The 144,179-nt window shown below is 43.2% G+C and overlaps 1 protein-coding gene and 1 non-coding gene across 6 annotated transcripts; both read left to right on the top strand.

Annotated features, from left to right (window-relative positions):
- Positions 1–32,139: 32,139 nt before the first annotated feature.
- On the top strand, positions 32,140–143,436 carry PROM1 (prominin 1). Of its 5 annotated transcripts, XM_061192115.1 has the most exons (26): positions 32,361–32,641; positions 33,637–33,761; positions 38,777–39,220; positions 77,903–77,958; positions 83,549–83,754; positions 100,007–100,127; positions 103,765–103,828; positions 104,721–104,810; positions 109,062–109,279; positions 111,445–111,519; positions 113,768–113,831; positions 116,689–116,848; positions 119,230–119,382; positions 125,432–125,555; positions 127,143–127,246; positions 129,516–129,600; positions 131,168–131,314; positions 132,012–132,083; positions 133,070–133,162; positions 135,066–135,119; positions 135,723–135,803; positions 135,909–135,977; positions 138,434–138,526; positions 141,688–141,806; positions 142,390–142,414; positions 142,837–143,297. In XM_061192115.1, exons 3-26 carry the CDS (start codon positions 38,998–39,000, stop codon positions 142,849–142,851), a joined length of 2,511 nt encoding a protein of 836 aa, XP_061048098.1. In that variant the 5' UTR covers positions 32,361–32,641; positions 33,637–33,761; positions 38,777–38,997; the 3' UTR covers positions 142,852–143,297. The 5 variants fall into 5 exon arrangements, with proteins under 5 accessions (XP_061048097.1, XP_061048098.1, XP_061048096.1 ...); XM_061192114.1 differs by lacking the exons at positions 32,361–32,641; positions 33,637–33,761 and adding an exon at positions 32,140–32,318; XM_061192113.1 differs by lacking the exon at positions 33,637–33,761.
- Positions 117,012–117,118, top strand: LOC133092870 (U6 spliceosomal RNA). Its single transcript, XR_009701218.1, has one exon. It is a non-coding gene; the product is annotated as a U6 spliceosomal RNA (small nuclear RNA).
- Positions 143,437–144,179: the final 743 nt, after the last annotated feature.

The following is a 144,179-nucleotide window of genomic DNA, read 5'->3' as shown; positions in this document are numbered from 1 at the left end:
CCCAAGTCTTCAAGCAGAACTTCCAAGATGGCTGCTCTGCCTGGCTGATGGGCATCATTGCATAGATGGGCATCACCATGTAGATGGGCATCACTGCAGTAATGGGCATCACCATGTAGATGGATCACTGCATGAATGGGCATGACCACATGAATGGGCATCACCATGTAGATGGATCACTGCATGAATGGGCATCACCATGTAGATGGATCACTGCATGAATGGGCATGACCACATGAATGGGCATCACCATGTAGATGGATCACTGCATGAATGGCCATGACCACATGAATGGGCATCACCATGTAGATGGATCACTGCATGAATGGGCATCACCATGTAGATGGATCACTGCATGAATGGCCATGACCACATGAATGGGCATCACCATGTGGGTGGGCATCACCGCGTGGAAGCCCAAATCTAACTAGGTCCAAATCTAGTATCAGCCCAAACCACCCCAACTGTGATTTCCTTGTCTTTCTGTGAACCAGAGATGAATGAATTTACACAGCCACCAAAAGTACTGGGGGATCTTTGCAAGGGAATTGAAGACAGAAGTGGAATTTTGGCAAAAAAAGTCAGATTCAAGACTTCAGGTCCAGAGGGTAGTACGGGGGATCTGAAGATCATCTGGAAGCTGATATTTGAGATCCATTCTGACCCAGCTAATATGCTCTTTAGGATGGAAAAGGCTGAGCATATAAACAAAAGAACTACTTGCCAACCATAGGGATTATGGTTAATGTGATCATAACTCCAGCCTGGCGAGGCTTGGAGACATTGGGATAACGAAGCGTGTGTGTGTGTGTGTGTGTGTGTGCGCGCGCGTGCGTGCGTGCACACATTCTGGGGGTCACTAAATGTGCCTTTGACCAAATTCTAAATTGGCAGATGGTAAAATCAGTCTTTATTCAAAGCCAAGACAAAGCTGAATATTACAATCATAGAATGAAATTTGAGGAGAGTGTGATGAAGTGGTTCTTTGTGCTCCAGGAGGGGCACAAAGACACACCTCCCAGATGCCTGGTCCACAGGGAGCCCGACTGCCCAGATGCCACGTCCTCACTGGGACGGACACAGCATTATCAGCGCCATTCCTCGAGCTGGGCACACAAATATTTGTTGAGGAAATGAATGAATGACATGTTTTCTGCTCTCAGGGCCCCATAACTCATGGAGGAGGTAATAATTAACATCTCCAAGCTGGAGGGTCAGATAAAAACTACAACCACAGGGAGTCACACTTTCAGGACCAAGCCCTGCAACAGGAATTCTGGTAAAGTATTTTCGTCTGATTTTTAAATATATTGAAATGAAAATCTTACAAAGGTATTTGAATTTAAACACACCGACTGCTTTTCACAACCTTCATGCCTCCCAGCCTGATATGAGCCATGTTATCTCATGCCTGGCAATTTGGGTCACTTCCTAACCATTCTCACTGTTTCCATTCTTTCCTCCTGGGGATTGGTCCAGGGGTTTCATATGTGGACACTGGGCAAGAGAAACACTCCACTCTAGAGTCTTAATCCAGTGTGATGGGATGGGAGCCTTGGGTTGCTAGTGGTCAGGTTCTCTGCTACTTGAAGAAAGGTGGTCAAAGGTCAGAAAGAATAAAACAAAATGAAGCCCTGGCAACATCATTTGAATCACTGGATCCAGTGCCTGGATTTTCCCCTATTCTTTCTGGACACCTAAGTCAACAATTTTCCCTTTGTGCTTAAACTCCTTTGGAGCCAGGTTTCTGTCCCTTGCAAACAAAAGGCTTCTGGCAAATGAAATTTTCTAAGTCTCAGTTTCCTCTTCTGCAAAGCAAGCCACCTCCTAAGCCGGTGGTGAGGATCAAATGAACTAGTGTTGCATCAGAGCTTTGTGGATATGAAGTAAACTTCGTTGTCATGTACCGGCCCAAAGCACTTATCAGCTAGGATGCTTTGGGTTGTGAGAAATGGAGCACGCAACTAAAATTGCTTTCAGCCATGGCTACTCAAAGTGCGGTCCCTGGATCAGCATCAGCATTATCTGGGAGTCTGCTGAAAATGCAAATTAGGGAGCCTCACTCCAGCCCCAATGCGCATCCCTGTTTTAACAAGCTCCCTGAGTGATCTTCATACACACACTAAAGGTTGGAAATCAACGGCTTCAGCACCTAAGGATTTATTCTCTCATCTACAAGTAGTACAAAGGCAGCTGGGAGCAGGCTGTTTAATTTTATCAAGGGCCTGGGTGCTTTCTACACTGCTTCTTGGTTTACTGGCTTTTGTCCTCAGGTTTGCCTCATGGTTGCAAGATGGCGGCCTCAGCCTCTGATCGCCTATCTTCACAGAATCATGTCCAGGAACAGGAGGGGCAATTTCTCCTCATATATCCTTTCCATCAGGGAGGAAATCCTTCCCCAAATCCCCAAAGGACCCTCTCCCTTTGTATCAGGAGCTAGGGTTACATCCCAAGCCCACACCTAAGCAAGCATGGATGTGGGGAATGAGGGACCACAAATGGCTCAAACTGAGCCACATTCATTGCCTGTGGCCACAGAGACACTAGCTCCCTTGAGCAGGTGGGAGGGGGGTGCCCAGATCTGGTCTGGGCTTTGGCAGCAGGGGAAGAGAGTCGAGCCAGCTGAGGAACACCCCCTGGAGGGTCTGCCACACGTATAAAAGGAGTGTGGTCTAGAGGTTAGAGCCACTGTGTTGCTTTGTCCTCTGATCCTTCAACTGAAGTCCAAGTGTGGGAACCTTCTCTATTTATTGGGAGCCTTCTCCATGGGTCATGGACGATAGGATTTTTCCAGGTGTATTAAGTGAGTTTTCATTAGTCCAGAAAGGCCAAGGAGAGAGGTTGGGTAGGCAGAGGCCCCCGGAGGCATCACCTGCCCCACACGTCTATTCCGTGTGGACGTTCTAAGTCTTCCCCGGTGTCAAAGCCACACCCACACACTGACAGCATCCCCATCCGTGCAGCACAGCACAATGGGGCTACACGTGCTCGGGCAACTCATCACCTAGCAGGTGCCTGACATCCTCAACGGACAGAGTCCAAGGCATTTGCAATTTCTAAATTCACAAATAAGTCTTCACCTGTGGATGCTCTGGGAACTCAGGAACAGAAGGTCTACCCGACTCCCACCAAGCCCCAAGCTGGAGGACTTTGGGGAACTTCACTGAAGGGCGGCGTGTCCAGTTTCCAGACTCAACTCCCGTTTGACAAGCCAGGCAGCCTCATCTACAGCCCAGCCAGGCAGCAGCCCAGATGGGGTTCAGTGGGGCTGCCAGGACCAAGGCAGCCGTGCGGGCCTCTAGGCCCAGTGACTAGGGAGCAGCTCCTGCGGAGAAGTACTCCCGTCTCGGGAGATGTCCAGACAGACGGAGGACGGCAGGAACAAGCATGCTCTGGAGGGATGCGGGCAGCAGCGTGAACCCTGCGTCCCTGTGGTCCTCCAAGCTGAATAATTTATGATGCTGTATTGGTCGGGTTGTGCTTCTAATTAGCATCCTGGGAAAAGGCTGCAGCCTCGGAGCCCTCCTGTGGAATCTCAGGGAAAGCTCTACGGCCCAATGAATTGATTCGGTAACAACATCCAGTGCTGACCATGGTGAGCTGGCGGAGCTATGGGCTCCAGCCTGAGACGTCTTCCTTGCTTCACCGGGCTTGAGGCGTTTCTCGGTGTTTCGCAGGGCTTACCCTGCTCCAGGGCAGAGGTGGGAGGCTTCAGGGGATGGCATCTGTGAAGGGAGGCCTGGTGCCTGGCCCTGAGCTCACGGCAGATAGTGTACCCTGGAGAGGCCTTGCTCAAAGGCCCTGGGCTGTCTCTGAACAGCACCCGAGGGGCTCCGGCAGTAGAAACCGGGGCACTGACAAGCCTGCTTCCACGGGGTGTTTGACTCCGCTCGGAGAGACGCTGGAGACACTGCAGGAGTGTCTCCAGTTACAGCCCAGAGATGACCAGAGCAAGCAGCCAGGGAGGAAGCCGACAGCAGCCCTGGGAAACCAGGAAGGCAGAACTAGATGCCTGGAACCACACGGAGGTGAGGCGCCCTGGCCACGTGATTGTAAATCCCAGATTAGGGGCCTTCGTTCCACGGAAGGAGGCAGTGGGGCAGGATAGAGGAAGACACCAGGACTGCTAATAAGCAGCTCTGCCCCTAACTTGCCGTGTGACCTTGGACACGCTAACCTCCCAGCACCTCAATTTCCTTCTTTGTAAAGTGAGGCAGTGATAATGACCTAGCACACAGAGGTACTCAAAAAAGAATATGTGCTTCCTTTTGCCTTTTGGCAAATTACTTGACCTCTCTGACCCTCGGTTTCTTCCTCTGCAGATATAATAATCCTCATGACATTGAGTTGTTGGAAAAAATATGATAATAGCTGACGTGGATGCATTGGCTGAGCATTTATTCTGTGGGTCGCCCCATTTTCAGTGCTTCACATGTTTTATTCACTTATTTATCCTCTCAATGGACCCATGAAGTAGGTACTATTATCATCTCCATTGTACAGGTGAGGAAAGGAGATACAGCGAGGTTAAGAAACCAACCCAAGGCACATAGACAGGTAGAGCAGCCTAGATGCTCACTGATATTTGCTTGGGGGGAAAAAGTGGAATATTTGTCTCTAAAATATTAGTATAGTTATTCTGAGGGATGGGACAAGGAGCAATTTTAAGTTTCTTCTTTGGGATTTTCTCAGTTTCTAGGTTTTCTACCATGAAATGTGTGACTTTCTTTATCACACACAAAATAAGTCTCAACAAAGGTTAAAATATATCAGAATGAAATCTACAGTTCAGCCCTCCTCGACCTGATGCTCTGCAGGTTGTTGATAGGAAGGGAGGGTCGTACAGTTCCATTTGTGGGAAATATCCAGAAGAGGTGACTCCATCAAGACAGATGCAGATGGGGGCTTGCCAGGGGCTGGGAGGTGAGGAAAGCGAGCACCTGCTTAATGGGATCGGGGCTTTCTTGGGGCTGATGAAGGTGTGTTGGTACTAGACAGAGACAGTAGTTGTCCAACCCTGTGAATGTACTAAACACCAATGAATTGTACACTTTAAAATGGCTAATTTTATGTTATGTGAATTTACCTCAATTTTTAGAAAAGGAGAATAGGGCTGTGCCTGTAGCTATGCCTGTCCAGTGGCTGCATCTGCTGGACTGACCCTCCCCCCTCTTCCTACTCAAGGAAGGAGCTGCAGCAGAGAAATGGTCCTCTGGAGCTTTTGCCTGAAGCTCCAGGAGAGGCCAGCACCTCTCACACAGCGCCCTGTGCCTCCCTGTGCGCCCCACCACCCTCTGAGGGCGAGGGGCCACTTAGGCCCCTTGGAGCCTGGAGGCCCTTTTCTGGATGAGGGGCCTTTCCCCCCATTTCCTGTGCAGTCTCAGGCCAGTGCAGCCCTCAGGGCCCGGCGAGCGGGTGGGGAGTGTCGTGTGGAGGGCCAGCGGATGTTGTGCCCTTTGCTGGACTTCATCGTCGTTCTTTACCTCTGATGTGCTCGCTCAAGGTGAGTCACTTCCCCCTTAAGCCCCCTTCATCCTTCGAGTCTGACCCCCTGGCTCTCCCTGAGCCCCAGACTGGAAAGACAGTGTCACAGGACGAACGGGATGGAGGTGAGGTGGCAGCTGCACCTGCTTTGTGGCCTCGGGGCCTCGGTCGCAGGACCAACCTGGTTCCCAGTTTCAACAGCACTTTTAGGAGACCGAGTGGGTGAGGCGACTCTTAGCAGGAGGGAGCTCAGAGGCCTCCAGACAGGCTAGAGAGGCAGGCCCCTGTTTTCATTCTTCCCTCCTTCCCTCCGACAAACAGCAAGTGCTCAGCAACGGTCTCCAGATGATTTCTATGGTGAGACAAGAAAAGGCTGTGTATGACTCTCAGCTCTGCCACTAACTGGCTGGGTGGATTTGGGCTCGTTTTCCTGCTTCCTTGATCTTGGGTTTCCTTCTCTGTCCAAGGGAGAAATAAGAGCAGCCCCTGCCCCTGCAAGGTGGGGAGAGGCTGGGATGGGCGAAGGGGTGAAGACCAGAAGAGCCCTGGGAGGGAGTCAGTAAACCCTGAGCTGTGATGGGATGACACCAGCATGGGAAAGGGGACTGCCACCGAGGGCCACATACTTTCACTTTCAAACATTTCCTGCAAACACCTTGTTTACTTTGCCAGGGTTCAGTTCCCCCCTCCCCTCCCCGGGGGTGTAAAGAGCTGGGACTTCCAACAAGGTTTTCATTAGCTTTACTGTATAAATAAGGAAACTTTCTTCCTCCTGGCTGCCAGGAATTGGATCCCCTCCCGCCTCCAGGAAGGAGGTGCCCTGTCCCATGTGAGTACCCGGGAGATCATTGGAACGGTTGCTACGTAACCACAGAAGGGAACAAGTGATCATAATTAGAGTCAGGGCCTCCTCTGCTGCAGCACGAGGGTGCAGCCTGGCCCGGGTGTGGGAAACCTCAGGGCTCCCCAACCCCCTGCCCCCTGCCCCCTGCCCCCCGCAGGAGCAGCTCCAGGCAGTGGGAAAAGGCTTGGCAGCCCATATCTCAGCCTCCTACTGGATGCAAGGACCCTTGAGGGGGACATGAAATCTCTCTGAGCTTCTGTTTCCTCATTTGTAAGGTAGAGACAATAACTCTTCCCACATGGGGTGTAGATTCATTCGCTAGGGCTGCTGTAACCAAGTTCCACAAACTGGTGGCCTAGACGACAGACAGGCACTGTCTCACAGCGAGTGAAGGATGTGTCCCTGGCCTCCCTCCTTGGCTTGTAGACGGCCGTCTTCTCTCTGTTTCTCTGCACAGCATCTTCCCTCTATGTCTGTCATTGTCCAAATGTCTCCTTTTTATAAGGACACCAGTCATTTTGAATTAGGGCCCACCCTAATGACCTTAGCTTAACTAATTACCTCTGTAAAGACCCTGTCTCCAAAGAAGGTAACATTGTGAGGTACTAGGGGTAAGGACTTCAACATGAATTTTGGGGGTTGCAATTCAATCCATAGCAGGGTGGCTGCCATGATGATAAGAAATCGGGGGTGAGGAAGTATTCATAAATGTATTTGATTTTCTCTCCTAGAGGCTTGGGAGCCTTTGTCTTGGGGATACTACTATGGTCCTCTTCCTGCCTTGGCAGCTGGGTGGTTCCCTACTGTATTCTAGATGATTCCACTGTACACTGTATGATGGACAAGGGCCATGAGCTCAGCACAAAATGTCATGATGGCCCAGAAACCTGCTTCAGTGAATTCTTCCCGACTTTGTTTTCTCCTCCCCAGACTTCAGGCATCTTTGCTTAAGAAGCAGTGTGGCGTGGCAGCCAAAATCCCAGGCCCGGAGTCAGGCCAATCTGCACCCAGTCCCCCACCCCCATTCCTCAGCAATGGAACGTCGCCAAGTCTCTTCACCTTGGGAATCAAGAAAATGGATCACACCTAGAGGGGTGGGATAGGGAGGGTGGGAAGGAGACGCAAGAGGGAGGAGATATGGGGATATACGTATATGTATAGCTGATTCACTTTTTTTTTGTTTTTTTAATAAATTTATTTATTTTATTTATTTATTTTTGGCTGCGTTGGGTCTTCGTTGCTGTGTGCGGGCTTTCTCTAGCTGTGGCGAACGGGGGCTCTACTCTTCGTTGCCGTGCACGGGTTTCTCGTTGCCAGTGGCTTCTCTTGTTGCAGAGCACAGGCTCTAGGTGCGCGGGCTTCAGTAGTTGTGGCACATGGGCTTCAGTAGTTGTGGCACGCAGGCTCAGTAGTTGTGGCTCGCAGGCTCTAGAGCGCAGGCTCAGCAGTTGCGGCACACGGGCTTTGTTGCTCTGAGGCATGTGGGATCTTCCCGGACCAGGGCTTGAACCCATGTTCCCTGCATTGGCAGGCGGATTCTTAACCACTGCGCCACCAGGGAAGCCCCCTCAGTTTGTTATAAAGCAGAAACTAACACACCATTGTAAAGCAATTATACTCCAATAAAGATGTTGGAAAAAAAAAAATAGAAAATGGATCCCATGCATTGTGTCTGGGATATAATACGATACTGAGTCAAATCTATCAAGTTTACATGTATTCACTATCAGTATAAACCGCTACGTTACATGGCGTGTCCCTCTTGGTCTCTGTCCTCCAAACTCATCCAGACTCTGCTCCTTTTGTGTCCCATTTGAATCTGGAGAACTACTCTGCTCCATTTGCTTCGGTGTCTAACTTGTAAACAGTGTGACAGTTCTTCAGCTCAAGGCATGATGGGTAGAAGGAGCCACGTACCGTATCCTGAGACTAGCCGGACTTCAGGACACCCCCGGTGAGCCCACCGGCCCCTTGAGCCAGAGACTCAGCAGCACGGGCAGAGTGCAGGACAGGAGGCCAGCCCCCTCCAGGCTACCCCACCCCCCGCTCCCTCCCCACCATGCTGGGGCTGCTGAGCAGAGATGAGCTTCAAGAAGCCAGGCCAGGTGAGAATTCCTGCCCCAAGCAGCTCAGGGCAGGGGCGAACGGAGTCCAGGGCCACCGGTCGAGCTGTGAGGAATCCTCCCATAGGAGAATCTGTGACCTCTGAATGACACTGAGAGCGCAATGCTCTTGTTACCGAGCAAGGGCTCGTGTGCACAAGGCACCAAGAGCCAAGCTCTGACAGCGGGTGTTTGCAGCAAAGTAAGGGTTTATTTGCAGGGCACCAAGCAAGGAGAACAGGCAACTTGTGCTCGAAAGACCCCAACTTCCTGATGGCTTCCAGGCAAGGTTTTAAAGACAGTGTTAGGGGATAGGATGTCCTAGAATGCCTGACCAGCTCGTGGACCTTCTTCTGATTGGTTGGTGGTGAGGTAACAGGGTGATGTTTCAGGAATCCCGATCATCAAGCTTCTGGTCCCCACCAGCCTGGGGTCTACGTGCTTATGGTCAGCATGTAGTCACCATCTTCCCTCTGGGTGGGGGTCTTAGTTTTTATAGAACAACTGAAAGATATGCACCAGATTGTTCTCTGTATCTTCAGGAGGAGCTAGGAGTCTGGTGACTTTGAGGCAGGAGATAGATGGGCTCCAGGTTAGGCATTTACAACTGGCCTTCTGTTCACATTTCGTAGGGCAGGAAAAAGTGGGCTTCAGGCCAGACACTTACAACTAGTCTCCTGTTTGCATTTCCTGAGACAAGAGTGAGATGGGCTCCAGGTTAGACATTTAAAATCAACCTCCTGTTTACTCTCTGAAATGGAAGCTATGACAGGGACTGGGTAATTAGCCAAGCTTTGCCTCTTGTGGAGGCCTTAAGACAACAGTCATGGCAGGAACAAAGAGGGGCAAAACCTTGTTTGAGTAAAGGATCAAGGGATCTCTGCTTCCCCCCTCCTTGGGGCAAGGGAGACACTACTCATGTGCAGAAAGGCTCTTTGGGGGTCAAAATCAGGGGACAACTCCAGGCCATAATGAGTCTTGCTTCCCCCAGAATCCTTTGCGTCGAGATCCGTCTTGGCTAAGAGATGCGTAAGCACCTAAGGGGAGGGTCCTGAGACAAATTAGCCAGGGAGCACAAAGCAAGATGTTTGGCCAGAAGGAAGACAAAGACCCGGAAAACTGCCCCCTTAGAAAGGATTTAAACTCCCCAAAGGCGAGACTCTCTCTGAGTTCGCCCGTGCATCTTTCCGCATGTACTCTGCTTTTCCAATAATTTTTTTACTTTTTTCTTTACCTTCTGCCTCCTAGCCTGAATTCTTTCCTGACAAGGCAGGCAAGAACTGGGGGTTTAGGCCCTAGCCGCTGGCTTCTGTGGTCTAGCAGTTAGGACTCCCCGTCCGGGAACTAAGATCTTTCTTCCAACTACTGCTCGCTGCTGCTTGCCGCCAGCTGCCGCTTACTGCTGCGTGCGTCTGAAATCAACTCTATTGTTCTAATCGTTAACTGCTTGAGTCTGCTCTTTGGAACTTCGGGAAGACCTAGGGGATTCAAGCCTTTTTTCTACAGACAAGAGACCAGGAGATCAGCTCGGTACTTGGTGTCCACCTAGAGGGGTGGGATAGGGAGGGTGGGAGGGAGGGAGACTCAAGAGGGAAGAGATATGGGGATATATGCATATGTATAGCTGATTCACTAACACACCATTGTAAAGCAATTATACTCCAATAAAGGAGTTTAAAAAAAAAAAAAGAGAGACGGGGGCATGGAGGGCCTTTCATATGAGAAGGGCCTCACAGGGTCCTGCTTGGTTTCAATCCCCACTTTTCTTTGACACTCCTCCATCCTGAGGGGAACTAGGGCAGGACAAGAAAGGCAATGAAATTTTGAATAGAGAGGTTAATAACAAACTCAGTAAGGGAACTTGGTTTTAGGGGGACTCGGTTTCACTCTGATATGATTAAGCCAGGGCTACAAGCCCTTGGGGTGCTGGGCAGGGTCTCCTACAGTGACCCTGGTGTCAATCACGCGGGAAGAGGAGGATGCTGGGACGGGAAGTCATGTGGAAGGCAGTCCTTAAACTGGTGAGGAGTTGGCCGCCTGCTTCTCTGTGGGCCCCCCCGTGGGGACCAGGACCCCAGGAGTAGGGAGCAGTGGCTGCTGCCTGGGAGGAGGCTGAGCCAGGCAGGGGACAGCTGTGGGTGGCCTTGACGGTTCTGAGAGCAGCCGTGGTGGTGGTAGTTGTCAGTTATTCTAGTTACATCCCTTTGGTGTTCCCTAAGCTCCCTGTAAAATCTTGCTAAACTATCCAGCCTGGTCTCAGCTGGGCTGGAACAAATCAATGGAAGGGTCTGTGTTCAGGGTTAGGTCAGAGAGAGTTCAGGGTTAGGCCAGCAGGGGTGTGATGACACCAGGGGAGTCCCAGAGTCAAGCCTGCCATGGCCCTCCCCACTGGGGAATCCCACTCCCTGCCACCAGCCTGGAGAATAAAGGTGAGAATTTGATGAGGACACTGGTGGGGGAGGCACAGCCACCCAAGTGACCAATTCCCTTTTCTACGCGTTTCCTTTCCAAAGACTAGTGTCCAGAATTATGTGCCCTGGGTGGCATGGGGGCCAGGGGTTCCTGTAAGGGCAGAGGGAGCCAATAGGGAGTCAAGAGAATCTGCCCTGGAAAAGCCAAGTTCAAAATCCGGGAGGACCAAGCTCAGAAGGTCACAGCATGATTGGGGCGGGTGTTACAGAGTTTAGGGTTTAGAAACCTTCATCTGCATCTTCAAATCTCTGACCTCATTTCCAAGCCCTGCACTGGAGCCACCTAGGCTCCTTGCTCTGCCCTGAGCACATGAAGCGACCCTATCCGTATCAGGGCCTTTGCGCCTGCCGTGCTTCTCCCTGGAACCCTCTTCCCATAGTTATTCACTTAACGTGGATCTCTGCTCAAGTATCACCTCCGAGAGACATCTCTGACGACCCTGTGGAAAATAGCTCATGTCTATCCCGTACACTTTCTTGTACTTTACAGCACTATGCCCTAAAATTTTATTCTATAGGACATTTATTTGTTTATCTGATTATCATCTGTTTGCCCTGGTAGAATAGAACCCCATGAAGGCAGGAACCGTGTTTTGCTCACTGTTGCCTCCCAAGGGTCTCGGACAGGGCCTGGCACATAGTAGATACTCGATGAGTATTTGTTGAGTAAATAATTAAAGGCGATAGATGTCTACTGACCTTCCACTAGAGTTCCAAGACTTGCCTTTCTGGAGATCAGCCTGCCTTAAAGGGGCAGGCACTGACAGAGGCAATGTGGACGAGCCACAGGTACTTCTACCTATTTGGCGACTCTGTTTCCCATCTTTCTCTCTCTGGCACTTGGTCATCTCCCCTGAGGAGACAAAGTCCTCTGCAGCGCTCCTCGACCACACCACACATATTTACTCTGTCTTGCCTTCCTTCATGCTTTTGCCTCTTACACTGTTCTTTCTCCATTCTCTGTTTTCCAAATCTTTCTTCTCTTTCAGGTCAGAACTATTCATCCTTTGAGAGCTAGGTTGAGGCTCTTAAACCTTTTCATAAAAACCTTTTTGTACCAGTCAAAACTAATATTCCTTTCCCTTGGAACCCTGAGCACGTTCTTTAGACTTCAGTTAAAGCAGTTTTCCCAATCTGGTGTAATTAGGACATAAGAGGGGGTCTGTCCTCCTTAGAAGATGATGAGCTGGGCTTCCCTGCTGGTGCAGTGGTTAAGAATCCGGCTGCCAATGCAGGGGACATGGGTTCGAGCCCTGGTCTGGGAAGATCCCACATGCCGCGGAGCAACTAAGCCCGTGCGCCACAACTCCTGAGCCTGCACTCTAGAGCCCGTGAGCCACAACTACTGAAGCCCGCACTCCTAGAGCCTGCGCTCCACAGCAAGAGAAGCCACCGTAATGAGAAGCCTGCGCACCACAACGAAGAGTAGCCCTCACTCGTCACAACTAGAGAAAGCCCGTGCACAGCAACATAGACCCAATGCAGCCAAAAATAAATAAATTAAATAAATAAATTAAAAAAAAAAAAAAGAAGATGATGAGCTTCTTAAAAATCTTGAATGGAGGTTGGTATCCCCAGGACTTTGCATATAATAAGTGCTCAATTAATGTTTGCTTAATTGAATAAAATTGACATTCTTCTTTGAGAATTACCTGGGGAAAAGGAAATGAATTTAAATGTGCTCTGTGTGTTCCACACTGTGCTAATAATGCCATATTATACTTTAGTTCCCAAAACCTTATTTCCAAAACACTGCAGTCTTAACAGCATATACATCTTATGGCATGTATATTACCATCCCTGTTTTATAAATAAGGATCAGAGAAGTTGTGTGAGCTGCCCAGGGTTACACAGCTACTAAGAAGCAGAACAAGGGTTTAAAGTCAGACTTACATATTTAAAGACAAAATGGCTTATATTTAGCTTAATGGCTTATATTCAAATTATTTTTATCCCTGTAAATTCAGAATGAAATTCTAGAAGATGACATAGCTAGATATAAACAGGGATGGATTTGTAAACCTGATTCTAACACACCAAATGGGGTTAAAAAAAAAAAAAAAGGGTCCTTTTTCCACAAGAATGAGAATAACTTTCTGCTGTCTTCTGTGTGTGTGAGGAGTTTCTCTGAACTGCATAGACATCTGCTCCAGATGAATCAAAACAACTGGCTACAATGAGGGCCCATAAACGGGTGACGCCTAACTAACATTTTTCTGGAGGCCAGAACAATTAGCATAGCTTTACCCAGGGCTTTAGAGATATTTATAGCAACAATAATGGCTGATTGCAAGTATTTGTGTGCCAATTAAATTTATTCTAGGAAATCTTATAATTATCAGGTTCAGTAACTATCACATTGGACTCATCAGCTGAAGCCACAGTTTAAAATTTTATTTTTAAAACCTCCATTGAAGCTAAGAATAGAAAAATAAGCGGGTTGCCCTGAAGTGGTATCTCAGGGCAAACTCAGCTCCCTGAATTTTGTTCAGTCCCTGAAGAAATAAAACTTTACAACAGTGTAAGTGAAATAAAAAACTATTCATAAAAAATCATCTTTCCAAATAATGCACTCTGCCGTTTATAGAACTTATCAGAACATGAAAATTGTCCTTTAAAGCATTTCTGCGAAATCCTTAAACTAAATACTTCCAGAGTGAAAACTAATGCATTCTTAAACTCTCATGCTTTTTTTCAGAGTTAAAATACTTCCAGAGCGAAAACTAATGCTTTCTTAAACTCTCATGCTTTTTTTTCTAGAAAAGTTGGTTACCAAAATGTATTCCTTACAAACTTGAACAATAGAAAAAACTTCAAACCTAAAAAAATATAAAAAGAGGGGTTGGATGGAGATACTTTTATACAATGTTAGTGATTTATTTTTTCCTTCAAAGAAAGTTTTCTTCTTTTAATGATGCTTTCAAGAAAAGGCTTTGAAAATAGAAATTCTGGAAAATACAGAAAAAAATTTAAAAGAATAGAAAAGAGAAAGACTTTTGTCCCACTGTTCCCAGAAACGATTGTGGCTAACATGTTGATCTCCTTTTGCTTTGTTTCTTCTAAGCTTGGTTTTTATTGTTTCCGTGTTTGTTGTTATTTATCTGCCCGTGGTTTTGTCCTGAGCAGTGCTGGTGACCTGGCAGATGGAGGTCTCGGGAGACCCAGGAGACTGAGCTGCCATCTATGCTGTGATCACAGGTGAGTTATTCCTCTTCCCCAGGCCGGACGTTTACACAGGTCAGTTCTGAGAATCAAAAAATCAAGCACCCTCTGTCCACAGACTGACACCATCTTGCACACAGGCTCAGAGCCCAAGTCGAAACCCCTCAGCCAATCAGAAGCCTCAGGTTCAACACCCCTGATCTAGGTGATTTTAAAGACCACCCCCCCTTTGGGGACTTCCCCGGTAGTCCAGTGGGTAAGACTCAGCACTTCCAATGCAGGGGGCCTGGGTTCGATCCCTGGTCAGAGAACTAGATCCCGCATGTGTGCCACAACTAAGTCGGTGTGCCACGATGAAGATCCAGTGTGCTGCAAGACCCCGCTTTTTGTTTAAATCCCTGTGAGTCCTGAGTAAGAGGCAGGAGGAAAGAGCCTTTCCAGAACATTGCCTGGGCCTCCCTGTTGCAGACTGCTTGCCATCTCCACGACCCTTGCAGGTAGATTGTAGGAAGGGGCAGGGGCAGTCAGCAGGCTTTCTGCACGTGATCCCAGGTCACTGCTGGAGAAAATCAGATGAAAACCATCTATTTGTGTCGGGGTCAGGAGAAAAGAAGCCATCAGTCAAAGCTTAAGGAAGGGTTTTGTTTTTTCTGTCCCTGCAAAAGGGTCCAGATTCATTACATGCCCTGGCATGCATTTGATGCCGCCCAGGGTGATGGCCACACCCAGGCCCTGACCACACAGGATCCAGGGGCAGCAGGACGATGACTAGAGTTGCCAACCTCCAAACAGCCTCGGCCACAGTGTGTGGTAACCATGACACATCCCGTCTCCTCCGGGGACACAGCCAAGCCAGCAGCGGGGCAGTACGAAACCTGCAGGTCAGTCAGGGACAGAGCCAGGGGCTGGCAGGCGGGGCAGAGGGCCCAGTGGGGCAACTGGGGGCTCAGGGGTAAATGGTGCCCTGGGAAGGACTTCTAATGGGAGTCTGGAAGCTGGGGGATTGGGGTAGAAAGAAACAGGGAAGTACTTCCTAAGTACTTACTGAACCCAATGCTACTTATACAATAATTCTATGATTTGAGCTTCTCAAACATATGAGATAGGTATTGTTCTGATATCATGGGCTGGCGCTCTGCACCAGACCCTGGGGAGACAGCAGCAAGCAGACACCAAATCCCTGCTCCCCGGGAGCTCACCTTCTACTGGGGGGAGCAGACAGGAAAGAACTAGACAAATAAATATATGAGATGACAGGTGAATGTGCTCCAAAGAAAAACTGAGCTACCTCAAGGGACAGCGACCGGTGCCGTCGGGAGGGGCTGAGTGGCGTCTGGGTCTGAGACCCCAGGCGGAGGACGCAGCCGCGGCACAACTTGCGGGGAAGTGTGCTGGGGGCCTGGGGGCCACAGGGAGGCCCGGGAAGGGCGTGGCATATTGTTACAGGCCGCGCTGGGCACTTTGGACGCTGTTCTGAGATGGGGGCCATCAGGGGCTTTTAAGCAAAGGAGGGACAGGATCTGGCTTCTGGTGTGAAAACATCGCTCCCTGGGTGGAGAATTAGACCACAGGTGGGAAAGAGGAAAGTAGAGGCGCCTCAAAACCCCTCGTTTACAGATGAAGATTCGGAGGCTCAGGAACGTGCCTTCAACATCCGATGGCACCATGACCACCCCTCATCTTTGAGGGACTTCCTTTTGCCTTTAGAATAGAGCGCATGCGCGGATGAGACCACGTGTGATCTGCCTCCCCCTCCCACCCCAGTTTCCACGGCTACCCCGTCGCCTCCTGGATTTCTTTCTGGCCTCAGGAGGCACGCATTCAGGTACTTACCTGGTCTCTGCGCATTTGTCCTGATACCTGCAGTGCTCTCGTCCAACCTGCTCACCTGGCCGAGTCCTAGTCAGCCTTTGCATCCTGAACCGCCTTTTCTCAGGGAAGCCACTCCCGTCCCCTGCAGACCGGGCCAGGTCTGCTGGGTACCTCTGTGGGGTCCCCCTCCGCTTTGGTGGCATTCTTCACCTTTAGTGGTCCCTGCTCTTTGGTAGTCTCCCCTCCAGGCTCTGCAACACCCATAGGCAGGCTGGCTTCTCACCTTCCACCATCAGCACTTCAGCCAGGCACATGATCTGGCGCGTAATACGGACCCTTGCTCATGAATACTTTGTGAGTTGAGTAGAACACTTGCCCAAGGTCACACAGGTAATAAATAGGAAGATCAGGATTCAAACTTCTGATTCCAACTTCCATGTAACCTCAGGATGTGGACTCAAGTCTTGGTTTAGCCCAGGCCCTGGGCGCTTCTTAAGAACATTTATTCCTGGCCTCATTCTGATCTGCAGAATCACAACTCCAAGACTGACTTGGGATGCTGCTTCTGTTTGTTTGTTAGTTTAATCAAGAGCCCCATGTTCTTATCACCAAATGTATTTTGGAAACACATTCCAACGGGACTCTTTCCCAGAAGAGGTTCCTAAAAGAAAAAAGTCAAGGAGGAGGTGAGAACATGATTCCAGGGACTATTTCAACCGTAACAACAGTTCCTTCTCAAATGTCTTCTCTCTTTTATAAAAGGAAACTGCAACTGAAGCCCGATGTTTGTTTATGTGAATTATTTTGGGGGCCTAATGGAAGGTTCCTGAATTTCCATTGAGAGTGTAATTTTCTGGACAACTCTAAATAGCACTGCCCGACAAGCTTTGACCAAGTCTGAATTAAGGAACACTCAAAAGAAGCACAAGCAAAGGCAGGGGAAAGTCTCAAAGGCCCTGAAGGGGAGACAGAAGACCAGAGAGGTTACCCAACCTATCTGAAGGCGCACAGTGGACAGGTGGTAGAGATGGAACCAGACCTAGGTCCCTGTACCCCTGGCTGTTATTTTTTCTTCTGAACCACGAGAGTGTACCAGGGCAATGTGGGTTCTGCACAGAAACAGTGATGCTTGCACTTCAGAGGAAAGGTGCTCTGTAAACATCACATTGGTGATGACCCACTTGAAGAATAGTGCATGGCACACAGTAGGTGCTCAATAGATAGTGGTTAACTGATTGACCAACCCCAGCCTCCTTATCACCTGAGAACTGGATGCTTCATACTATTTCATTCTCTGCCTTGTTGAAGTAAGTTTGTGGAATCAAGTTCCCACTAGCCAAATGAAAATATGTTTGATGATTTAAAAAAATAATCAATGCAGAATCAAGGGAGGCAGACTGATTCTCACTCTGCCATTTCCTTACCTCTCAGAACCTCAGTTTCCTCATCTGAAAAATGGGGATGATGCCTCCCTCATTGTGTTGTCAGTGAGGATTAGATGAGATACTGCATAGTACCTGGCACAGAGTCAGTCAGCATTGGTTAAATTAAAAAGAACAAACGAATGACAGGGAGGAAGTGGTTTGTTCTGCCTTAAATTTAGAATTTGTCCTCCCTCCTCCCAGCCTCTTGCTCTATCAAATGTGTAGCAACTATAGCCAGACCTTCCCTGAATGAAGAGTCTGTGGTTAGAGAGAGAAAGTGAGTCCAAATACACTATACTAATAAAGGCAGAAATGAATGACAAAAAAGCCCCCACAGGACCCACCATCTTTCATTGAATGTGATATATTGGCATTTTATTAGTTTTGAGGAAGTTTGGCTACAAGTAACAGAACAGAAAAAAAACAAAAAACAAAAAACTGTAGCTTAAACCTCATAGAAATTTGTTTGTCACTCATGATAACACTGGTGGAAGGAAGGCAGTGTGAGCTGGAGTGATGCTCCACTTTTCCTTTTATGTTGCTCTGCTGTGCATGGCTTCTATTCTCAAGGTCAACTCATGGCCCAAGATGGCTGCTGGAGCTCCAACCATCAATCCAAATTCTGGGCAGCAGGTAGGAGGAAGAGATGAAGAAGGAGGCACCCTCTCCCTCTGTGATGGTTCATTTTATGTGTCACCTTGACTGGCCACAGGTGCCCAGTTTAAACATTGTTTCTGGGTGTGTTTGTGAGGGGGCTTCCTGATAAAATTAGCAGTTAAATGAGTGAACTTAGTAGATTATCCTCACCAGTGTGGTTTGGGCATTGTCCAATCTGTTGAGGGTTTGAACAGAACAAAAGCTTGAATAAGAAGGGATTTCCCCCTTTTTTTCCCCCTGCTTGACCTGGGACATTTCATTTCCTCTTCTCTTGTCTGTGGACTGAGGTTTACATTATCAGCTTCCCTGGTTCTAAGGCCTTCAGACTCAGACTGAAGTATACCACCGACTTCCCTGGGGCTCCAGCTTGCTGTTGGGAGACTGAGGAACTCCTCAGCCTCCAAAATCACGTGAGCCAATTCTTAGTAATAAATCTCCATATATATCTCCTGTTCTGTTTCTCTGAAGAACCCTCATTAATACGCCCTCTAAGGACATTTCCGAGAACTGCATACACCACTCTGGCTTTATTCTGCATAACCAGAATTTAGTGATAGCTCCGAGGAAGGCTGGGAAATGTAATCTTTACTGGAGGAGGCTATGGGTACTGCTTATTCATGATCTCAATGAGTGAAAGAAGGGGAGAGTGGACATTGGTGGGCAAGGAGCGGTCCTGGCCACATCCTTATTGTTTGTGTGCTGCTTGACTACTAGTCAAGTTCAGGGCTTTTCCTAGGCCAATTTTAAGTGTTGAGTTGGGGTAGAGGATAGATGCATTTTTCTTAAATGAAGATCTTATTTAGTAACCTAACATATGTAACTGACACCTGGATGTTCGCTCCCCTTGAAATGGGGCTGGGACTTAAGACTCCTGTCCTGAGCAAACTCTAGGGCTCCCTGCCTCAGAGTTAGGAAACCACACTCAGAATGGAAGCCCTTTGAGAAAAGGTTTCCGGTAGTGGAGGAGTAAATGGGCTTTTATCAAGTATTATCTTTGTAAGATACACATCGCTGTTGTGCCCTTTGTTCGGCAAAGCTTAACGCCCACACCTTTCCATCCCCCACGGTGCCTCTCTTTCCATGATGCAGGGGCCTGGTCTGGGCTTTCTCCAGTATTCTCTTTCCCTTATCGTGCAATTGAAGGAAAGATCCCTGAGCTGAGGATCCGGAACCTTTGGTACCCATCTTCCAGTGATCCTCTAACTACAGTCTACTGAATCCTGCGGCTTCTCCTGCCAGCATCAAGGGCTACGTGAGCAGGGAGTTTCTGGAAAGAAGGGAGGGGGGAGATCTGAGTGGCAGTGTGAGAAAAGGGGGGTGGTAAGGAATCTCTGCAGGCCTCATGCTGGGTGATGTTCTCCTCAGCTTCCTCGTGCCTTGGGAGACTGGCTGCAGTCACCACGCAGGGCATTTTGGGGGCAGATATAGTGGAGGGGTGTACCTGGAAAGCCACGGCGTGTGAAGGCAGGCCTTAAGGGGCAAGAAGATCCAGGTTTATTTGGGTCTTATTGGGTTTTAGTGGGGGAATCCCTCAGACCGGCTCTCAGTGATGGGTGGCCTAGAGTTTGAGAACCATTGGGCCAGGCGCCCTCTGGGGATTCTTTTAGCCTTCCAAATTATGGCCCAGATTTGGGGATGAGGCCATACACCCCAGATCTGTGCAGCACCTGTGGAGCTCCACGTTTTAAGGGCCCTGTAGCAATTTGGAGATGGTGGTGATAAGGATGTTGGGTCCTGTGATGGGCTGTGTCTGCAGGGGCAGGAGACAGGCTTCCTCAGGTGGTTTTGTGGCCATGGGTGTCAGAGCAGCAGCTGAAGGCCATGTTGGGCTCTGAGTGGTGGATGAAGGCAGAGAACAGACACCTTTGGGGGCTCCCCAAAATACCTCATTGGTACTTTAAAAGGCATCTACTTTTCTGCTTAGGTAAGGGGGTGGGGCAGGGCATGGAGACTTCTAATTGGGACAGAAATGTAAATGAGACTTTATTTATTTATTTATTTTATTTATTTGGTTGGGCCAGGTCTTAGTTGCGGCAGGCAGGCTCCTTAGTTGTGGCTCACCGGCTCCTTAGTTGTGGCACGTGGGCTCCTTAGTTGTGGCATGTGAACTCTTAGTTGTGGCATGCATGCGAGATCTAGTTCCCTGACCAGGGATCGAACCTGGGCCCCCTGCATTGGGAGCGTGGAGTCTTATCCACTGCACCACCAGGGAAGTCCCTGAGACTTTATTTTGTTGATCTAGGGTGTTGAGGCCAGCAGACATTTGCTGCATATAATAATTAGACTTCTTGCCAGCAATTGGGTGGAGAGAGGCAACACAAAGAGAGGTTAATCTAATGGATATTCCAAAGGCCAGAGCTCTTCAACGTAGAGGAAAAAGCCAGACTCCTGAATAGGACACCAAGGCCCTTGTGAACCAGCCCCTGAGCACCCACACTGGATAGTGTCTTGTCAGGCTCCTCTCTCCCACACCACACAGCTTCCTCCTCCCCAGCCCTCCTTCTGGAATAATCTACCTAAAACTAATGTCATACCATTACTCCTCTACTTTATAACCATTGATGGTTCCTCCATTGCCTTCAGATGGTCCAAATCCCTTAGCATGGTTGGTGTATGAGCCCCTTCACAGCCTGACCCCTTCCAACCTCCTGCTCTAGATTCACTTTTCATAATTCATTTTCTCCAAATTGTGTTCCACACACTTTGCAATCCAACCCTACAATATCACTGACTGAATCTGAATGTTGTCAAACCCAAGTTCAGTCCTGGAAGCACAGTGAGGCCAAACAAACTGAAACGTCAGAGTTTGGAGCAGAAAAAAGGTTTATTGCAAGGGCCAAGTAAGAAGAATGGGTGGCTCACGCTCAAAAAGCCTGAACTCCCTGATGGGTTTTGGGGAAGAGTTTTTATAAGCAGAATTTGAAGGGAGGGTTGCAGGGTATGTGACCTTCCTCTGATTGGTTGATGTTGAGGTTACAGGGTGGTGTTCCAGGAATATCAATCATCAGCCTTCTGATTCCAACCAGAAAGGGTCCACGTGCTTGTGTTCAACCTGAAGGTACCAACCTCCACCTGTGTGAGGGCCTTAGTTCCTGTGGCAGAACTCAGAAATGTGTATTAGATTGTTCTGTATATCCCTTGAGGAGGAACCAGGACCCTGCCCCATCACTGCACCATTGTTTCTTTCTTTTTTTGTTTTTTTTTTATTATTTATTTATTTTATTTATTTTTGGCTGTGTTGGGTCTTCGTTGCTGTGCGTGGGCTTTCTCTAGTTGCGGCGAGCGGGGGCTACTCTCTGTTGCAGTGCGCAAGCTTCTCATTGCGGTGGCTTCTCTTGCGGCGGAGCACAGGCTCTAGGCACGTGGGCTTCAGTAGTTGTGGCACACGGGCTCAGTAGTTGTGGCTCATGGGCTCTAGAGCACAGGCTCAGTAGCTGTGGTGCACGGGCTTAGTTGCTCCGCGGCATGTGGGATCTTCCCGGACCAGGGCTCGAACCCATGTCCCCTGCGTTGGCAGGCGGATTCTCAACCACTGCACCACCAGGGAAGCCCTGCACCATTGTTTCTTGACTGCTCCTCCTTTGTTTCTGCTTTCCCTCACTCCAGTAATTAGTAACTGTTTGAATCTGTCCTTTGGAGTTCAGGGAAGGCCTAGGAGGCTGAAGCCTTTTTCCTACAAACAAGAAATGGGGGGACATGGAAAGGCTTTTTTCCCCAGCAGGGCCCCATAGGATCCTGCTCAGTTTCAGAAAGACACCTAGGAATGCTGACTGCTTTGCTCAGAATGTCCTCCTCCTTCTCCACCTGGTGAACTTCTCACTCCAAAGAAGTAGCTTGAGCACCAGGGCCCCTGGGAAGCCTTCCCTGATCCAGCTGGGGCTGAGCGGAGCTTTGCTTCCTCTCTTTATGCCCACACTTACCTTGTCCTCGCTCTCTGTTGGTGCACCTAGAATTCAGTGTCCTTTGTTTGTTTCTCCCACTAGATGGTGACAATCTTGAGGGCTGGGCTTGGTGTTCATCATCTCTGCAGGCTCAGAGCTTAGTATAGCCGCATGCAGAGTCACACCCCAAAGAACTTGTTTAGTGAACAAAGGGAAATGTGTGGATAAACTCTGGTCTTGGCCAGTGTTGCATGGAGTCACACAGGGCCAGCACAAAATGTAAGGGGTGCCTAAAAGCTCATTAATTAAGATACATAATTTCTTTAAATTGAAGTATAGTTGATTTACAATGATTCAGGTGTACAGCAAAGTGATTCAGTTTATATATATATATATACACACACATACATACACGCACACACACACGTACATAAAAATTCTTTTTCAAATTCTTTTCCACTGTGGTTTGTCACAAGATATTGAATACAGCTCCCTGTGCTATACAGTAGGTCCTTGTTGGTTATCTATTTTATATATAGTAGTATGTATCTGTTAATCCCAAATTTCCAATTTATCCCTCCCCCTCCCCCTTTGGTAACCATAAGTTTGTCTTCTATGTCTGTGAGTCTATTTCTGTTTTGTAAATAAGTTCATTTGTGTCATGTTTTTTTTAGATTCCACATATAAGTGATAGTATATGATATTTGTCTTTCTCTGTCTGACTTACTTCACTTAGTATGATAATCTCTAGGTTCACCCATGTTGCTGCAAATGCCATGTAAAGATACATAATATTTTAATGCAATTTTTAAAAAAATCCATATTGATGCCCCAAACTCCGTGATGAACAAATCTCAAAATGCTAAATAAAGACAGGATCCCATCCGGCCCTTGCACAACTCCTATCACTCATCTTCCTAAGTCCCGTCCCCAGGTAATTTGCTCAGGAAGGCGACGCCCAGCAGTACCTGCTGAGAGGCTGAGTTAGCCCTGCCACCGAGAGACTGGAGAGGAGACCATGGATTAGAAAGTGAAGTGAAGGTGAGGGAGGGGGGTGAAGGTGGTATATATTTTTAATTAATTAATTAATTTTTATTTTTGGCTGCGTTGGGTCTTCGTTGCTGCACGCGGGCTTTCTCTAGTTGTGGCGAGCGGGGCCACTCTTTGTTGCAGTGTGCGGGCTTCTCATTGCGGTGGCTTCTCTTGTTGTGGAGCACAGGCTCTAGGCGCGCGGGCTTCAGTAGTTGTGTGGCACATGGGCTTAGTTGCTCCGCGGCATGTGGGATCTTCCCGGACTAGGGATCAAACCCGTGTCCCCTGCATTGGCAGGCGGATTCTTAACCACTGCGCCACCAGGGAAGTCCCAAAGGTGGTGCATTGATTAATCAGGCATCAGCAGAAAGCAACTCTGGCTAATCTTAGGAAAGGAACATACTGGAAGGGTGTTGGATGGCTCCTGGCCTTGTCAGGAGGCTGGAGAACAGGATCAGATGCAAAGGCAGTGGACACAGCCTGGTTAGGACACGGTTTCTGGCACCTGGCATCACAGTCTTTGCAGCAGCACACACTCCAAAGTCACGGGCAGGAGTGGCCAACTGGTCGGGCCTGGGTAAGGCCATGCCTTGGGTGCATGACAGGTGAATGGGAAGATAACCGTCTGGCATTTGTGTGTGGAAAATTTTATTTAAGCCAAACTGAGGATTATAACCCGGGAGACAGTCAGTCTGTCAGAGAGCTCTGAGAACTACTCCAAAAAGGTGAGGGAGGAGGCCAGCCAGTATGTAAGTGATTTTGGTGAAGGGGGCACATGCAATCAAGCACACATCTCGGTAGAAGGTTGCTGCTAGCCCTGAGGGATAAACATCTTAATTAGTAGTTTTAGTGCTTTTCTAAGTATGGGAAGATGCAGAAATCCAGGCTCCTAAAAAATTTCTCCTGAAAATATCTAACTACCTGAAGGCCTGTTCTGCCAGTTTTCCCAGAGCACAGAGCATGTCATCCCGACCTTCGCCCTGAATTCCTTCCAGGGTGTAGTGTAGGTCAGCCGCTGCAGCAGCTAATGACTTGATTCTTATGGACCGGATGGTGGGCAATATTCTTTATTTTACAATCCCTTCCTTTTCGGTCTTAATTTCGACCAAGGTTTGGGAGGCATTTCGTGATCAATTTGTCCCACGGCGCTAGGAATGCTCATCCCCAGGTCTGGCAAGGATTGCGTTGATAGGCCACTCACCGTGCTATTACTGGACTAGGCCCTGTTAACTGTAAGCAAAAGCCTCTGGACCGCCTGTCTCATTGGTCTGTTATGGTCCAGGAAGTGGTTCCCTCCTGTTGCTTCTTTCCATATCTAGAGTTACACTAACTATTACAATCACTGATCTTTTTTTTTTTTTTTTTTTTTTGGCCTCCGCCACATGGCACGTGGTATCTGAGTTCCCAGACCAGGGATTGAACCTGCACCCCCTGTGTTGGAAGCACGAATCTTTTTCTTTTTCTTTTTTCTTTTTTTTTTTTTTTAGGATGAGAGAACATATTTTATTTAACAATTTGTTGGCTGGATTCTTAACTTTCAAATATTTGACATGTGGTCTATGGACCTCCATGTACTCTTGCCCTGAGCCCCATGTTAACGGGGAGCCTGGACCCTGGGAACATTGCTTAACCTTTTGGTACTAGGTTCCCCATTTGTAAAGCAGAAATAATATCAGAACCAACCTCATAGAGTTATTATAAGGGCCAATGAGTTGGCACATGGAAACTAGCATTCTGCCCAATGCATGGTGAACATTCAGTAAAATGTTAGCTGTTGTTATTTTTCTATCATCCAGGCCTGGGGTTCTACCCTCCATGCTCTGCAGATTTTCTGGTCCCCCACTGTCATGGGAAAGTGTGGAATCTTAACCACTGGACCGCCAGGAAAGTCCCACAATCACTGATCTCACAGAACTATACGTTTGGTCAATCATTTCAAGTCACCTAATCATCATTAATTTTATCTGAGGCTCAGTCACACATTTGGTAATGCAAGAAACAATAATCTTGTAAAATGAGCAGAATACAAGTAGTATAGCTGGTAATATTAGTAAGGGCATAAGTAAGTATTTAAGCTATGAACTTCCATTAGGTGCAGTCCAGTATCTCCCCAGGTCAACTGACCAGTCTGTTCAGCACCAATCTTTAAGGGAAATTCTATATTGGCATTGTACATAAAGTTCACCGAAGATCTCTGCATGTACAAGGTGAGGGTGGGTCATCATGACCTTTTACAGGATTGAGAAAGGAATGTTATCTTCTAAGGAGTTACATGGCTGGCGCCAGTAGGAGAAAAATTGATCTTTACCTCTGGGGAGGTCTGGTTAACACCCAATGCAGGTGCGCAATGCATACCAGTGGGGATGGAGGAGGCCAAAGGGCAGAGAAGAAGTTTTATGTTTAAATTTTTCTTATCTTGCCTTAAAATGTGAATTTTTATCTCATCACTGCTTTCATTTGTCTTCTTATGAGCTCATAGCTCCCCCCATTCCCCTTGTTTTCCTCTGAGATTTATTGAAGCCCTATTACATACCGGGCCCTTTCTCGTTAGCCCATGGGAAATTTCATGAATTGTCCTATTCTTTTTTCTGAATGCTTCTATGCTCACAGTTATAAGTAAGATGTCGAGTTTCTCCAAGTGGTAGGCTAATCTCAGAGCAAGCACCCAGCAGGGGAGGTTTGTGAAGGTCACAGTGGAGGAATCCAAGCAGGTAGCTGCATTCTCAAAACAACTCACTTTGCAATTCTTCCAGGGCAGGCTGTGACTGGGGCGATGGGAAGTCACTGAGGGCTGACTCCCCAGGGCTGGGTAGGTGATGTGAATGGATTAGGCGGCTTGGGTGCACAGTATGCTTCAGTTCATGACCGTCACGCTTAGCACTTGCCAAAACTGATACCAGGGACTCCCTCTTTAATATAGCTGATAAATTCTGCCCAAACTCAGTATTTCTCCTGTGACTTAAAAAAAAAAAATCAAACTCTAGATTTTGAAAATACTTGTTTGTCACAATTCGGGAGAAGGGGGCAGAGCGCTACTTCTGTCTGGTGGGTAGAAGTCAGGGATGCTTGAACATCCTACAATGCACAGGACAGACCCACAACAAAGGGTTATCCAGCCCCAAATGTCGAGAGCACTGAGGTTAAAAAACCCTGATCTAGAACAATATTCTCAATTCGTTTGTAATTTTTCTTCCCTCCATAATGAAGCATGGGCTTCCGTAGTTGAGGCACGCAGACTCAGTAGTTGTGGCACATGGGCTTAGTTGCTCTGCGGAATGTGGGATCTTCCCAGACCAGGGATTGAACCCATGTCCCTTGCATTGGCAGGTGGATTCTTAACCGCTGCGCCACCAGGGAAGTCCCGGTGTTCTACAGTTTTAACTTCTACCTTTACAGAGTTGTGATATACCCTAGTCAATATAAATACGATCAAATACACACCTCTGTAAGATCCAATAATTCCCAGAAGGTCCTTTAGATCATGCCCCTCACTCCACTGAAAAGATGCCCAGTCATCTCCTTTGCCCATTTCCAAGTTTTGGACAATTTCTTTTGCAGAGCAGAAGTCAGAATATATCCAGCTTCTTCAACCTCTCTGGCTTGGAGCCTTACAAATCCTTAGGACATATTATGTAAATATTTATGGGATAAATATTTAGCTTGTGGACCCAATAGCCCTACACCCTAATTTATGAAATTGGAAATAAATATGGGGGGTAGGGGTGAAAGGGAGTTTGACAGAGAAATAGTAAGGTCAGAAATAATAGCTGCCATTCAACATACCTACAGGTATGTTACATATATCATCTCATTTAATCTTTGCAAAACCTGTGGTTTGTAGGTGAGGAAACTGAAGATCAGAGACGTCAAGTACTTACTAAAGGGTGTACAGTGAACACGCTTATTGATTTGTTGGCTTGTGTGTCTCATGGTCTCCTTTATGAGGTGGTTGGCTCTGGGAGGCCAAGGGTGTCCTTTGTTATTCTCTGCCCTACCTCTTTGCTCAGTCTGGCCCACAGAAGGTGGTCAATCACCATTTGTCAAATGCATGTGTAAGTGAATGAATGAAGGAGAAAAATGAATGAATGAGTGAGTGAATGGAGTAACCGAGCTAGGGCTCATTCCCAGTTCAGTTCAAGCTCCACCTCCCAGGTTTTCCACACTATACCACAAAACCTAGTTCCACCTTTCACTCTCTGGCATGAGTAGGTGGTTGGGACTATAATTTAACACCTTAATTGCTCTGGCAAAAGTGAATAGTGTTTTAATTAGCAGAAATTTTAGTGGATTTAAAATAAATATTTTAAATATTGATTTAAAATAAATATCTGATGATAGCTTAGGTAGCACATCAAATATGAAGCAAAAGAGAATTTTGCAGAGAATGCTTTTTTAGAAAGTCTCACAATGAGGGTAAATAAGAGGAAAAGATAGTGTTTGATAAAAGATTTTTTTTTTCATAAGTTTCATTTGAAACAGTTACCAGAAGACAGATTCAGCACACAAAATATAAAACTTCCCCACACCTGCCCCTGTTACAGTGTGACTGACTTTTCATAAGTATGTTCTGCGTCAGGGTAACTAGAATCTCTAGCTCCTGACGAGTAGCAGTGTTACTGAACTCAGATTCAGCTGCTTGTTGCTCAAGAATCCAATACTGAGAGACAAGTGTTAGGTGAAAGGAAAGATAGCTTTATTGAGGAAGCTGGCAATCCTGGGGAGAAGGTGGACTCATGTCCCAAAGAACCAACTCCCAACTCCCCAGGTTTTGCTTGGAGATTATATAGGTTAAAGAGGAAGGGGCTACATGCTAGGGAGGGGGTAATCTTCTATTTTCAGAGATGATTGTCTTGATTACATGGTTCCAAATAGCCATCAGGTCTCTCTTGTGGTTGGAACATTATCTGAGCCATAAATCTCTGGTTAGCTGGGAGGACTCCTCAGGGTCCTGCTCGGTTTCAGGTGCTGAGTAAATGTTACTGAATGAATGAATGTATGAATGATTAACAGATGCTTAATAAGTGCTTTCAGATGATGCAGAAGATAAATGCAAATTAATAGTTCTTTAGAGGAAAGTAATAATAGTAAGTATTCCCAGAGGGGTAAAACACTGCATGCATAGATGTAAGTTTTGTGTTGTATAAATAAAAGTTCCTAGGTGAATCTCTTTTGGGATATAATAAAAACTGAAAACTATAGAATCAGAAATTGTGGAATTTTCCTGTCTACCTCCTCTGCAATTTAGCTGGAAAGAACCCTGCTTTCCTCAAGAAAATAAGAGCAAGTATCCTAACACTTTATAATTCCCTGACCTTCTGCTGCTCTCATTTTTTCCATACTGTTACTAAAGACAGATTATGAAGCCCCATCTGAGTTAGTGCATGTTAAAAATGATGTCAGGGGGAAAGCCACAGATGAAAGCCAGCCCTAGAGACGAGGCATTTATTTGAAACAGTTACCGAAAGACAGATACAGCACATAAAATATAAAACTATCCAATACCTGCCTCATTAAATTGTGACTGAGTTTTCCAAGTTCTCCCCAGGTTTGGAATCCAGGCTCTGAGGTACTGTCCTTGGCCTGGCCCCTTCTCTCTCTTTCCTCCTCTTGGTCCAAACTAGATTGAAGTTTTTTTCCTCTGAATTACTATGCAGTGGGCTTGATGGATGAGTTACAAATCTTAGCTGAATGTTCTCAAAGCACAAGAAGAATGTATTCTTGGCTTTTGGTTATTAAACACCAGCAATGCTATTTTTTGGCATCTAAGCCCAGAGGCAAGTGGAAAAAAGCAAGATTAACAGGAAATCATGAGGTAAAACATTTATAGGAGAACCTTGGCTTGCATGAAGTCATTCCCTTCAAAACTAGTGGAATTTCTATTTAGAACAATTTCTCTTTCCCTCTCACTGGCTCTCTGTCTCTCTCTCCTTTTCCCTCTCTCCCTGGCTGTCTCTTACACAAATTTCAGTCTTAAGAAGACAAGGCAGTGGATGTTGAGATTGCATAAACCCGTTTTTCTAAAGCATCATATGATGCAATGTTTGTTGGTCATACAAATACATTATTTTGGGGGAACATAGTTATTTATAGAAATTTTCAGGTTAATTAGAATAATATACTCACTAACCTATTTTGTTTTAGTCTTAGTGACTCAGAAAAAAATATTCAAAGTTCTTCATAAGGAACATCTTGGCAAAGATCAAGGATTGTTGAATGACCAAGTGTTGTGTACTCTGACAATAACTGATTTCAATCAACACTTCATTTCTAATGTTACATAACCCTGATCACTTTTCTTGAAACTTAAGTTTGTTATTGTAGTCCTGTTGTAATTTTCCCTTTATTATGGTTCACTATTTAACCCAGCACTGTCCAATAGCCCTGTCTGTGATGATGGAAATGTCCTGTCTGCACTGTCCAAGATGGTAGCCTTTAGTCTTATGTGGTCATTGAGAATGGCTATTGACTAGTGAGGAATGTGAAGCCCAGGGGGGTTACATGACTTACCAGGGAACACACTGGCTGTTCATGACTGAACCTGAATGAATCTTCTGGATCCTTCTAGGATGCCCTGCTGCCTCCTGTTTAGATTTTATTTGGGCAGGCAAAGTGAGAAGCAATTTCAGAAAGGGGGACAATTTTTGCATCTAATGACTCAGTGTGTGTATGGGAATAACATCACCCCCTCTGGCCTTGCATATAACATATGACATAGAAATTCAGTTGCACTAAATCAAAACCACAATGAGGTATCACCTCACACTGGTCAGAATGGCCATCCGCAAAAAGTCTACAAATAATAAATGCTGGAGAGGGTGTGGAGAAAAGGGAACCTTCCTACACTGTTGGTGGGAATGTAAATTGGTGCAGCCACTATGGAGAACAGTACAGAAGTTCCTTGAAAAACTAAAAATAAAGCTGCCGTATGATCCACTCCTGGGTACATATCTGGAAAAAACACGAAAACTCTAATTCGAAAAGATATATGCACCCCAATGTTCATAGCAGCACTATTTACAATAGCCAAGACATGGAAACAACCCAAGTGTCCATCAACAGATGACTGGCTTAAGAAGATGTTTTATATATATACATATACACACACACACACACACACACACAGGAATATTACTCAGCCATAAAAAAACAATGGAATATTGCCATTTGCAGCAACACGGATGGACCTAGAGAGTATTATGCTTAGAGAAATAACTCAGAGAAAGACAAATACTACATGATATCACTTACATGTGGAATCTAAAAAATAATACAAATGAATCATATACAAAACAGAAAGAGACTCACAGACATAGAAAACAAACTTATGGTTACCGAAGAGGAGAGGGTGGGGAGTGACAAATTAGGAGTATGGGATTAACAGTTACAAACTATGATACATAAAAGAGATAAGCAGCAAGGATAGCACAGGGAATTATACTGAATTTCTTGTAACAACCTATAATGGAATATAATCTGCAAAAAAAAAAAAAAATTGAATTACTGTGTTGTACACCTATAACTAACACAATATTGTAAATCAACTATACCTCAATTTAAACAAAAGAGAAAAGAAATTCAGTTGTGCTGAATAGTGGGACTGTAGGATTAGAACTCCAAGCCGAATTGAACAGAATAAATCATTAGTTCCTGTTACAGTCTGCCTAAGGCTGCTCAGAACACATCTTAACATTGTGTTCTATGTTTACTATTTATTCATTCATTTATTAAACACCTATGATGGCCCAGGTAGAGTAGGTGTTGGGGGTATGAAATGGATAAAAACAGCTGAAGCATTCAGTGCCTGCAGGAAGACTGATGGCCAACCATTTCAATCCACACTACATTATCTGTCGGGAGAGTACAGGCCCCAGAGGGTTTTATGTTATCTTTGGGGCACTGGTATGTTAGGATAATCATGGGCTCCGGAGGCCACATCTGGGTTCAGATTCAGTGCGTCACTTACTAGCTCTGTGACCTTGGGCAAATTACTGAAACTCTTTTAGCCTTATCTTTAAGATGGAGATAATACTATGCTGTTGTTGTTGCTAAGATTACATGAAATAATGCACATAAAGCACTTGGCACACTGCCTCATTTGTAGTAAGCATTCATTAAGTTTTAGCTATCACCACTATTATTGTCATTATCATCATCATCATTATTATTAGGAGTAAAAATGAGCTTCGTGAGGCATAATTATTTTTACTTTGCAGACAAGGAAACAGGCTCAGTGAGATTAAGCAGCCAAAGTCACAGTGATGAAAAGGGACAGGGCCAAGATTTGAGGCAGGGCAGAGCTGGCTGCCCTCAGGAGGGAAGAACTCACCTTTGGGCCCCACCCAGAGAGGGCTGCCCTTGAGCAGAAGTGCTGGGGCCTCTGGAGGTGTTCAAGCAGAGGCCCTGACCAGTTTCAGAGGGAGAAACAGCAGGCCTGAGTAGATGTCTCAGGGCACCACCTAACTTTGCATGCCTATAGTGCAGTTTTCAGAAGTTTCCTGAACTAGCATTTATCCAGGAAAGATGCACATTCAAGATCAGTTTAAACTTAAAATCAAACAAAAAATGCTCTTTCGAGCACCTGTTTTATGCTGGATTCTGGGGTAAGTGAAAGAGCTGTTAACCTTCCTGTTCATCATTCAATTGTCAGTCTGTCCATCCTTCCATGCATCCATCAATCCATCCATATTACAAACATTAAACACCTACTGTGTGCTAGACACCGTCCGGAAGGTGCTTTTCTTCCATTAGTCTTATTTTTCCTACCAGAGAGTACTCTCCACTCAAGATAGGAAGTAGTGAGTGAGGAGTGAGGTGAGCACAGTTAGAAGAGGGAATGGTTGCTTCTGGCAGAAGGTCCCCACCCCTCAGTTTGAGGGGATAGCAGGCAACGCACAGCCAAGAGACCGGTATGAAATGAGTAATGAAAGCTCCGTGTGCTTGGAGCTATAGCGGGTGCCTGTGTGTGTACATGGGAGCAAGGGCTGCTTTTTGCCGGTTTTATAGCTCCAGCCACTAGCATTACGCTTGGTACACGCTAAGGAACCAAATGATTGGGGTTTTGTTTTATTTGAGTAATTTTTTTTTTTTTTTTAAGTCTTGGAAACGCAATAGAATCGTCTAAAGCGGCAGAGGGAGTCAACCAAGGCAGGTCTGAGGTGGAACCAGAGAGATGCGAAGTTTTTGGAAGAGGAGCGGCGTTTCAAGTAAACCGCTCAGCCTACCTCAAGGAGGCGTGGGTCCTGTGGGAGGGACGTGCTCGGTTGAGCGGGGCTCTAGCCTCAGGAAATGGATGCAGCTAGGTCCCAGTGGGTGCCCCGGGGTATCGTGGCGAAGCTGCTCAGCTGGTCCAACCGGGAGCGCGCGAGCCGAACTCCAGGATTAGCTATCTCTAAAGTACCGAGTCAGTCCCCACCGGCCACCTGGCTGCGCGCTCAGCTCTCCCGCCGCGGGTGAGTACATTTCAGGAAGCAGTGCATTGCGGCAGCCTCATCCGCAAGTCCCGCCCGGGAGCTGGGGAGGCCGCAACAGGTCCCCAAGGGCACCCTGGGCCTCGCCGGCGCGCCTCCAAGGCAGGCGCCTTTCCGGACCCGCCCCGTCCCGGGGTCTGGCCGGCGCGCGGGGCAGCGGGGCGGCCTCTCCGGAAGCCATCCCGGTGGTCCCCGAAGCCGACTCATAAATCATTCATGAGCCGGGGCCGGGCGAGCAGGGCTGGGAGGAAAGGGGGGGGTGGCAGCGGCGGCGAGGGCTGACCGGTAGCTGGACCGGGCGCACGGTGAGTAGCCGCGTCCTCACGCCGGAGCTCGGAAGGTGTCTGCGGCCCAGACCCGGGGGCTGAGTGCACCCCTTTCCAGAAAGCTGGGGGCGGGGAATGGGGAATGGAGGGGCTTGCTCTGTTCCCTTCACCTCCCAACCCTCGGCACCCCCTCCCCGGCGCCGCGGCAGGTGGTGCAAGCCCGGGAGCGTCGGGGGAACCAGAGGGGCTGCAGGGCCGAAGAGGTGGACCCTGCGAGAGTTCCGGGCAGGGCGCAGACGCACGCAAACTTTGCGGGCTGCGTGGTGGGTCTTCTTTCCGCCCACTGGAGGGGAGCTGGCGGCTGTGGCCAGGTTCCGGGGCGCGAGCAGGCGGTGGGAGCGCGAGTGGGACCCAGACCCCGAGGCCACCGGCTCGTTCTCTGAAGAGGGCGCCGGACGAGGCGAGGTTGGTCCGGGGCTTGGGAACTGTTCGGCGGTGAGGGGAGTCCTGGGGAGTGGAACGAGGGGTGCGGGACACTGACCCTCCCCAGCTGGGTATGGAAAGGGGTCACCTTCCTCTGGTTTGCTAAAAGAAGTACGCGGTGCAATCGACCATCACAGGAGGGGGGCTCTGGGGGTGCCATGGGAGGCCTTATCGCCTTGCCCATCTGGGAGCGCACGCACCCCTGGCTTGATGCATCCCCCCGGTCCGCTTTGGGTGCACAGCGCGGGGACCTTTGGCGATTGCCTGATGGAGAACGGGATGATGGAGGCGCACCCCGCTGGGTTAGGCGCGGGCCAGGACAACAAAGGGAAGCGTGGACAGAGGAGGAGCTTCGCGGTGCGGGAGAGTCGGGGGCCCCAGGTCAGTTTCTTCGAAAGCCCTCTCCGAGAGCGGCGGGGGGTGCGATCAGGGGGGCCTGGGGCACACGGCTTAGGACGGCGACCCCAGTCCACGCCAACCCGCGCCTCGGCGGGGAACCGGCGCCGACTCTCTCGGGGCAGCCAAGTTACTCCGGCAACCCCCTCCCCCAGGCGACGGCGGATTCCTCGAGTCTCCTGGCTTCCCGCGCCCGCCTTGCCGACCATCCTTTGTCCCGCAGCCGGGGAGAGGTTCCTGGCGCGGAGGGAGCGAGGGCAGGAGCGGCCCCGGCCTGCAGGTGGGTTGGAGGGGAAGGCTGGGGAAGCGGCGCCACCAGCTTTCTGTAGCAACAGGTTGCGCCTGTAGCCCGCGGCGGCTGCTGACCTTGCTCCTGCCCGGGCTGGAGAAAGGTTTTCCCGGGTTTCTGAGAGAGGCGGCTGATCTTTGTTAACACAAGCAGGTGTGATTGAGGTCCTTGAGCGTCCCCTCCCCCCATCCCAACAGAGACCCACCGGAGACCCAAATAGCTGCTGTTCTTTGGTTGCTTGGACCGTATGAAATTGCCGTTTTCGCAAGACTTGAATATCACCAACTTCCTGTTATTCAATGTGTGTGAAGTTAACTACTTAGGCTTTTCTCACTCATTTGTGAGTTTCCTCCTTCAATGTTCTGGAAGCTGTTCTGCCTGTCAGGGTGAGCCTGGCGGCCATGGTGGAGTTGAGATTATTGCTGTTCGCAGGGGCAGTCCAGACCCTCAATCGACGGCCAGTTGTGTGTGTGCCAGGCGTTGTACCTATTCCATTTCCAACCCTCCCACACTATTTAAAACACCATTTTACAGACTAGCAAAAAGGAGAGCGTGGAGATTGTAAGCAACTGCTGTCACAGAGCTCATCAGTGGGACTAGAGACTTCCCAGTCTCGAAAGCCAGGGCTCTGGTCCCTGCAGCAGCGCCCCTTAGTTTAGTTTTGTTTTCTTAATGTATCCCATAATTTTTTAATGAACTTCCTTATGAGTTCCACGCTGGACTATTTCTGTGTATCTAGTAAGGTGAAGCAAAGTGCATCAAAGGATAGGTTGAAAATAATAAAACTTTAAACCAAATATAGTTTCGTCGGGACTGTTTAAAATATGAAGGAAATCAGTTTTGTAGGGGTCAAGAGTTCGCTCTGAGATTTGATCAAGGTCAGGATGCATTGTTAAAAATGACAGAAGCCAATTCTGGGTAATTTTAGCCAAAAAGGGACTGGTTACTGGGTGGCTTAGCGAAGTGACAGAAAGGCTGGCTAGCCAGGCTCAGGAGCCCAGAGGAGTGGGACTCAGGACATGCAACAGGACCCCTGATGGGTGTGTGGCCATGGCTGCCACCATTAGACTCTGGCTGTGGCTGCTGGCATGTTGCCATCATTGCTAGGATGAAGTGGAAACTGCCTCTGCCTCAGTGTGTCTCATGCACAAGCCCGGGAGTAAGCATCTGATTGGCTGAGCCTGGGCTCAGTTTGGGCACCTCAGCTGGCCTCACAATGAGAGGCAGGGCTGCCACCCCCCAGACTCACAAAGGTGGGCTCAGAAGTTGGGCATCTCCCATCCACCCTCCCACCCCCCAAAAACCCTAGATAACACCTACACAGATCCTTTTAAAAGAAATTCCTTCAAAAATTCCATCAAAAAGAAAAAGTAGAGAAGAAGTGAAGCTGGATGGTCATCGTATTTGCTTTTAAACCAGTGTTCATGGAAGTGTCGATCTCTGGACCCCAGGCTCAGAATCATGTGAGGTATTTGCTTAAAATTCGTGTTCTTGGGTCCCTTTCCAGGGGACCCAGGAACCTTCATCCCGTAAACCAGAAACTGGTGAACCTACCTTATTGATTAGTCTAGTGCCTGTTTGAGGAGAGAGGCCCCAAGGGAGCGATTTCCAAAGCCTGCTAAGTCAAGGATTGCAGCTGAAAGTATGGCCCCCCCAGAGTGGTAGACCAGTTGTTCCGTCATGGATGACTCCAGTGAGGAGACAGTCTGCTCCCTGTGTTGGAGGAAACAGCTACAAGCAATCCAACACCTCCCTCCCGCGGGCTGTAGACTGCTCATACACAGGTGCTTGACCAATTTTGAAATAGGTCAACATGACCATTTTGTGTCAGTCTTCTCTCTACCTGCCACCATTTGATGTCAGCCATCCTTATTGAGTGCCTACTGTGCGCCAGACTCCAAGGGTACGGAGAAGATGAGGAAGTCAGGGACCCCACCAAGCTGTTGGGCTAGATCAGTTCAATGTGATACAAGAAGGGCGTTTGGGGTGCTTTTGCCTCACGTCTGTTGTTCTGCAGTTGTGTTTGGGAAGCTGGAGGTGTCTTTGGAAAGCGGCATGGATTAGCCAGGAGGGAACTCAGGAACAGTGCTGGCTCTCAAACCTTAGTTGTCTAAGAATCTGTCACCAGGGGAGCATGTTAAAAATGCAGATTAATGGGCCACATCTCCAGAAATGAGGTCCTATAATTTCATTTTAAACACAGACTCCGTTTTACGCTGATGCAGCTGTTGAGTCGGGAGCCGTCTTGGGTTTTCTGCTGGCAGTTCCCTAAGCGGCTCTCAGTGGCTCTCGCTACCTAGTGTGCTTTCCCAGGGAAGTACCCAGACCTTCTTTTTTGGAACAACGATTCAAACTGAGATGAAACCCTCTTCCTTTTTGCCTTGACTTTTATCCATTGTCTAGTGTTTCATAAGTAGTGAGATGTTCCTAAAAGTGGTCTAAACTTTAAGAGGGACCTACCCTCTGGAGCAAGACGCACGTGCTGCTCAGGTGCTGCCCTGACTCAGTGGAACACCCCATCTTTGCATTTCCATTGGGATTTCTTTTCCCCTGCTTCTTCACCGAGGATGTCTGGAAGTCTGTTTATTCATAGCTCTCCTGGGGGCCTTCTGCCATTTCCCTCCCGCTGTGTTTCTCTCTGTCCCCAGCTGAAGCTTGGTGGCATTACCAGGAAGTCAGCCTTTCTTAGCAGCTGAGCCTCTAATCCATCCAGCTGCTGTGCTCCTGCCTGTCCTTTAACAGATAACAAGATAAGACGGGAATGTGGTGTGTGCCTGTGTGTGTCAGTGTGTGGAGTGTACGTTCCTGGTGTGTGCTTCGTCTCTGTGAGTTGTGTGTCATTGTGAGTGCATGCACGGTGTGTGTGACGTGTGTGTGCATGCCCACCTGCCTGCCTGAAGCAGCACGGTCCTATCCTACCTGAATAACCACACGCCCCGTCTCCTTTCGCGTCTTCCTCCTGCCCTGTGCAGCCCTGCAGGCTTCCAGAGAGGGGCCTTGCAAAAGCCGACTTGCTTTGTTTCCTCCTTCTTATTTGTTCTCTCTGGATATGATTTGAAGTCTGAGCAGGGTGCTGATTCCTGGTAGAACCAGTGAAAGGCTAGAGCACTTCAGAGCCTGAGGACAGGTTGTTGGCAGCAGCCATGCCTGGCAGGGATTGCCCTTTGGAAACAGTCCCCAGCGTCCTGGTGTGTCTGTGTCTGGGTGAGATGGACCTGGAAGCTAGGGGTTCCATGAGGTTGGCACTCGGTGTCACTGGGGATCTGAGCAGCCCATGATTTGATAATGGGAGAGTCAAGGGTCACTCCATTGGCAGGCGTGTGCAGAAGTAATAGGAGTGGTTATGAGGCTTAGAAGATGAGGCAGTATCTAAGGGGACCCGATATGAATGAACGTCTTCATTCAAATAGCTCATTAAATCCTACCTCTTGTGTGGAGCTTTCTTCGACTTGGTGGAATATAGGTAGCGGGTCCTCTAGCCTTTTGTGCAGTGTGTCACTTTCTTGGTAGTCCCTCTCCTCCATCTTGCAGTGTGTGTTTCAGGAGCACCCTGTCTTTATTTTGAAAGTTCCTGAGTGTGTATCTGATGTAGAAAAGGAAATCAGGGTGTTCCTGACCCCAGAAAAGAATGGGCAAGCAGAGTATACCAGTTGTTGTTTTTTTTTTTAAAGAGGAACTTAATTAATTAATTAATTAATTAATTTTTGGCTGTGTTGGGTCTTCGTTTCTGTGCGAGGGCTTTCTCTAGTTGCGGCAAGCAGGGGCCACTCTTCATCGCGGTGCGCGGGCCTCTCACTATTGCGGCCTCTCTTGTTGTGGAGCACAGGCTCCAGACGCGCAAGCTCAGTAGTTGTGGCGCACGGGCTTAGCTGCTCCGCGGCATGTGGGATCTTCCCAGACCAGGGCTCGAGCCCGTGTCCCCTGCATTGGCAGGCAGATTCTCAACCACTGTGCCACCAGGGAAGCCCCCATCCCTGTTGTTTTTGATTCATCTAGCCTATTGCAGTGGTACAAGCAAAGCAGCTGTTTTGGCTTATTTGGTTTTATATTCAGCAGCTCTTACTGATAGCCAACTGTATGCCTGCCTTATGTTCAGTTCTGGGGAGAGAAACTCGAGGAGGGCGGGTCCACACTGCCCTCACTAGACACTGGGCTGGTAGCTGATTTAAGGTTCCTGATCTTTCTCCCTTTCCCCAGGGGAGGGCGGGAGTCTCCCTCTGCTCTGCCTCTCATCGCCTGGACCCCGAGTCATCCAGGTGGTGACTTGGGACAGGGATTTCCATCACGGCTACCTGATGAGCATATTAGACAGAAACCAGTGTCACTGGCCTTAAAGAGCTTGTTCCCTGCCCTTGAGGCCATGCTTGTCTAGTTTGGGCTGGGGGTGAGTGAAGGTGGGTTGAAATGAGATCAGTGAGCACATTAATAAAATAAAAGGTGGAGTAAGACATATCTCCAGAGATGGGGAGAACAACCCAAAATTGGAGGAAAAATAAGCATCTCATCTATTGCTGGGGGCCTCTGCTTCTCTCACTGCGAGGGAGGGCTCTGTAGGGAGAGTGTCTTGGAGTTGGGAGAGTCCAAACTTGGGCTTTGAAAGCAAACTGCTGGGTTTGAATTCTACCCCACCATGAATCAACCATGGCCTCAGGCAAGTTGCTGAAATTCGGAGTCAGTTTCCTCGTCTGTAAAATGAGATAATGCCTTAACCGAGGTCCTACCCGTAAAGCATGTAGAACGTGTCTGGAATGTGATAAGTGCTTAATGAATATCAGTTTCCAAGACCACACACTCGTTACACTAACTGGTATTTCTGGGTCTGGCCCCTAGCATGGAATCTTCCAGCTTTCCTGCCCCTGTGCTCTGAAGCAGGCTCTGTGTTTGCTTCCTCCGCAGCGGATTAGGCTGAGGGCTTGCTCTAAAGCCTTGCAGCCTCTCCTCCAGGGGAGCTGCCGGTGCAGGCAGGCTGCAGGCATTAGTGACCCCGCCCCTTCTCTCCCTGCCAGGGATGGTGCTTTGATCGACTGACCGTAACTCCCCAGCCGAGAAGGTTCTTTGCCACCCTTCACCGCATGCCAACCCAGCCAGAAAACCAAGGATTCCGCAGACTCAGTCCTCGCCACACCTCTTCCGCACAGAAACACACTCCTGTCTTCCCCAAGGCTTCCAGAACCTCTGAAGAGGGAGGCCCCCAGTTCTACCTCATGTTTGGGGCATCTTGCTAGCCATGGCCCTTCTCCTTGGCTTCCTGCTGCTGCTGGGGCTTCATGGGGACACCATGTCAGAGGGGCCGCCGCCATCATCCACATACATTCCTGATGGTTTGGAATTTGAATTTCCTCCAACGAACTATGAGACCAAAGATTCTTATGAAGCTGGACCCACTGGCATCTTCTTTCAAATTGTGCACATCTTTCTACACATGGTGCAGCCGAATGCTTTCCCTGAAGGTAAGTGCCAGCGGCGGGACAAGATACAATATATCTCCAAACATACTCACAGGCACACACACGATATTGTTTGTTAATGACAACATGATCAGTGCAGAATATATTCTGTATATTAAAGTATGAGATTCAAAGTGATTGAATTGCACAGGAGCAGAAAGTATTTAGCCAGAAGTTAAGAAAAATAAATAGGTTGTCAGGAATGTGATGATAAAATGAAATCAAACTGTGTTGCTATGTTGTTTTTCCAATTCTTTATCCTTCTTCCCCTCCTTTTTTGTTTTGCTTTGTTTTGTTTTTTGGTTAGAGTATTGAATTATTCTCAAGTTCATACCAAAGGTAAAAGTTAGGGTAAAAATGCAAATTCTCTGTCATCAAACGAGAAGTTAATAATGACCTCTCATGGCCATTTAAAGTTACAAATTTAACTCTCTGCCACCCACCGCAAAATGCAGTTTTGACACGGCTTAGGGCAAGGCCAGGGCGGACCATACCTGTTACCTGGGTAACTTGTTTGCTTCAGGTCTAAGAGTTTGAGTGTGAAGCCAGGAGGGAACTTTCATGGCATCGTGCTGTTGTTTTGTGTGCGTACTATCTGGCCTTACCACTGCGGCTCATCTGTACTCGGAAGTCTTCCGGGTATATGTTTTCAGGAATAGGATTATGAAAATTTAAATGGTCCTTGGAAATTGTCTGCTATTAGGGTTTGGCAGTCTAAATTTTTATTGATTTAATGTTAGGTCTAGCTTAAGTTTGTTCTTTAAACTACAAAGATTTGAATATTATCAGTGACTACTAAATATTATAAAATTTGTAGTAATCTTTATCATCTTCCTTAGCTGGCCAGCCATTGTTCATAAGCAGATTATGTGTGTGTGTGTGTGTGTGTGTGTGTGTGTGAGAGAGAGAGAGAGACAGAGACAGAGAGGCAGAGAGAGAAAATGTATTTAGTGAACTTCAGCACCTGTTTATATTATGAGCAGTTTACAGATTTTCTTAATATACATTTACATAGAATTTTTTACATTTATTTGTCTCAGATTAAGCAATTGAAACAGTTTGAAGTGTAGTTTGAATTTTTTGTTAGTTTAAATTTCGATTCAATGAAGTAAATCACCCTGAGCCCTACTGTCACAGAAGAGAGTCCTGAACAAGTACTGCTTACTGTTTATGTCGCTGCTTAAAAGACTAAATTTGGAAATCCAAAGGACAGAAGTAGAAAACAAACTGAGTTTATTTATTCATGTTGAATACAAATTCACTCTTCTCAATAAATATTTTTTTGTTTACTTTTGGACTTGATGTAAATATAATTGAATAAATAAACACCTACTAGTGTTTTTAGTCTTGGCTTCTTTGTTTTTTTATGTAAAAAGCATAGAATTCAGTTGTTTAATACGAATTTACAGTGACTTCTTTAAAAAGATTGTGAAGTCTCCTGTGTCATTCTAAGGCAGATCATGTAATTAATCCTGTAATCTCTTTCCATATGTCGTTTTATTTTTCTCCCTCTAGATTTCATGTGAAGGCTTCCTCACACTTGTTTCACAAGGGAAAACAGTATCTTTAAAGGTCTTCATTCAAATGATCAGGTTAAAAGACATCCTGCTTCCAATGCATTCTAGGGTTTTCACTACCAACATCATGATTAGTCTAGAATTTAAATCCTAATGTAATCTGAGGGTGTTAGCCTTGCTTGTCCCTTGACCTTCGTCAATACTTATTATTTCGGAGAAAGAAATTCCCAAAAACAGACCAGCACTACCCCTTTCAGAAAAAATTGTCAGGTTGCTTAGAGAATATAATATACTGAATTTAGCAGGTGATGTCTTGGTGTGTTGGCTTTCTTCCACCATCCCATTATTCATATTCTTTCACCCAGTTACTAGGTTTCGTAATAGCCTCAAAGTGCTCATTAGGTGCTTTGCAACATAAAGGACACTATGAAACAAACATGGTTTTTCGTGGGTTTTTTTCCCCCTTGGCATGTGACTTTTTTTTTTTTAAAGGAATTCCTTTATTTTTATTATTTTTATTATTTATTTATTTTTAGCCACGTTGGGTCTTCGTTTCTGTGCGAGGGCTTTCTCTAGTTGTGGCAAGCGGGGGCGCCTCTTCATCGCGGTGCGTGGGCCTCTCACTATCGCGGCCTCTCTTGTTGCGGAGCACAGGCTCCAGATGCGCAGGCTCAGCAGCTGTGGCTCACGGGCCCAGTTGCTCCGCGGCATGTGGGATCCTCCCAGACCAGGGCTCGAGCCCGTGTCCCCTGCATTGGCAGGCAGACTCTCAACCACTGCGCCACCAGGGAAGACCCGTGACTTTTTTTAAAAATTGAAGTATAGTTGATTTACAATGTCCTGTTGGTTTCAGGTGTACATCACAGTGATTCAGTTATACATATATATATTCTTTTCCCTTACAGGTTATTACAAAATACTGAGTATAGTTCCCTATGCTATACAGTAGGTCCTTGTTGGTTATCTATTTTATGCATAGTAGTGTGCATCTGTTAATCCCATCCTCCTAATTTATCCCTCCCCTCCCCTTTCCCCTTAGGTAACCATAAGTTTGTTTTCTCTGTCTGTGGGTCTATTTCTGTTTTGTAAATAAGTTCACTTGTATCTTTTTTTTTTTAGAGCCCACATATAAGTGATATCATATGATATTTGTCATTCTCTGTCTGGCTTATGTCACTTAGTGTAATCTCTAGGTCCATCCATGTTGCTGCAAGTGGCATTGTTTCATTCTTTTTTATGGCTGAGTAATATTCCATTGTATATATGTACCGCTTCGTCTTTATCCATTCATCTGTTGATGGACATTTAGGTTGCTTCCATGTATTGGCTACTGTAAACAGTGCTGCAATGAACACTGGGGTGCAGTAAGCCCCACAGCAGCAGAACTGGCTCTAGAAGCCAGGATTTGGATGCAATGCTAGTTTACTGAGTAGTCTTTACTCCCACAAAAATATCTGCATTTCGTGGGCTCTTGTTTTTTCTCTGTTCTCTCCTCCTCTCCCCAGGATCTGCTGTAAGGCACACTGTGCAAAGTGTTAGCTCATTTGAATCTCCCAGCAACTTTGAGAGGTAGATGATGGATGTAGATGGTGGTCTTATTTCTATTTATTACAGCCCCCTTTACAGATTGGAAAACTAAGTCAGGACAAGAGTACATGTTCAAAGCACACAACTAGCCAGTGGCAGATTGAGAACCCCCTGTCTCCAGGACTATTTTTCCTATATTCTACAGCTTACTTTGTGGGTAATTGATTTCCTTTTTATTTTATCATACTGCTTTTTAAAATGATCATGAGTTACCATGAAAAATAGTAATTTTTGCACATTGAAAGCGTGCATTGCAGAAGATTTTCTGGTGTGGATGGTGAGCAGTGCCTTTTCCAGTTTTGGGTGTCTGTGATGAATTTGGCATAAATCATGACCCAGATCCGAGCCTTTTTAATGGAACAAGTGAAAAAAAGTCTCCTCTGCTTCTATTTTATTTTATTTTATTTTTTAATAAATTTATTTATTTTATTTATTTTTATTTTTGGCTGTGTTGGGTCTCTGTTTCTGTGCGTGGGCTTTCTCTAGTTGTGGCGAGTGGGGGCTACTCTTCGTTGTGGTGCACGGGCTTCTCACTGCGGTGGCTTCCCTTGTTGTGGAGCACGGGCTCTAGGTGTGCGGGCTTCAGTAGCTGTGGCTTGCGGGCTCTAGAGCGCAGGCTCAGTAGTTGTGGCGCACGGGCTTAGTTGCTCCGCGGCATGTGTGATCTTCCCAGACCAGGGCTCGAACCCGCGTCCACTGCATTGGCAGGTGGATTCTTAACCACTGTGCCACCAGGGAAGCCCTGCTTTTATTTCTATAGAAATTTTCTAAAATCATTTTCCACTCTGTTTTGTCTTTTTTTTTTTTAATTTATTTATTTATTTATGGTTGTGTTGGGTCTTCGTTTCTGTGCGAGGGCTTTCTCTAGTTGTGGCAAGCGGATACCACTCTTCATCGCGGTGCGCGGGCCTCTCACTATCGCGGCCTCTCTTGTTGCGGAGCACAGGCTCCAGACGCGCAGGCTCAGTAATTGTGGCTCACGGGCCCAACTGCTCCGCAGCACGTGGGATCTTCCCAGACCAGGGCTCGAACCCGTGTCCCCTGCATTGGCAGGCAGACTCTCAACCACTGCGCCACCAGGGAAGCCCCTGTTTTGTCATTTTTTAAATTAGATTTTAGGATGGTTGACCTATTTGTAACAGCATTTTCTGCTAATCTGATTTGCTCCTGGGAGTTGGTGGGTCTGGGGGCAGAGCTGGGGAAGTGGTAGAAGTGGGGAAGAGGGAAGAGTTAAGCTTGGTTTCCTCAGACTTTGAGATGCCACCAGGATGTGATATTAACTGAGAGTCTTTCTGTTGCAGGTAACAGAAACCTATTAGCAAAGGCAATCGGAAAAGGGGTTTATCAACAACAAGGTCCTACTGTATAGCACAGGGAACTATATTCAATATCTTGTAATAAACCATAATAGAAAAGAATATGAAAAAGAATATATGTATATATTCTTTTATATATATATGTGTGTGTGTGTATATATATGTATAACTGAATCACTTTGCTGTACACCAGAAACTAACACAACATTGTAAATCAACAATACTTCAATAAAAAAAATTTTTAAAAAAGGGGTTTATCATCAGGGCTCTGGGTTACTTCATGACACTCATGGGGGTTGGGGAGGGGATCAAGCCAGCAGGGACTCGACCGGGCTTCCATCTTGGCTCCTCCCTGCCCCGTGGCCTCTTCATTCCTCCTCCTTCCCACCCCCCTTTCTGGGTTCTCCCATCCTGTAATCCTCCTGGTGGAGAACCAGGCTGCCAACGTCATAGGTTTCAGGCCAGCTTCCTGGAGAGTGAGTGGCTGGGCATTCTCTCTCTTTTAGTCCCAAGTCTCAATTCCAGTCCTGCTCGGGGCCAGTCACCAACCACGGGCCCTTCGGGTAACCGAAGGCTACAGTCACACCTCGTGCCTGGGCCGGGTGCTGTGAGCCTGGCACTGTGAGGCATCGCTGCCCCCGTGGCATCACAGGCAGGGAGGTGGTTTCCAGAAAAGGGGTGGCTGGACGGACAGCCCGATAGGTGTGTCCGTGCCAATGTCCACCTAGTATTAGGATGTTTTATTATATCCAGCACCTGTGTGTTCTTACTTAATCAGATGGAGCCAGCACTATTTTCTTTACATCACGTGACTCATGTTGGCAATGGGCCTGGCCATAAATAAGGTCATGGAGGGAAAGGACTAACATTAATTGATCCTGTCTCCCCAGTGTCACTCACTGTGCTGGGCAGTCTACGGCTGTCATCTCTTTGCATCCGAACAATTATAACAGCAAACAGCTAGTATGTGCCTGCTTTCAGGGATTTGAACAACTCAACAACTCTGTGAGCTAGGGGCTATTAATCTCATTTTACAGAAGAGGAAGCTGAGGTCCAGAGAGCTAACTGACTTGACCAGGGTCACAAAACTAGCCAGTGGCAGAGCCAGGGTTTGAATTCAGGCAGGCTGGGTTGATGGTCCAGGCTCATAGATGCCACTTGCATTTTGCTGATAAGGGAAGTGAGACTCAGGGAAGTTAAGGGTGTGTTCCAAGGTCACACACACTGATGGCTAAGGGACCAAGCCAAGGTTTGACGCAGAGCCCTGTGATGCCCGCGCCTGGGCTTGTCTCCCCCTGTGCTCCCTGGAAGGGGGCGTATCTGGAGACTGTAACAGGCACTCCTTTAATCCATCTGATGTTGTCTTCTGCTTCATAGTACAGCTTCCAGTGCTAAACTGAAAAATGAGTCCTGTTGACTGTATTCCCATAAGCTTGCCCACAAAGTCCTGAAACGTGCCCCTGCCTTCCCGTAAGTGAGCTGTAGAGGTAGGCTGTGCCCTTCTGGAAAATAAATGTGTGCCAGTGCCATGAAAGACACAAGAAGGAAAGCTTCCTGGTCTCCAGCGATGATGTCCTTTTTGAGGTCTTCAAATACATGCAGGAAATGAGAGATTAAATATGAATGTAAATAAAGAGAGGCCACCCCAGCAGCTGCTGGATGAAGCCTATGTGGTATTAGACATCGCTGTCTACTGGGTGGAAAAGAAGTTCTAAAATGTACACTTGGAGAAGCAGCTGTCCAGTGTGGTCTGGATGGGGCAATGCTGGGGCAGAAGCATACAGCAGGAGGGACATTACGGGAGGGGTGGCCTGAGGCAGGCTTGCCACGTACCCTCTGCTTGGCTGGGGTCTAGATTTGGAAATGAGCCCAACCCTTGAGTGGTAGTGATGAGCCTGCACTCTGGAGCCTCTGCCTGGGTTTGATTCCTGGCTTCTATGTTGACGAGCTGTGTGACCTTGGCCAAGTGACTTAAACTCTCTGTGTCTGAGTTTTCCCTCTGTAAAATGCAGATAATAATAATAGTATTTAGGGGATCATCATAATATTTAAATAATATTTATAAAGCAATGAGGGCCTTGTCTGATAAACTAAGTGCTTATATAAGTGTTTGTTAAGTAAAATATGAATGTATAAAACCCATATTCATTATAAGCTTTTAAATTAATCTTATGTCTTGATGATCACATGGACAGAAGAGCAAGTATTTATTTGACTCCCAGGGTACTGGTTTCTTAGGGATGCTGTAACAAATCATCACAAACTGAGTGGCTTAAAACATCAGAAATTTATTCTGTCATAGTTCTGAGAACCAGTAGTCCAAAATCAAGATATTGGCACTCAGGGAGGCTGAAGCCTCTAGAGGAGAATCCTTCCTTGCTTCCTCCAGCTTCTGGTGGCTCCAGGTGTTTCTTGGCTTGTGGCTGCATCATTCCAATCTCTGCCCATCTTCACATCTGCCTTCTGTGTCTCTGGCTCAGATCTCCCTTTGCTTTCTTTTATAAAGGCATCTGTCACTGGATTTAGAGCCCATCCTATATCCAGTATGATCTTATCTCGAGATCCTTAACTTAATTATATCTTCAAAGACCCTTTTTCCAAATAAGGTTGCATTCATAGTTTCCCGGGGTCAGGACTTGGACATATCTTTTTGGGGGCAACCATTCAGCCCATGACACCTATTACACACTTCTTTAGTTCTTCCAGAGAATAGCTCAGAGATATTAAGTGATGTGCCCAAGGTCATATTTCTGAAAAATGATGGAACCAGATTCAGAGCTGACTTGTCTGATTCCAAGTTCTTGAATTTCCATCCTGTAAGTATGTAGTCAGCTAGACCTGTTGCTGTTTGGCAGAGATGGCGTCGACTGGGTTCCCCTGCTCTCAAAAGGCTGAGCTTGAGCACAGAGACCGCCACCTCCACAGTCAGCTATGATGCAGGAGGGCTGGCCCGTGCTGACTGTCCAGTGTGAATAGGGTGCTCATGGCTGTCCAGAGGAGGGATTAGTCATGATGGGACAATTGCAGAAGACTTCCTGGAGGAAGGAACATTTGAACTGAATTTTGCGGGTGTGGAAGAGTTCAGGAAGCAGAGGAGAGCATTCCAGGTGCACAAGCAGAGGCCCGAGTGATGCAAGTTGAGACAGGAGCTTGTAGGATGCCTAGATGCAACAACTCAACTCATGACTGGTCTTGTTTATTTCTACCTCTACCCACTCCTTTTACTCACCCCCTTCATTCTGAAGCAAATCTCAGTTTTTCTATCATTTCCTCTGTAAATATTTCAGTGTATTTCTTTAAAAATAAAGACATCATGCTGTTATACTGTAGAAAGTTAACAGTAGCTCTTCAGTATAATAAAATATTCAGGAAATATTCAGATTTCTCGGTTGTCTCATAAATGCAGTTTTTAAAACAGTTTGTTTGAATCAGGATCCAAATGATACCAATATATTGCAGTTGGTTAATTTGTCTCTTTATGTCTGTTTTTAACTTATAGGATGCCTTGCCATGTCTTTTTTCCCCCTTGCAATTTATTTATTGAAGAGCCTTGTTACTGTTCCTATAGTATTTCCCATGGGCTGAATTTTGCTGATTCCATCTTCATGGTGTTCTTTACATGTTTCTCTGTCCTCTGCATTTCATATAAACTAGGACCTATAAAGATCAGATGCAGGTTTGTTTTGGGAGAAATAACAGTTTATAGATGGTATTGAACATTTGCATCAGGAGATGGATAACATCTGGTTATCTCTTTTTTTGTGATGTTAGCAGCACTGATGGTCACTATCTAGATTCATTCATTCATAGCAGGTCCAATCCTTTCAAAATTGTTTGCAAATATACTCTCAAACATATTGGAACTCTTAAGAAAAAAATGGAATTCTTTGCATATTTTGTAACTTGACTTGTTCACTTAACTTTTTATTGTGGACATCTCTTCATGTCTGTTCCTATAAGTGTGTTGCCTAAAATAAAATTTAAAAGCAAGGAACCTAAAACATTCGTTCACCAATCTTTTGATGTACGGCCAAGGCTTACATTTTTTTACTATGAGTTAATTGTTTGAAGTTTAACATCAATTAGATATATAATTTATATAAAGAGCACCCATGATGCATCCTGTATAATTTTTGGTTCTTTGTTTTGATTTCTTTGAAGTGAAGCAAAACAGAGTTCAGAGCTCTGGATTTTTAGTTTGATTTTTTTCTCCCCAGACTTTTACAGCTTACTCACATGTACTTGCCTTTTCTAAGTCTTTATAGAACATTAGACTTAGTTTTCAATGCTCATTCTTTTTATTTTCATATTTCCTTAGTTTGTGTAATATTTAACTACACATTTGTATAATATTTAATTACTTATTATATATAAAGAGGCAGAAAGAAGCTTGGGAGCAAACCCGGTATTATGGGTTGAATTGTTTCCCCCTAAAATTCATATGTTGAAGTTCTAACCCCCAGTACTGCAGAATGTGAACTTCTTTGGGGATAGGCTTGTTGTAGATGCAATTAGTTAAGATGAGGTTATACTGGGGTAGAGTGGGCTCCTAATCCACTTGGACTAGTGTGCTTATAAAAGGGGAAATTTGGAGACAGATCTGGACACAGGGAGGATGCCACGTGAAGATTGGAGTCATGCTGCCACAAGTGAAGAAAGTACCGGAGGCCAGGAGAGATCTAGGACACATCCTCTCCTAGAGTCTTCAGGAGAGCACCTTTCACACCTTGATTTTGAACTTCCAGCCCCCAGAACTGTGAGACAATAAATTTCTGTTGTTTAAGCCATTTGGGGTACTTTGTTGCAACAGCTCTAGCACACTAATCCACCCCGGAAGTGAACAAGTGAACTGGTGTTTGCAGAGGGCCAAGGGTACCCAACAGAGGTGGTAATGGTGACTTCATGGTGAGGGCTGGTGCACAGCCATGTTTTCTGAGGGAAGGAATTGATGGCTGGGTCATCTGATCAGCTGCAAAGTGGGGTTTAGCTCCCAGAGCCTCCACTGTACGTTTGAATAGTCACATCGTCCAAGCCTTCAATTCATGAGGATTCAACTCTATGTGCTGAAGAGTAAAAAAGAGAGAAATAACTTGAATAGTACAAATGTTTCTTCCTACTGTTGTACAACTGCATTATGTAGTATGAAGCCACCTCCTCCGTCAGCGCTTAAAAGTTGTCACTGCTTGCTTGAGACAAGAGATTTAAGGGACTTTCGTGAATAATTCTTTTTTGCCTGGTTTTTGTTCACTGCATTTCCTGCTTGACCTGAGGACCTAACCCCCTGGAGATCAAACAACTCATTCTGTTGCCTTCTTCCTTCCACTTGCCTTTTGGCAAACTCCTTTTGTTTCTTTAAAACTTTCTTCATGTGATACCTATTCTGGAGATCTGGTGACTCTTATCGCATCATTTTGTCTGTACTGTCTGTGTCATTTATACACTTTTACTATTGCACGTTTAACACTGCCTTTTAATAGTTTGCTGTCTTAGATTGTACACTTATTGATGCCAGCAGTGCCTGGCACATTGGAGATCCTTCATAATCTCTTGCTTTTGTTTTGGTATTTTTGAACTTTTAAAAATATTGTACTTTCTCCCCTAACCACTACAAATTTCTTTCTCTATTTACTTAACAAAGGTTGAACATTTGCTATGTGTACTTTCTTGAAATACTAGTGTCACGATGATATCACCGAACTATCATACAGTAAAACCTGCAGGGCAATGAGCCCTTCTGAAAGAGCATGTTGCTCTGCTTTTAATTTTTTTTCTAGAATTTCCCTTACTGTCAGATTTTTGAATTTTTTTTGTTTCTTTATTGTCAGCTGTTAATTTATCTCCGCTTTCTTCAAATCCTAATACTTCACTTTATACACTTCACCTTATACAACTATCTGGGTGAGTTGCAGTGGGTGGCTTCACTTTTTCCTGTAGAATTCAAAGTGTATTAACTTTGCGACAGCTATTTATATTTCAGAAACTTAAACTTTATTACCAAGATTGCTGCTTTTTTTACTTTCATGGGAAAACTCAAGTTTATAATTTTTTAGCCAACAAGATTACCAAATTTAACGGTAATTAAATATCTATGAAGAGCTCAAGGGCGAGAAATAGCTGTGATGTGAGGAACATCTTGTGTGATTCAGACTAGAGGTGACAAGGGCTCCTGGGGATACCTGAACAGAGAAGGAATAAGTATTGAATTAAATCTGAATCATCAAGGGACTTCCCTGGTGGTCCAGTGGGTAAGACTCCAGGCTCCCAATGCAGGTGCCCCAGTTCGATCCCTGGTCGGGGAGCTAGATCCCACATGCCGCAACTGTGTCTGCATGCCACAACTAAGAAGTCCACATGCCGCAACTAAAGGATCCCATGTGCTGTGTTAAGACCCAGCGCAGCCTAAATAAATAAATAAAATAAATAAATATTTTTTAAAAATCTGAATCAGCAAATGAGTCCAATTGTATACATTAGTTTCTTGCTCAATATTAAAATAAAACTACATTTATTTTTAATATAAAAGCAACATATATAAAAGCAATATACATACATACAAAGCAAATAACATTTTTTCTCGCTTTTTTTTTTTTTAATTTATTTACTTGGGCTGCGTTGGGTCTTTGTTGCTGCGCGCGGGCTTTCTCTTGTTGCGGCGAGCAGGGGCTACTCTTCGTTGCGGTGAGCAGGCTTCTCATTGCGGTGGCTTCTCTTGTTGCAGAGCACGGGCTCTAGGCGTGCGGGCTTCAGTAGTTGTGGCTCGCGGGCTCTAGAGCGCAGGCTCAGTAGTTGTGGTGCACGGGTTTAGTTGCTCCGCGGCATATGGGATCTTCCCGGACCAGGACTTGAACCCGTGTCCCCGACATTGGCAGGCAGATTCTTGAATTCTTTTTTTTTTTTTTTTTTTTAATATTTTATTTATTTATTTATGGCTGTGTTGGGTCTTCGTTTCTGTGTGAGGGCTTTCTCCAGTTGCGGCAAGCGGGGACCACTCTTCATCGCGGTGCGCGGGCCTCTCACTATCGCGGCCTCTCTTGTTGCGGAGCACAGGCTCCAGACGCGCAGGCTCAGTAATTGTGGCTCACGGGCCCAGTCGCTCCGCGGCATGTGGGATCTTCCCAGACCAGGGCTCGAACCCGTGTCCCCTGCATTGGCAGGCAGATTCTCAACCACTGCACCACCAGGGAAGCCCGGCAGGCAGATTCTTAACCACTGCGCCACCAGGGAAGTCCCTCTCACTTTTTTTAAATTAAAAAGAATTTATTATTTTTAAAACTTATTTTATTTATTTATTTATTTATTTTTGGCTGCGTTGGGTCTTCGTTGCTACGTGCGGGCTTTCTCTAGTTGTGGTGTGCAGGTTTTCTCTCTCTAGTTGAGGCGCGTGGGCTCAGTAGTTGTGGCGCGCAGGCTTAGTTGCCCCGCGGCATGTGGGATCTTAATTCCCAGACCAGGGATATTACCCGCGTCTCCTGCATTAGAAGGCAGATTCTTTACCACTGGACCACCAGGCAAGCCCCTTATTCTTATTTCTTAATAAATGCATTTATCCTGAAATGTGGGTTTCTCATTTTTAATTTCTGGTAGTTTATAATTTCAGTTTTGATTTCCCCCTTTACCTACTTTGGCTAAAACCAATTGAGGAATTGAGAAAATTTTACTTTTTTGAAAAGGCGTGAATGACAAAGAGTCAGTATGAGTTGTTTAGAGTCTACTTATTTAAAACATTTCCCACCTTCCCCTGTGTACTACTCTGCCATCCACCTGGGCTTTGTCCCGAGCTATGTGGGCTGCACACCTGGAGTGATTCCTGGTGAGTCTTCCCATGCCTCTCCCCTCCTTGCTTTCTGTGATTGCACAACGAAACACATCCCTTCAGCTACCATTAGGGTATTGTAGAGGCGGTTAATCACATCTCAGAGTTTCCTTTCGGTGAGAGCACGTGGAATAAAACATTCTTTCTAGTTGAAGTTTTTCCTGAGCAATTGGACTGAACGCTTCTGGGTGGCTCCTGGGAGATTTTAGAACAGTGGCTCCCCCTTCAGGCGCAGGTGTAGGACACAGGTGTGCTGCTTGCTTCCTATGTTCCTTTTCCACAAGTGCCAAGTGCATGTGGAGTGCCAGCTTTGGGGGATGGAACCACGAGTCAGATGGTCTCCACCTGCATGGAGCTAAGGAGTTTCACCTTGTGTCCCTGGGCTTCCTTTTCTTTTTTCTTCCTTCTTATTTATGTTATACATATCCCGGTAAGCCTAGGTAGAATAGGAATAAAAATTTAAAATCCTAAAAAACAAAACATTAATTGGAAAAGGTACACAGACCCCAATGTTTCTAGCAGCATTGTTTACGGTGGCCAAGATACAGCAGCAACCTGTGTGTCCATCAACAGATGAATGGATAAAGAAGATGTGGTGTGTATATATATATATATATGTGTGTGTGTGTGTGTGTGTGTGTGTATGCATATATGTATATATATACACAATGGAATATTAGCCATAAAAAAATGAGACTTTTCCATTTGCAAAAACATGGGTGGACTTGGAGGGCATTATGCTAAGTGAAATAAGACAAACAGAGAAAGACAAATACTGTGTGATCTCACTTACATGTAGAATCTAAAAACAAAACAAAACAAAACAACAAACTAGTGAATATAACAAAACAGAAGCAAACTCACAGCTAAAGAGAACAAACTACATAGTGGTTACCAGTGGGGAGGGTGGGAGAGGGGTAATAGAGGGGTAGAGGAGTGGGAGGTACAAACTGTTAGGTGTAAGAGCGGCTACAAGGATGTATCGTACAACACGGGGAATAGAGCCAATATTTTGTAATAACTGTTAAGTGGAAAGTAACCTTTAAAACTGTATAAAACATAAATAAAAAGTTTAAAAAATTAAACAATAAAATCCTAAAAGCCAAGTTCTTCTTGAGTGGGATTAAAAAAAAAACCTAAATATTGAATCATTTAAAACTAGAAGAGAGAGGATGGAGAAGACTCCCAGGGCAGTAGCTTAGGTGAAAGAAGTCTCTTCATCCTTTCAAGTAGAGTGATGACTCGTTTATAGGAAGCAGCTTGAGAGGCGAGCTTCTGTTTGGTAATTCTGTGGGAGGAAACTTCAGAGTCAACACTGGCAGCCAAAAGGTGGTGACATAATTGTTTATTTGTGTTTGACATTTCTTTAGCATTTATTTCAGGAATCCATCAGTCCTGTATTATTGTTTTAAAATATTTAATATTTTAATAATTTAATTGATGTTGTATCCTGGGAAGAGGAGGTCGTCTATGTTCGAAAATCCTCTTGGAGGTTGGCTGACCCAGAAGCTCAGCCTAATGAGATTTGGACAGCAGGCTTCTGGGAGGGCGATTGATTGTGACATGCTCACTGAGTGCAGCAAGGCTACTGTGGTGTAAAGTGACTGAATACTTGGGAAGCTTTGCAAGGAACTGCATTTCTTTAAAGAGCCATTCCAAATATAACTTGTGCAATAGAAATAAAGCAGAGTAGAAATGAACGTCTGCTCTGAAATTAACAGCTGACTTCAGAAATGAGTGCTTCCCTGCAATAACAGGGACAGACAAGTCTCCCTAAAGAACCTATTTGCTTACAGGTAAATCCACGTGTTCTACTGTGAGCATGTGTATCGAATCTGTCCACTTCTCTCTGTCAGGACTGTCCTCCCCCTGGCGGAGGCTGTCTGTCACCTGGACCAATGCAGATGCCTCAACTTATAGAAAGAGAATGGGGAAGGGGGTACACAGTAGCCTCCTAAGGACTGTAATAGTTACACCAGCTGCCTCTCTGCTCTTCCTGGAACACACCACACGATGTCCTGCCGCAGACCCTTGGCATCTGACTGTTCTCTTTGCTTGGACCATTCTTCTGCATGGCTTATTCCTCATGTAACTTGGTCTTTGCTCAAATGTCATCTCCATCTCTGGCCACGCTCTCTAATTTAGGATCCCTCTCCCTAATCCTTACCTTGTTTCATTTTTCTGTGTGACACGTTTATTGGTATTCTAGTAAACATTTGTTATCCTGTTTATCAGACTAAATATCTTAAGGGCCGGGACTCTATTCTGTTCACCTCTTCCATACCGTATCCCCGGAGCCTGGGACAGTGCCTAGAACATACGTAGCAAGTGCTCATTAAATATTTGTTGGGTGCACAAATGGATAAACTCTTGTACACCTCCCTACCCTGCCCCTGCTGGCCTGTTAGTTCCTAGAAACTCTCCATGCTCCTTCCTGACAGTGGCGTCTTTGCACGTGCCTTGCCCTTCAGCTGGATGTTCTGCATCCTCTTAGTGGGTGGCTAGTTCCTTCATGTCTTCCAAATCTCTACCTGTGCTTCCTCCTCCGATGGGGCCTTCCCTGACAAACTACAGCAAGCCGCCTCCTTGCTTCTCCTTCTCCAACTCAGCACCCCCCGATCATGCTCTCAGAACCACTTCATCTTCACTCTGTGAGCACCCACAGTCCTGTGTCGTCAACATCCCCTTTCTCTCCTCTCCCGTCTTGATTCTCTTCTGGCAAAATCCCAAATCTGTTTGCACCATTTTCTGGTTACTCCATCTTCTCATGTCCATATCAGAGTAACTAACTGCTTCTAGAAAACGTTGCAACTGTGCCGACAGGACTTGCTTTAAATGTGTATCCACAGATCTCCAAACACACCACACTCCTGACAGAGTAAATTCCCTTCCTATTTGCATACTTTCTCTTCTCTTTCTCAGATTTCTACCCTGAGCCCTCCTCCGTCAGCCAGTGACCTCATACTTCATGGAGAAAATGGGTGGAATCACATGGAAACTAACTCATCCCTCCATATTTTTATTTCCAAGTTTTCGCTAGGCTTATTCAGACATTTAGAATTCTTTTCCCCAAATGGAGTTAATAGTCAAAAATATCATCTTCAAAGTTTTGGAAAGAATTATCAATTTACCAGAAGGTCCTGAAGTGGTTTATGCCACCACCAGTAATGTGTCGGGAATTTTTAAGGTTGAATTAATTGTGTCTCATTACTTTCATATATATTTCTGATCACTAGTGAAGTTGATTGTTTTCCCATCTGTTTCCTTTTTGAGGAGTTTGTCTGTCAAGTGCCTTCTGCCTAGTTAGGTAGCAGAGTCACTCTTTTTAATGTTGATTTCGTGTCAGCAGCTCTTTATACAGAAACCCTTTGCCTAATCTCTTTACTGCGAATTGGCATTAGGCCATTGGTGTTAGGGAACTTGGCATTTAGGGACGATCATCTGGTCAGAAATAATCATCCAATTTCATACTTCCATTTTATAGATGAAAAACTTAAGACCCAGAGACAGGAAGCTTGCTCATTTCAGACCATACAGCCAAATGGGAGCTGGCAGGACAGGGAAGCAAGAGAGATGGCAAGGGAAATGGTTGGCTGGGAGGGAGGTAGTGTCTGCTTTGTTGTTGCAAATTGGGTTCCTGGTACTCAGAGTACAGCAGGAGCTTTGTTGACTGAACATGCTATGGTTGACAATGTAAGTGAGTAGTTTATCATTTTTGGTCCTGTCATGCATTGCAAGCACAACAGACATACCTTTATTTGTATCCATTTTACAGGTAGAATATGTTCATATGAAATATACAGGAACAAAAATTTTACAAAGGGTCATAAACAGAAATTTTAAAAAGGGTCCATTCTCCACCCAAAGAACAAAGATTGTTTTTCAGATTTTTTTCCTGGGCACAGATTTTTTTGTTATTGTTTTTGTATAGCTAAAGTCACCCTATATCCCCATATAGAATGTAAGCATAAAGTTGTGACCTAGAAGAAAAACAAAAAGATATTTAGATCATCTGGTTTCAAACCATTTGCCCACTGGTCTCCTGTGTATGCAGATTATCTAGAACTGACTGTGCTTGAAGGTCTAGTCATTTTTTTATTATGATAAATGAGACTTAAAATAATAGGTTGTACATTTAAAAACCAGACTGAATTAAGGACTTAGAGCTGGAGAGAAATCCAGCTCTAAGTACCATTGTACCATTGGAATGGCTGGGCATTTAAGGTTCAACAATAATGATGATTTGGGATCTTGTTTTAGTTTGTAAGAAGTCTTTGATTTCTCAACCCCACCCCCTTTAGAGCTTAATAAAGAAGGTGAGGTGAAAGACATGCAGGATTTTCTTTTTTCTTTTATTTTAATGATTTACTTATTTTTTTAATTTAATTTTTATTTTATATTGTAGTATAGTTAAGTTACAATGTTGTCTTAGTTTCAGGTGTACAGCAAAGTGATTCAGTTATACATATACATATATCCATTCTTTTTCAGATTTTTTTCTCATATAGGTTATTACAGAATATTGAGAAGAGTTCCCTGTGCTATACAGTAGTTCCTTGTTGATTATATATTTTATATATAGTAGTATGTATATGTTATTCACAAATTCCTAACTTATCCCTCCCCACACTGTTCCCCTTTGGTAACCATAAGTTTGTTTTTGAAGTCTGTGAGTGTGTTTCTGTTTTGTGAAGAAGTTCATTTTTATCATTTTTTTTTAGATTCCACATATAAATGATCTCATATGGCATTTGTATTTCTCTTTCTGACTTACTTCACTTAGTATGATAATCTCTAGATCCATCCATGTTGCTGCAAATGGCATTATTTCATTCTTTTTTATGATTGCATAATATTCCATTGTATATATGTACCACATCTTCTTTATCCATTCCTCTGTCGATGGACATTTAGGTAGCTTCCATGTCTTGGGGATTGTAAATAGTGCTGCTATGAACATTGGGGTGCATGTATCTTTTTGAATTATGGTTTTCTCCAGATACATCCCAATAGCTGGATCATATGGTAGTTCTATTTTTAGTTTTTTAAGGCACCTCCATAGTGGTTGTACTTGTTTACATTCCCACCAACAGTGTAGGAGGAGGAATTTCTTAAAACAAAATGTAACAAAACTTCTTAAGAATAGTGCTATGATTGTATTTCTAGATTTTTTTTCAAGAAAAATGTTCTTGCCTAGAAGAAGTTAGTTTATTAGATCTGATTTAGGTGTCTTGTTTAGGGCATGCAAGTTTTATTGAACACCTGTCGCAGATGCATAACACTGGGTTAGGGATTATGAGATTTACGTGGGAGAGAGAACATTTCCTACTTTAACAATCTCCAGTAGAGGAGACAAAATGCATTTATAGAGAATAAATAGTCCGGGGGACATGTAAGCCAGTGGATCATTCAAGGTCACAAATGGGTGATGAGTTGTAGGTATTTAGTGACAAGGATAGGGGGGTTTTGATAAGTGGAGGAATAGCATCACTAAGCCTCAGAGGGGTCATGAATAAGGTATATTTTGTTTCGTGGACAAAGAAAGATATCTGGCTAGATTGGAGGGGTATTATTTGGAGGGAGACGTAATTATAGCACCTGTATATTGATTGTGTAATATGTGCTGGGCACCTTGTTCTGAGCTTTTCACATATTATTTCTTAATGATGGGTATTATTACCTCCATATTACAGATGAGAAAATTGAGGTCCAGAGACATTAAGTAGTTTGCCTAGGTCACATAGCATTATGTATCAGATATGGAATTTGAACTCAGGCTCACCTGATTTAGGGTGATGATTTAATTTATCATCTAAGCTAGGACTTTTTAAGAGTGGAAGGGAGCACTATTAATGATTAGGCCAGGACAGGAGGTGTGGACCTGAACCGCTTTAAAGATGGAGGCCGTGTAAAAGGGGTTGTAGGCTAATTAATCTGACAACATTGTATAGAATGGAGTGGAGTTAAGAGAGATGAGAGTCTAAGGGAGTAATTAGTAGGTGACTTCATTAACAGTAGGTTACATGTGATGAAGATCTGTATTGGATGATGGAGTGAGAGGGAAGTAAGATTTCCTACAAATTGTTTATAATGAATATTTTCAAACCTACCCCAAACAGGAAAGAATAATACAATGAATCCCCATATGCTAGTTGCCCAGATGAAAAAATTATCTGATTTTGCCCTGTTTGCTTCATCTCTCTTCTTTCTTTTTTATTTGCTGGAACATTTAAAGCAAACTCAGACATAATGTCATTTCACCTTCCACCTCAATGTGCGTTTATAAAGAATATAGACATTTTTTACTATCCACAGTGTCATTACCAACCTACCAAAATTAATAAGAATTCTAATTTTTTACTGTTAATTCTCACTATTAAGTTTGATAATCCACATTTTCCCGATTATCATTTTACTGATTCCTTTATTCCCTTGAGTCAGAATCCCAACAAGAAAGGAAGAAATCATAAAACATTGTGACTTTCCAAAAGTGAGTCCGAAAGTTTTGAGCTTAATAAAGAGGAAAATAGGTTAATTGGCTAACTAGTATTGGAAATAGATTTTGGAAAAGGAAGATGATTACAGGGAAAGATGGGAAGAGACCCAGGAACATTTTTCCTTCCAAATTTTTATTTTGAATAATTTCTAACCTTTAGAAATTTTACAAGAATAGTATAAATGGAAACCCGTATATCCTTTACCTGGATTCATCAATTGTTAATATTTTGTCACATCACTAAATACTTCAGCATGTATCTCATAAGAATAAGTCGTTCTCCTACATAACCACATGCAAGTATGACACTTAGGACATTTAATATTATTGATATTATAACACTTTTATCAAATATACAGTTCATATTTACATTTCTCAAATTTTCCTATAATGTTGTTTATAGTTTTTATTCCCTAGATCCAGTATTCTGTTAAGAATACTGCTTCACCTGTGTAGATTTAGTCTCCTTTAAACTAGAACAGCTCTCTAGCCTTTTTTTCTTTATATAACATACAAATTTTTTAAGAGCCTAAAACTATTTCCCCCCCAAATGTCCCTCAATTCTGAATTTATCTTGACTTCTCATGATTAGATTCAAATTAAATATTTTGTCAGGAGTACTACACAAATGCTGTATCCACTCAGTGGATCACATCAGGAGGTTATTGATGTCAACTAGTCCCATTATTAGTGAAATTAAGTTTGAAGATTAAGCTAAGCTGATATGTCTTCCAGATTTTTCCATATCCTGTTCCCTAGCACTCATTTGCCTAGTGCTTTTAGCATCCATGGATTCTTCCTGCCTTCATAAATCATCACCATGGTGGTTGTAAACAGTAATGTCCCATCGTTTCTTTTTCGGTCATTAGTGGGCTTTTCGCTGTATCAAGAGCATTTTGCTGCCATGTCTGAGGAACGGGGAAACCCGCGTAGTCTAGCACTTCCCAAGGACTCAGTGGTGATTTTGAGTGGCCGGAACAGAACTCAGGGATTTGGATTCTGTGGGAGTGCAGTGAATGTATGCTTCCACCTACAGATATAGAAACCACAAGGGCGGAAGCGCCATGTGCTTCGCCAGTTGCTGAGGAGACCTTATTTAGCCGTGAATTCTCAGGGGGGGGGGCCGTTGGGTGCTTGGGCTTAGCTCTCATGAAGAATTCCTTCTCATCCCCACGCTGGCTGTGGGGATTCCTGTCCCATAGCTAATAAATAGGCATAGCTACAGAACCAACAGAAGTTGGTTTGTTTTGTGTTTAAATTGAAAAAAGGTGGCCTTTGGGAATTTCACTCCTTTCCTCTTCATTGAGTAGGAGAGATTCAAAGCAAATAAGCAGATGTTGTGTTGGTAATGGGATTTGGGACATTGACTTTGGGGGCCACCAGGCTCTTGCTAATCCCAGCCTCATTCTGAGTTTCTAACTCTGCCCACATTCCTGCCACGAGGAGTGACTGGAACACTGTATAAAAGGCCAGGTCACCAAACAAGGCTTAGGAGCTGCGTCCCAGCTTTGTTCCCTCTCCCTGAAGTTCCTTCTTTTCACTTAATGCATTTCTTCTCTTTTAAGACACAGCTCAAATATCACCTGCTCTGTAAGTCTTTCTTTACTCCCCACAATTCCCCTGACCTAGCCTGCTGTCCTTGAACCTTATATGACCATATCTTCCCACATAGCACACCTACTTTTTATCTACTTACCTGTCTCCCTAGTAGACTGTGAGCCCATTAACCATAAGGATTATATCTTTTCATCTCTGTATCCTTAGCACCCAGTACGGGGCCTGGGACATATTTGTGCTTATTAAATATTTTTTTTCAAGACATATCTTTTTTTTAATTGAGGTATAGTTGATTTTTTTTAACATCTTTTTTGGAGTATAACTGCTTTACAATGGTGTGTTAGTTTCTGCTTTATAACAAAGTGAATCAGCTATACATATACATATATCCCCATATCTCCTCCCTCTTGCGTCTCCCTCCCACCCTCCCTATCCCACCCCTCTAGATGGTCACAAAGCACCGAGCTGATCTCCCTGTGTGTGCTATGCGGCTGCTTCCCACTAGTTATCTATTTTACATTTGGTAGTGTATATATGTCCATGCCACTCTCTCACTTCATCCCAGCTTACCCTTCCCCCTCCCCGTATCCTCAAGTCCATTCTCTAGTAGGTCTGCTTCTTTATTCCCGTCCTGCCCCTAGGTTCTTCAGAACCTTTTTGTTTTTTTTTTCTTAGATTCCATATATATGTGTTAGCATACGGTATTTGTTTTTCTCTTTCTGACTTACTTCACTCTGTATGACAGACTCTAGGTCCATCCACCTCACTACAAATAACTCAATTTCGTTTCTTTTTATGGCTGAGTAATATTCCATTGTATATATGTGCCACATCTTCTTTATCCATTCATCTGTCGATGGACACTTCGGTTGCTTCCATGTCCTGGCTATAGTAAATAGAGCTGCAATGAGCATTGTGGCACATGACTCTTTTTGAATTATGGTTTTCTCTGGGTATATGCCCAGTAGTGGGACTGCTGGGTTGTATGGTAGTTCTAATTTTAGTTTTTTAAGGAACCTCGCTGCTGTTCTCCATAGTGGCTGTATCAATTTACACTCCCACCAACAGTGCAAGAGGGTTCCCTTTTCTCCACACCCTCTCCAGCATTTATTGTTTGTAGATTTTTTGATGATGGCCATTCTGACTGCTGTGAGGTGGTACCTCATTGTAGTTTTGATTTGCATTTCTCTAATGATTAATGATGTTGAGCATTCTTTCATGTGTTTGTTGGCAATCTGTATATCTTCTTTGGAGAAATGTCTATTTAGGTCTTCTGCGGTATAGTTGATTTACAATATTACATTAGTTTCAGGTGTACAACACAGTGATTTAAAATTTTTATAGATTTTACTCCATTTATTTACTATAAAATATTGGCTATATTCCTTGTGATGTACAATATATCCTTGTAGCTTATTTATTTTATACATAGTAGTTTGTACCTCTTAATCCCCTACTCCAGTCTTGCTCTTCCTCTTTCCTTCTCCCCACTGGTAACCACTAGTTTGTTCTCTATATCTGTGAGTCTTTTTCTACTTTGTTATAGTCATTAGTTTGTTTTATTTTTTTAGATGGAATGTATAAGTGATAATATACTGATTTGTTTTTCTCTGTCTGACTTGTTTCACTAAGCATAATACCCTCCAGGTCCATCCATGTTGTTGCAAATGGCAACATTTCATTCTTTTTTTTTTTTTTATGGCTGAGTAGCATTCCATTGTATATATACCACATCTTCTTTCATACATCTGTTGATGGACACTTAGGTTGCTTCCATGTCTTTGCTATGGTAAATATTGCTGGTATGAACATTGGGGTGCATGTATCTTTTTGAATCAGTGTTTTTGTTTTGTTCAGATATACACCCAGGAGTGGGATTGCTGGATCATATGGTAGTTCTATTTTTAGTTTTTTGAGGAACCTCCATAGTGTTTTCCATAGTGGCTGCACCAGTTTACATTCGCACCAACAGTGTACAAGGGTTCTCTTTTCTCCACATCCTGGCCAACCTTTGTTATTTGTGTTCTTTTTGATGATAGCCATTCTGACCAGTGTGAGGTGATATCTGATATTGTGATATTGTGATTTGATTTGCTTTTCTCTGTTGATTACTGATGCTGAGCAGCTTTTCATGTGACTGTTGGCACATTTTTTAATTGGGATGTTTGTTTTTTTGATATTGAGTTGTATGAGCTGTTTATATATTTTAGTTATTAACCCCTTTTCAGTCATATCATTTGCAAATATTTTCTCCCAGTCAGTAGGTTGTCTTTTTCTTTTGTCGATGGTTTCCTTTGTTGTGCAAAAGCTTTTATGTTTAAGTAGGTACCATTTGTTTATTTTTGCTTTTATTTCCTTTGCTTTAGGAGACAGATCCAAAAAAATATTCCTCCGATTTATGTCAAAGAGTGTTCTGCCTATGTTTTCTTCGTGGAGTTTTATGGTTTCCAGTCTTACATTTAGGTCTTTAATCCACTTTGAGTTTATTTTTGTATAAAGTATGAGAAAATGTTCTAATTTCATTCTTTTACATGTAGCTGTCCAGTTTTCCCAACACCACTTATTGAAGAGACTCTCTTTTCTCCATTACATATTCTTGCCTCCTTTGTTGTAGGTTAATTGACCATAAGTGTGTGGGTTTATTTCTGGGCTCCTCCATCCTGTTCCATTGATCTATGTGTCTGTTTTTGTGTAAGTACCATATTGTTTTGATTACTGTAGCTTTGTGGTATAGTCTAACGTCAAGGAATATGATACCTCCATCTCTGTTCTTCTTTCTCAAGATTGCTTTGGCTATTCGGGGTCTTTGTGTTTCCATACAAAATTTAGAGTTATTTGTTCTAGTTCTGTGAAAAATGCTGTTCGTATTTTGATAGGGATTGCATCGAATCTGTTAGATTGCCTTGGGTAGTATGGTCATTTTAACAATATTGATTCTTCCAATCCATGAACATGGCATATCTTTCCATCTGTCTATTAAATATTTTTATGAGTGTAGTCCAGACATGTCATTATACCTCTGAGAAAACTTAGGCCCGAGAGGGTAAGAGACTTAATCAAATATAATGGAGCCAGTAAATGGAGAATCAGGACTAAGACCAAAGTCTGTCATCTCCCAGTCTTATGCCCTTACCTGCCACTAATAGATGTTTTGCCAATATTTATCTTGGATTAAAAAGCCCAAAGACATATCTTTTCATAAACCACCACTCCAGCTACCACCACCTCTACCACCACCACCATCATGGTTTGGGGGCATTTATTATTGTGTCAGGTACTATTCTAAGTGATTTACACATTTTATTTACAATGCTTAGAATAATCTTGCAAGGTAGGTATTATTAACTCATTTTACCTGTGAAGAAATGGAAGCATAGAGAATTCAGGTCAATGGCACGAGTCACTCTACATGCCCATAGGTGGCAAAGCTGGACCTGGAATCCGAATCCACACAGGGTTGTGTACTGGAAAGGGCATGGGCTTCAGCATTAAAATGTTCCTGAGTCTGAATTCCTGCCCCACCATTTATTAACCAAGTGATCTCATGCAATGTATTCAGCCTTCTGAGCCCCAGCATCCTCATTTGAGAATGGGAATGGCATCATTTCCCCTACTGGATTGCCGGGAGGATTCTGTGAGATGGCCAACTTGCATCATTTTGATAAGCTCGTAAATAGCAATTGCTTTCTTTCCATTTTACAGATGAAGAAATTGAGGCCCAGAGAGTTTCTATAATTTGGCTCATTTTCTAACCAGTCACATAGCTTCTAAGTACTGGAGGCAGAAATTGAAGTCAGTCTGATTGATTCTAAACTGCATCCTCTTCCTGCTCTACCACACTGCCTAGAGCACTTAGCTCAGTGGGTGAGTCACGGTGCCCTGTTAATATTCTCTTATCTTCCCCTCCCTTTCCTCTAAAAGACTCTTAGAAAGTTAGAATATGGGAGTAGGGGAATAAAATCCACAGGTTGGAGACTTGAACACAGAGCAGGACATGTTATTGTAATTCTTAGAGAATTGCCACTGGATTGATTTATGGTAAAAAAAAAACTAGGATTAATTTAAGGAGAGTAGAGCCCTCTTATTCAACGTGATTATGATTGGTAGTTGATTAGTTAAAGTTGGTAAATTTGGGGAATCCTGAAAATTATAAATACTTTTCTTAAGTGTTTTATTTTTCCTTGAAGTATAAATGTAAATCCCCTCAACAATTTTTTTTTTTTAAGTTCTTCTCTGAAAGTTCTCTAACATCTGGATTATCTCAGGGTCTGATTCTCTCTTGAAAATGGGTCATTTGTTTTTCCTTTCTTTTTTGCATGTCTTGTAATTTTTTCCTGAATACTGGACACTATGTGTAGAATTGTAGATGTGGACATGCCTCCTCCCCTATCAGGCTGTTAGTGTGGGAGATTTAGCCTTCTGGTCAGGAGCTGAGCTGCGTTGTGTCAGTTTGTTATTGTACCACCTTCAATGTACCACACACAGGCTTTCAATTCCTCTGGCAGTGGAGTGTGATTTCCTTGTGTGTAGTGTGGGGTCTGGCATGTTGCCAGGGGGTCATCCTCAGTGTTCCTGCTCCATCCTCATCGCTGAGCAGTCCCTACTCACCTGTGCCACCAAGGGCTCCCCTCATGCCCTTGCTCCTTCCCTCATGGTAGAGGTGTTTATCACTTGGTGCCAGGCTCATGGTAGGAGGCAGAGAAGAGGGGGTCCCCTGTTATCCTGGTCCAGTCGCAGGCTTAGACGGGCCCTATGCTGCTCGCTGATCCTGGGGAGTGGGGTTTTCTCAGTGTTCCTAGCCCTCCTCCCCATGGCAGCCAAACTCTTACCTGGATCTGCATTGGTGTTGGGAAGAAACAAGTTTTCTGCCCTAAGAGTGCTTTCCGTCCTAGGAACAAAGGGGTCTTGCTTCCACCCTGTCCCCCAGCAGCAATGGACCTTTACCTGTGTCCTATAGGCAGAAGGATTTCTAACCTCTTCACCACAAGCAAATGGGTTTTGCTCTTACCCCACCTTAGAAACAATGGAGTTTTGCCTTGGCCAAGGGGCAGAGAGGGTTCACTGCCCCTCCCCAAGTGGCTTTAAGGCTTTTGCTTTGTCCGAGAGAAATGTCCAGGGAAGTATATGGGCTCTGTGTGTATCCTCCAGCTGCAGCCCGTCACCTCCTGCACACCCGCAACCAAGGGAACTTTTCTCCAGGCACCTTCCCCGGCCCAGTCTCTCTCATGAGCACCCAGTGGAAGTTTGCGAGCAAATGCATACTCCTCCATGTTTCTGGCCTTTAAGGTAGTCCATGGGGACATGCTAGCCCACACTCGGCCTTTAAGGGGTTGTGACATTTTCGGTAGTTTCTTTTTGCCTGACCACCAAAAGGGGAACAGCTTGTGTGTCGCTTGTCTCTCCCCAGTAGCAAGGCGCTCTTTGGAATCGATTGCAGCCTCAGCTCTCTGATGTGCCCAAGAAACGCAATAATGTTGCCCATTATCTGGCTATTTCCCCATACTGGTGGGAGGGACCCGTTTGTAGATTCCTATGTCCTCATTTGCCACTGAACAATCTGAATGTCAAGCAAGTGTGAGTCTCTGGATAGGAATTTCCCCAGCACCACAACTTCTATGATTTCCAGTTGGCTTTTATTCAAGTAACAAGAATTTGTGGTGTCAACTGAGCGCTGATTTTTTTTTTTAAATAAATTTATTTATTTATTTATTTGTGGTTGCATTGAGTCTTCGTTGCTGCGTGCGGGCTTTCTCTAGTTGCAGCGAGCAGGGGCTACTCTTCGTTGCGGTGTGCAGTCTTCTCATTGCGGTGGCTTCTGTTGTGGCGGAGCACAGGCTCTAGGCCCATGGGCTTCAGTAGTTGCAGCATGTGGGCTTCAGTAGTTGTGGTTCTCGGGTTCTAGAGCGCAGGCTCAGTAGTTGTGGCGCACGGGCTTAGTTGCTCCACAGCATGTGGGATCTTCCCGGACCAGGGCTCGAACCTGTGTCCCTGCATTGGCAGGCGGGTCCTTAACCACTGTGAGCGCTGATGTTTTTCTAGATTTTTATTGGTTTTCTATCAGGGCTTTTAGAGTTGCCTTTCCTACATTGCATTCAACAGCTCTGTTTCTTTGTAAAACAACCCCTCTTGACTGAGTTTTAAAAAACATTCAATTTAGAATTTGTATAAACAACTGTTGCTTTTTGTAGTCATGTTTTACCTGTTTACATAATATTTAAATAAGTTCTGAAATTGCACCAATAAGTACAACTAACAGAAAGTGGTTTGGGAACAAACACCAGAGACTCTTGGAGATTGTACAGCTCAGCTGGCACGAGCAGAAAGGGTGGAGACAAAACCACAAAAAAGACGCTTCTGGTGCATTATTAACAAAACACTAGAAGAGTATATTTTGCCTGGACCACACACTTGTTGGGACAAAACTGGGGCTTTTCTAAGTCTTGAATATTTGATTATTACTTTTCCAATGATTATTTATTGGCAAGCATCTAAAATTTTGCAAATTTTAGCCTCATTTCTTTTCAGGCTTTTTTTTTTAAATGACAAATACTGCATGCTGACATACTGTAAAAATGGCTCCGGATCACATCTCCTACACAAGATACTGTCAACTCTGATTTACATTTACAGGAACTAGAATTTTTAACTTGATAGTATTACAAATTCTGTCTTTTTGTGTTTTTTTTGGTGAGGAGAGTATTGGGAAAGGGGTAGAAGAGTATGTCAATGAAAGAACTTTGTTTAAAATTTTTTTAATATTCTCTTAAAAATTCAAGTGAGCTCAAAGTATATACAGGAAAAAAAAATCCCCCTTCACTCTGCTCCTAGTTCCATTCTCGGTCCCTAGTTTGGGGGAGGCCATGGTCAATAGCTGAGCCTTCTTTTGTCACATGACAGAACAAAATGGGGTGGTGTTGATTCACATTCTCATGGGAGTGTCTGTGTGATCATGTGCACCTTGGTGCAGACCAAAAAATGCGAGTCAAACATCCTCAAGGCCAGTGTTCCTTAAATGAACAACAGAGACAAATGACGCTTTCCAGGAATGTCTTAGGGGAGGAAACGAACTCCGGGACTCCACAGGTACCTTGGCCATGTTGCCTGCCTCCCTCCCTGGATTTAACAGTGGTGGCAACACAGCTGCTGGACCGTCTTAGTCTCAGGCCCAGCGGCCCCCTCCCAGCCCCGTCCCATCGTCAGGGAGGCCACAGGGCCCTGAGCCCTTATCCGACTTGCATCTTGTTAAGGATTCCGAGCTTCAGGAGACCCTAGAGGTCTCCCTGCTCCTGTGCCATGTGAGAGCCTGCTTCCTCTAAAAGCACTTGAAATGATTTAAGGGCCAGCCTGCCCAGTCACAGGCTTGGCTGCATATGGCCTAACAGTGAAATAGAATCCCCCAGCATGGATCTGTGTGAACATGTGGCCGGGGGAAGGCTACAAGGGCCAGACTGGTTCCAGATGCTTTTCCAAGAATTGCTTCCTGTGCAGCATTTTTCTGAGCTCTTTTCTGGAAGAGCGAGTTAGTGCCATCGTGAATTCTCATGCAAGCCGATGTGTGTCAGTCCTGCAGGAAGCTGCTCCAATCAATTAAAGGAGGACTGCACAGTCACGTGCTGACAGATGAAATGAAGGGAAAAACCGCACCAAGGGTGATCGAATTGTATTTTAAATACAGGAAAGGGGGCTCGCCCTCTGGAATACTTGATTATATACTTGGAGGCAGTGAGAATACGTTTGATAAGATCTAATAAACCCAGCTTGGCTTCCAAATGTCTGAAGCATCAATCCCTTTATTAAAAACCAAACCAAAGAGTTTAGTCATGTTGATGGAGGAGTTGAACAGCAGAAGGAAGAGCTCCGTGAAACTGAAAGGTACAAGACTGTGGCTGCCTGAAGGGGTTGTTAAAATGCATTCTCTCAAGTACTAAATTTGGACAGACTCATTGCAGCCGCTCCAGAAGGAAATATGGTGAACTCCAGGACCTGAGGCAGTTGCATCGTTTGGGTCCCCAAATCCTCATCCACACCAGCCAAAGGAAGATGTGAGCCAAGGAGCGGGTGGGTAACGTTCATCCCAATGTCAAAGGACAGCGAACACATTTAACCAAGCCAGGTGGCTGGAAGATGGGCTTGCTAAAGTACATTCTTCAGAGAAGCAACACTTAACCTTGCGAGTGACAAACTAATTTAGTTCTGTCGTTTTTGATGGAAATCTTTTCAAAAGGCATATATTTATTTGCCTTTTAGTTTTGCACACACCAAACATAAGTTGATTTGGGGGGTTGTTCAGGGCCATCATTCAAGGTCGGTTGTCCTCAGAGACGATGTGTGATCTCCTGTCCTTAAATTACCTGGACCCTGATGACTTGGCTGGGGGCTCAGGTTGTCAGGAGTTGCTATTAATTAATGGTGGTGACAGGGCCGCTCAGATGCGCTCTGCTCCAGCACACCTACGGGGTGTACCCATTCTATGGGGGAACATAGCTGGCGTGGCTGAGTCGTGGTTAGTCTTCTGTGCCCACTTGGCCAGGCTGTGGTAGCCAGTGATTTGATGAAATGCTAATCTAGGTGTTGCTGTGAAGGTGTTCTGTAGATGTGGTTCACACCTACATGTGAACCCTTTCAGTGAAGGGGATTACCCTCGATAATGTGGGTGGCCCTCATCCAGTCAGATGAAAGGTCTTCAGAGCAAAACCAGATTTCCACAGGAAGAAGAAATTCAGCTTCAAGACTGTGACGTCAGCTCCTGCCTGAGTTTCCAACCTGCCCTGAGATTTCCAACTTGCTAGTGCCCACAGTTCCTTAAAATCAGTCTCTCTCCTTCTCTCTTTCCCTCTCCATCTCTATCTCTAGCTGTAGCTCTAGCTCTGTCTCTGTCTCTATCTCTAGCTCTATCTCTGTTTCTATCTCTATCTCTGTCTCTGTCTCTGTCTCTATCTCCATCTCTTCTATCTCTGTCTCTGTCCCTATCTCTGTCTCTATCTCTATCTCTGTCTCTATCTCACCACTTACTGGTTCTGTTTCTTCAGAGAACCTGACTGACAGAGGCAGTTATTCCCAAAGTTTGGGGATGAGGGTGGTGAGTAGTGTGTAGCTGGAGAAAATTCTAGCCCTCTCCCCATTCCAATCACTGAAGAATCAAAAAAGCAAGGTTCTTCCATTTTTCCTGAGGCAGAGTTTATGATCACCAAGTTCTTTCTCTGAAGTAACCACGTTCTGTGTAGACAGTGTCCCTCTGTGAGCCCATGTGGCCATTTTCATCTTCCCTAATCTTGTGGCTTGGTGATGGGATGGTTGACACAAGTCTGCCTCTAAATAAGTGAGGAGCTTTTTCTGTGGTTTTTTTTTTTTTTTTTTTACCTTGTATGCTATCTTAACTCACCTCCATTCTAGCCAGAGGACTGATATCCAATAAAGGACTTCGGCTTTGCATCAAATGATGGTCAAACATATTTGTTTTTATATACTTTAAGTTAAAATAAAATGTCTAAGGCATGAGTGTCTTCTTTTTATTTTTCCACTAACCTGTCAGCTATCAGAATGGATCACAGATACTATGCTAATGTAATGTAGATTTAAACATTTTCTATGCAATGAGTTGGCTCCTTAAACATTTTTCTTGATAAAAGGTAAACTGAGTCAAATTATCCAAATAACCAGAAGTTTCCTAATTTGTTTGAATTAGTGAGATTTTCCTGTCAAGAGAAGAATCAAATTTCATTTTAGAAATCAGAATCACAAGCTCTAAAGCATAAAAACAATCCACAGAAAACCTAGACCAAAGAGAGAAGACAAGCTTCAACCAACTGCAGTGGAATACCTCTGTCTATAATCCAACATAAGATCTCTTCCACATGGGGCTCTGGGGAAAGTTCTAGGGACCACATACAAATTATGTAAATGTACATTTTCACCAACTACCTTTAAATCTTGATTTATTTTTTATTTTTAAAATTTATTTAATTAATTAATTTATTTATTTTGGCCATGTTGGGTCTTTGTTGCTGTGCGCAGGCTTTCCCTAGTTGCGGCGAGCGGGGGCTACTCTTTGTTGCGGTGCGCGCGCTTCTCATTGCGGTGGCTTCTCTTGTTGCAGAGCACGGGCTCTAAGTGGGTGGGCTTCAGTAGTTGTAGCATGCGGGCTCAGTAGTTGTGGCTCGCAGGCTCTAGAGTGCAGGATCAGTAGTTGTGGCGCACGGGCTTAGTTGCTCCGCGGCATGTGGGATCTTCCCGGACCAGGGCTCGAACCCGTGTCCCCTGCATTGGCAGGTGGATTCTTAACCACTGCGCCACCAGGAAAGCCCTGCACGTTGATTTAAATCTGCTTTCTCCTCCAGAAAGAACAGCCTGGACCTGTTAGCTGGTGCTCACCCTGTGCACATAACTCTTGGAGAGGGTACCAAGATCTTACGTCCACTTAGTCTTAACTCCTTATCTGATGCACGTTTCCCAGGATAATACTGTTACCTGAGAGTATTTTACGTAAATAGTTTAGCACTAGAGACATGCTTGAATTAGTGGCTTAAACTGATTATGAACATATGTTTTGTAGATGAGGAAAATTCACTTGGTAGTGAAGCTTTTGAAAGGCTTATGGACCTATCAGCTAAGCCTATTAATGACTACCAAGGCTTTATAGACCCATGGCTGAGGAGCAGGCAACAAGAGAGTTTATCTGAGCTATACTGCATTGCATTTTGTAGTGATTTTTCCGGGTTCAAATGCCATTTCATACATTCTTCTATGAATACAGAAATTCTTTTAAAAAATAATTTTTTAAATTGAAGTATAATTGATTTACAATGTCATGTTAGTTATATATATATATATATATATATATATATATATATATATAATTGAACATATATATTGTTTTTCACATTCTTTTCCCTTATAGATATTACAAAATATTAAGTACAGTTCCCTACTGTGCTATAGTACTGTGCTATACAGTAGGTCCTTGTGGTTATCTATTTTGTATAGAGTTGTGTATATATGTTAATCCCATCCTCCTAATTTATCCCTCCCCCCTCTTCCTTTTCAGTAACCATAAATTTGTTTTCTATATCTGTGGGTCTATTTCTGTTTTGTAAATAAGTTCTTTTGTATCTTTTTTTTTCAGATTCCACATATAAGCAATATCATATGATTTTTGTCTTTGTCTGACTTACCTCACTTAGTATGATAATCTCTAGGTCCAACTATATTGCTGTAAATGGCATTATTTCATTCTTTTTTTGGCTGAGTGATATTCTGTTGTATATATCTACCACATCTTCTTTATCCGTTCATCTGTCGATGGACATTTAAGTTGTTTCCATGTATTGGCTACTGTAAACAGTGCTGCAATGAACACTGGGGTGCATGTATCTTTTGAAATTATAGTTTTCTCTGGATATATGCCCAGGAGTGGGATTGCTGGATCATGAATACAGAAATTCTGATCTTTGAATGACGATGTCTTTTAAAATCCTGGTTTATATTAGTGCCATCCTATTGGCTTCAGTAAATCTTAGTCTGCTATGTTATTTATGTGTATACTTGCTCCTGAGAAAAGTGAGTTCGCCTTTGTTTGGTCAAAGCTAGCAGGTTAGGCTATTTGTAGAGGAGGCTTGCAATGGAAAATGTTGGGGGTCTTAATTGGCTAAGGCTTTTTTAGTTAGGGTAAGTGACACCATTTGCTATAACAAACAAGCCCAAATTTCGGTGAAAAACATTTCTCTCTAACAGCTCAGTCCAATGTAGAAGTGATGGAGTGGTGAGGGCTGGGCACTCTGTAATGGTTCCGTCATCCTATTGGGCTTTGAATTTCTCCACTGGCTCCTCCAGTGGGTGATGGGTAGATGGGTCAAGTGAGCGACCATCAAGGGTCTTACAGGAGGTTGTAGAGGCCAGGAGTAGAAGTGATGTGCACGCCTGTCTACCCACATTCCACTGACCAGAACTCAAGTCACGGGGCCCCACCTAACTGCAGGGGGGCTGGGGAATCAAGCAGTGGGCCAAGGAAACTGAGGCCACACGTGGTTCTGCTGAGCACTCATTTGGTGCCACAGGCTGAAGAACTGGAGAGGGCAGAGCAGTGAAGCGTGTGTGGTACAAGGGTGGAGGTGAAGGACAGACGCCAACATTTTCAGGTTAGTGTAACATACTGAGCACTGCCCTAAACACCCTTCTCAGGGCAAAATGCCACTAGCTCTTCCACACCCGGTGTCACGCCAGCACATCCAAGAAGTTCACACTTTGCAAACTAAGTTTGTGTTTTATCAGGACTTGTCAGGCATTCCACTTGGTTTGCCTCTCTGCCCCTCATCCTCTCAGGAATTTGGTGTAGACGGAAGTCTTTTGTGCCTGGAAAGAAACAATTAAAGTTATGTTTTAAGTAATGTTTAATTTACTAAAGTTATGTATTTAGAAGCCCAGTGTTGGTAGGACTTTAAATTGAACTTGAATATCATTTTCTTCTACTTATAAAACTAATAGCTTTAGTAAAAATGTGAATAATCTCTTTCACTTTGACCAGTGTTGATTTAATGCACAAATTAACAGATTAAGTCATTCTTAGTACAGAGGCCCCCAGACCTTGTGAGTATAAAAGAGTGCCACTGGGGGTCAGTGGGGGACCCTGTGGGCGTCTCCACAGGGGGACACAACACTATTTATGCTCTTAGTTAATCACATTTCTAGGTAAACACTGTAAGTGCCCAAGAGGGCTAACTCTGTGTGTGGGTAATTTTTTATTATTAAGAGTTCTCAGTACAATAACAAATTTAACCTGACATTTAGGAAAAAAAAATGATTCACCCTCTAACGTTTGTTCATAAAGAAAAACCTGGGGACTTGCCTGGTGGTCCAGTGGTTGAGACTCCTCTCTCCCAATGCAGGGGGCCCGGGTTCGTTCCCCGGTCAGGGAACTAGATCCCACATACACACCGCAACTGAGCCTGAGCGCAGCCAAATAAATAAATAAATATTTAAAAAAAAAAAAAAGAAGAAAAACCTGTTTTGAACATTTTACTCTCCTAATTTTAATGCTTACACCATAATGCTTCTAAGTCTATAACTCAATTTTAGGTTTAATGTTAATAATCCTATATTGTTGCATCTGGTCAAAGAAACTAGAAAACATCAGGTAGAAATTAAAATAACCTGAATATAAGACTTGACTAAAAGGCTTTTCTAAAAGCCTTTTAAAACAAAACAACCTAAAATTAGAATACTTTTGGCAGAAGAATTAACAACCGTGAACAAAATTAACATTACATAATATTTTAGCAAGAACTACATTACAATAATATTGTTTTACATATAGTAGAGTGATTTACAACATACTAAATGCCTATTTTATATCAGAAATAAAAATATCTTTATCAAAAATACTTTTTAATATAGTTTCGCACTTTTGGGAGATTCTGTTCCCAGTAAATGGCAGGAACACAATTTAGAAGATGAAAGGTGTGATACATTTTTTTTTTGGCTGCGTTGGGTCTTCGTCGCTGCGCGTGGACTCTCTCTAGTTGCAGTAAGCGGGGGCTACCCTTCGTGGCGGTGGCTTCTCTTGTTGCGGAGCACGGGCTCTAGAGCGCAGGCTCGGTAGTTGTGGCACACAGGCTTAATTTCTCTGCATCATGTGGATCTTCTCGGACTAGGGATCGAAGCCGTGTCCCCTGCGTTGGCAGGCAGATTCTTAACCACTGCACCACCAGAGAAGCCCCGTGGTACACTTCTAAATTAAGAGACCTAACTTAATTAAGTTGTCAAATAGATAATATCAGCAAAGTCTTTCCAGGAGCACTTAAATTTGTCACAAGTCTGATAAATCACCTGCCAGCGACTGGGGTTTTTAAGTTCTCTATCCATTTTATGAGAGAACATTCCAAAAGTGAACTTGCACTTTGCCTGGCTTGGTTCAGAACCTACATATGTATTAAAAGAAACCAGTTAGGAAACAAATATCTTGTCAAAGATGAGGAAGATGGGTCTGTTATAGATGGATCCTGCACAAGGCACTTTTCTTATTTTATGTTGCTTGTGTAGCTTCAGACATCAAAAAACTCATAGAGAAGTTACACACACACACACACGAAGAGCCAAAAACAAAACCAACCTACTTTGTAACCTGGTGGTATAACCAAGGGGTCAGAATTCGCTCTTGCTGCAACATTTCTTAATTTCCATCATCACATGAAATTTTAAGTAAGTCCCAGAGAAGAAGACACTGTAAGGTCTAGGGGCTGAGCACAGAGAGGTGGACGGTCCCTGTCATTCCAGGAAGACCCCCAGAGTCAGATGCTGAGAAACAGTCTTCTACCATGAAAAAAGCTTTCTCATCTGTCTGCTTACATATTTCCCTCCCACTGCTGTACCTTAAGAGGCAACTATTATGTTATGAAAAAGAGCATGGAAAGATATAGTGAGAAATGAAGCAGGGCATGAAAAAGGTGGCCAGGCCGCCCTCCGAGCTCAGGGCAAGGAGAACTCACCGGCCTCCTGGAGCCGTCCAGTCTGGTGCTCGGTGCCTTTCAGGCCCCATCTCAGCAGATCCTCCCTCAGCTCTGGAAGGACAAAGGGGTCACTACTGTCCACACTGAAGTCTCACGGAGGGCAGGAGAAGACCGTGGTTTCTCAAGCAAGAGGTCTTACTCCTTTCTATCATGATCACAGCACCTGGCACCCTGTAGGCGCTTAATATGGTGGTTGAATATTGTTGAATGACCCGAAGACTGGGTCAGGTTTAAGTCACCAGGATTCGTGCAACAAACAGAACCCACTGCCATCATGACATCATTTTACAACCTGCTTTGAGCTGTGCATGCCTTCTCAGGGCTGAGAAGAAGCAGGTAGACACAGTGGCAAATATTAGGGTAGAATCTGTTCATTTGGAAGCTCTCAGAGCTGGTGTTGGTCACGGTATGGTCATCTTTGGTGAGCACCAAGGCTAAGCCGAGGTTTCCAGTTTGCGTGTTCTCTGTTTGGGGCTCTGTGCCACCTGCGTGCTAATGGCTAATACCCACCAGGCAATACAAGGAACTAGTCACAGAATTCAGGGGTCCTGTCTGATCTATGGAGTGGAAGCAGCATTTTTTTTTTTTGGTAAAGAAGTATTGTGTTTGTGCAGCATCCATACCACAGACAGTTCTGGAGCCCTGGACCTTGCTGCGGGGTTGCTTCAAAGCCTTAGGAGGGACCCAAGTGAAATCTGAAACTTGGGGGCAAGGAGGGACTGAGAAAGAGGCGGACCCCTCCAGATGGGACAGTGGCAGGTTTAAGAAGGAAGGGAACTTACTTACGAGGCTTGTCTTGAGCAGCTGCAAGACAGCTGCATGAGTAGATCTCCGCACCCACCTGCCTGAATCTTAAAAGTTTATGTAGTGGTCTCAACTGGATTCAGTTATGTAGACCATTCAGATGGTCTCAACTACACATTAGTCTCTCAAGATTGCATCCTTGAACCCAGCTCCTAGTGTGGGATGGGTGGGCAGAACGGACGTTCCAAGGGCAGGGGAGGGGTGAGCAGCTTCTGAGTGCCTGGGTCCAGCTCGCAGGCCAGCCAGTGGTCACATCCTGTCCATGGCCCCCTCCAACATGAGGATGCAGGCGATCCAGAGGCCGAGATGGTTTCCACCAGAAGCCTTTTATGAGCTGGCCAGGAAAGACAAAGACAAAGGACTGGATGCAGTAGAACGAGTGTGACACTTGGGAACCATGAAAAGTGTGGGGCAGAAGTGAGACCCCGGTTCTTCCACATGCTTTCTGAGATGGACCATAATGGATTCAAAGTTCTCACCAGCAGTGAACCTATTAGATCTGAGATAGAATTTCCAAGTGTGGGGTCCCATGGGCTCCCGGATGAGGTGTGAGCAGCAGAAGGTTAATGTCGGGGCTTGTCAAGTAAAGATGCTTGGGTTGTGTTGTACAGGCTTCTCTGATGTTCACTCACCTTGATTAAGAGCCGCTAAATTAGAGATACACAGGGAAGCCAAGGGAAAAATGGATATTGTGGTCCTGAGCATGAAGGATGCCCATTCTGTGTTTTTGTGAGAGGGGATGCTGGGAAGGAAGGAGGGGGCAATAAGGAAACGGATAGAGGCCTTGGGGCTTTGGGGGAAATGGAATTGCTCCGGGGTGAGAGTGGGCAGGGTGACCTGCCGCCTCTGAGCCTGTGCTGTCCAGTGCAGGAGCCACTAACCACGTGTGGCCATGGAGCACTTGAACTGTAGCTTGTCTGAACTAAAAGGCATTGACACCGGCTTCTGAACTCTTAGTATGAAAACAAGACTGTAAATAGCTCATTAATATTTACACTGATGATATCTTGAAATGATACTACTTTGCATATATTTGGAGTAAGTAAAACATATTAAAATTAATTTTAAATTAATCATGTTTTTAAATGGAACTACTAGAAAATTTGAAATTACTTATGTGGCTTGAGATAGATTTCTGTAAGACAGTGCTACTCTAAACCACGGGAAGGGAGAACATCTCTGCTCCAAAGTCTTGGGATGGGTTTTTAGCCAGTACAGCAAGGATCAGCTTTGCCAGAGGGTCAGGGCCAGCTGGCAGCCAGAGGACAGGGATCAACTGCCAGTGAGTGTTGTCGTTGGATGTAGCTGGGACCATGCCTGGGACACCCAGGGCCACCAGCATCACAGAAGGACTCAGGAGGGGCTGGGTCTTCAAGCAAGCTGATGGGGGCATCTGTTTGACAGAGAGGAATGTCACTGTTCCCCAGAGGTTGCCATGGGTACACAGGCCATGTTCTCTGGCATTGGCTCACCTCCACAGAGCTCTACTAGAGCAACGCCTGTTACGTGCATGCAGCAGACTAAAGCAAAGAGTGGTTCAAGGCCGGAGAACACCTGTGATCCTGGGTTGCCCCCGAGGTACCTTGGAGAAACTCTAGGGTTCCCAGGGTTTCCTACCAGTTTGAAAATCTCTGTTCCTGCAGCACATCCTTTACAGGTCTGCTCCATGTATCTATCTGCTCTGTGCAGGTGGAAAGTTGTTTTCCAGAAGGCCCTGTGGGGAAGTGGCTTGCTTTGTTTCCTGGCCTGTACATGTGAATGTCTTTGCTTTAAAAAAGCGTTCACCGTAGGGTTTCATTTGCGACCCCCAGTAGTATACTTTGGAAGTGCTTATACGGGATACAGTCCTAGCATTCCAGAAGCTCATTCCTGGGGCAGAAGACAATGTGCAGTGTGGGAAGGACCTCGCACCAAGGGAAGGAAGACCTGGGTCTGGGTCTGGCCTCACAAATCACTGATTTTAGACGTCACCCTCCCTATCTGGCCATCAGCTATGCTATATCATTACTAGATGGGGGAATCAGGATATGAGGTAGCTCCTGACCTATGTGAGAATATTAAAATGCCCCAAATGAGCATGCACAGAAAAATTCAGTTTTGCTTAGCATTTTGGGGTTTTCATGCACTGCTTGGAGACGGAGAGGGACATCTCATGTTAAGAGCTCTTGGATTAGGTTAATTGTAAGATTCCTTTCATTTGTAAAATATTATGTAAAAGTAGAAGTATTAAAGAATAAATTGCATTTGTGGTTCCAAATAATTAAGAAAGCAATTTCATGGGCTGTGGGGCAAAACACATTAGGGATAAATGGAGTCACAATTCCCTAAAGAAATCTGATGTTCCTAATCTGCATGCAAATGTTAATGCATTTTCCAACTTAAAAGAAAAATCACATTTAGAGTTTAGATATTCCTTATTTCCTGTGGCTAGTGGTGGTGCTGTCAGTCCAACTTGGCTTACATAAATTAACCAGCAAAAATCATGCACACTGGTCACATTAAAACTTTAAACCTTGTGATTCAGTGTCTTGTCAACATGTTCATATAGACCAGGAGGGCAGACTTTTTCTGTGAAGGGCCAGATAATAAAGATTGGAGGCTTTGGAGACCATATGGTTTCTGTTGCTCTGCTCTTGTAGTTTGTATGGCTGAGCAGCCAGAATCAACATATGGGTGTGGCGGTGTTGGAAATTTAATAAATCATAATTAATTAAACTTGATTTATTGACAAAAAAAGAATTAGCAGTATCAATGTAACATTTTATTAGTGACTGTTAATGAGGTATATGTAGTTTGCTGGTAAACATTAAGGTGTTTTGTGAGAAATTGAGAACTCTTAAAGATGGCAACCCTCTAATTTTGCCACTGGCAAAATCGTAGGTCGAAAATATTTGTTCTCCATTCTTTGCTTCTGGTTAGAGCCTCATTAGGTCAATTATTTACCTACATTAAGAAAGAGGAATAAAAGTATAAGAATACTATATTGAGGTTCAATAATTTGTGAGCACATATAGACCTTTATTTTCTAAATATGCATTTTATATTTTTACTGAAAAAGTAATCGTGCCATTGTTTTGTGGCTTTTTTTCCCCAGATATTTTAAGAAAAGTTGTCCAGAAGAAGTTTGACCTCTCAACGGATTATGAGAAGGTAATTTTGATTGATGAATTTGTTAGCAAAAAATAAATATGAGCAAAACTTTGGCTGATTTGAAAGTAAATCTTTAAACAACCAGTTGTTTTACCTGTGAATTGAGTAACCTTTCTTGACTAAGAAGCTTTATGGAGTATTGAAATGCCTTATAAATCCCATTTGAACTACAGCAGAAATTGCAAAAGTAGCATTTGAAGAAACATTCACCTTTCAAGCTATATGTTACTGAAAAACTAAAATTTCCTTAAAGGAAGTCTTATGCTACTTTTTTAAAACAAGGGATGAGAACCCCTTAACTAAATGGAATGGTTTGAACATCCCTAGAAACAGGCATGCGTACTTTTAACATACACGTGCATACTTGTAGAAGAAAAAGAGTGAATTCTTACCAGAGCTCTTCCACAAGGAAGTGATTTTGGGGCTTGTTGTTAAAAAGATAAGCAGGGCTGCAACAGGTGGGGAGGCGGCTTTGCAGGCGTTCCAAGCTGTGGGGACCACGTGAGCAGAGGATGAGGTGTGAGAGGAGGAAGCAGAGGTATGGAGCCGGTGGGTGAGGAGGAAGGGGAAGGACAGGAGCTGGGGCCAGATCAGGGGAGGGCCTTGAAGGCCTCACTCCAATGAGTGGACAGTATTGTCAGAAAGTATCCAGGCACCTTTCATGTCTCTACTTAATACCAAGGTTAGGGTCAGGGTTAGGGTTAAGGTGCTGTTAATTCACTCTGTTTGCATCCACGAGGTTAACTTACCTAAACAGAACAGTGTGTTATTTCGATTTTGACCTATGATGAATGTCGGTTGCCAATGAAATAAACAGACGAATGTTTTTGCATTGAATGTTAGGATAATAAAACTTAGTTGAATCTGTTTGTCAAGCTATTAGTCCTGCAGGGTCAGACGATTCGTTCCATCCCTTCTTGGTACAAAGGTGGTTATCAAGACAACAATAAAGGTACCAGTGGACTTTTATTTATTTAATGGCCAGCACAACAAATGTGAATGACAGTGTCTCCAGCGGGTGTGAAGACAGTGAACTCTTGCCCAGTGGTGGGAACAGTGGCTGCATATTCTCAATTTGCAATAAAATGATGCTTAAGGGACAAGTGAATGCAGAAGCCAAAGAGGAAGTTCTCATCTCAAGGCCATTTATGTGTATACAAGAGGATGAGCCAGATACACGCTAGTGCCTACACCTTCCCTCCTACCATAGAAAGCATTTTCATTCTTCAGTGCCACTGGCTTCATTTATATCTTCCAAATGTGATTGCCCATGTGTGCCTGCTACCCTGGGCAGAATAAAATGACCTTTGCTTTTATATTTATCTTGAAAATTTGCATGCCATTAGCAGCCCAGCCTGAATGCCAGTTAGCTCTGCCAAGGAATGGGTTGGGCGTGAGAGCCTGGAGTCTCTCATCTGGGCCCAAGCCTTAGAGGACCAGGTCCTCAGACTCTGAGGTGACTCTGAGCAGCCTGACAAGGATGAGCCAGAGTTGGCTGCCACCACCCATGGCAGGACTCTTAGTTGGATGAGTCCTTTATGGTTGGCTTGATCTTAGACTTGGAGTTCCTGTAAACTTGGGGACCCCCCTACTTCCTGATTTCCTCTCCACCTCAGGTGTCTTTACAAACGGATAAAAACCGTTTGGGTGGAGCTGGTGTAGAGAAAGGAGCCAGAACTGGGCCCACAGGAATGAACGGAATCCTACCCTAGGTGTGGAATTGGGTCATGTTTTCCGGTTATCCAAGGAAGAGGGATTTGGTTAAGCAAAGACACCAAAGAAGCCAGGGCTCCTTGGGAAGGGAGCTTCCTGATTGGCTTTAGGGAGATGAATGCTGGGTGTGTTTGGTCAGAGTCCCAGAAGCAGACCCTGAGTCAAGGACTCCAGGGCAAGTCACTTATTTGGGAGATGCAGGGAACCCTGGCTGTGAAGTGGGAGGTGACACAGCGGAGGGAGGGCCGCCTGTAGAGGGTGTATCATTCCGCCACCCGCCACAGGGGGCAGCAGAGCTCCATCCTGTAGAGGAGCTGTGATAGCCGCCGAAGACACCGGTGTGGGAATTAGCCCATGGGAAGGTGAGAGAGCTGAGGTATCTATACACCAAGACTGAAGAGGCACTTAATCATAATCATGACACGGGGCTTGTTTTAAAGACAGATTCCTGGTCTTACCCAAATCTCCTGACACTTCTCCAGGGGAGGGGCCTGAAGTCAGTGTTTTTAACACACGCTGTGAGGAGCTTATGATTGGTGAGGTTGGGAGGTAACAAGCCCGTGGGGCCCAGACCCAGGAAGGGAGGCTGGAGTCATTCAAGATGCCCTGTGGGTCCCCAGGGGCATGTGTATCTGCACTGCCCATCCCAACATTTCAGATGATGCCTCCTTTAAAGGTTATTAACATCACAAACATTGTTCTTCCGCACCTGTGAAAATCTGCCAGCTAAGGCAATGGCTTCCAAACTTGGATTTCCTGGACCAGACAACTTGAAAAACGTCATCTGGGGAACACCATGGAGCCACATAATTTTATTTAACCACATGAGGACATTTTAAGTCAACTATAACAACAATAATGACTTTGTCCCTCTTCGTACATATGTCACCTCCCTCTTCCAAAAAGAAGGATAGTCTTATAAATTGAGCAAATGAGGTAAGCACTGTGAAAGGGCAAGTGTAGGACTCCATGGCATCATGAAGGAGGGATGTACAGCAAACCCAGACGTTGTTATCAAGACAGACTTCCTGGAGAAAGCAACATCCAAACTCAGACTTGAGTTTCATCAGGGGAAGAGTGATGGGAATAGGGTTCAAGCAAGAAGGAGCCCAAAGTGAGGAAAGGGAGAGAGACCATGATGCTTTCTGGGGACTAGAGTGGTCAAGAAGAATGGGGACATGAAGCCAGAATTAAATAACATAGGACCACGTGGAGGAGTTTGAATTAAACGTGGTGGGAATCCATGAAATGCTGTTAAACAAGGGAATGATACCATAAGATTGTCATTTTAGAAAGGGCACTTGGAAGTTGGTGCCTTGGGCTCTGGGGTTCTAGGCAGCCATTGATTCTCTGTTTCCTGGAGACCATGTGGTTGTGGTTAGTGTGTTAAGCATTTGTAACTTTCCCTCTAGCTCCCCTTGTCCATAACTGATTAGCATACTGATTAAGAACCTTTCAAGAAATCCAATGTAAATCCAAATGTGAGCCCTAGAGCTTGACTGTACCCAAAACACTGTTTGTCTAATAAATGCTACTTTTATGTTCCTGTCTTGTGTCATCGTCCTCTCCCTTGATTTCCTCTGTGTGGGATATTAATGGTCTCAGTTGTGGTTAATCACTCCAGTAATGTTTTCTGTTTTCTTGATGCATGCTGCCTCTGCTTGCACAAACTCTGCAACCGCTTTGACTTCCTCAGCCAGAAAATGTAGTCTTGATTCTGAAGGTAAAGTCCTCACTTGCTGTTTCATGTTGCTCTGTCTAAAGCCCGCGAGTGGTGTGACGCTTTTGCCAGAACTTTCTGTTCACTGTCATCTCCACTATGATGATTTTTAAATTGTTTCCTTTTTGTTTCTGCCATCATCTTCCATCTTCTCTTTCAGCTTTTGTAGTCCACGAAAGAATAGCAACCCATCTGCAAATTTAAATCTTGAGCTTCTCTTCGACACAATCCACAAAGCACTCCGGAGATCTTGGTATATCAGGAAATAATTTAGGTTCTTGCCAGATCTTGGCCAGACTTTTAAGTGTAGATGTGAACTCTGGAAATGACATAATCTTGTTCCTGATACTGTTTAACCTAATATTTAGTAGTGACATTGGAAAGCTTATATACAAAATATAAAATTTGTATTTGGAGCTAAAGATAGTGCATTAAAAACATTTCAGTACACCTTCTCTCCTGGGTTTGGGGTTCAGTGTTACAATTTTTTTTTTTTTTTTGGCTGCGCAATGCAGCTTGCAGGATCTTAGTTTCCCGACCAGGGATCAAACCCATGCCCCCTGCAGTGGAAGCGTGGAGTCCTAACCACTGGACCACCAGGAAATTCCCAGAAACAATTTCTAAAAATAGTAACAATTTAGAATATTTGCTGAGAAAGATAGCAAAATAAGTAAGAATTTGGAGTGTCTGGAGCTGGTTTCTCAGTTGGCCAATGATGTGAGTCTTCAAGGGTGGGTTACACACCAGCAAATAACGACTTTTCATGGCCGTGGTGTCCAGCTTAGCTTAAGAAGCCTGCATCAAAATTGCAATCACTTTTTTTGTTTTTAGCATTTTAACCTTAATATGGAAGTAGATAATATTCAAGTGCCATGTGCACCTAGCTTAATACTCATAAGCGTTTGCCCACGAGTTAGCTAATACTAATTGAACATTTGCTGTGTGCTGGGCACTTTGCTAGTTGTTTACACATTAACTCACTTAATTATCTGTCCCTCACTATATGCTGATGACATTAATGCTAATGTAACATTTCCTAGTTTAGAGAATTAAAAGCCGCCCCTGCTGGGATTTAAAGCAGGTCCTCTGACTCCAAGTTCAGTGCTCTCTCCTAAGACATCACATTTGCTTCTAGGAACAAGGCTTGGGTTTAGTTTTGCTTTGCTCAGCTTGGCTTCAGAATGTATTGCTATCTAGCTGGTCCTTCACAAACCATTACAGGTTGCAAACCGCCAACCTGTAATTTTCTGCTATTCTTTTAAAGTGTCTTGCTTTATGGAAATGTGAGTAACTGCATACATGAATTGGAATGAGAACGAGTTTTATCATCCTGTTGCATTAATTTTTCTTTAGCCTGGAATAAAGCCATCAGTGATTATGAAAATAGGTTTAGGTCACATGATTGTGTCTAGCTATTGTGCTAGTTCCTAGGAACCTAGGAACTATCTGAGAGTTAGGCTGCTGAGCCCAGCCTCACCAGCCTGAAAGGGGCACTTAACAAGTGTCTGCTCCACGCCAGGTACTTTCCATGGCACCTTATCACTAATCATACATTATCTGCAATGTTCACAAGGACCTTATAAGGTACGTATTTTATTCCCAGTACATGGGTAGGGAAACTGAGTGGCCTGTGAGTAACATGTCTGATTTGGAAAGTCTGAGCCTTCTTTTCTAAATTTAGATATATTCCAGATTCTTTCATAACTAACTATGAATTTGTCATTAATTGATCCAATCCAAGCTACTTTGAATCCTTAATAACTATTACTAGTTCTATCTTTCTGGTGAAAAACATCCTTGGTATAGATTATTCATTATGCAAGGACTTCTGCCAAAATTTGTCATGCCGTTTAAAAACAAACAAAATACCTTTGGGGTTGAAATGACACCATTTGCAACTTGACCCTGAATTTGGATATTTTCCTGGAAGTTGAAAGAAGGTAGTAACTGCTTGATCCCATACTCTGATAACTCAGATCTCTGCTTCCTTTGTTTCAAGAAGGATCTTCAAAATGGACACACACACACACACACACACCCTTAAGATTTAAGTCATGATGGCAAATAGCTTAAAAAGCATGAAATGTGTACGCTGTGGAATGTTCTACGTGTAATTTTATGTTACAGTATGTGCTGTTTCTTTTGTTTGACTTGCAGATTATCTACTATGAGATCGGGATTATTATCTGTGCTGTCCTGGGATTGCTGTTTATTATTCTGATGCCTCTGGTGGGGTTTGTCTTTAGTTTGTGTCGTTGCTGTAACAAGTGTGGTGGAGAAATGCACCAGCGACAGAAGAAAAATGGGGCTGCCCTCAAGAACTACTTTACACTCTCCCTCTTGGTGATTTGTATATTTATAAGGCAAGTAGCGTCTTGGACAACAGCTGATTGTGTTTTAGGTTGATGAGAAATGTCTTGTGTTTTAACTGTTGAGCATGAGTTGGAAACAACAACAACGAAATACAAAAAACAGAAAACAGAAAAGAGAGAACAAAAATGCTTGCCCAGCACATCACTATAAGCAGAAGTTAGTGCTGTAACCAGGCTGCTCTAGTTTACGTGATAAGCCAACCCCGTGTTTTTTTTCATTTTGAAGACATCCTGATAAATCTGAGACTGAAGAAAGCATTCACCTCCCAGGACAGTGCCTCCTTCCTCTTAAATAGCTCTTTCGAAACAGGCAGCATGCAGGAAGGCAGAGCAACTATTTCTAGTTGATTTGTACATCCGAAGGGATCTTTTGCAAGAAAATTTTTTTTTAATTGAAGTATCGTTGATATACAATATTATGTTAGTTTCAGGTGTACAGCAGAGTGATTCAGTTATATATATATATATATAAAATATATATATAAAAATACATGTATTTGTTTTCAGATTCTTTTCCCTTCTAGGTTATTACAAAATACTGAGTATAGTTCCCTGTGCTATACAGATGAGTAGAGTCCCTGAATTGGGGAATTTGAGAATATTGTTGAATGGAGTTAACTTTCTAATTATATGCCCAGTTTTCTTTTGTTTGTTTTTGTTTTATTTTTCTCATTTTTTATTAGGAAATTTAAAAAAAGAATTTTATTTTATTTATTTATTTTTAAACAGCAGTTTCTTATTAGTTATCTATTTTACACATATTAGTGTATACATGTCAATCCCAATCTCCCAATTCATCCCACCACCACCACCCCACCCCTGCTTTCCCCCCTTGAGGTCCATACGTTTGTTCTCTACATCTGTGTCTCTATTTCTGCCTTGCAAACTGGTTCATCTGTACCATTTTTCTAGATTCCACATACATGCGTTAATATACGATATTTGTTTTTCTTTTTCTGACTTACTTCACTCTGTATGACAGTCTCTCGGTCCATCCACGTCTCTACAAATGACCCAATGTCATTCCTTTTTATGGCTGAGTAATATTCCACTGTATATATGTACCACATCTTCTTTATCCATTTGTCTGTTGATGGGCATTTAGGTTTCTTCCATGACCTGGCTATTGTAAATAGTGCTGCAATGAACATTGTGGTTCGTGACTCTTTTTGAATTATGATTTTCTCTGGGTATGTGCCCAATAGTGGGATTGCTGGGTCATATGGTAATTCTATTTTTAGTTTTTTAAAGAAGCTCCATAATGTTCTCCATAGTGGCTGTATCAGTTTACATTCCCACCAACAGTGCAAGAGGGTTCCCTTCTCTCCACACCCTCTCCAGCATTTGTTGTTTGTAGATTTTCTGATGATGCCCATTCTAACTGGTGTGAGGTGATACCTCATTGTAGTTTTGATTTGCATTTCTCTAATAATTAGTGAGGTTAAGCAGCTTTTCACGTGCCTCTTGGCCATCTGTGTGTCTTCTTTGGAGAAATGTCTATTTAGGTCTTCTGCCCATTTTTTGATTGGGTTGTTTTTTCTTTTAATATTGAGCTCCATGTTGTGTTTATATATTTTGGAGATTAATCCTTTGTCCATTTATTCGTTTGCAAATATTTTCTCCCATTCTGAGGGCTGTCTTTTCGTCTTGCTTATAGTTTCCTTTGCTGTGCAAAAGCTTTTAAGTTTAATTAGGTCTCATTTGTTTATTTTTGTTTTTATTTCCATTACTCTAGGAGGTGGGTCAAAAAAGATCCTGCTGTGATTTATGTCAAAGAGTGTTCTTCCTATGTTTTCCTCTGAGAGTTTTATAGTGTCCGGTCTTACATTTAGGTCTTTAATCCATTTGAGTTTATTTTTGTGTATGGTGTTAGGGAGTGTTCTAATTTCATTCTTTTACATGTAGCTGTCCAATTTTCCCAGCACCACTTATTGAAGAAACTGTTTTTTCTCCATTGTATATCCTTGCCTGCTTTGTCATAGATTAGTTGACCATAGGTGTGTGGGGTTTGTCTCTGGGCTTTCTATCCTGTTCCATTGATCTATGTTTCTATTTTTGTGCCAGTACCATATTGTCTTGATTACTGTAGCTTTGTAGTATAGTCTGAAGTCAGGGAGTCTGATTACTCCAGCTCCCTTTTTTTCCCTCAAGATTGCTTTGGCTATTTGGGTCTTCTGTGTTTCCATACAAATTTTCAGATTTTTTGCTCTAGTTCTGTTAAAAAAACCATTGATAATTTGATAGGGATTGCATTGAATCTGTAGATTTCTTTGGGTAGAATAGTCATTTTCACAATATTGATTCTTCCAATCCAAGAACATGGTATATCTCTCCATCTGTTTGTGTCATCTTTGATTTCTTTCATCAGTGTCTTATAGTTTTCTGAGTACAGGTCTTTTACCTCCTTAGGTAGGTTTATTCCTATGTATTTTATTATTTTTGTTGCAATGGTGAATGGGATTGTTTCCTTAATTTCTCTTTCTGATCTTTTGTTGTTAGTGTATAGGAATGCAAGAGATTTCTGTGCATTAATTTTGTATCCTGCAACTTTACCAAATTCATTGATTAGCTCTAGTAGTTTTCTGGTGGCATCTTTAGGATTCTCTATGTATAGTATCACGTCATCTGCAAACAGTGCAGTTTTACTTCTTCTTTTCCAATTTGGATTCCTTTTATTTCTTTTTCTTCTCTGATGGCCACAGCTAGGACTTCCAGAACTATGTTGAATAATGGTGGCGGAGTGGACATCCTTGTCTTGTTCCTGATCTTAGAAGAAATGCTTTCAGTTTTTCATCATTGAGAATGATGTTTGCTGTGGGTTTGTCATATATGGCCTTTATTATGTTGAGGTAGGTTCCCTCTATGCCCACTTTCTGGAGAGTTTTTATTATAAATGGGTGTTGAATTTTGTCAAAAGCTTTTTCTGCATCTATTGAGATGATCATATGGTTTTATTCAATTTGCTAATATGATGTATACATTGATTGATTTGGGTATGTTAAAGAATCCTTGCATCGCTGGGATAAATCCCACTTGATCATGGTGTATGATCCTTTTAATGTGTTGCTGGATTCTGTTTGCTAGTATTCTGTTGAGGATTTTTGCATCTATATTCATCAGTGATATTGATCTGTAATTTTATTTTTTTGTAGCATCTTCGTCTTGTTTTGGTATTAGGGTGATGGTGACCCTGTAGAATGAGTTTGGGAGTGTTCCTCCCTCTGCAATTTTTTGGAAGAGTTTGAGAAGGATGGGTGTTAGCTCTTCTCTAAATGTTTGATAGAATTCACCTGTGAAGCCATCTGGTCCTGGACTTTTGTTTGTTGGAAGATTTTTAATCACAGTTTCAATTTCATTACTTGTGATTGGTCTGTTCGTGTTTCTGTTTCTTCCTGGTTCAGTCTTGGAAGGTTATACCTTTCTAAGAATTTGTCCATTTCTTCCAGGTTGTCCATTTTATTGGCATAGAGTTGCTTGTAGTAGTCTCTTAGGATGCTTTGTATTTCTGTGGTGTCCATTGTAACTTCTCCTTTTTCATTTCTAATTTTATTGATTTGAGTCCTCTCCCTCTTTTTCTTGATGAGTCTGGCTAAAGGTTTATCAACTTTGTTTATCTTCTCAAAGAACTACCTTTTAGCTTTATTGATCTTTGCTGTTGTTTTCTTTGTTTCTATTTCATTTATTTCTGCTCTCATCTGTGTCATTTCTTTCCTTCTACTAACTTTGGGTTTTGTTTGTTCTTCTTTCTCTAGTTCCTTTAGGTGTAAGGTTAGGTTGTTTATTTGAGACTTTTCTTGTTCCTTGAGGTAGGATTGTATTGCTATAAACTTCCCTCTTAGAACTGCTTTTGCTGCATCCCATAGGTTTTGGATTGTCATGTTTTTGTTGTCATTTGTCTCTAGGTATTTTTTGATTTCCTCTTTGATTTCTTCAGTGATCTCTTCGTTATTTAGTAATATATTGTTTAGCCTCCATGTGTTTATGTTTTTTATGTTTTTTTCCCTGTAATTGATTTTTTTTAAAGTTTATTTATTTATTTATTTATTTATTTAGGCTGCATTGGGTCTTTGTTGCTGTGCGTGGGCTTTCTCTAGTTGCGGCGAGTGGGGGCTACTCTTCATTGTGGTGCGCAGGCTTCTCATTGCGGTGGCTTCTCTTGTTGCAGAGTACGGGCTCTAGGTGTGCAGGCTTCAGTAGTTACGGTGCATGGGCTCAGTAGTTGTGGCTTGTGGGCTCTAGAGCGCAGGCTCAGTAGTTGCTCAGCTTAGTTGCTCCGCTGCATGTGGGATCTTCCTGGACCAGGGATTGAACCTGTGTCCCCTGCATTGGAGGTGGATTCTTAATCACTGTGCCACCAGGGAAATCCCTTGTAATTGATTTCTAATCTCATAGCATTGTGGTCGGAAAAGATGCTTAATATGATTTCAATTTTCTTAAATTTACAGAGGCTTGATTTGTGACCCAAGATGTGATCTATCCTGGAGAATGTTCCATGTACACTTGCGAAGATAGTGTAACCTGCTGTTTTTGGATGGAATGTCCTATAAATATCAATTAAATGTATCTGGTCTATTGTGTCATTTAAAGCTTGTGTTTCCTTATTAGTTTTCTGTCTGGATGATCTGTCCATTGGTGTAAGTGAGGTGTTAAAGTCCCCCACTATTATTGTGTTACTGTCGATTTCCTCTTTTATAGCTGTTAGTGTTAGCCTTATGTATTGAGGTGCTCCTATGTTGGGTGCATATATATTTAAAATTGTTTTATCTTCTTCTTGGATTGATCCCTTGATCATTATGTAGTGTCTTGTCTCTTGTAGTAGTCATTATTTTAAAGTCTACTTTGTCTGATATGAGAATTGCTACTCCAGCTTTCTTTTGATTTCCATTTGCATGGACTATCTTTATCCATCCCCTCACTTTCAGTCTGTATGTGTCCCTAGGTCTGAAGTGGGTCTCTTGTAGACAGCATATATATGGGTCTTGTTTTCATACCCATTCAGCCCGTCTCTGTCTTTTGGTTGGAGCATTTAATCCATTTACACTTAAGGTACTTATTGATATGTATGTTCCTATGACCATTTTCTTAATTGTTTTGGGTTTGTTTGTGTAGGTCCTTTTCTTCTCTTGTGTTTCCCACTTAGAGAAGTTCCTTTAGCATTTGTTGTAGAGCTGGTTTGGTGGTGCTGAATTCTCTTAGCTTTTGCTTATCTGTAAAGGTTTTAATTTCTCCATCAAATCTGAATGAGATCCTTGCTGGGTAGAGTAATCTTGGTTGTAGGTTTTTCCCTTTCATCACTTTAAATATGTCCTGCTACTCCCTTCTGGCTTGCAGAGTTTCTGCTGAAAGATCAGCTGTTAACCCAATGGGGATTCTGTTGTATCTTGTTTGTTGCTTTTCCCTTGCTACTTTTAATATTTTTTCTTTGTATTTAATTTTTGAGAGTTTAATTAAATGTGTCTTGGTGTGTTTCTCCTTGGATCTATCCTGTATGGGACTCTCTGCGCTTCCTGGACTTGATTATTCCCTTTCCCATATTAGGGAAATTTTCGACTATAATCTCTTCAAATATTTTCTCAGGTCCTTTCTCTCTCTCTTCTCCTTCTGGGACCCCTATAATGTGAATGTTGGTGCATTTAATGTTGTCCCAAAGGTCTCTGAGGCTGTCTTCATTTCTTTTCATTCTTTTTTCTTTATTCTGCTCTGTGGCAGTGATTTCCACCATTCTGTTCTCCAGGTCACTTATCCGTTCTTATGCCTCAGTTATTCTGCTATTGATTCCTTCTAGTGTATTTTTCACTTCAGTTATTGTATTGTTCATCTCTGTTTGTTTGTTCTTTAATTCTTCTAGGTGTTTGTTCTTTAATTCTTCTAGGTCTTTGTTAAACATTTCTTGCATCTTCTCTATCTTTGCCTCCATTCTTTTTCTGAGGTCCTGGATCATCTTCACTATCATTATTCTGAATTGTTTTTCTAGAAGGTTGCCTATCTCCACCTCATTTAGCTGCTTTTCTGGGGTTTTATCTTGTTCATCATCTACATCTGGTACATAGTCCTCTGCATTTTAATTTTGTGTATCTTTCTGTGAATGTGGTTTTTGTTCCACAGCCTGCAGGATTGTAGTTCTTCTTGCTTCTGCTGTCTGCCCTCTGGTGGATGAGGCTATCTAAGAGGCTTGTGCAAGTTTCCTGATGGGAGGGACTGGTGGTGGGTAGAGCTGGGTGTTGCTCCAGTGGGCAGAGCTCAGTAAAACTTTAATCTGCTTGTCTGCTGATGGATGGGGATGAGTTCCCTCCTCGTTGGTTGTTTGGCCTGAGGTGACCCAGCACTGCCGCCTATAGGCTCTTTGGTGGGGCTAATGGGGGACTCCAGGAGGGCTCACGCTAAGGAGAACTTCCCAGAACCTCTGCTGCCAGTGTCCTTGTCCCCGTAGTGAGCCACGGCTGCCCCCCGCCTCTGCGGGAGACCCTCCAACACTAGCAGGTAGGTCTGGTTCAGTCTCCTATGGGGTCACTGCTCCTTCCCTCTGGGTCCTCATGTGCACACTACTTTGTGTGTGCCCTCCAAATGTGGACTCTCTTGTCCCCCACACCTGTCGAAGTCCTGCAATCAAATCCCGCTAGCCTTCAAAGTCTGATTCTCTGGGAATTCCTCTGCCTGTTGCCGGACCCACACGTTGGGAAGCCTGACGTGGGGCTCAGAACCTTCACTCCAGTGGGTGGACTTCTATGGTGTAATTGTTCTCCAGTTTGTGAGTCACCCACCCAGCGGTTTTGGGATTTGATTTTATTGTGATTGTGCCCCTCCTACTGTCTTATTGTGGCTTCTCCTTTGTCTTTGGTTGGGGGTATCTTTTTTGGTGAGTTCCAGTGTCTTCCTGTCTGATCGTTGAGCAGTCAGTTATGATTCCGGTGCTCTCGCAAGAGAGAGTGAGCGCACGTCCTTCTACTCCGCCATCTTGAACCAGTCTCCAAAACATTATCTATATACCCAGTTTTCTTGAGTTTGCAATTAAGCTGGAACCTGTCTTTTTTTTTTTTCAAGTTTGTTAAATGAAGACTTTTATTGTGAGAAAGAAATCAGTTCATTATGCCTTTCTCTCCATTGAAGGTGGTAATTACCCTTTGTTGTAGCATTCATGGATTCTTTAGAGAATTATCTTCAAAATTGTGACTTTTAAAACATAGCATCAAAACTCTATTAGGACTTCCCAGGTGGCCCAGTGGTTAAGACTTCACGCTTCCACTTCAGGGGGCGCGGGTTCGATCCCTGGTCGGGGAAATGAGATCCCACGTGCCTTGAGGCATGGCCAAAAAAAAAAAAAAAAGACTCTATTATTGAGTTAAAAATAAATAATAATTATTATAAATAATACGTAAATAAATCTAAAAATCCAGCTCCTATAGTGTACCATTTTAGTTAAACATTTCCTTCAGTGTTTCTGCAGGGTAATCTGGAGGCAGAAACCTATACTTTAGTGATATATTACCCAGTTGTAGAATTTGCATATTTCTGGTTCTAAATGTGTACTTCCTTTTGGAAATAATATGGAACCCTCTCTTGAAGTCTGGGGCACACTTCATGATTTAGGATGTTTCTTCTGCAGCCCCTGCTGCTGCCATAAGTTTTCCAGTGGACTGACAGATTAGATGTACACTGCTTTTAAGACGAAGAAGTTTAGTTGTGAAATCAGATTCCTCAGTTGAGGATTGTGCTTCACAATACTGGACCCCTGGTTGGGATACTTGGTCATCTTTCCACATTCCCTCATCCATTCAATCAGTGTGTCATATCCAGAAATAAAGTGCCTATGACATGAGTAATGCTAGGCTTCAAGGAGACCCAGAGACAACGAGGAGTGTCAGTCACACTCTCCTTGACGTGTCTCCGAGCACCGCGGTTGCTCAGTAGCCATGAGTAAGATCTTTCAAATTTTGCTGAATAACTGATATTGGGGAATTTAAGCAGAAAACAGAATTAAACAGAAATTAAACAAAATTAAACAGAACAATTTAAATTTTTGAAGTTTGGGCTGCTAACCCAAGAAGAAAAGTTCTTGAAGTGTGGCCATCAGTAGAAGCATGGTGAGATGTATGCTTTGGGGGACCATTCATTGGAATATTGGTATATTGCCATATACCCATTGGAGAGCACTGGCCAGTTCTAGAGTTGCTGATATGAAACAGTCCCCAAGTGAGATGCAGTGAGAAAAGCAGTTTGCAGACCACGTGTAGAACACAACACCAGTGATTAAAAACAAAAAAGGAGGGGGATGTGAACACTTGGTTATGGTTGCAAAGAGAACATGTGAAAGGATTGCCGAGACCCTGGCCAGGCAAGTTGCCTCTGGGAAGGATATTGGTGGCTGTGAAGGGCAGGGAAGCGAACTCGCTTCTTACTGCAACCAGACTTCTTGTTTCTTTTGAATTATCTACCACACTCAGGTATTACTTACTGAATTAAGTACACTAAAAATTAAATTTGGAAAACCAAAAAATCCCCACAAAAAGCAAAAGCCAGTGCACTGCCACTGATTCCAGAGCAGTCAGTTTTTTTGAACAGATATCCTTCTGCTGAAAATAGTGAAATAACAGACCTTAACACAGACGTAGAGAATGGACTTCAGGACACGGGGAGGAGGAAGGGTAAGGGTAAGCTGGGACGAAGTGAGAGAGTGGCATTGACATACATACACTACCAAATGTAAAGTAGATAGCTAGTGGGAATCAGCCGCATAGCACAGGAAGATCAGCTCGGTGCTTTATGACCACCTAGAGGGGTGGGATAGGGAGGATGGGAGGGAGACACAAGAGGGAGGAGATATGGGGATGTATGTATATGTATAGCTGATTCACTTTGTTATACAGCAGAAACTAACACACCATTGTAAAGCAATTATACTCCAATAAAGACGTTAAAAAAGAAAAAAAATAGACCTTAACATTATACTTATAAACAGGATCCAAGTGAATGTGTTAGCTAATTTCATGCACCCTTGTTTAACCACCAGGTAGTTTTTGTGGGCGTGTTTCATCTGCAAGATGGGGGTGTGGGTTTCTCTGTCTCTCTCTCTCCTGTTTCCCTGTGTGTCCCTGTTCTCTCTGTCCATAATTTGCATCTAACTGCTTCTTCACATTGAATTCTGAAAGGCAGCTTAGGATCGGGGCAGTGGTAATTACAGATTTCCCCTGTCTCTCTGCTTTGTGTTTGAAGGATTTTCAGGAATGTACAGACCCTACAGCTGTGGGAGTAGTTACCTCCCCCCAGCTACCAGAAGAATGTGGGTTATAGCCCAAAGACCAGTTAGATCCTTGTGCATTTCCTTTAAGCCTGAAACTTACATCCTTCATTCATCCAAAGACTTGGACAGCCGTGTGTCTTCCTTTTTGTATACCCTAGACATCAAAGATGAAGCTCAGGTGACAAAGTGTCTTTTGAAAATACTTGCCCTTAGGGCTTCTTGTTAGCATGATTACTTATTTAACAAGTTAAGAATTTTCACTTGATATAAATACATATGATGTAACTTCAGGAAAATTCTTTATTTCATGTACTTATTTACCCAAATAAATGTTCACATATGTAATAATGGACTTTCAGTTTTTTTAATGGAGCATATGTCCCGTATTGGGTTTCTATTTTTAAATTGCACTTTTATTTGCATTACATATAATTATGCAATATACACTTTATAGTTCACCCTGAATTGATTGAATTATTTATATGAGGTTTTAAATACAGAGATATATAAACATTAAAGCTACAATGTCAGAAGTAAACTTGGCTTTCATTTTATATAAAATGAATGCTAAATATATCTTTTATTCTTGAGAACTCAGACCCATCAAACACATTTAGATAAGTTTTTTTCTCCTGAGTATATTTTAGTTTAGAAAATTCTTTAAAAAAAAAATCTGTGATTCTATCCTCCTACACAATCAGTTAAGATATTTTCCCCACCCGAGTAAGACTTATTAATATAACAATTTTAAATTTCAGTACAATTAAACCAAAGTTGATCAACTATTTGAGGCTAAGTGACAAATTTAAACTAATTTATTTCACATAATACATTGAATTTATATAAGGATTATAAATAGTTCTAAATAAGAGTAGTATTTGAGATTGTTTTGTTTACTTTAAATTCAGACTAGAAGTTTAAACTTCTTTGCTTTGAATTTTTTTTTTTTAATTTAAATAGCTATTTTGATGTCATCATTTTAGAACACCTTCTGGTTTGCAAGTATCTTCAACAGCATGAGATGAGTAATTGTTTGCACGTAATCAAAACTAGCCAAGAAGATTAAAAGACCAGGAGAAAACAGAAATTTCCATATTATGATTAGATAAAAAGGAGAAGAAACTTATGTCCACAAAATCAGAAGATTAGAATAAAATAAGAGGGGAAAGAATGTCCGCAAAATTAGAAGGCAGAAAGAGAGAGAAAACGAGGTATTAGCCTCTGCTTCTATTGACCTCAGCAGATACTAGTGATACTAGTATCTGGATACTAGGATACTAGTGATAAATAATCTTTGTAGGGCTTCCCTCGTGGCGCAGTGGTTGAGAATCTGCCTGCTAATGCAGGGGACATGGGTTCGAGCCCTGGTCTGGGAAGATCCCACATGCCGCGGAGCAGCTGGGCCCGTGAGCCACAACTACTGAGCCTGCGCGTCTGGAGCCTGTGCTCCGCAACAAGAGAGGCTGCGCGAAACTGAGAGGCCCGCGCACCGTGATGTAGAGTGGCCCCCGCTTGCCGCAGCTAGAGGAAGCCCTCGCACAGAAACGAAGACCCAACACAGCCAAATAAATAAATAAATAATAATTTAAAAAAAAAATAATCTTTGTATATGATTTAAGAAAAATTCTTTCAGAAGCCCAGAGCAGTCTACTTGCCTTTTATCAGGCTCAGTTCCTTTTTGTGGCTGTATACTGTTACAATTAAAAAAGAAGTTGGTTTTTAAGGTAGTCTTGATTTTTCATCCATCCCATTTTATTAAAAATTTTGAAATCTTTTCTTTTTAATTGAGAAAGGCATAGGTGTTAATGAGAACGATCCCCTAGTATATGTGGAATATATGTGGTCATATTCTTTTTCCGTTTGAGCTTTTCCAAAGGCAGCTGCAACGTGTTTGAATTCCACAGACGTTGACATATGTTTACGTAAGTCTGTTTGACCATCAGCAGAAGATTACATTTCCACATCTCACTGTGGACTGTTTAAGCAGATGTGTCTTACTCCAGAACAAGCCAACTTTTCTCTCCTTTCCTTTGCATTTGTCATCACTGCATTTTTCAGAATTTCAAAAAGGTTATAAGCAACAACAAAAAGGAACAGCTGTGCCTTTATTTCTCCAGAATAGAGGTTATTTCTAAGTTTCCCAGTATGGTAAGTCACCTTTTGCCAATTACTGTGGTGAAACTGAATCCCAGTCCTTTTCAGGAAGATGGCTATTTTCAAAGTTCACTTTTTTTTTTTTTTTTTTTTGTTGCAATGTGATGTGAATTCCTGGTGTGGAGGTCACAAGCTTCCAGAAAAGAAATTGAGCTAGCATGCCTTGAAAATCATGAGACTTGCTTAATGAGAGAGTTAGTTATATAAAATTGAAATCGAAATTGAAAAATTATCTTTAAAAAGTAAGAGATCAGTTACAGACAGAGCATTTATTTGACTCTTATCGGCTAATTTCATTGTCAGTAGAAATTGGTAGAAAAAACTGCTACAAATTTTAAATGTTTAGCCATACTCTAAAAACTTTAAGTATTTACTTTTAAGTAGAGAAAATCGGTCTGTCCATATAAAATACAGAAGTTATAGTGCTAATATAAAATATAAAAATAAATTCCTATCTTCTGCTAAAAATTTCAAGAGATTTTGTTGTACTACATAAAATTTTCAATAGCTTAAATGCTTTTGCGTCAATGCCAGAGAATTGATAGTCATTTGACTATCATTTGATTGAAATTTTATTCCCTTTTTGTGTGAGGTGAATTTCCCTCATTATCGTCATATCCTAATAGTTGACTGGTGTTTAAAAAAACAAAACAAAACATTAATTTCATGTGATTTTTTTGTGTGCATACTTAAAAGAACATTGAATAATATGGAATGTCTAAATCAACAACAACAAAAAGAATAACTTTTTAATTCTCTATTTGTGTTTAACTAAGGGTTTTAAATTTGGGATTACAAATGGAGACCATCAACTGGTTTGTGTAGTATTTAAAATTTTTTCTTTGATTTGTTGCTAATATTTAAAAATGGGAAAAAAATTTTTTAAATGGGAGACTTTACGTATGAATCCAGATTCCCAGATTTTTGTGAATAATTTGAAGATCTGGTCTTCTGCTATCATGGTAGCATTTACTGGAGCCACAGAGCATCTGCCCCACCCCCATCTTTATCTCCAGCTCCCACAGGTCCATACCAGGCACTTTGCCCTTCATGCTTTCTGCCTGCCTGTGTAGGCATTTGAATTTGCTGTCTTTAATTTAAATATAAAATTCACAATGAGTTATGAGTGTGAAAATCAGCTTTGAAAGTTGCTAAATTCTATCCCAGAATTCTGTTTAGTACAGTTTTTTAAAAATGATTAATGCTTTCATTTTAATTAGATCTGTAACTGAGTAACAGAAATGTGTCCTTTTAAATACAGTGTATTGAAATTCAGCATTGTATTGCAATGCTGTGTTTACTGATTGATGATTTTTGGAGTAACAGCATTTATTCAATAAAGGAACAAAGATAGTTTCTGACTTGGACATTCTGAACATATGGCTAATCTTCTAAATGGATCAGATGAAACAAAGCCCAGTCCTTAAATCAGCCTTCACTGAGCACCCACCATGGACACGAGACCCTGCATTACCCAAGGTTGACAAAGAAGCAGTTTCCACCTCTTTTTAGGGGAGTTAAACATAGGTGGAAATAAAGGTAAAATAGAGTATGAAGTGAGAAAAACCCATCAGAACTTCAGGGCGAGACCTCTGGGAGTTCAAGGCAAGATGTCCTTCTCCTATCCAGGGGGTTCAGGGAAAGCCACGTGGACTTGGACTTGCTGTTTGTTTCCCAAGTTCACTTTGACTTATATGACAAAAATGGGTCTGGAGCATGATGAATGACAAATAACTTGGACATGATGGGGAGAGAGCAAGGGCCCCCAGTGTGAAATCCTCTGGCGGGCAGGTATATTCAGGTGGTGATCCTGACTTGTCATGGTGTAGAATGGTTGAAAATTGGCGTGGTAAATAAAGCTCCAGGTACATTACTATGACTCAGCTTTTTTTCCCCTTCTGTTGACACTACTCCAAAGTCATTATTTTGGGTCGTTTGGCCTTATTTTGCATGAGTGAATCATTTAATAACTATTATTGCTCTGGTGTAATGCCAGCCTCATAAATACCAATGCAGACTTAAGACCAACAAAAATGGATTCTAAGGTGGTCCTTTCAAATGTCAGAGGATATTGTTAATTAGATCTTTTAAAGATTATCATCAACATGAACCCAAACTTAAAAAAAAAATCGAAGACACGTTGTGGACATCCAGTACCCCTGTCCTTTGTAGTCTGAGAAGCACTGATCTAATCTAATTTCTAGTTTTTGATGCCAACTGAAGCTCACAGAGGGAAGGGACATTCTCAAGCTCACACAGTATGAGATAGTGGCAGTTGTGGGACCAGAACCCAAGTCTCGTGTTCCTCCTTTCTTGCATATTCCACTGCACCTTGGGTTTTTTTTTTGTTTTTTTTTAAAATTAATTTATTTATTATTCATTTTTGGCTGTGTTGGGTCCTCGTTGCTGCACGCGGGCTTTCTGCAGTTGTGGCGAGCAGGGGCTACTCTTCCTTGCGGTCCGCAGGCTTCTCACTGCGGTGGCTTCTCTTGTTGCGGAGCAAGGGCTCTAGGCGCGCGGGCTTCAGTAGTTGTTGCACGTGGACTCAGTAGTTGTGGCTCGAGGGCTCTAGAGCACAGTCTCAGTAGTTGCGGTGCACGGTCTTAGTTGCTCCGTGGCATGTGGGATCTTCCCGGACCAGGGCTTGAACCCGTGTCCCCTGCATTGGCAGGCGGATTCTTAATCTCTGCGCCACCAGGGAAGTCCCCACTGCACCTTGTTAACCATAAGAAATGTTGTGCAACATTGTGTTACAGACTTTGGGGGATTAGTTTGGAAAGGCAATGCACCTATGTAATATTGCTATGGGAAAATAGGTTTATTTCTCTATCTTTTAAAAAATTTTTATTTTTTTATTGAAGTATAGTTGATTTACATTATCATGTTAGTTTCAGGTGTATGGCACAGTGATATATATAGATATAGATATAGATATATATATATATTATTTTTCAGATTCTTTTCCCTTATAGGTTATTACAAAATATTGAGTATAGTTCCCTATGCTATACAGTAGCCCCTTGTTGGTTATCTATATTATATATATAGTAGTGTGTATATGTAAATCCCAACCTCCTAATTTATCCCTCTCCCCCTTCCCCTTTGGTAACCAGACCAGCAATGCTCCTTGGAATGACTCATGACAGAAATGGGGCAAATGACTCCCCAATTACCCAAGACTGAGAGGTTTCCTGGGAATGTGGGACTTTTGGTGCAAAAATGGACAGTTGGCCATCCTACCTGTAAATATATGAATGCATCATGCTGAAGATGTTGCTTTTGGTGAAGAAGCAGAAGTATTCATATTCTGCATCAGAATTTTTCCGCCAAAGTTTGCGTATTATTTGCAAAACTTTCTTCTAGAAACATAGTTACACCTTCCATTGGATGGCTACAAACTAACAATTTATTACAAACTAAAAATTTTGTTAACTTCTGGAAGTAACTTCTGTAGGGTGTGTTACGAGCTTATATAATTTCTTGCTGCCATCTAGTGGCTAAATCCAACAGGACCTTGGTGATTAGCAATCTTAAATGTAACATTTTAATGTTTAAAGGCCTTGACACAAAAACAAACCAGTTGGATTTGTCAGGGGATTGTCAGTAATTAGTAGACATTAAGAGCTGTTAAAATGATTAAATGTAGACATTTCAGATGGCTCGAAAAATATGGTTTTTATTTTCATGTAGAGTAGCTTTTCATGTAAGATGCTTCTCATGTGGTGTTTTTATTTATTTATTTATTTATTTATTTTTTGCTGCCTTGGGTCTTCCTTGCTGCACACAGGCTTCCTCTAGTTGTGGCGAGCGGGGGCTACTCTTCGTTTCAGGTGTGCGGGCTTATCACTGCAGTGGCTTCACTTGTTGTGGAGCACGGGCTCTAGGCGCCTGGACTCAGTAGTTGTGGCTCACGGGCTCTAGAGTGCAGGCTCAGTAGTTGTGGCACAAGGGCTTAGTTGCTCCGCGGCATGTGAGATCTTCCCGGACCAGGGCTCGAACCTGTGTCCCCTGCATTGGCAGGCGGATTCTTAACCACTACACCACCAGGGAAGCCCTCATGTAGTGTTTTTGAAACTCTTTATTAAAGTGCATTTTATATGGAGAAAAATGTTCCTATCATAAGCACATATGTGCGAATTTCTATGAAGTGAACACAGTAACTACACCACTACCCACCCCTCCCCCAAATATAACCACTGACTTTTAGCACCATCATTTTGTTTGACTTTGTACTTCACATAAAGTGGAAGGAGACGGTATATACTCTATGGCTTGCAGCTTATATAGTATTTTAATGCTAAAGTAATTCACGTTTCTTTTCAACCCGGACAATGCAGTAGCTAACAAAGACAATTAGATTAACCAAAAACATTAGAAAGCCCAAACCATTCTTATCATTTTAGTATCTTTCCTGACAGTCTTCTTGAGGGGAGCAGAGGTGTGCATGTAGTGTGTGTGTGTGTGTGTGCACGCCCTGCATGGAGAGTGTATACCTACATTCGCTTCTGTACAGAAGTGGGACTGTATTCCACACCCTGTCTTACAACCTTTGTAACTTCTATTTCCTGAACATTGTTCCATTTATAAGACTCATATTTAACAGAGCAACGTGTCTTGAATGGATATGTGTCTTCCCTGAGAAGACTGAGTCTTGTTCTGTGGCCCACATTTGGTGGTGGGTGGATTATGGGATGGAGGCAGGAAGCCTGTAGCAGTGGAGGGGCTGGGCTTGGAGAGGAGGGGTTCTCTGCACAGGAAGACCTTCCGCCTCCCCCCGGCTGTGGGCTGCTCCGCACCTGGCCACACGGCCATGGCTCTCACAGTAAATGCTCTCCTTTCCTTTTCCTGCAGCATTGGTATCATCTATGGTTTTGTGGCGAACCAACACATAAGGACTCACATTGAAAAGACTCGGAAATTGTCAGAAAGTAATTTCAACGACTTGAGAACTCTCCTGAATGCAACTCCAGGGGTAAGGACCACAATCTGTATGTCCCATGCTGCTTTGTGTTTGAGGCCTTTGGGAGTTCCTGTATATATTTGGAATCTTCTTTGGACCTTCTGGAAACCCTATAATCATTGTAGACAGGTGTTGTCTTTTAATTTTAAAGATAAAGGAATAAAGGCCTAGCAAGTGATTTTCAAAAGAGTACAAAGCATAATTTCAGAATTGGTGCTTTTATTTTATTGCATTTTACTTTATTTCTTTTCTTTTATTAAGGTATAACATATAATTATATTACTTATTATAAAAGTGCTTAACCATTTTAAAGGTCTCATGACTTTTTCAATTTTATTTATTTATTTTTGGCTGTGTTGGTCTTCATTGCTGCGCGCGGGCTTTCTCTAGTTGTAGCGAGCAGGGGCTACTTTCCGTTGCGGTGTGCGGGCTTCTCATTGCAGTGGCTTCTCTTGTTGCGGAGCATGGGCTCTAGGCGTGCGGGCTTCAGTAGTTGTGGCTCATGGGCTCAGTAGTTGTGGTGCACGGGCTTAGTTGCTCCGCAGCATGTGGGATATTCCTGGACCTGGGCTCGAACCCGTGTCCCCTGCATTGGCAGACAGATTCTTAACCACTGCGCCACCAGGGAAGCCCCATGACTTTTTTTAAAAAGAAATATCTTTGGTGCCACTGTCCTTTCTTTTTCACAATATCATTAACTCCCCGTCTTTTCCTTGAAGTTACTCTGGTAATGAAACCTTTCTGTTTTATAAAAACTTATTTGCTAATATCTGTATAGATGTGTAAAATTCCTTGGGAAGGAGAGACACACACACATACGCATGGAAGTTGTCTCTGGGGACAGGGTGACCTGAGGGCACCTTTTTTCTGTATCCCAGAAGCACATTGATGCTTTGCCTATTCAGAACATCTTTTTTAAAAACCTCTCAGCAGAGGGCTTCCCTGGTGGCGCAGTGGTTAGGAATCCGCCTGCCAATGCAGGGGACACGGGTTCGAGCCCTGGTCCAGGAAGATCCCACATGCCACAGAGCAACTAAGCCCATGCGCCACAACTTATGAGCCTGCCCTCTAGAGCCCATGAGTCACAGCTACTGAAGGCCGCAGGCCTAGAGCCCATGCTCTGCAACAAGAAGCCACCACAATGAGAAGCCCGCGCACCACAACGAAGAGTAGCCCCTGCTCGCTGCAACTAGAGAAAGCCCGCGTGCAGCAACGAAGACCCAACGCAACCAAAAATTAAATAAATAAATAAATAAAAACCTCTCAGCAGAAACCATCAAACATATGATGCTGAGCTAATGGGTACCAGCATGCAGAGAGAAGGATGCTATCCTATTAGATTCACTAAGAGCCTGCCAGAATCCATGGGCTTCCTTACACAGGGATGTGTTCTTACAGGTTTAATATATTCTAAAAAAATGCCAACACATTAAATATGGTACTAGTTTTTTAATATGTGGTTGGAACTAAAAATGCAAGGAGTGCAGGAATTTTTAATATTGAGATTATAGAAGCTAACTTTATTCAGCTTTATAGCCTGTGCAGAGAGGGAAATGCTTCATTTCCCCAGTTTGTGAGTAAAAATTCATAATATTTTTTACCTATCATTCTAAAGATGCCAAAGTAAAATCTGTTTCCTAAAAAGTTGGCAAAGTTAAACACATAGCAATCATGGCTGGTGAACTTTGGGATTGCTTTCATAATCTTGGAAAGAGACTAAAGTGTTATGGCTTTGGGGGAAACTTATCTAGTTCAAAATATATGAAAGAGCTCTAACAAGTCTATAAAAAATTGGGCAGAGAATGTCAATAATTGATTTACAGAGGAAATATAACTGGTCCCAAACATCATAAATTGTTTTTAATACATCTTTATTGGAGTATAATTGCTTCACAATGCCGTGTTAGTTTCTGTTGTACAACAAAGTGAATCAGCCATATGCATACATATATCCCCATATCCCCTCCCTCTTGAGCCTCCCTCCCACTCTCCCTATTCCACCCTTCTACGTCATCGCAAAGCACCGAGCTGATCTCCCTGTGCTATGCAGCTGCTTCCCACTAGCTAACTATTTTACAGTCGGTAGTGTATATATGTCGATACTACTCTCACTTCGCCCCAGCTTCCCCCTCCCCACTGTGTCCTCAAGTCCATTCGCTATGTCTACGTCTTTATTCCTGCTCTGCCACTAGGTTCATCAGTACCATTTTTTTTTTTTTAGATTCCATGTGTATGTGTTAGCATACGGTATTTGTTTTGCTCTTTCTGACTTACTTCACTCTGTATGACAGACTCTAGGTCCGTCCACCTCACTACAAATAACTCAATTTCGTTTCTTTTTACGGCTGAATAATATTCCATTGTATATATGTGCCACATCTTCTTTATCCATTCATCTGTCAGTAGACACTTAGGTTGCTTCCATGTCCTGGCGATTGTAAATAGAGCTGCAATGAACATTGTGGTACATGACTCTTTTTGAATTATGGTTTTCTCAGGGTATATGCCCAGTAGTGGGATTGCTGGGTCATATGGTAGTTCTATTTTTAGTTTTTTAAGGAACCTCCATACTGTTCTCCATAGCGACTGTATCAATTTACATTCCCACCAACAGCGCAGGAGGGTTCCCTTTTCTCCACACCCTCTCCAGCAATTATTGTTTGTAGACTTTTTGATGTTGACCATTGTGACTGGTGTGAGGTGATACCTCATTGTGGTTCTGATTTGCATTTCTCTAATGATTAGTGATGTTGAGCATCTTTTCACGTGTCTCTTGGCCATCTGTATGTCTTCTCTGGTGAAATGTCTATTTAGGTCTTCTGCCCATTTTTTAATAGGGTTGTTTTTTTTTGATATTGAGCTCCATGAGCTGTTTGTATATTTTGGAGATTAATCCTTTGTCCGTTGTTTCATTTGCAAGTTAACCTTAGTCTAGTAATTGGAGAAATGAACAATTAAAAATGCACATTTTCACTAAGAAGATGGGCAAGAGTTATTTTATTTAAAAGTGGTAACACCCAGTGTTGCAGAGGGTGTGGGGAAGCAGACCCACAAAGACACAGTAGGCAGAAGGGTGAGTGGCCCCAGCAGAGGTCAGTAATAGCTGCTAAGTAAAATGATCCTAGGGTGGTAGATTTCACACGGCGTCAAATTCTCTGCAGTTCCTCCTTTCAAGAGGTGGATCTGTTTTCCATCCCCTCAAATCTTGGATGTGTCTGTGACCTGCTTTGACCAAACGAATGAAGTAGACGTGACCTTGTGCTAGTTTTGACCTTAGGCTTCCAAAGGCCTTGCAGTGTCTACTCTTGTCCTCTTGCTAGAGGGACCACTACGTGAAAACACCCAGGCTGGCCGCTTGGGAGGAGAGACCACATAGAGAGAGGGATCCATTTGTCCCCAGCCAAGCCAGCGCCAACCAGGAGATCGGCATAGCCAATCCACAGAATCATGAGAAATAAGAAATCATATTTCTTAAGCCAATAAGAAGTCTGAGCATCCAAAAAATAGAAATATCTCTAAGAACCTGCTTTCTTTTAAAAAACACTCTGATTCAGGATAATTTTCATATGTTAAATCTCTTTTTATTGTGGCTTGGGAAACCTCCAGAAGAAGTGGTTTCATGTAATCTTTTTTTTTTTTTTTTTTTAAGCAAATCGACTATGTACTGGACCAGTATACCACCACAAAGGCAAGGGCATTCTCAGATCTGGACAGTGAGTAAAATTGAACGTTGCCTCAAATGTGTTTGTTTTGGCGAGAAGATGCTATGGCCATCTCCCATAAAACATGGACTAAGAAATGTAGTATGCTGTTTCTGCAATTTCTGCGTGAACAAAGGGGGAAAGCAGAACAGTAATTCCCTAGCATTATTGACAACGTGTAGTTTGTTACTCAGCCATTAAAGCCTAGCATTTATTATAAAATTGCTTCTGCTTTCCTGCAGTCACAGGCACCTGTTCTTCACTCCCCACGCGAGAGAAGAATTGGGTCTCTGTCCGATCTGCTGTTAAAGACAGATATGGGCCCCTCGGAGAAGCCAGTGGCTTCAGGAATTAGAGGGGTGGGTGGTGCTGGTCCCCACATGCTCAGTGGTTAGCAACCAGGGGCTGTTGCCCTCAAGACGACATCTGGCAACATCTGGAGGCATTTTCAGTGTCCCGGTTGGGTCCCATCCTTTGGCAGAGGCCAGGGATGTGGCTAAAAACCCTGCAACGCACAGGGCAGGTCCCACAGGAAAGACGGATCCGGCCCCCGACGTCGATGGAGCCCGGGTTCAGAAACCCTGGTCCAGCTGGAGAGGTTAGGGACACCTGCAGCCGTGAATCAAGGTGATAAGGTGAACCTATTCCTAGTACAAAGAAACCCCGAGTCTGCGGTGGTTAAGTTTTCACGGGGGGCGCAGCTGGTGTGAGGGCTTGGAAGTGTGCCAAGAAATCTCCGCCCGAGAGTCCATGGCCATACGGGGTGTGGAGTGAAAAGTGGGATTTCACGTCGGGAGAGACTAAACCAGGCAACGAAATCGGCATCGGGAAGAGACTGAGAGGTAAGAGGAGACTAAAGAAAGAGACCCCACCCTCACTGTCCCTTATGCTTCTTGGAATGTAGATATTAAGTTGTTGCTGGGAGGCGGAATTTTCGAACAGCTCAAACCTAGAGTGGTCCCTGTGCTGGATGACATCAAGGCCATGGCAGAAGGTAAGCACTGTGGCAGCAGGACCAAGACAGCCTCCACCCAGAATGCTCAGCCTCCGAGGCTCCCTCGCCCTTTTCTCGTTTTCCCTGAGGGTCAGCTGGGGCAGAGCCACAGTCTGTCCTTCCTTCCTTCCTCCCTCCCTCCCTTTCTCTCTTCCATCCTTCCCACCTCCCTTCCCTCCTTCCTTTTTCCCTTCCCTCCTCCCTCCCTCCCTTTCTTTCCTTCCTTTCTTCCACACCTGGCCCCTGCCTATCTTTCCAGTCTCTTCCACCAGCACCCCACTTTCCATTCCAGCTGTGACTCTCAGTGTTCATTCTGATGTAAGTCCCCAAAGGTGTCATTCTTCCCCAGACCCTGTACTGCACAGGCTTCCTCTGCCTGAAATGCCACAGAACCTTCTTCATCTAACACACATATTAGAAAATTGTGTTCCTAGAATGTGTATTTAGCCTTGACAAAGACTGAAGTTTAAAACAGCAAGGCTTGTCTTTAGAATGAGTCTTACCCCTATGGTTGAATCATAGTCAATCACAGCAGAGGTTCAGTGGTACCTGAATAAAGGAAAATAGATGGAGGAAAAAAGAAAACAAACAAAAAAATAAGTTTTCTTGCTTTTGTCCTTACTGGGATATTGTTAGTGTACAACAGTTGTCCGAAGTTCACAACAAATACACTTAAGCTCAATTGAAATAAATCTTCAGCCAGTGGTTAATTTTGGTTCTAAACATTAGCCATATTTCTGACGGAAGGAGATGGGTTGGGGAGGGGTCCTTCCTTCCTTCCTTCCCCTCATGGTGAGGAAATGAGGCCTCCTGCCAACTGTGTTATTGACCGAGGAAGCTGATCGTCCAGCCCCAGTCAGTCCTCAGATGAACGCAGCCCCTGCTGCCAGCTTGACTGCAACCTCAGGAGAGATCCTGAGCTCAACCACTCAGCTAAGCCAGTCCCAGATTTCTGACCCTCACATACTGTGTGAGATAGTAAACCTTTGTAGTTGTAAGCTGCTGACACAAAAATGGTAACACAATGGACTAATAAGGGGCATTGTTTTAGATAAAGAGCTCAGTGTCCAAGGAGTGTAACCTCTTATTCCTGTTAATTAGTACATTTTCTTAAAACTGAGTGTTACATTTCTTTCCTCCAATAACCCCATTTACGACACAAAATGAACTCTTTGTCATCATGGCTGACAGATGGCCCCCAAACCGTGTGTTATTGTCCTTTATTGAAAATTAAATGGCATTAGTCATAAAATGACACCCTACATAAGTAGGGTGTCAGGTTGAAATATCAAAATACTAAAAAAGTGAATTTGCAATGGAGCAACATGTGCTTGTTTATTAAGCCCATTAACTAATAGTATGTAGTGGAGGGTCTGATAACTACCGTAATTTCAAAGTAGTGATGAGCAGACACAATACTGCCAGATATCAGCAAACACTGAATATTAAATGAAAATATTTCTGATTTCTTCAGTGACAGAGGCACTGAAACAGAGGCAACACAGCACAAGTGTAACTTTGAAAGAACAGTTAGGAATCTGGAGTTCAAGAGCTGGTGTGACCACAGAATGATGCCAGGCATCTCTGCACCCCAGATCCCTCTCAAGTCAGTTCATTGGAGTAGTGGTCGGCCAAGATCCCTTCCAGCTCCCAAATTATGTGAAGATAAATGCTGTGCAAAATGGTGCAACGTGGTTGGCATGTACCTTTACTTTTTGCCTCATGGTTTGCCCAGTTTTTAATGTTTGCATTACAATTCTAGCTGGATTAAAGTCGATTAAAACAGATTTTTTTTTTCTTTTCAGTGCTTCCTGTATTATTGAAGTGTTTTATATATTATATATATATATATATATATATATATATATATATTCTTTTTTTTTAAAGCCAGCCTGAATAAGTTAAACTTTAGCCTCTGATGTTGCCAGAGTTTCTTAAAATGTACTCAATAAACTGCTTTGGCAAGTTTTTTGCTAAAAATCCTTTGCAACCTTATGTGTCTGGTGGCCTTTGGAGAAAGCAGAAACATGCAAATGGATTTGTGCAAATCATATTTGAGCTGCAGGCCAGGACCTATAAAGGAAATGTTCTATGAACTAGTAAAATGTTAATTAGCTAAAATTGAGAATTTAAAATATCTTTCCACTGACTCCAGATGCATAATATATGTGATCTTGGTAGGCTTGGAATGACCCCCAGAGTTATAACCCAGTAGACATTTTATAAAATGCTTTGAAGCCTTTGGAAAATAAAAAAAATTATTACTTCTGAGTCCTTCTTGGGACATGACAGCGTAGCACCCATAACCTAGAATGTCTACTCACAGTGCCTAAATGGACACATGTTTTCTGGGCCATCAACTTGTTTTATCATCCATCGTTCTTTGTTGTTGCTGTTGTTTGTTTGTTTCTTGCCTTAAAATAACTCATCTTGAAGTCAAAGTGGAAAAGGCAATGAGAGGTAAACCACAGAACATTAAAATGTGAGGTGTGTGATGTGAGTTATATTTTGCAGTGCTCTTTTGCATTCTGTTGTGTGTTTCTAGTTGCAGCTGTGTTCTTTGATTCTTGTTTCCCCGTGGCAGATATTTATTGAGCCTCTAATATGAGCTGGGTACTAGCTCCATGCTTTGCTGATAATCCTGGGAGGTAGGTGGAAAAGATGAGAAACTGAGGTCCAGAGTGACTCTTTGATAAAATCTTTGTTATTATTATTATTATTATTATTATTATTATTATCTCAAATACTGTTCAGATAGTAGTTCTTCTGCTACCTTGCTATAGCACCTTTGGCAAACTCTTTCACCTCTCGGGACCTCAGTTTACTCATCTGTAAATTAGGAGGCTGGTTGAGTCATCTCCTGGTTACTAGGGGAATCTGTGATTCTAGGCTGTGCCTTAGCAGGTTTGCTCTTAGGAGATGGCATTGCCCATGTCATCCAAGATGGCACCCCCAACCTAGTTTTGATGATTTACTCTGAGACCTGGGGAGGCTTCCAGGATTGGACTGTATGACCCTTCATCCCCAATTCTATCACCTTATCTGAATAGAAAATCTTGGAGTCTGCTTCAAACAATCTTTTCTCTTGAATTTTGGTCCGATCCTGGAAGGTAGTAGAAGAACTGGGGTGAGCCCTCATAATACTTTCGGCAAGAGACCACGACACCAAAGCATTAAAGTGTGTGTGTGTGTGTGTGTGTGTGTGTGTGTGGCTTTAGAACCAAGTTTTATGTGGTTGCCAGGGAAAATTGGGAAAACCAGTTTTTAAGGGCATTTACACTTTCCTAGCAACATGCAGTTGTGGCCTGATGCCCTGACATCTGTTCTGTGAGCCCGGAAGACTTATTTGCTTAGAAGAAAATCAGTACCCTCTAATTTAAGTTTCACATCTTTTACTGCTGTGATTTTAAGTCGCTGTAGAAAAGAGTTGTATTTTGCTACCTCCCAAGTCATGAATATGGATTTCTATACCCCAGAGAAATCAAGATAGCAAACAATTTTTAGGGATCACCTAGTATAAGGATGCGTCCTAGGCTGTGGGACTTCCAAAATAAAACAGGTGGACTCACTGCTGTTGAGGAATTTCAATTTGACCATTCTAATCCCCACATTTTGTGATGAACATGGTGGTGGTTTCACCATTTTTCAGATGAAGACATTGCCAAAGAATGTTCAGGAATCGACTTCTGGTTACACAGCAAGTAGCGAAGTTGGGATCTGTACCTAGACTCGCCTGAATCCAAATCTGTGATCTTAACCATCGCTATGTCTACTTCCAGCTCTTTGAATATCTATCACTAAATTCCTTCTGGGTGTGATCAGTTTTTATGTGAATTAAAACTGCTTGGGATTGAAGATGCTGGCCTGTCTGGGCTGACCTCTCCAAAGCTAGGCAAGGCTAGGGCGGTGACATCTTTTCCTGTGGCTTCTGCTCCAATGCTAGCCAGTTAATGCTGTGCCCATGAGTCCCGGTCACATTCCTAGGTTGGTACTCACCTCTGCGTATTTGAAAGAGCCCCCAGGTAGGAAAGCTGAGTCGGTTGGAGTAGCTGGCAGAGGCAGAGGAGGCCATCAATGTCCCTTTATTCCCCTTTCAGACTGCCCCTCACAGCAGGCTCCTCTGGTTGCCTTCCAGTGTCATTTACAAGTTTATCGCAAGTTCCTTTAGGGTACTTTTGTAGATGAGAAGGGATTTTTCCATTTGCCAGCCCAGTGGGTGCCTCTGTTCTGAAGCAGGCTGTGTTCCTACAGAAATCCAAGAGACCAGAGAAACCCTGGTCGAAGTGAACAGTATCTTAACGGACATGAGACAGTTATCTGCAAATCTTAGCAACAGCCTGAGTAACGTTAAAAGGAACCTGGAGCAAGCACTCAATGACCCCATGTGCTCTGTGCATCCGGTAATGACCACTTGCAGCAACATTATGAACTCTCTAAGCCTTCTGGATGGCAGCATCGATTTTGATCAGGTGAGGAAGGTAACCTGGCTCCAGGGCAGTGTCATTGGGACAGCTGGGGAGGGCTAAGCATGGGCTCACCCATCAGGTGCCCAGTGGCTGGGGGTCTCTGTCAGCCTTCCTGGTTATTTAGCCGCCATGTTGGAACGGCTGCAGGAGGAGAGAAGGAATAATGGGAAATACTCCTTGAGAGTTCTCTGCCATCAATTTGATGAAATATATTAGAATGAATTTAGCTTTTTTTTGTTCAGATTCTTCTTTTTTTAATTTTTATTTTATTTTGACAGTTTCAATGTGCATTTTATAAGATATTGGCTATATTCCCTGTGTTGTACATGTATCCTTGTAGCTCATTTTATCCATAATAGTTGTACCTCTTAATCCCCAGCCCTGATATTGCCCCTCCCCGCTCCCCACTGGGAACCACTAGTTTGTTCTCTGTATCTGTGATGAATTCAGCTTTAAAAAGGAAAAAGGAAGCAGAAGGCATTTTTGTAGACCTTTAAAAATTAAAATATATTTTTAAATGATATGCCTAGTATATTAACCACAGGTGCCTAAATATAAGGTAATTTCTCACATTCCCAAAGAGAAGATTAGAAAAAAAAGAATTTGGAGCAACTTGAATATATAAAGTTCTGGGATGTAGATAAAATAATCATGTCTACTCATGGTTTTTAATGTATCAATATAGTGATATGTATACATCGCACTTTATATAAAACAATATTTTAATATAGCTAGATTTTTCTGACTTTCACATTTCATGAATCAATTTTATTCAAACACTTCACATTCAACATCTGTGTTGAATCTACTACAATCACTTTTGTTGTCATTGAACAGTTTTTCAGAGTGTAGGACTTATACTTGCATTTAAATTGTTTGAAATCGAGTTCTTTTTGGGGTAACTTTTTTTTTTAACATCTTTATTGGAGTATAATTGCTTTACAATGGTATGTTACTTTCTGCTGTATAACAAAGTGAATCAGCTATACATAAACATATATCCCCATATCTCCTCCCTCTTGCGTCCCCCTTTTGCGTCTTTTAATTTTGATGGGCTTTTAAAACATGCAGAAGATCTGCAAGATTGGTGTACAAGGAAACCCTGTTTACATCTTTTACCCAGATTCACCAGTTGTCAGTACTTTGCTCCATTTGCTTAATGGTATTATTTTATCCATTTATCTATGTATCTATCATCTATTCATACTATTGTATATATGCGTACAATATTATGCATTTTGTTCTTTTCTCAATCATTTGGAGGTAAGTTGCAGACATTATGCCCTTTTACCCTTAAATATTTCAGTGCACTTCCTAACTTTACATAACCATTATGATTACCAAAATTAGGACATATGACATTGACCCAATACCACCGTCTAATCCACAGTTTATATTCAAATTTTGCCGATTTTTCTAAAAAATGCTCTTTAAAACTTTTTTTTTTCCTTTCTCCAGTTTAAGGTCCAGTCTAGAGTACACATTGTCTTTAGTTGTCATGTGTCTTTAGTTCCTTTAATCTGGAACAGTTTCTCAATCTTTTTTCTTTGGTGACATTGACATTTTTTAAGACTGTAGGCCATTTATTTTATAGAATGACCTTCGATTTAGGTTTGTCTGATGTTCCCTCGTGATTCGATTTGAGTTATGCCTATTTATCAGGGATTTCACAAAAGTGATGTTGTGTCCTTCTTGATACATTGTGTCAGGAGGCCCATGATATTTGTCCCAGAATTGGTAAGAGATAGAACACTTTAAATCCATGTATAACACTATAAATGAAAAATTTATTCCAGACCACTTACCAATATAACCACTATTACTTTTAAACATGTTTTTTAAAAGGTTGTTTACAACTGTATTCAACAATATTCAGTACCTGAAATTGTGAGATCACACATATTCAATCTGTGTTAAATTTCTTGCCCTTATTTTTAGCTGACTGCAATAAGAGACCTTCAAACATCTAAAATTAGTGCTTGTAGAGTCCATTCCAAGCTAATGTGTCTTCCTCCAACAATACAATATTGTTCAAAGGAAACTTAGATCACACCCTATAATATAGAGACTTCAGGACTTGGATTTAAGATGATTCCCTTTTTTATGACAAATAATTTGGGGGGCGGGTAATCACCTTGCTTTATATATCTTGTTTTATAAAATTTCAGCTCCCATCTTTGGATGAACAAATTGGTAACCTTAATGATATTCTTCAAACAAATTTGTCCAGCCTAGTCCAAAAGGTATGTTTTTTGGAAAAAAAATACAGTAGATTATTTTGAAGAATAGAATAGTACATGAGGAAATAGGTAACAGCAAAAAAGCAGTGAAATTCTGGACAGGAGTTGCCAAGAAGGGTGATAGATGTTATCCTCCAGGTAATTTTGTTCATTCCAATTCAAGAATTTTTTATTATGCATCTATTGTATGCAAAGCACCTTGCTAGGAGCATAAGAGATAAAAAGAAAAACATGATCTCATCTTCCTGGGGCTCAGAATTGGATGGGTATAGTGTTGGACCCCATGCTGATTCTGACACAAGATGCTCTCCCACTCTGCTGGTGAGTCAGCCATGTTGATTTTGTTTCTTCCCATTTCTGCTCCTGTGCAGAGGCTGTATGCTCTGCCTGGCACTCTCTTCTTTCTCTCTCTCCTTTGTCCAACTTCTTGGGCTACTAGGGACTAGTTACTTTAAGCTTTATATATCACTTTCTTAACGAGGCCTTCCCTGGGCATCTTGACCAGATCAAAACCTTTTTTAATACATTCTTACAGCATTGCAAATATTCTTGTTAAGTTCCTCACGACTGTGATTATTGCTTTCATGTCTTGATTGTGCCACAAGACTGTAAATCCTAAAACAAGCAGGGGTCACATTGGTCTAGAATACTGTGATTTCCCCAATAGCCTAAAAGGAAAAGAATAGCTTTATTCTTGACTCTGTCTTTTAGCATGGGTATAAAAAAGTCATCAAATATCTATTAAACATTCATCTACATATACTAACAAAGGAAGTGTCCCCTTAAACAAGTCATTGAAAACTCTTGGTCTTTGCACTCTGATGTCACCTCATTTGTCAAATGAGGGAATTGAACCAGGAGATCTGTAAGTCCTCTTCCAGCGATTAAACCTCTTATGATGGGTGACCTCCCCAAGTCCAAACACAGATAAATGAAGAGGGGTCAGTTGTACCAAACCAACACAAGCACCAGTGTGCTGGGTGTGTTAGTTGCCTTTGAGGAAACAGAAGTCATGAATGTTCTTTTTATGGCATTGATGTTGCTAAGCTAAAGTGGAAACTTGTTGGCACCATAAATCTTATAAACTTTGTAACTTAGATTGGACTGCTATAAAAGAATATCATAGAGTAGGTGGTATATAAACAACAGAAATTTATCTCTCACACTTCTGGTGGCTCAAAGTCCAAGATCAGTTTGCCAGCAGGGTTGGGTTTTGATGAGGACACTTTCCAGGTTGCAGACAGCCTTTTTCTCATTGTATCCTCGCAGGGTGAAGAGAGCTCTCTGGGGTCCCTTTTAAGAGGGCACTAATCCCGTTCATGCGGGCTCCAACCTCATGACTTAACAACCTTCCCAAGGCCCTACCTCCTAATAACATCACACTGGGGATTAGGATTTCAACATATGCATTTTGGGGAGATAGACATTTGGTTCATAAGAGGTTGTAATCACTTCAGTGTTCCCTAGCAGATGTCTAAATATGCTAGCAGACAGTGAGAAACACAAATTAAGCCCCTTCCAGAGGAAAGGCTGTGCTGATTAGTTGAGTTGCTTGGAAATAATGACATTTTCCTGTCATGGATTTAGCTCCAAAGTGATATAGCTTGGCATGGCTGTTTGGGTTTTCGTTTTAGCCTCACTACAATTTGTATCCTTTCTAAGTTGTGTTTTAGAACGTTACTATTTTCTATGAGACTAGATCTCCAATTTTATTGTGTAATTGCGTTGGAAAGTAAGATTCTACTTTTAGAAATTCACTTTATAGCCACACGTGGTACATTGTACAGATTAGGGTTTCTTAACCTCAGCACGATTTGGGCTGGATAATTCCTTGTGGTGGGGCCTGTGCACTGCTGGATATTTAGTAGCACCCCGCCCCGTGCCCACACAGTGCCAAGAGCACCCGCACAACTGTGATAACCAAAACGTCTCCAGACATTGCCAGACATCTCCTGGGGGACAAAATTGCCCCCAGTTGAGAAACACTGGTATAAATACATGGAAGCTTTTAACATGAGTTAAAAGTTAAAAACTCTTAACATGATCTTCAACAGATACAATTTAAAGCAAGTCCTCACTAAAAGGGAGTTTTTTTCTAGACTTTTAATGACTGTATCATGATCCTTTCGGCCTTAAGATGAAGGTTACATTTTAGTATTGCTTCTCTGCTCCATTCTAAGCTTACCATGAATACTAGTGAACTGCGCTTCTACTTACACTGTATATCCATTGATTTTGAATTATTTTTTAGGGCTATAAATCTTTTAATGCTATACCTGGGATAGTGCAAAATGAAACCGTGAACGTCGTATCAGGTGAGATTCCCAAATGGAAGTAATTGTGTATCTCTTCTTGTTAAGAATTGGCTGGTTAGTACAAAGAAATGTATTGTTAAGAATTGTTCTTTTTCCCTCTTAAAAAATGTATTGTCTCACTAAAACCTTAAAAACTAAATGAATATTTCAATTGTGCTACCTTCACCAACTGATGTCGATTTAAAAAGATAATAATTCTATTAAACGCTGACTACCATCCTCCTGTGGCTGGAAGCTGCAGGGCCAAGGGCCACACTGTGATGACAGCCTTCATCAAGAGCTATCAGAGCTGACAACAGCCATAGTTTATGATTTGGAAGGTCACATTTTGATTGTTCTCACTGTGAATTTATTTTATTTTCTAAACAAACTTAAAATTGATTTTTTAGAAAGAATACTCTGTCTAGGGACTTACTTTGTCTCTTTAGGAAAATGTTCATCTGCCTCGGAGGCTGATGTAATGCTACTTTAGGGTCTTAAGCTTGCTTACAATTTTGGAGAGACAGAACTGAAGTCTGTCAGTTGGGAGAGTTCCACTGGTCTCAAATGACCGAATCACGTTGAATTCAGGTTATGGTATCTGGGGTGAATGTACAGAGAAAGAATGCAGTATAAACAGTTCTTTATGCAGGAATGGGAAGAAACCTGGGTTGTTTGCTAAGGGAAGACATCTCTGAAGCTATGTAAGACTATCTTCTCTCTCTCTCATTTTTAAAATCATCTCAGGGCTTCTTTTTATCTATTGACTGAGTGGTTTTAAAATGTTGTGTTAGAGGTATTTGATTTCTTTTTTTCCCCTAATATTGTTCTTTCAACCCATTAAGACTTTGGGTAAAAAGGGTTTTATCCTACTACATAGTGCTTTGGATGTTTTGTGGGTTCCCTTCTGATTTAAAATATTAAGATATTCAGAACAGAGTTCACGCTTTCCTATGCTAGCATCTGAGGGCTAACCCATGCTGTACATCTGATAGCCACCTGCTTACTAATCTCTGTGTTTACTTTTCTTGTTTCTCCTTTCTGGACCTCTTCTGCCAATACGTGCAGCCCTCCCTTGTAAGTCTGGCCAAGTGAGGCTTGCAGTTCGTGTGAGCGAGGCCGGGTGTACACACTGTCATCACATAAACACGAGCCAGAGTTTTCCTGAATCTAAGCAAGTGCCACTCCATCAGACTGAAGACCAAGCGCTGGTTTTTATGCCTTTCCAAAACCAATAACCCTTACCTCCCATGTTTTGGGCATTAGGAGCTATCAGAGCTGACAACAGCCATAGTTTATGATATCTACCCTGCACACATATTTTGAGTGCCTGCTGTGTGCCAGGCACTGCTGGGCTCTGGGGATGGTAGATAAAGAAGGCACGACCCCCGCCTACCCTTCAGCTGGGCGTGGATACAGATGCCCTTTATCACCCTCTGGGAACCTGGTGAGGTGTGTGCAAGGGATCCGAGGTGGGGAGAGGGTAGCAGAAGGCTTCCTGGAGGAAGCGACATCCAAACGGAGGCCTGAAGGAGGCACCAGCCCCTTACAGACCCACCAAGGCTGTGGAGTGTAGGAGGGCAGCACAGCCTGAGAAGCAGAAGGGGCCCGATTCTGAGTTGGGGAAACTGTGCGTAGGAGAGGGGACGTCTACATAGCACATCTCTCAAACCCCCAAAATTCCCAAGGTTAAAAAAGAGACCTGCAGAGTTACCTTGTGGAGGGTCCTGGGGTCTTGTGGCACACGAGCCATTTGGAGGAGACATCGAGCCACTGTGAGCTCGCCTCTTACGAGCTCTCCATGTGAACCACAGGCTTTGAAAAAGAATTCCCACCATTGTTATGTAATTTCCTTTTGGACAAGGCTACCACCTCCCCTAAGTTTGCTGGGAGCCCTGGGATCGCATTGTGAGCCCTGCCAATCTTTTTTCTGCGGCTGCAGAGACATTTATCCGCCTTTCAGGATCAGTGGACCTTGAACCGATTAGTATGTTTTTGGTATGTCCCTGTCAAGAATCACAGTGGATAAGGCCACCTTCAGATCAGGTGTAAGTGTTGGACCACATGACAGCTCCCACCCCTGGTGGCTTTGATCCCAGGACCTGCCATGATGGTCAGACACTGTCCAGAAAACTGGAACTTACCTCCTCTCTGAAAGATTAGGGTAGATATTAATAGAAACTATTTGACCGCTGGGAATACTATTGCTTTTTGCATGTAAGAGACACAGGTGTGCTTTAACAAGCCTCAATTTGTATGAGTCAAATAAAATTTTAACAAAAGTGTCACCTGGGGTCACTTGTTCAAAAAATTGGTCCTGGAGAATTACTGTGTTCCTGAGTACCATTTCGTAGATGGAGGAATTGTTATATTATTAAATTATTTTTGCAAACTCATTTAACAGAATCTTTACAGTTAGATAAACCCGAGTTTTCATCCCATTTCTAGTGCTTTCTGAAAAAGAGACATATGGGCAAGTGATTTAACCCTTATGAGCCTCTGCATCACCGTTAGTGAAATGGGAATAAGAAATGGGTTAACATTTATAAAAGTGCCTGGTCCATTGTACTGGCACACAGTACATTTTAATCACCCGATCCATTTTTTTCTTTTTTTAGTGAAATAACTAGAAGAAAACTCTGGCTTGATTTCAGCACCATGTCATTTAAGTTAGCTCTCATAGCTTGCTCTTTTAAGTAATTGCTTTTTGATGGGCTTAGCTACATTCATGCTTGTTGTAGAACCTTTTCATATTTTAAACACATACATACCATGGGAAAAACTAAAAGTAGTTCAAGCTTTTCACTTGAGTTCCGAGACAAAGTTTCTCGTCTCCTCTAGGTTTGAAAATGCATAACTGAGGCATCTTTGTTTTCAGATGTCAAAATGACCTTGGATTCCATTGGTTCTGATATCAAAAATATAAGCAAAAATATTCCTATTCAGGATAAGCTGTCAAATTTCATTCGTTACCTTAATGACACTGAAAATTACATCCACCGCCATTTACCCACTTTGGAAGAATATGATTCATACAGGTGAGTGCCTTCTTTGAGCTGGTACACTAAAGAGTGAAACTTGCTATGGAACGGGATAAAAATTTGACAATATAACCAGGATAATCTTATGAGAGCAAATTGTACAAAGAGGCCATAATGTGATATGTGTTCACTCTAGTTTATGTTCGTTAAAAAAATTGAAGTGTTCACTTCGGCAGCATGTATACTAAAATTGTAACTATACCAAGAAGACTAGCTTGGCTGCTGTGAAAGGATGGCATGCAAATTCATGAAGCATTCCATATTTCTTTTTTTTAAAATTGTGGACTGAAAGTTCTTGAGCCAAATAGTCAATTATTTGCAATTTTGATGTCATCCGTGGCTTCCGAAATCTTGGTTATAAGTATCTAAGGCATGTAACAGGATTTTAAAACTTAAAAGGAATTAAAAAGGGCATTGGGATAATATTTTTCTTTTTGTTGGTTTATAAAAGAAATATGTAGAGGTTGGTTCTTACAGAAAGAGCATCCTTGAAACCAGTGAACTGTGTGAAGCTGCTGTCGCTCCCAGCTCTTTGCCCTTTAGAAAAATACTAGTGGTAGGGTTCGGCCTTGGGAGATGATGGTGGACATAGATCTCAGACAAGAGCGCTAGGGAAGGCAGGACTTAGAGACTCGAGGCATTTCCAGGATCATGTGAGATGTAAGATGTACTCTCCTCTCTGAAAGGCTCAGCCCCAGCACCGCCCACTGGAACTATTCCTACTGCTCTAACCCACGGAGATTCTGGACACTCCCATTCCTGTTCAGGTTATTTATTGTGCAAGAACACAAGATAAATAATAAAATAATAACAATAATTGCTAGCCTTTAGGGAAGAGTCACAATGTGCCTGCCACGTGCTGTCCACATGGCATCTCATTTAATACTCAGAAAAATCTCCTGGCTTGTGTTCTGTTTATAATCCTGTTTCTTAGAGGCTCAGGGAGGTGAAGTGATTTTTCAACTCCCACCTGACTATGCCCTTAATTGTCAATATGCCATTTCCTACTGTGTGGCTTGGCCACCCCAGCAGGTGTCGGAACAAACATAAGACAGACCCTTTCCCAATGAACTTACAATCTCAGAGGTCAGACTTTCACCGTGAAAAGAATGGTACACTGATCTGTCTACATACCAGCTCCCCCTTCCTTCCACCTTCCCCTGCCCTGAGACTGTAAGTTTATTTTAAAAAGAAATTTAATGAAGCAGATGAGGCTTGCATTAACTGTAAAGGATTTCTGAGGCCAGGTTCCATGGCTTATTTAATTTTGTGTCCTCAGTATCTGGAACAAAAAGTCACAGAATGGGTGCAGGTGGTTATTATAATTATCGAGTTTTTTTTTTTTTATATATAGATCTTTGTTGGAGTATAATTGCTTCACAATACTGTGTTAATTTCTGTTGTACAACAAAGTGAATCAGCCTTATGCATACATATATCCCCATATCCCTTCCTTCTTGAGCCTCCCTCCCGCCCTCCCTATCCCTCCCCTCTAGGTTGTTACAAAGCACCGAGCTGATCTCCCTGTGCTATGCTGCTGTGTCCCACTAGCTAACTATTTTACACGAGTTTGTTCTTAATTGAATGAAGAACTGTAGTGACAGCTTTTGTCGCATAAGTAAATTCTTTGTTTTATAGTGTTTTAAACATTGGGAAGCATTTCTACCCTTGAATGCTCCTGGGTTGCTGGAAAAGTTTGATGTACATTCCGGGAATGCCAGTAAGACCTAATTGAGGATCCATTCTGAAACGTCTCACAGGACCATTACAAAATCGAGACTTGCATTCTGCAGGCGTCTGATTTAGGATGCTCCTAGAATTCTAAAATATTCAATGCACTCATCACATAGAGAGTGTCTGGCTCAGTAAAGAACACAATTCGCTCCCCACCCCACCCCCATATATTCCTGCAACCACAAAACATTTTAGATAAAAGACCAGAGGAAGGAGACCCGAATTTCCTTATCTATTGTCTAATCATGATCTGTCTCCATCTCATCATCATTATAATAAGCACTTACAGCCTCAGGAACCTTGAAAGAACTTACAAACCTTAAGGGGCATGGTTATCGGTAGCCTTGGAGAGGTTGAGTCAACCCTGCTTCTGGGCCCTGTGGAGGTAAAGCAAAGGAAAGAAACGACAATCCCATGACCACTGAGAGCTCTTTGAAACCAAGATAAACACTGTCTTGGTTGGATTGGAGGACTAGGGGTGAAAAGGGGTCTTTTCACAGCTCTCTCACCCTCTGAGGAATTAACAGAGGAATCTGATATTTGATAGCTAAGGGTTTTTCAACCACTCCAGCCCAGGTCTAGCAGCTTTTGTGTTGTGATGATGTCACCTCTTACGTTTGCTAACACTGTGTTTGCTCCACCAGGTGGCTGGGTTCCTTGGTCGTCTGCTGTTTACTGACCCTCATAGTGATTTTTTATTGCCTGGGCTTATTGTGTGGCACATACGGCTACAACCAGAATGCCACCCCAACCAGACGAGGCTGCGTCTCAAACACTGGCGGCATCTTCCTCATGGTGTGAGTGTTGGCTCTTCCTTGCCATGTGGGGGGATGCAGGGAGGTAACTCTGGTGTGACAGGGACCCGGTGGTCTCTGGGTCAAGCAGTCTGGGTTCCAGTGACGTAGGCGGGCTGGTGTGACTGTACTTTCATCGGTCTGGGAAATTCCATTAAGCATGAAAAGTAAAGGAAACTCTAGATGGGTTGCACTTTGATTGACAAGCTTAAAAGCTGATAGCTCTTTAAAGCAGCTATCAGGGAAATTATTTCCAAGTTTGCTTTCTTAATTCTCATTGTTTTTCCCTATATCTATGTATCTGCGTATCTATCCATCCATCCATCCATCCATCCATCCATCCATCCATTCATCCATTCATTCACCATACTTGCTGAATATTGACCTGGCAGACAGACACTGTTCACTCTGAAACTTGATTTAGAACAGAGGTTGCCTACCTGGCACCCTTGGAGTTAGACAAGTAGCCTACATTAGTGATGCGATCAGGTGTGAGGTACCAATGAGTGGTGAGCCTGCAGTGGACTGGAGCATATATCCCCATTTCAATTACGTTCATATCCAAGTTCATATTTTTGGAAAAAAAAACCAAAAACCTTTATAGGGTATAACAAAGCAGAGGGGGCATGAGCTGGGTGGAACTGGAGATGGAGCCAGTAATGTAAACCAGTAACCAGGGGTAAAAGCTTCAAATGCTCCCTAGAGGGGAATCTGTGTGAGTTCCAACTCTATATTCTCTTTTCCGATAAGCTTCGTGGAGAACCAGCGGCGAGGGGGGTGATGGGGCTCGAGGGGAATGTAAAGATTTGGAAGAAGTCCTTTGGGCAATAGAGAATCAAAACCACAGCCGTTTCTTTGCTTATGTCACTAGTGACATGCATTAACTTGCTTTTTTAAACTTTGGGTCACTATAATAATCATGCTGCTTATGAGCTGTGATTCTAAGGCCTTTTCCTTAAACCTTCAGGCTCCACTATAGTACACTTTATTAACATTAATACAGGCACGTGAGTTTCTTTTTTTTATCGAAGTATAGTTAATTTACAATTTGTGTTAATTTCTGCTGTACAGCAAAGTGACTCAGTTATACACATATATACATTCTTTTTTATATTCTTTTCCATTATGCTTTATCACAGGATATTGAATATAGTTCCCTGTGTATACAGTAGGACCTTGTTGTTTATCCATTCTAAATGTAGTAATTTGCATCTACTAACCCCAAACTCCCAGTCCCTCCCTCTCTCTCCCCAACTCCCCCTTGGCAACCACAAGCCTGTTCTCTATGTCTGTGAGTCTTTCTGTTTCGTAGATAGGTTCATGTGTGTGTGTGTTTTTTAAGTGAGTTTTAAAAATAACCTTAAAGCTAATGACATGGGAGTCTGCCAGAATTGGACAAAATTGGACAGAGCTCCACACATGGAAAAGCCTATTTGCTTACATACCTAAACTTAAGAAATTAAGCCAGCAAGGAAGAGTATATGTGCCCAGCCTTTTTGTTTAAATGTACACAGCTACAGACAGAAAATTAATTTACTATTCAGAATTTAATAATCCTGACACTTGGCTGTTTTGTCAGTGTTTTGATGGTGAATTTATATATATTACATCTATTTATTACATACATTTACGTATTACATCTATTTAATTATCGGACAGGGGGGCGTAACTTGCTCTGAAAAGGTACAAGTTTCATAAAATTCTATTCCACTTTTAGGGATGAAACCAAAAAATGTGATATCTAGCTTCAAAGAAAAAAAATTAAAAATAGGAGAGTCATGAGTAAATTGGTGGAGGCTAAGAGCAACTTCAGTTTGGCTGCAATACTCGCTTCTGCAGATTAAGGGATCTCTAAAGGGTTAAAGTCACATGGAAATCTATGGCTTAGGAGCCGTAGGATTTATCTCAGCAGTAGGGAAAAGGCTGGTAACTATAAGTTGCTGTCAGATGCATTTTGCGAGGTCTGCAGGCTGAGATTTCTGTACTGTTGAAGCCTACCGCTCATCATGGCATGCTTTGCTACGCTTAGCAGAATTCTCCATCTCTCTCTTGAGACATCTGGTAAACAACTGGATAGACTAATCAGACTAACTAGAAGAATGCCGTTTCTTCTTTATAATTGTTTACTTGCTTGTAGAAATGAGAAAGAGTATATTTAGTTCAGCTTCAACCAAAACACCAGCTGCTCTTTAAAAATGGTGACGTTATCCAATCAAGAGCATGGTCTCTTTAACAACCAAGAGGATCCTAGTGAAAGACCTGGAAGGAGGGAAGTAGAGAATCCTGGCTCCTATCCTGTGTCTTCTGAGGGTCCAGGGAGCATTTTAGGGGCTGAATGGGATGCAGCGGTGAACGTACATCTGCGGGAGGGATATGGATGGTTTCCCCAGAGATAAGGAGACCTAATTAAGGCAACCAGAAAACAACCTGTCGTACAAAAGACCATTATAAAACTTCCAATTTTAGCTCTTGAAAACAATGCCCAGATTATCGAGACCTCTGAAGAAAAACTAAGATCACGTGTTGCCATGGGCATATTACATACGGCTGGTGGCAGTTTCAGTGGTTATAGATACTTCAGAGAGCAGTTTGTCAGGCTATAGCAGGTCATTCCCATTTTAGGGAATTTATTTTGAGGCAGTAGACCAAACTATGGGAAAAGCATTTTGAGCAGAGACGTGTTTTTGTGGTGTTAGTGGTAATAGTGAGGCATTCGAAGTGGCACACATGTCAGCCACTTCGGAGGCTGGAGTAGATTATGTGGCCGCTGAAAGGATAGAGAGGTTGGCTGTCCTGGGTGGCTGACGAAAGTTTCTAAGATGTTCGACAAGGGCCCACAAAATTATGCACGTGTTATTATAACCGTGTGGATCAGGAGTCGGCAAACTTTTTCTAGAAAGGTCCAGATAATCAATATTTTAGGTTCTGCTGATCACATACAGTCTTCGTTGGGTATTATCATTCTTGTTCTTGTTTTTTCTTCTTCTAGCTGTTCTTCTCCTCCTCCTTTACAGCACTTTAAGCACACCAGCCATTCTTATCCCCTGATCTTACAAAAACAGGCCCTGGGCAATTGCATGCCTATTCCTGACCTGAATACACGCATTTTTTTTTATCTTTACTGGAGTATAATTGCTTTACAACAGTGTGTTAGTTTCTGCTGTATAACAAAGTGAATCAGCTCTACATATACATACATCCCCATATCTCCTCCCTCTTAATACATGCATATTTAGAAAACAAAGGCTGGAAGGGTTAACAGCATGCTGTTTAGAGTAGTGGGGTTGTTTTGAAGTGAAGTGTTCTCTCAGAGGTTTTGATTATTTGTGTAACTAACACACACACACACCCTCTGATGCCCACAGTTAGAACCCTGGTGCCTGGCAGAGCCTTCACACACCTTCCCCTTCTTCACACATCTTCCCCTTCTTCACACTTTCCCTAACGCAGTAGCCCTGTCGGTCTGAGAAGGTCCAAAGCGACTTAGGGCCCCACCAGCAAACATACCTTGCTATTTATTTCAGAGGAGCCATGCAGGTGTTTCTAGTTATGCCTTGAGCATTTGCAGTGGGGGGAGTCATGCCCTTTGGGAGCACTGTTGTGATTGAGAGCATCAGCCTGCACACTTCCTAGGGTCCTTCCTGGTGTGCACCAGCGATGGTATAGGGTTTGGCTATTCCATCTAGACTGATTTAAGAGTTTGCTCCCTCTGTGTCTCCACTGGGGCCACTGAGCACTGCTAGATAAAAGTCATACCACAGAGCACATTAGGATCCCTACAGAATTTTGATTCCCCACCTCACATGGACCCTCCACAGCCCTCCAAGTTCCTTCTTTCCTCCCTCCCTCCCTTCCTTTATTCTGCCATGGTCTTTCCACTCTGATACATCCATCCTCCTTGTTTTCCTCTTCTATTAGCTGATGGGTTTACCTTTCTCTTCACGGAGAAAATAGAAGCCATCATAAACATACCAGCCCCAAACCTCTGAAGGCACCTGTGCTCACACGCATGGGAAGCCAGAGGCAGAAGGGTCTCTCCCATCTAGGCTCCCCCGCTCCCCAGCACCCCCGCTGTGCTCTCAGCCCATCCCCACCCACCATCCCGAGGATGGAACAAAGCCTCCCTTCTTTCTCCTGCGTCTTCATTCTCTTCTCCTCTCCTAGACTTTCTTCTCAACACTTAAACATGTTCTGTTCTCTCCCCTCCTTAAAAACCAAAACAGAAAACCCCTACCAACATCCCTTCTTCCATCTAACTCCACTCTCTGCACAGACGTCTTGAAATAAAGATCTGTGCCTGCTGCCCGTCTCCTGGTTTCCCACCTCCTGCCCAGCCTGCACCACGGTGACTTCGTTGCCTGCCACTTTCAGGTCAGCAGTGACTTCTGTGTCTCCAATACAGTGGACTTCTTCGAGTCCTTCTCGACCATGTCCTCACAGCAGTGACTGGAACAGCCGCCACTCCTTCTGCAAACACTCCTTCATACCCCATCAGTGACCTCACACCCTCATGGTCTCCTTCCCACCTCCCTGACCCTTCATCTTGGTCTCGTTTGCTGACTGTCTATCCACCACCTGTTCTCCAAATGGTGAGGTCCCCCAGGCCCAGTCCTAGGCTGCTTCTCCCTCCAACCCCAGCCCCAGGGATCAATCATCATTTCTAAGCCACTGACTCGCTAAAATAGGTCTGTAACCCAGGCATCTGCGCTCCAAACACCTGGCGGACTCCTCCACAACATGTCCTCCAAGATGTCTCCGGGGCAAAGTGACCAGAAGCCGATCTTCTCTGCCCTCCCTGTCCCTGCTGCTGACAAGCCCTGGTGCCCCTTGCCTTCCCTTTCCTTCACCTCCAGTGCACGTCTTCACGACGTCCTGCTGCATCTGCCTCCCAGGTCACACCTCTTTCACCCGCTGGCTCCCCTCCACCACCGCCAGCTGCATCAGGCCACCATCCGGGGCTAGAAGCAGCCTCCTTGGTGGCATCCTTCTCCACATGGACACCTGTGCATCCGTCCTTCACGCTCTGCCAAGAGGGCTTTTCTTCAGAGAGAAATGGGGGTGTGTTCCTCCGGTGCTTAAAGGCCTTCAGTAGCTTTCCCTCCCTGCATCCCCACGCCCCACCCAGCTCGCCCCTACCCGCCTCTCGAGCTGCCGTTCACTGCTCGTTCTCTGCCATCTCTCTGGATGCAGAGCTACGTCAGCCCCGTCAGACTCCCAAGAGTACATTTCCTACTGTCAACTGAAAAAAATGCACAACCTGAAAGCTGAGAATTATGTTTTATTTGGCAGACAGAACTGAGGACTTAAGCCCAGGAGGCAGCCTCTCAGATTGCTCTGAGGGACTGCTCCATAGAGGTAAGGGAGGAGCCCGGATACAGAGGAGTTTCTGCAACAAAGACCAGGTGGTAGGAACATCAGAAGGTGACTGTTCATTAAAGAAAACCAGACATCCCAAGTTAAGGAATTTAGCACTTTTCTATGTATGGAAGATGCAAGAGTCTGGGCTCACTGAAATCATTCCTTTGCTCTGCACCTCAGCTATCTGGGGCCAGTATCCTGCGCTTTCTCATCTTGAGTCTCCTCAGGGTGCCCCGTTGGAAGGTGGCTGCAGCAGCTGACGGCTTGCTGGCGGGCACCCTGTTTTTATCCTGAGTTCCCTCAGTGCTCGCTGATGGGGCAGATATAATGTGATGGCTTGATGGCTGCAACATCCTTTGTTTACTGATATGGCAGGCAACATTTTTTCATTGACACTGCCTTACAACCTCCTCCCTCACTGGAAAGCCTTGGTTCACTCAAATGACTCCAGAGCCCATGTCTGAACCACCGTGCTGGGCTTGCAAGCAGGCGAGGGACTCAGTCCTAAGTGTTCCCTAAACAAGCGCCTGGTACTTCCTGTCTGCACCCCTCGGTAGGCCGACCCGTTTAACCTGCAGAAAGCTGAAGACTCCAGGTCATTTTATACACTGAATAGGTAGAATGAGTAAGTACTAGTAGGTAATATTGAATAATTCCTTGTAGAATTATTAACTTTATTTCTATTTTTTTCCAGCGGGGTTGGATTCAGTTTCTTCTTTTGTTGGCTGTTGATGACCATCGTGGTTCTGACTTTTGTTGTTGGTGGAAATGTGGAAAAACTGGTCTGTGAACCTTACCAAAACAAAAAGTTATTCCAGGTAAACGTGGTTTTTGTGCCCATTATGAAGAGCTTGAGCCAAAACTTTTACTTTCCCCTTTCTTGTGGGTTTCTTCGAGAGCAAAAAGATGAGCAGGTAGTTTGTATTCAGTAGGTTGAGATTCCATCTATTTTGTCAGAGCAAAAAAATATGGCAGTACAGTTGACCCTTGAACCACAGGGAGTTAGGGGCGCTGACCCTCCACGCACTCAAAATCTGCGTACAATTTATATTCAGCCTTCCGTATGCATGGTTCCTCCATATCTCCTTTCTTGGATTCAACCAACCTTGGACCATGCAGTACTGTAGTATTTACTACCGAAAAAAATGCGCTTATAAGTGGACCCTCGCAGTTTAAACCCATGTTGTTGAAGGGTCAACTGTATTCTTTTTTTTTTTTTTTTTAATGTAAGTGAAATCAGTACCAGGAATTAAGGCCTGCTCCTCAATGTTGACTGTAATATTTGGGGAGAATACAATTCTCCTCAGCAGTAGTTCCCAAATGCAGAACATCAGAGGATAAGTTCCCGGGTTCCTTCTATACCTCAAGAGGTTTCTGACATTTCACATAACTTCCCAGATGACAGTTGCCCACACAGATGGTTTGAGGGTCGTAAATTTGAAGTGAAAGAGACTGATAAATGACACACCTCATAGCTGAGGGTTGTCCCTGGTGGAAATCTGACGAGGTAGTTGGGAATTGAATTCAAGCTTCACTTTCTCCGTCTAAGACCAACTACTTCACACTCTAGGGCACCAGGTGCAAATTTAGCTTCATTAATTTAATGAGGAAGTTTTGATCTACATGTCTGTCTTCTAACTTTGGCTTTCCAGTGTTTTTCTCTAGATTCTGATTTTAAAAATATATTTGTTTTCCTATTTTATTGTATATATTTTTTCACCTCAAATCTGTTATAAAATCAGGTGAATGACTGCTAAAATAAACCAGTTGTGGTGGTGGTATTTTAATTCCTCAGTTGGTTGAAGAAAATTACATCGGGAGCATCAGTTTGTCAAATTATCTCCATTTGGCCTCTTGATAAAAAATAATAATAACACATCAAACCAGACTTCATCATCTTTTGTACTGTGTTAAATTGTTAAAAAGGAATTCTTAAAAAATAGAGGATATTTTGAAACCATTTACACTCCGTAAGTGTATATACAGTCATGTACCAATTAGCCCACCTTAAATATACATAATGTGAAGTCAAAGATTGTGCCAGATTTAATTCCTTTTGTCTAGAGGGAAGTAGTGAAGATCTGGGTCTACTGCTTCATGGCTTTCTATTAGATATTCTGAATCAAATTATCTATTTTTCTCCCATTTCTAATGTGTTTATTTTACTAAAATGAAATGTTCCCCCCAAAAAGTAGTCTCATTAATTCCTACTGATGTTATCCAGTGGTCGATATCTTTATTCCAATCACACTATTATTTTGTAGTTTTAAGTTGAAAATCAATGAGGAAAATCATGATATAAAAATCCCCCAAATACCATATATTGAACAGAATATTCATTTTATTATATGCATCTATGTTAGTGTAAAACTGTCTTTAAAAAAAAGTGTTTTAATTTGTTCTAGGTTTTGGACACGCCATATTTACTAAATGCGGATTGGAAATACTATCTCTCTGGCATGGTATTTAACAAACCAGATATTCATCTCACTTTTGAACAAGTTTACAGGTATAAATAATTGCATCATGCATTTTTTGCTACTTAGAATGTTGTGTTTTTACAATGAGAATTTTGCTTTCAACATGTCTTTAATTTTAATGGTCAACTTTCCAGTTTTAGAAGTAAGCTGTTCTCTGGTCTTAGCAGTAAGACCAAAAAGATAATCCTTTCCCTGAAAGCCTTCTAGGCCTTAGGATGGTGCTGTCCCAAGCCACCCTGGGAATTACTAGAATTCACTGGTAACAGTGACCCTAAAATGCATTCTTGTTTAAGAATCACCCTGCCCCAAGTAAATGCCATATAACAAGAATTCATTGGATGGGTCTGTTGATGGAAATAGTCAGTAAACATGGGAATTCCCTGGAGGTTCAGTGGTTAGAACTCGGCACTTTCACTGCCATGGCCCAGGTTTAATCCCTGGTCAGGGAACTAAGATCCTGAAAGTCATGGTGTGGCAAAAAAAAAAAAAAGAAAGAAAAAAATCAATAAACAGTCTATAATAGGAATAGAAAAGAGTTTTATTTGAGCCAAACTGAGAACTGTAGCCCCAAAGACAGCCTCTCAGATAGCGCTGAGGAATTGTTCCAGAGAACCATGGCTTTCAGAATAGTTTTATATCTTGTCAGAACAAAGAACATTAAACAAGTCAGGGATACATTCATTAAAGGTTTCAAAAAAAAAAAAAAACAGATCAGGATATACACAGTGAATCACTATGGCCTTGGCACCTGGGAAGGGAGCCTTATCATTGAAGGAGTACCAACATAGATGTCCCAGGGAGGGAGATATTTAATCTTTATTTTTAACATAGACATTCTTTACTTCTGGTCAATGCACCCTTTTCTTTCATAATTAAAGCCAATGTACAGTGTGTGTTTGACAGGCCACAAACAGCTTGTTTTAGTTAGCACAAAATTTGAGTTAAATCATGTAGAAGCCAGAATGACTTCCTGAGACCTCAATATGTCAACATTTCTTTCGTCAGGTCCAAATCTCAGACATGCTAATTGCAATGCAGCTGGAGATCCAGGCTGTACAGTCAGGCTGCCTGGGCTCCAGTCCTGGCTGTACCACCGGGGCCTTTGTGATCTTGGGCAGTTCCACTTCCTGTCACTTCAATAGGGATGATGATAATAGTAATCTGAGTATCACCAGCTCCCCATCACCTCTAGCGAATGAGACAGCAAACAAGCAGCACAGGTGTCAATCCTCCTCACACCTCGCCTCCATGGCAGACATTGGTCATTAACTGTGGTCTTCTACTTTGCCCAGAGGGTCACAGGAGCCTTCTCAACAGCATATTCTCGGTAGACATTTTCAATCCATTGCAGTTTCTGTGCACAGTTAATCCATCCCTAGGCTCAGAGGAGGAGGCCAGCTCCTTGGCCTGGTCTGCCAGCTCTTTGTGATTCTGGCTCCTGTGGAACTCTCTGGTCTTACCTCTGTTGGTTACTGTATCAGACTCTCTGTTCCAATGCCAACCTACTTGGGGCTCCCTGGAGAGGAGTGTCACACCTCTTGGGGATGTGGGAAAGTTGCTTCTCCCAGGCATCCCTCGGGACTGGAGGGCCTTGGCTGCTGCACAAGGAAGAGGCGCCCCAGGAAGTGGCCATCTGGGTGGCAAGGATATGCATCAGATGAGGCCACCCTGCTTAGCTCAGCCGAGGAAGCGTTTGTCACATTTTAAAGAAGCACGGAGAAGTGAGGCCAAGTTAGGTTTATAGCCGAAGTGGACCAACCGTTTGGATGTTTGCTGCCCCCTCCCTATCTCCATCCTAGCCTTAGTCCAACCTTAAGTTTAGTAGGTGAAGCTCAACCCTGGAAATATGGAGGGAGATGGTCTGGCAGGGGCTTGATAGAGTTTTAATCTTTTATGAAATCTTTTAATGATAGTGCTTTGTAACTTAACCTCTTTCTGACATCTGTTGTTTTTTTAGATTAGAGTTTATTTCTTCCCAATTTGTAGACTTGTTATTACTCACAGCACTGGAAAGAACACAAAGGACACAGATAGAAGGATGTAGTATTTACCAGTCCTAGTGTATCTGTTGCAAACATGGGACATTTAGTAAAACAGGGAACGAAGTCAGGAATGGCGGGCACCCGGGGAATTCGTGCAGCCACTGGTGATGGCCTTCTGTGTCGACACCCAGATGCCACGTCTGTGGTCACAGATTAAACAAAGACGAACAGTTCGCCTTTCTCTCCATCCTTAGCAGTGGACAGAGGTAGCCACAACTGCCTTTCTGGATCCTGATTTCTCTGTTTATTCCCTCAGTGATTGCAAAGAAAATAAAGGCATTTATGCCACACTTAAGCTAGAGAACACCTACAATATCAGTGAACTTCTCAGCATTAAAGAGGTGAGTAATTAGAACCAATCAGGAAATTGACATTTCTTTACTAAATTCAGTTGTCTTTTTTGTTTTTTGATGAAAGTCACATAAGATAAAAATTAACCATTTTAAAGTGACTTTAGTACATTTGCAAGGCTATGCAACTCTCACCTCTACCTAATTCCAAAACATTTGCAGCACCCCCGACCAGCTGACTTTCTTGAGGCATGAGTTTCTCTAGCAGATGATGGAAGATCCTCTCCAGGGGGCCTCCCTGCAGACACTTCACAGGGAAAGAGTTTATCCTTTGAGTGTCCCTTTTCCTGGAGGCACAAACCCCACTTGTTTCCCAGGGATACTGACTCTCCCAGACCAGCCATCCTTTTCTGTCACATCCCTGAGTGGGGACAAGAACCGTGGCCCACAGAGTCCTCACTTCTTATGAATGATGGCTGTGGCCCCAGGGCTCCCAGGTAGGCCCTTAGCAAGAGACAGAGTGGCAACAAGGATGGAAGGGACAGAAGGGAATGACCTCTCCTCCTCCTTTGCCCAGACCAGCACCCAAGTCTTGAGTGTTCAGACTCCAAGGAGAGACCCCTGTAGAGCACACTGGCTGGAGGAAGGGGCAAGGGGGCTTCAGCAGCCCAGGCCTAGGGCGCCCTTAGCCTAGGCTGTGCCCACTCCCTCATACCTGGAGGCCTTCTGGCCTTCTCAGCTGTGCAGGAGAGAATCTAAGGAACCTTGTTTCTTCTGGGCTTCCGATATAGAAGCAATTACCGAGGAAAATCAAGGGGAGAGGTTGTTCCCCAAACCCCATGGCTTACGCACTGAGGCATCACAGAAGGCTTCCGGGGTTGCCATGAGGCCACAACAGCCTAATGATTTTCAGATGTGAAGAGGTTTATTTGAAAGCTGTATACAAATTTCGGATTCTCTTCCCTAAATATAGCTTGCATGTATTTATAAGTAAAATATAATTTTGCAAGCAAGCCCCTAATCGATGCCCTCTACTCATTTACTCATTATGCCATGTGCCATTTTCTTGGTGCGCCATGATGAGTAGGGTGGGAGAGTGCCCTAGACACGCAGGCCCCAAGTCATGAACCACGTTCCCGTTGATCTCAAGTCTCTCTATTACCCAAGTCCAGTGCATGCTGCCCCCTTCCCCTGGAAAGCAGCCTGCCCAGCCCCTTTCAGCATCTCTGTTTGTCAAGACTTGCTCAGAAGCCACCTCCTCTCTGTTGCCCTCCCCAGCCTCCTGCCTTGAAAGGCTCTGTCCCTGGTGTCCCAATGCATTTCATGTGCCTTTATCACGACACTGCCTTTTCCCTTTGAGATCTTTGAGGGTGGAGATGCAATATGATTTTGTTTGCATTCCACCCCCTCATATAGTGCTTGGCATAGGGCATAGGGAAGAAGGCAGGGAGGCGGGGAAGGAATGGGAGGGGAGAGAAGAGAACCGGGAAGAAATGCCAGTCAGGTGCATGTGCATTTGTTTTGGCCTGTGTAATTTTATTGCTCTTTTAAAGCATTAAGTAGGTGATGTTTTTGGAGAAGAGTGGATTTATTTATATCTTTCCTTTTTATTATGCAGCATACCGGAAACATAAATAATAATTTTGAAAATATGAATGTAAGAATTGACAATATAGTTCTGCTGGATGAGGCAGGAAGAAGAAACCTTATGGATTTCAGTTCTTCAGGAATAGACAAAATAGACTATGGTGCCTTCATGGCTGCGGTATGACCCATATGTTTGCACTTGATCTTTTGGGGAAGAGTTAGGGCATCATGTGTGTGTGTGTATGTATGTGTATATATATATATATATATATATATATATATATATATATATATAATATTTTTTGTTAGTTTTTTGTTTTTATTTTTGTTTTTTTATTGAGATGAGATTCACTCAACATGAAATTAACTCTTTTACCAAGTGAGCAATTCACTAGAATTTAGTATAATCACAATGTTACATAACTATCATCTCTGTCTAGTTCCAAAGCACCTTCATCACCCCAAAAGAAAGCCCCGATCCCATTAAGCAATTGCTCCCCATTTCCCACTCCCAGCCCCTGGCAACCATCACTCTATGTTCAGTTTCTATGAATTTACCTATTTAGGATATTTCATATGAATGGAATCATACAGTATGTGACCTTTTGTGTCTGATAACCTTAACTGGTCCGTTTCATGTAGCCCAAGTTTTTTGAGATTCATGTACCTTACAGCATGTATCAGTATTTTATTTCTCTTTATGGTTGAATACAGATAATACTGTGTGTATAAACAAGAATGCAGATGTGTCTAGCCTTAGAGTGTCTAGCCTTACTTTATGGTTATGGACCCATGTTCACTCTGTTGCTTATTACATGTTGTTAAGGTTCAAAAATCCCATATCCATAACACAGCTTTTTACACCTCTCTTGTAGACTGGGAAAAATCCCACAAAAGTGAATCTTTTATCATTTGCAAATGATCTAGAAGTAAAAGCCAACCATTTGGTGAGTTCAAACGGTCCGGTTCAAGGCTGTCATTGTTGTAGATGTGAAATGTCAGTACCGTTCTTAGAGAAGCTATGGAAGCCTTGTTTAAACACGCCCCTCTGTGCATGTTAAAAGTTCCCATCAGCAGCCATTGCCACACGGCCTCACAGTCCGTGAGCGTGTGAAGGTTCCCAGGGCAGCTTCAGGGTGCAGGCTCTTCCCAGCCTCTGCTGTGGTGCTGCTGCCTTCACTGCTTCAGCACCGGACCTGCTTTCACCCCGTCCACCCCTCTACTGCCAAACACCTGTGCACACATTTTCTTGCAGTGTAGGGAATGGTAACTGAGGACATGGGAGGGAGATCCCGTTTGGTGCTTTGCATCGCCAATAATGAGCGGATAAGGGAGGGCAAAGACACCATCCAAGCCCCATAAGCTTCCCCATTACCAGCTTCTCTGCTGGTTGGTGACTAATGGCTGTAACTGGTCCCTTTCACAAAGCAGCAGACCTGGACTCTGGGGGAAGACCAGGATTTAAATCCTGAGTCAGCCTCTTCCTAACTGTGGGAACTTAGGCACAATATTTCACCCCTATGTGCCTCAGTTTCCTCATCTGTTAAACGGAGGCAGTAGTAACGCTTGTTAGACGTTACTATACTAAAAACGATTTAAGTGTGGGTTAAATAAAATTTCTCAGTTGATTGAGCCTTGGTTTTCTCATCTGTAAAATGAAGCTATAGCTACTGTAAAGCAGCTTTACAGTGGCTTTATTGTGGTGAAGTGAGAGAGAGAGAGAGAAGGCAGCCTCAGGCACTCAGAAAGAATCGATGCGGGTAGGTTATTGCTGAGAGTTCATGGTTCCATGATTTGAAAGAGGGTGTCTTGGCACCATCCCTCCAAGTTCGTCATCATATAAGAAGGGTTGCATACTTCTGTCCTGATTAGAGAGAGTGCTCCAGAGTCTGGAAACAGGTACTAATATTTATTTACTTTATTCTCTTTGTAGCCCCAAGGAAATTTGAAACAGACCCTGAAAAATAATGCAGGAATCTTAAGAAATATTCATCGTGACGAAATCATTCCTTTGCAAAAATTAATGGTAACAATCAACAACCTTTGATATTTCGCTGTGACCTGGGCAAACTCTGTTTCACCTAGCTTAATGATATATTCATATGTCACGTGTAGGTCAAATTTGGTTAACCTCAGGCTAAGAAATTGAGCTATTTTTAAAATAAATGATAGTAGCTGGGCTTTGAAGAGGACACATTTTCAATTTTCACCACAGATTTTCTGCCTTTTTGTTGCCTTTTTCTGTTTGAGTGTGAACAGTTATTTTAAATCTGTGGTTGCCTCCTATGTTTTTCTCTCGTTTCCATGGCCTTAAACAGGCTCCCCTAAGCCGTGCAGCAGCTGAAGTGCTGAACTCACTCTTACTTAGTTTATTATTATCAAACTCTCTGTCTTCATACCCTGCCATGAAATATGTGAGGCAAGGCGATGCCCTTTCTTTCCACATTCATTTAACTCTACTCCCTGTTCTGATATTCTTTGCCCCTCTCTTCCATCCAGCTTTCTCACTTTTCCTTTCTTTTTTTTCCTCTCTGCCTTCTGGCTTCTTTCCTAAATGCCAGAAAGGCAGTTTGTAACAGAGAAGGAACATGGGCTCTGGAGTCAGGTCGACCTGATTTCAAATCTTGCTTCTGCCTCTCCGAAGTCCTGTGGCTTTCAGTTTTCTCATCTAAAAATGGTGGGAAGGGTCCTTGCCTCACTGTTACCTGGCTCTTGGACATGAAGGATCTGACCTCCCAGAGGGACTCTGCAAAAAGGAGCCATTATTATTATGCTTGCATGTGGGAGGGTCATGTTTGCAGTCATCAAGGGGACGACTGTGTGGGAACCAGGTTACAGAGTCAGCCTGCTCAGGTTTGAAGAAGCTTATTCGTCCGTTTGACTCCAACTTCAGAATCTTCTAGAACTAGTGTTTACCATCTCTCTCTTCATTTTTCCTCCTGCCTTTCTAATTCAGTCGAGTCTTCACAAAGTCCTCCTCTACAATTTTCTTAATTTGTGTGCTGCACTCATCACAGTTCTCTCTCTGCTATACTTTATGCCTAGCACAAATATGTTAACATTTTAAGCTGGTGTTGACATATTCCTTAAATGCTTTCCTTCAAGTAGACACAGGACTTCTTGGCCTTTTCAGAGTTGGGGCAACCTACAATTAGGCAAGTTGTTCTGTGGATATGACCTATACTCTAAACCAGGGGTTAGCAAACTGTGGCCCTGAAAACTGCAGCCCCTGGGCCCCATCTGGCCTGCTGCCTGTATTTATTTATTTACTTACTTATTTGTTTATTTATTTATTTTGGCCACGCCCTGCGGCATGCGGGATCTTAGTTCCCTGATCAGGGATCGAACCTGGTTCCCCAGTTAGTGGAAGCTCAGAGTCCTAACCACTGGACCACCAGGGAATTCCTCTGCTGCCTGTTTTTACAAATAAAGTTTGAATGGAACACAGCAAGGCCCACCTAGTTTACAGACGATCTGTGGCTGCTTTTGGCTACAAGGGCAAAGTTGAGAGATTAGGACAGGGTATGGTCCACAGAGTCTACAGTATTTACTATCTGGTCCTTAACCGATAAAGTTTGCCAATTCCTCATCTAAACCATGCAAATTAAGCCACTCTTGTTGAACAGGTTTTACTGTAAACAATGCCATTTTGAGCAAACCTGATTCAAAAGAGTTTTGTGGCTACCTTACACATGGTGTGCTGCCCTTTGAAGCTCTAGAATATATCCCAATTTTCTTCTTCAGGTTTTCTTACACCCAAATAGGTGAGGTGCATATTGTTCCTCATGTCTGTTGTTTTTTCTCGAATGAAACTATTACAGAGTAAAGTCAGATTTGATGGCTGACTTATGGGTGGAGGGGATACAAAGCACGTGATCTTGCAGCTTCACGTAACAGGTCAGGAAATATGATCTGTGTTTATTCACCAGAGTGCTGTGCACCAAAAATTGAAGGAGCTTCAACAGAAAAGCAGTGGATTGGGGGTAAGGATTTGTTTTCTTTCTCTGTCTTGGGGTCTTCTTACAAAAGCACACACAGACTTTCAGAGATGTTGGGTTTTGCAGGTACTTTAAGTAAAATCAAGTCTCAGTTATCCACCCATTTTAAACACCAAACTGGGTTTTCCCACCCTCTCCTTTCTACAAGGATTTCTGTAAATGAAGACCGCATCCTGGCATGTTATGTACACAGGAGAAAGCTGTTTTTGGATGTGTAGGATACAAGTGTAGGTGGTACATTGGTCACTTTTACAGAGATAATGCTGCTTGACAGACAGCCTCCAAATCCCAGTGCCTTCCACACACAAACTTTCACTCTCACTAGAAAACCAGTACAGTGCCACCCCATCTGTGTTCCATTGGCCAAAGCAAGTCACAGAGCCAAGCTCACCATCATGGGGTGGGGACATATACCCATCTCCTGGGAAGCCAAGCCAGGGAAGGTGTCACTAATCATGAACAGCTAGTAGAGTCTTAACTAGCAAGTCATGGGGGTGTGGGGCTGAGTTAACAGTACTCGCATCAATATACAAACTGTCTGATGAAATTATTTTATCACTTGATACCGTGTCGACCGTTGCTGTGCAGGTGAAAGTGGCCAATATCACTCTCTTTTTGGATTCTGCTCAGGACTTCATCACAAACCGAATCTCCACAATTATTGCTGAAGTAAGTTGTTATGCCGATAAGTGGGTGTGTGACCATAACTGCATGATTACATAGAGTATGGTAGAGTCATTTTAATGGCTTTATTACTCTTTGATGTCTTTCCAGGAAAGTAAGAAGTATGGGAATTCGATAATGAGCTACTTTGAACATTATCTGCAGTGGGTCAAGATCTCTGTAAGTGGTTTATTGTTGATGAACTTAAGGGGGCTGTGTCTTGGGATAGTCATTTTCTAGGATAAAATCAGGAGGAAATCAAATTACATTCAGAGAAATTAGACAGAAGGTAAGTAAAAGGACCTTGAATGTAGGAGCCACAAGTGGAGGCACCACAGGACTCAGCACAAGTGTGTCCATGCTGGGCAGCTTCCCGGGCCTGCCCACCGCGGACAGCATGCCCCTTGCATTCTCCCCCGGCTCCCTTTGCTCATTGCTGTAGGGATTCTGGTCTCCTTGACTGTGTCTCCCCTGGCAAACCGTGAGCTCCTTACGTTTGAGTCCATTTGCAGCTGTGGTTTGTACGCGCCCTGGGCAGCACTGAACCTGCTATGTCATTGGTGTATTTGTCGACTAGGGGGCTTAAACAACAGGAGCTTATTTTCTCACAGTTCTGGAGGCTGGAAGTCCAAGATCAAAGTGTCGGCAGGTTGGTTCCTGTTTCCTTGGCTTGTAGGTGGCCGTCTTCCCCTTGTGTCCCCATGTGGTCTTCCTTCTGTGTGTGTGTCCAAATTTCTTTTATAAAGACACCAGTCCTATTGGATTAGAGTCATCTTAGTGACCTAATTTTACCTGAATTCCCTCTTTGAAAACCGTATCTCCATATACAGTCACTATCTGAGGTACGGGAGGTTAGGACTTTGACATGGGAACCTTTGGGGGACAAAAATTCAGTCCATAAAGTTAAGTCTCCAGGAATAAATCAGTAGAGAGAAGTGGAGGAGCAGAGTGAAGTTTCCAGCGGCGCACGCGACCGATGGAGAATTACAGTATCTTTTCTCCACACCCTCTCCAGCATTTATTATATGTAGACTTTTTGATGATGATCATTCTGACTGGTGTGAAGTAATACCACATTGTAGTTTTGATTTGCATTTCTCTAAGAATGAGCGATGCTGAGCATCTTTTCATGTGCCTGTTGGCTATCTGTATGTCTTCTTTGGAGAAATGTCTATTTAGGTCTTCTGTCCATTTGTGGATTGGGTTGTTTGTTTTTTTTGTTATTGAGCTGTATAAGCTGTTTGTATATTTTGGAAATTAAGCTCTTGTTGATCACATCATTTGCAAATATTTTCTCCCATTCCGTAGGTTGTCTTTTTGTTTTGTTTATGGTTTCCTTTGCTGTGCAAAAACTTTTAAGTTTAATTAGGTCTCATCGGTTTATTATTGCTTTTGTTTCCATTACTCTAGGGAGAGGGATCCAAAAACTATTGCTGCACTTTATGTCAAAGAGTGTTCTGCCTATGGTTTCCTCTATGAGTTTTATAGTATCCAGTCTTACATTTAGGTCTTTAATCCCTTTCGAGTTTATTTTTGTACATGGTCTTAGAGAATGTTCTAATTTCATTCTTTTACATGTAGCTGTCCAGTTTTCCCAGCACCACTAATTGAACAGTCTGTCTTTTCTCCATCGTATATTCTTGTCTCCTTTGTCATAGATTAATTGACCATTAGTGCGTGGGTTTATTTCTGGGCTTTCTATCCTGTTCCATTGATCCATGTGTACCCTTACCCCACTTTTTATAAAACTAACAGTGAAAAAGCCTATAAAGAGAGTGTATACGGTTGTTTGAGCTTGGAGAAACATAATGTTATTAATATGGGCTGCCTTGTAAGGTAGAGGTGGAAGAAAAGGGGGAGATGAGCCAACCAATGAAGGAAAAGAAATAAGGCACACTCCCCACCCCAGGAACTAGCATCTAGCTTATTGTACTTACTCCAGAGCTTTTTGAATGAATGAATATAGTTTTCTTAAGCTAATGGGATTGGAGCATCTGTCTGTGATTCATTAAACTTGTTTAGTCTTACCTCAGTAATGAGTACTTTGTTTTCTGTCTTCTAAAGCAAGGTCAGCAGGTCCTGCCATTTTTGTAAATAAAGTTTTATTGGCACACAGCCACACCCATTTGTTCATATATTGTCTGTGGCTGTTTTTGCCCCACCATGGCAGAGTGGAGCAGTTGCAACAGATATATCTCTGGCCCTTTATAGAAAAAAGTCTGCCAACCCCTGTTCTAAAATGTAGACTTATTCATTACCTAACTTTCCACTTCCTTTCCACATCCTTTGTCAGACTACAAAGGGGGCGAGTAAGAAATTCAGACTGAGGCACTGTGCTGACCACATATACTCTTTAAGTCTCTGCAGAGTCCAGCAAGATGGGTCTTACTTTTCCAAATAACAAAGCAGGGAACTAAAAACCGAGGCTCAGAGAGAATCGGGGTCTTCCTTTCAAGTACATACTTTTTTATGTCGTTAAACTCATCCATAGAAATCAGCTATCAGCTCCATATCCAGAGGGCCGAAGGATTCTTTTTGTGAACAGGCCAGAAGTGAATAGGGTGTTTAATTTTATTCTTGTGGAATTTTGTGGGTGTGGCTCCATCAAAGTTTGCCTGTTTTTCTTACCCCCATAGATCACTGAGCAAATGGCAGCCTGCAAACCAGTGGCCACCGCTCTAGATTCGGCTATTGATGTCTTTCTGTGCAGCTACATTATCGACCCCCTGGTAAGAATTTCATCTTTCAAAAGAAGAAAACACAATAAACTCATTATCTTTGATTTTTCTTTTCAGATGGTAGTTCACACTATAATATAAAATAGGTTTCTGCTTGGGTCTGTTACAGTTGTAGAATCCAAGACCTAAGATCTAAAATGTAGATGAATGTGTTCTGACACTAATAAGCTAGAAAAGTCAAAGTCCTCGCTGCGTATCTTCATTCCTTGCTTGAATTTTATTTACAGAAGTCAAGAGACCCTCATGAAGAAAACTGTTTGTCTGAAATCATTAGAAAGGAACATCACTGGTGTGCAGATTGCCAATATCCCAAAGGACTCTTAGTGCAGCTATATATGTAACCCTAAAGCTATAGCAAACTTAGTTTAATTTTTGAGTTAACAGCCCTTTAAGATGTTGCCATTGGGCTGGTAAGTTCCAGTTAACCAAGTTTATTCCTCAGCTCTGTTCACTCCTCCATATACACTGACTCTCTCCATGAGTCAATCCTCTCTCCATGAGTCAATCCTCTCATTCCGTTCACTTAAAGCACCTCAGTGGCTTACTGTTAATATCACAAGAAGGATCAGGATCCTTAATGTTATGCTCTAGGCCCTGCATGATTGGGTACCTGCCCATTGGCACATTTTGTACTATCTGATCACTTTTCTCACTGTGCTTCAGTGTTTTCTTTTATTTCTTTATACACTCCAATAAAGATGTTAAAAAAAAAAAAATCTAGGTTTCCCCACCCCAGGGCCTTTGCATATGCCAGTTCCGCTGCCTAGAAATTAGACACAAGCTCCTTCTCCCTCTCTCTCTCTCTCATTCTTCCCCTCCACACCCATACCCCACCTAGCTGACTCCTCTAGGTCTTATAATATAATGGTTGAGAACACAGACTCTGAATTCAGATTCCACTCCTACATTTTCTGAACTCTGTGATGTGGAAAAATTATTTATCTTTTCTGAGCTTCTTCACCTTAATAGGGTTGTTTTGATGGTTCAAAGAGAGACTACATGGAAAGCCCTTAACACCTTTCCTGGTACATTAACACATTCCATAAATGTTTGCTGTTATTAGCTGTTGTTCCGTTTTCGGGTCTTAGCTCAAACATATCTTTTTTTCTGGAAAGGTTTTTCTGATCTTCCCAACTACATTTGGCTCCCTTTTGTACACTCCCATGGAACTTTCTGCTTTTCCTGTAGAGATGTTTTTGCTGTTTGTATTGTACATCGGTGTGGCTCTTTGGTAAGACCTGTCCCCCGCAACACACACTAGACTCTGAACTCCATGAGCACGAGCTGTGTGTTCACTGCTGTGACCCTGTCATCTGGAGTGTTGTCTGGCACAGGCCGTAGGATGATCAGATAGCTGCCCGTCCCAGTACATTCAGATTGCTCTATCCGTCCGCCTCTCTGTTCCATTATCACTTGTCTCTGTGGGAGGGACTTTTGTACCTGGATGGAAATGATCCTGCCACTTTCCCAGCCATGCAGATCCCCCGCCTTGGTCTCCTGGCTGCTTCCCTCCCCTTCTGACTTTGTACCCTTTTGTCTGCTGCTTGGAGCCCCTGCTGATGGCTTTGATTAAAGCCCTCATTAGGGGAGCCCTCGGTTAGTTAGGCTGGTTCATTCTGAACTGATCTCCTTGCACCCAGTCTCCACTGCCTGCCCGCAGCCAGTCAGATCACCCAACTAGCAGATGCCTCTCCAAAACAATCGGGGACCACTGGAGGGGAGGCCTGGAGGATGCTCAGGAAGACTGTAGGCTAGAGCTTTGTAGCAGGTGGTTTAAAGAGTAAGGAAGAGTTCTGGCCTTTGGCTCTGCCAGGAAAATCGACTCCCGGCTGGCAAACATGTTTCTTTTATATCTTGATTGTACCCAGAAGGATTGAGGCAGCTTCCAGTAAAAGGTATGGTTGTCATAAAGCTCTAAGCCTCTCAAAACAAGGTTGAAAGTGTAGAAATCTACCAATAAAAGAATATGTGGGAAAGGAGAACAAATTTACTGAAAATTCTGGGCCAAGTGATGCCACTCTGTCCAACGCTAAACTCAACCAGGAACAAAGCAGAAGCGCAGTGGCCGAGACATGAGGGTCTGGGCGGTTGTTTTTATGTCCGAGCTGCCTTTTACCTCCCAGTGGGCTGGGGAGGGCTGCTCTAGTGTTACAACGTTATCCTAAGGCAGGGGCCGCAGACTTGAGCCTCTACAGGGATCTGGAAGGTTGTAGATTTACAAAACAGGCCAAGGCCAGATGCTGGCTAGTGTCTGGTACCCACAGGGCCATACTGGTTGTGCACAGCCATCTCTGTTCTGATTGGTGGGTCAGGTTAAATAATGTTGGGTATCACCCCTGTAAGAGCTAGTGGTATGGCCTGCAACAAACTGAGGACAGATACCCCTCTTGAAGGAAGAACCATCACTCAGCTCCAGCTGATGTTGCCTTGTGGGAACGAGGGCTCAGCATTACGAGTTCCGACTTGAGACTTTTCGAGAAATGACGTAAAGCCAGGTTTCTGTGTGACATCTGACTTAGGAATATAGGCAGCTGTCTTTTAAAAAATACTTTAACATCGCTTTTTAGGCAGAACAGGATTGAATTCAGCCCATGACCGTCCTTAAAGATTGGTTAAATTCATCATGGAACGTTTGTTGGGGGCATCGTTATGTACCAAGCATTGCATCTGTTTTCTTCACACAATAGTGTTATGGGATGAGGATGCTGCCAATCCCACTGTTCAGAGGCAGAGCAAAGCCAGGAAGTTTAATGAACCACCCTCACATCAAAACAACTCAGAGAAGGATCTGAGCTCAGGCCTTCAGGCTGTCCATGCTCTTACGGCTGGCCTCAAAGCCGGGGGCCATCTCATGGGATGGTTAGCTGTTGTTTGGGGGCGTCCTAGATGCTAAACCTTGCTTCAGCGCTTGCTGCCTCTGTTCCTCATTTGTAAAATAAATATGACAATAGGATCTATTCAAGGTTTTCAGAAAGATGGAATGAATTATCATAACAGGTAGCACTTCACACAGTGGCCGGCTCGTCTGAAGTTCACAAAGTTAGAATCCATTAAAAAAACTGCAAAATAAAGTTATTTTCCCCAAGCCAGTGTTGTTTTCCATTTCCCATCTTCAAGCATCTAATCCTCATGATTTTCCTTTTTCCCCGCAGAATTTGTTTTGGTTTGGTATAGGAAAAGCTACCGCATTTTTACTTCCGGCTATCATTTTTGCTGTAAAGCTGGCTAAGTACTACCGTCGAATGGATTCTGAAGATGTATATGACGATGAGTAAGTAGACAAGAGGCTGGGGAATCATTTTCTAAGTGGCGCTACCTTCCAAGCACTTGCTAAAGAACGGCTCTGATGCGGTTAAACTCGATTTTTTTTTTTTATGATTATAACTATATGACATTCTTTTTTTTAATTTATTTTTTTATACAGCAGGTTCTTATTAGTTACCCATTTTATACATATTAGTGTAATAGATCATCCCTATTCAGATGAAATTTTTGTACTGGTTTTCTTATGCTTATTTTAACTTTTTTTCCGCTTGCTTAATCGTCTCAGCTTCCTTAACCAGCCTTCTTATTTCTTGTTTGCAGTTCCTCTGTCTCGGGGACTTGGCACTTTACTTTATAACTGTTTTTACTAGTTTTCATTTTGGCTCCGTGGTCCACCCTTCACTCTGTGCCTGGTGAACTTGTATTCAAAATGTGTTCATTTTGACTTCATTTACCTCCTCCTTAATATGTGTTTCTTCTGAATTTGCTTTGTCAGCATCTGTATTAGAGTAAAAAGGTGGGGGGATGCAGCTGTTGAGCTGTAATTGTAATTGAAAAATCATTTTATCTCCCTTTTTTGTGTTTTATAGTGTTGAAACTATACCCATGAAAAAAGTAAGCCTTTTCTTTTTTAAGCCATATTTCTAAGGTGGGACTGGGGAGGGCTTTATTATTAGATGACAAACTTTTAAAACTAAAATAATAACATTAAATTACAAAACAACAACAAATATGCCCAGATAAAAATAAATGCTGATGCCTCTTAAAATGAGAGCTGGCACATGGAGAATACTGAAGAAATCCTTGTTGAATGAATGAAAATTGTCTATGTTAAATTTATTAATATATAAAATGTTTGTTTGGATCTTTGGTTTTTTAAAGGGAAGAAAATGTAAATATACTTTTTTACTTTCTTTGTAGATTTAACAAATTGTTATATACTTTTTACGACCATTACATTGTCTTTGTAATCCATGATGTAAATGCTTCATCTTAGAAATAACATGGTGTTTTTGGTGCATTTATTTTTGTTACAGTATGGAAAATGCTAATATTGGTTCTCATAGACATCAAGCCTCCAGTATGGAAAATGCCAGTATTGGTTCTCATAGACATGAAGGCACCCAGACAAATTGAACAAAGTTTTTAAACAGATCCAACTGCACGAGTTCATGACCTGCAGCATCTCCAAATATTGGGAAAGAAACCTTCCGTTCAGGAGTTTACAGAGTTCAGTGAGGTCACATGGAGTATGCACTGACTGGCCTAAGAGTGGAAAGCACGCACGCCTATTTTTTAGAAGTTTTGCTTTAATCATCTGAGCCTTCTATGAAAATTTAAATATGTAAAACATTCATTAATTCCCAGTTTAGCCTTTGGAGCAAGACAGGAATTTGGGCACATTTCATCCAACGGGAACTTCGACTCCTAGTTAGAGGAAGTCCAGAAAATAGCAGATCTGTGTGTGAACAATAAAAGAATGATTTCAGAATTATGACTCTAATCTTCTTATTGAAAAATAGATCTAAACTACAGATGTCAATGAAGTCTCTATTATCTTCTTAGGGCGGCTATAACACATCACACAAACTGAGTGGCTTAAAGCAACGTGTTCTTGAACTTTTATGGAGGCCGGAAGTCTGAAATCAACACATCAGCAGAGTTGGTTCCTCCCAGAGAGCCTGAGGGAGAGTCTGTTCCGGGCTTTTCTCTGAGATTCCGATGATTGCTGCCAATCCTTGGCCTTCCTTGGCTTGTAGATATATCACTCCAGTTTCTGTCTCTGTCTTCACATGGAGCTTCCCTTTGTGTGTGTGTGTCCCAATCCCCCTTATCTCCTAAGGACACCAGTCACTGGGTCAGGGCCCATCCTAAGCAAGAATGACCTCACCTTCATTTCATCGTATCTGCAAACAACCTGTTTTCAAACATTCACAGGTTCTAGGTGAACATAAATTTGGTGTCGGGGTGGGCAGGGGGGAGATTATTCCCCCCACACACACAGTCACCCAACAACAATAGCAAATAGCCAAAGAGATAGAGAAGTGGACACGAAAGAAAGTGACACTGTACACACAGAAATTAAGGTAAATTACCAAAATCAGAAATGGCAGAAAATAAAAAAATGTTAGTAGACATACACAAAATAGTGACTCATTCCCCTCTTAATTTTAACCTTTAAGATTTGTCTGTATCTAAGAGCACATTAATAACCCACTGCATGTGTCAGTCAATTGTCTCTGCATCTAACCCAGTGATGCCAGCCCCTGCTACACAGTGGATTCACCTGAGGGGGGAACTTTTTAAAAATACTGATGTTTGGGTCCCATCCCAAGAGATTCTTATGTAGTTGGTTAGGGATATGGCTTGAGCATGTAGA

This window comes from Eubalaena glacialis, chromosome 5 (assembly GCF_028564815.1).
Source record: "Eubalaena glacialis isolate mEubGla1 chromosome 5, mEubGla1.1.hap2.+ XY, whole genome shotgun sequence".
Lineage (NCBI taxonomy): Eukaryota > Metazoa > Chordata > Mammalia > Artiodactyla > Balaenidae > Eubalaena > Eubalaena glacialis.
Note: the sequence above shows the minus strand (reverse complement) of the source record. Positions and strands in the feature narration are given on the sequence as shown.

What these genes read in the sequence shown, in the direction of transcription:
- PROM1 (XM_061192114.1), top strand. Translation starts at nt 38,998, where the DNA reads ATGGCCCTTCTCCTTGGCTTCCTGCTGCTGCTGGGGCTTCATGGGGAC. An exon ending in GAAGAATATGATTCATACAG is followed by an intron (nt 116,849 to 119,229) that starts GTGAGTGCCTTC and finishes TTGCTCCACCAG; the next exon opens with GTGGCTGGGTTCCTTGGTCG. An exon ending in TTCCTTTGCAAAAATTAATG is followed by an intron (nt 133,163 to 135,065) that starts GTAACAATCAAC and finishes TTTATTCACCAG; the next exon opens with AGTGCTGTGCACCAAAAATT.